The 144179-nt window shown below is 42.5% G+C and overlaps 2 protein-coding genes and 1 long non-coding RNA gene across 7 annotated transcripts; 2 read left to right on the forward strand and 1 right to left on the reverse strand.

Annotated features, from left to right (window-relative positions):
* The first annotated feature begins 6092 nt into the window (after positions 1–6092).
* Positions 6093–98174, forward strand: LOC111976333 (espin-like). The gene is made up of 16 exons (XM_070447746.1): positions 6093–6107; positions 6937–7130; positions 18007–18193; positions 27081–27263; positions 29910–30041; positions 34668–34944; positions 35704–35969; positions 37054–37059; positions 44247–44258; positions 45881–46042; positions 50888–51155; positions 51993–52052; positions 69074–69219; positions 74195–74548; positions 92636–93075; positions 94506–98174. The coding sequence occupies exons 1-15, from the start codon at positions 6093–6095 to the stop codon at positions 92717–92719; spliced, it is 2346 nt and encodes a 781-aa protein (XP_070303847.1). The 3' UTR covers positions 92720–93075; positions 94506–98174.
* Positions 98175–108260: 10086 nt separating this feature from the next.
* Positions 108261–117798, reverse strand: LOC111977240 (Y-box-binding protein 1). Of its 4 annotated transcripts, none has more exons than XM_024006617.2 (8): positions 117544–117798; positions 113346–113409; positions 113029–113062; positions 112793–112882; positions 112219–112485; positions 110796–110881; positions 109323–109603; positions 108261–108599 (listed from the first exon to the last, which is right to left on the reverse strand). In XM_024006617.2, the coding sequence occupies exons 1-7, from the start codon at positions 117650–117652 to the stop codon at positions 109357–109359; spliced, it is 897 nt and encodes a 298-aa protein (XP_023862385.1). In that variant the 5' UTR covers positions 117653–117798; the 3' UTR covers positions 108261–108599; positions 109323–109356. The 4 variants fall into 4 exon arrangements, with proteins under 4 accessions (XP_023862385.1, XP_023862384.1, XP_023862383.1 ...); XM_024006616.2 differs by having other exon boundaries at positions 110784–110881; XM_024006615.2 differs by having other exon boundaries at positions 112156–112485.
* A 640-nt stretch (positions 117799–118438) lies between these two features.
* LOC111977242 (uncharacterized) lies at positions 118439–135635 on the forward strand. Of its 2 annotated transcripts, XR_011481337.1 has the most exons (5): positions 118439–118714; positions 119097–119215; positions 119334–119412; positions 119617–119680; positions 135550–135635. It is a non-coding gene; the product is annotated as an uncharacterized lncRNA (long non-coding RNA). The 2 variants fall into 2 exon arrangements; XR_002879016.2 differs by lacking the exon at positions 135550–135635 and having other exon boundaries at positions 119617–119855.
* Positions 135636–144179: the final 8544 nt, after the last annotated feature.

Genomic DNA, 144179 nt, shown 5'->3' on the forward strand with positions numbered 1-144179 from the left:
AGGACACTGATTGCCGCAAGGCAGGGGGATGTACAAACTCTGAAAGTGCAATTAGCGGAGAAAATACTGAACAGCGGAGTAAAGGACCTTTTGGGAGCCTCACCTGTCCACCATGCCGCCCGTACTGGAAAACTGACTTGCCTACGTTTCCTCGTGGAAGAAGTGGGTTTACCAGGCAACTGTTTGGCGAATAATGGAGCCAGCCCGGCACACGACGCTGCTGCCACTGGCAACCTATCCTGCTTACAGTGGCTATTAACTCAAGGGGGATGTCATACCGCGGTGAGTCAAGTTATTTTCTTGCCTCAGGCATACAGTACAGTAGTTTTTTAAATGGTCTGATTAGTTCCCTAAAGTCATCACGTAATTCACAGGCCTATTTTTCTCCTTTCAAACAAGAGCTTCAGACCTTCCGATCTCTACGACAACGTCTAGAGCAGCCAGGTCAAGGCCTACAGTGTTTGGCATTTCTGATCCAATAGTCCTGCAGCCTAGACCTGAAAACATGTATTATGTCACCCAAGAGTAGTCATCTTGGATAGTGTTAGGATTTATGTTTAAGCATAATAGCCTGTTAGCATATTGGTTGAAGAGGAATATTGTTTTGTTACACACATACACAAACTATACAGAGGGGTGTAGGTGTAAGGACTGACCAACACAGGCCATAAAAGTTGTGGACAGTCTGGAGAGGGGAGGGGTGCATCTCTCTAGACCAACCGGGAGGTTAGAATACTGGACAATACCATATTAGGAACTGTTTTAGTGTAGAATCGACAGACCCAAGACGGATCCAATCTACCCAGCAACCAGATGTGAACAAAGGAACGCGCCAAGGGGCTTGGACAAAGGGCCAGCAAAGGGGGGCAAAGTCTAAACCAAGCCCAGCCTCTACTGTGATAGGCCAACTGGACACGTTGAGAATAAAATTGTCATAGTATAAAAACTACTATGTGAGTACATTCCACAGTTCTCTGTTCATCCTGCGCGGTGAAACAGCGAACCCGTATATACGAAAATTGCATTTACCATTTATAAGTTTTAGTTTAATTAAAATACTTAAAATATATTCAGGGACTCTGAATCACATTTTGTCCTGATGCCAGATATGAACAGACGCAAATCTCTTTCAATAGTCCCTAACCATCTCTGTCAGGTCATTATTAGCTTGCCTGAAAATTCCCTTCAACACTTCTTCACACTACTTCAACATACTAACACAATTAGTCACTCAAACAGTTCTTTCACATTTGTGATAGGTCTAAAGAAATTACCTTTGTCTATACTACACCACTATGCTTGTCCAGGCTTTTGTCTCAACGAACAACACCTGGGATCATTGTAATAGCTATATCAGGGCTAAAGGCACACCTGTTGCAATTGAGAACACCTGAGATTGTTATTAGTGATTGCACTGTAATTATCATCAAGCCCCATTCAAAGGGAAGTGTATCATTACTCACCACAGCAGGCACTCCAGTGTACCAAGTTCCATACTTATAGTGCATAACAATGTCATGTCATATCTGCTGGACTAATTGTATGAGCTTTACAACAGCTTGAGAAAAATAGTTATTTGTCTGACCCTTTCTCTGAGTTTGAAGTGTTACGGCCCCAGACCCCAGGTACCCATGAGAGAGAATTAAGGAGACGGTATGTGTCAAAAAGTGATTGATTGAGCTATTCCTGTGTTCTTCCTTTTTAAGGGTGTGCTTATGTAACATGATAGTGCAGCTGTTTCTTCGAAGTAAAGGCATCTGGTGACATTTTTATCCGACATGTACTTTACTTGTATAAAAAGGTTGGATGGAAACCTGTTTTCAAAGTGTGACATTTGTGTTGTAAATGAATGTTCAGGGAAAGTTTTAGTAAAAAGTGAAGTATGTTCGGATGTCCTCATTTAGGGTGTGCTTATGTAACATGATGGTGCAGCTGTTTCTTCGAAGTAAAGCAAATGTTTGCAATAAAAAGTAATGGCCTGATTGATGTGTAGTGACCTTGTTGAACTGAAATAAAATGTGAAACAGTTTGTAGTGAATGGGGGAGGCCTGAGTTTGAACAGTTTGACATTTTTGTGGTGAACTTATGGAGCTGCTGGGTAGTGTTAGGGTTGCGTCAATTCAATCTGGTATAAGGACAAGTATGACAATGAGTCACTAATTGTATGCTATGTACTTTTTATTAACTAAGTAATAAATGGCAAATGCAACTTCCGTATATACGGGTTCACTGTAACATCACGCAGGATGAAAACAGAGAAGACACTTGTTCCTGACAAAGATATTATAATATACTCATGACAGAGATAGTTCCCGCTTCCGAGCCGGCCTGTCAGAGTAGAGACTGGGCGTGGTTTAGACTCACCCAGCCTATCGTTGGTGTTGGCGCTTAAGCTAGTCCTCGCCCCTTAGCGCATGTGATGTCCCGACGCTGTTGCTGTGTAGATTACGCTCCCTCACCCCAAAGACTGAGGTCAGACAGCTCTGCAACATTGTCTGAGCTATTTGCACCTGTATACAAAGCCCACTGTTCTCGCTCAAGGCTAACCACAGCTTCCCAGCACACTTATCTGGGGCTAACTGTTACTTCCAGCACACACACAGACACCCAGGCGCCCAGGCCAACAGTTGCTAATATTCAATTTGAGTATTCAATCACATATAGTATTGGGTTGTAGTGCATAATTCAGAACCTCACAGATGATCTTCGTGTGTATAGTTTATCTATTATTGTCTATTGTACACCATAGTCAGCAGTCTCCTGATTCACCCCCCTCCCTCTACACCCCTCCTGTGCCTCTCTAAGATTAGCACAGTTTCGGTCACACAGTACAGCTCCCTTCTTAACACACACACATTTCACACTGCTGTTCATATCTTATGCCCTTGTACATTGTTGCATACACACACATATTTCAGGCTGTGGCCTCATGGTTAGGCTATGAGAACTGCTACTCCTGAGAACAAAGACAAATTGTCAGGCCTACATGAGTCAGTAGCTTAAACTTTAATTAATGTAAAATCCTTCTAGTTTATAGTTATTTTAGCACGCTAAGCCTAGCAAAACCCCACAGTAGTGAGCTTGTGACCCCTTGTATAATGAATAAGTCATTTCCGGGGTTGGTCTGCAGGGTATAAGTAAGTGATAGACTTGTCCTGTGAACACTACGAGCGACAAGAAAGCTCCAAAAGAGACAAAACACAGAAAACTTGAAAGAAAAAAATTAAGAAAACAAATCCATGTTAATTAAGTACTGGCGACCTTAACATTGGAAGTAGGACCCTGGCTAAAACAGAGAAATATATAGGGTGAATTCAGAAAAAGTTGGACATCATGTAAACCGGGACATATTAATCCTGAGAAGTACATTTTTTGGTCTGACAAGTGAAATTCAAAACCATTGTTACTAATGGTGCTTTCAAGACAACTGGAGACTCCGGAGGGGGGGGTTAAAACGCTTTTTCGCAGTCGGCGCTAGTTAACATTTTTTTTTCCTTCCCAAGTTCCCAGTTGTCTTGAACACTCTGACGTCGGAAGTCTGAGATTGCTGAGTTGTTTTGAACGCGGCATAAGCCCTTGCAGAGAAACCTGCAAAATCACTTCATTGGTGTGACATCATAGAGGGGGCGGAGCAAGCTTCAAACAGGAATCTCACCCAGTGAAGCACCTGCCTCCTGAGTCTGTACAGGAGTTGCAGTGATGAGACTAACTCCCAATTGGATACCACGAAATTGGAGAGAAAATGGGGTAAAAGTTTAAAAAAAATTATATATGAAGATCAGTGACAGCTTTTTTTATGTTATAAAGCTGTCATAAAGCTGTCATAAATAATACACTGTGACAAATTGTGTTATAAATGTGCATACGATGTACTGGTGCATCAACAAAGAAAAAGCAAAAGTTGCTAATATTAGGTTCCAATTTTGTAAATCACACTTTCTTTAAATGTTTAATTTTTTTGCTTTACCAACCATAGCTAGCTAACTTAGGACAGCACGGAGTAGGTAAAGTGGGACAGTCTTATAAGCTTTTCCAATTTAGGAAAGAGATCCAGTTTACATTAGGGACCCCCTGTACTTAGGTTAGGCAGGGCTTTGGTTCTTGTAGTAGCCTGAAATGAGACACTTTGGTCGAAACAGTTTATAGAAGAATGAAAGACAATCAGCCTGTTACCAACCCATAATTAACTTTTGAAAAATATTGTGTTTGACCAGATACAATGCTATTTCACAGTAAACAAATTGACAACCGACTTACAGCACGCTTATAGGGGGAAGGGCACTCAACATGTACAGCACTTACACTATTGACTGACTGGCTGAAATTGCTAAGAAGATTAGGGGATCTTTTTGTTAGACTTAAGTGTAGTTTTTGACATTGATAATAATCTGCTGCTGTATTATGGCTATACATCTCCTGCTATATCGTGGATCGAGAGATAACTGTCTAGCGGGTCGAGAGAAATTTGAGTAATCAAGGTGACCGACATTGACGCATTCAATACCACAATGTACACTCCTTGCCTGCATCTAGCTGATCTAGGGTGTAGTCAAGAGTCCAAAAGTTAGCAAATTAGTTTCTTCTATTGGAAAAATGTGGGTATTTTTATAAATAAAATTAAAAAAGAAGCCATATTACAACCTGTTGTGATAATTGCGTTGTTTGTTCTATAACCCGTTAATTCATATGCCTTGCGACTGTGATGTATAGGCCTAAAGGCTGAGACAGTAAGAAAACAGCGGCAGAAGAAATAAAACGGTAACTTTTTTTGTTTTATCACAAAACTGGATAGCAACCTCTGTCCAGTGAAGTCCACAAAGCATATTGCATGTAACAGACAGTTACATGACCTTCAAGCAAGTTAATGTTTCCGACATTTTCGGACCACTAAACAACTATTGCGTTAGAACCACGGAGAGTTGCTGCAAGTCACAAAGAAAACAGGAGCTGCCTCCACTATTCCAGCACCGTTTCAACATCATCTAATCACCTCTGCTTAGGCTAATACAGTGACAACTAAGATACCAAAAACTATTTAGTCCAATCAATGGAAGCTAAATATGATGTGGCTGTCCATGCTTCTGATTTGTGTGTGTGCAAGTAGAAAAACATGTTGCAATGCCATCCTCCTCTCATGTTGACAACAGTCTATCACTCTGTCATACAGTACACTTATTTATTCATTTTCTTGTCCTAGGCTACCTGCCTAAAATGCTGGCTCGCTAGCCTAACTTCCCTTCATGGGAAATGTTTGCTACTTAACATTAGCCCTCTACATCTAGCTGCATATTGAACTTCCATCCTCTCAGGCCAGGCGCACAACAATGTATGAATTAATGGTTGGATCAGAATCACCGTCATAATCATTGGCCGGTACGGAGAATTAAGTTAAACCACAAGTCCAAATCCCTGCCTGCATACATGGCTAATTTAGGAAAGGGCCAATTTTAGCTAGCTAGCCACCGGAGGGCAACACAACGAGATGCAACAATTGTAGTTTTTCTGTCAATGACGTATGCTTTCAATGGGATTTGATGGGCGTGATGCCAAATCCAAGCTGGCTTCCTTTGACATTTAGTTCTTTGGTGTGCCAAGACCATCCCCAGTTTAGCTCAACGGCAGATGCGTTGAGGCCAGATGCTCAGTGGCTTCTCTTCCCTTCAATGCTACGGGCCGCAACAATGTCATAGTCGTTTGGACCAGACGGCATCAGATAAATGGCCTACTCGTAGAGAGACAGAAGGGCGCTGTTTCACTCGCTTGGATGCTTCCTCCTGTAAGATACATTCAGCCTCTTGCGATTTGAAGGAAAATGATGAAACGGAGACATTGCTTCCCTTTGCGTCCACGAATACACACTACTGACGACAACTACTACTACAATTATTTTGCCCCTTTTTTCTGCTCAATAAACTAGTGCCAGTAACGGGAGCAGCCTAATAAGAGATCTCTTCATTACCGCTACATGTTCACCATTCAATGCTAGGCTGAAGTGGTTGACCGACTACACAGCCACCACAAAGTGTGCAAGTGATAAGCAAATTGGCAAGCATTTGTATATGGTCTCTCTTACCATTAGTAATGTAGTCTAGATGAAGTTTGACACAGTGGGTGGTCCTTGTTCGTTTCCACTCTATATGTCAGTGTGTCATTGACACCTCTTGTTTTGTGAGTGGTTTCAGGCACAGTGTTACCCAATTCAGATCATATATTTCAGGTTCACCCCATCTCTTTTTAATAATGGTTTCATACCTGTTTTTAAATGACTTGAATCTGTTTCAGGCAGACTTGAATGCAGGGCATAATGTCATCTTTTTTTAATGCTGTATAGAGCTATTTTGTTGTTTCGAAATAGTACTCTCTTGTTCCTGACATAAAGGTAAAGTGAGTCCAGTGAATTGATTAGACGATACATTAGCACAAACCAGACTGTCACGACTTCTGCCGAAGTCGGTTCCTCTCCTTGTTCGGGCGGTGTTCGGCGGTCGACGTCACCGGTCTTCTAGCCATCATCGATCTATTTTTCCTGTTCCATTTGTTTTGTCTGGTTGTCGCACTCACCTGGTTTCAATTCCCTAATTACATGTTGTATATGTTCCCTCTGTTTCCCCCATGTCCTTGTCGGGAATTGTTTATTGTAAGTGCGTGTGCTTTATGTGACTGGTGCGATACGGGTTGTTGTGTCCATGTGTCTTGTTATTTTTGTATGCCGGTAGTTATGTACATTAAACGGCTCCGGCTATTTACCAAGTTCTGCTCTCCTGCGTTTGACTTCCAATCCACCAGTTACGCACCCCTTGACACAGACATTGATTAGTCCTGTGTACGTACGTGATGTAACACGTGTCCTTGATCTAGGCTACTACTAGGATGTAACTGAACTAACCCGACACATAAGCCCTGACGCCTATTTCTAATATTTCCCACGTTTTGCAGGACAGGGATAGTTCCGGAGCCACCGTTCTCCACCTCGCCTCCCGGTTCAGCCATCACGAGATCACTGATTGGTTGCTGAAGAGCGGGGAGGCTGATGCCGGGGTGTCCACAGAGACTGGGGCCCTGCCTGTCCACTATGCTGCTGCCAAGGGAGACTTGCCCTCCCTCCGACTCCTGTTGAGACACATCCCAAAGTAAGCTAACCCACTTACCTAGCCATTATCCACAAACAGCGCTAATGTGGCTAACCCTGACAGGATTTTGGGATGTTTCAAAAAAAATTATCCAAATAATTTCTGGGTAACAATGCATAATATACACTGCTCAAAAAAATAAAGGGAACACTTAAACAACACAATGTAACTCCAAGTCAATCACACTTCTGTGAAATCAAACTGTCCACTTAGGAAGCAACACTGATTGACAATAAATTTCACATGCTGTTGTGCAAATGGAATAGACAAAAGGTGGAAATTATAGGCAATTAGCAAGACACCCCCAATAAAGGAGTGGTTCTGCAGGTGGTGACCACAGACCACTTCTCAGTTCCTATGCTTCCTGGCTGATGTTTTGGTCACTTTTGAATGCTGGTGCTTTCACTCTAGTGGTAGCATGAGACGGAGTCTACAACCCACACAAGTGGCTCAGGCAGTGCAGCTCATCCAGGATGACACATCAATGCGAGCTGTGGCAAGAAGGTTTGCTGTGTCTGTCAGCGTAGTGTCCAGAGCATGGAGGCGCTACCAGGAGACAGGCCAGTACATCAGGAGACGTGGAGGAGGCCGTAGGAGGGCAACAACCCAGAAGCAGGACCGCTACCTCCGCCTTTGTGCAAGGAGGAGCAGGAGGAGCACTGCCAGAGCCCTGTCTCTTATACACATCTAGATGTGTATAAGAGACAGACCAGGAGACAGGCCAGTACATCAGGAGACGTGGAGGAGGCCGTAGGAGGGCAACAACCCAGAAGCAGGACCGCTACCTCCGCCTTTGTGCAAGGAGGAGCAGGAGGAGCACTGCCAGAGCCCTGCAAAATGACCTCCAGCAGGCCACAAATGTGCATGTGTCTGCTCAAACGGTCAGAAACAGACTCCACGAGGGTGGTATGAGGGCCCGACGTCCACAGGTGGGGGTTGTGCTTACAGCCCAACACCGTGCAGGACGTTTGGCATTTGCCAGAGAACACCAAGATTGGCAAATTCGCCACTGGCGCCCTGTGCTCTTCACAGATGAAAGCAGGTTCATACCTGTCTCTTATACACATCTAGATGTGTATAAGAGACAGCCCTCCATGTGCTCGCCAGAGGTAGCCTGACTGCCATTAGGTACCGAGATGAGATCCTCAGACCCCTTGTGAGACCATATGCTGACACATGCACATTTGTGGCATGCTGGAGGTCATTTTGCAGGGCTCTGGCAGTGCTCCTCCTTGCACAAAGGCTTGGCTACACAGATGTCGATTGACCCGCACGAGCAGTTTGGATGAAATGTTTCGATAACTTATGTACATTTATGTTGCAATGCTCTTGCAACGTGGGCAGGCTGGTCAGCATGTTAGATGCCAATACGATGTGTTACGATTGGATGTTCCAAACATACTTCTCACTATACAGTATGTCTGCTGCAGAGAGAGACGAGAGGGAGCTTGAGAATTTTATTTTTGTATTATCTTTTTTAAATGTTTATTTACTGTTTATCGGCCTGGGCTGAATCGGTGAATTTGTCCTCCACTGTCATCCTGTCTCTCCACAAAGCTAACAGGATGAGTCTCTGCTGATAGTGCTACTGGAACATAAAAGGTGGGGAAAACTGGCAATAAACCTCTGCGAGATGGTCACACACAGAGTTTCACACTTGTTTCACAATCAATTAGAGCAGATTAAGAGCTTTGCTAGAGCTTAATTGCAGAATGTGGTCAAGGCAGGCACAGCGACAGGGCCATAAAATAAGCCTTTTAGACTTTCTAAAAGCCTAAGCGACAGTGGGTGAACTTTCAACAGTGTCTCTCTGGGTCTAAAGTGTAGGATTTGGATTAGCCTAATGCACTCCCACTTTTCTGTATTGCTTTTGTTAGAACTTCAACTTTCTAACAAGATGTATTGTTGTCTGGGTTTATCCAAGTCTGTAAACCACTATTGATGTTTACCTTTCAATCGCTCTGGATAAGATTGTCTGCTAAATGACTGAAATGTAACATACAGTTTCGGCCAAATAAATTGGCACCCTTGCAGTTTTCTTAAATAATTCCCATTTTTCTTCTAAAATCTTTTGAAATTGAAAACTTTTGGTCACCACACCTTATTGGATTTTCTACATTGCAGAACAGATTTTCTGGAGCTAGTACCAGCCTTTGGCCAAGATAACTGCAGACAAAATGCATCTTGTAGCCATCAATGAGCTTGCTGCACCTTTCTACTGACAATTTGTCCCATGTTCAACCCATAGGTTTTGGATGTGATTCAGATCTCAACTCTTTGCTGGCCACTCCAGAACAGTCCATCTTTTTTTTAACCCTTCCTGGGTGCTTTTTGATGTGTGTTTGGGGTCGTTGTCCTGCTGGAAGACCCACAACCTTCAATGGAGCCCCATTTTTAGACACTGGGTTGAACATTGGACTACGAAACACCTGATAATGTGCTGATTTCATGCCTTGCGCATGTTCAAGGCCCCCAGTACCAGAGGCAGCAAACCAACATCACAACTTTATCAAACCTCACCCATCTTTGATTGTAGGGTCTTCTTTTTATGGAATGCTTAATTTGGTTGTTCAATGGTCCACTGAACATTTCCCCCAAAAATGTAGGCTTTTTTACTGTAGGTGGGATTTTGAGTGTCTTTTTCAGCAGAGGGATCTTCCTTTGTCTACCAATACTCAAATGAAGTGTTGAAAGAAAAGAACACCCTCCCTACAATGAAATATGGGGGAGGTTCGATAATGCTGTGGGGTTGCTTTGCTGTCTCTGGTACTGGGGGTCTTGAATGTGTGCAAGACATAATGAAATCAGAAGATTATTAAGGTGTTTTGGAGTGCAATTTTCAACCCAGTGTCCAAAAACCGTCTCTGTTGAAGGATGTGGATCTTCCAATAGGACAACAACCCCAAACACACATGAAAAGCACCCTGGAATGTTTCAAGTAAAAATTCTGGATTGTTCTGGAGTGAACAATGAAGAGTCCAGATTGTAGTCACATCCATAACCTATGGCGCGAGCTGAAAACAGCAGTTTGTCGAGGGCACCCCTTGAAGTTTACAACAACCCCAACAGTACCACGAGGGCACCCCTCGACATCGAATTAGAGCAGTTTTCTGCTGAGGAGTGGTTCAAATTGCAAGTAGAACATTGCAGCAAGCTCATTGATCGCTACAAGAAGAATTTGTTGGCAGTTGAAGTCGGAAGTTTACATACACTTAGGTTAGAGTCATTAAAACTCGTTTTTCAACCACTCCACACATTTCTTGTTAACAAACTATAGTTTTGGCAAGTTGGTTAGGACATCTACTTTGTGCGTGACACAAGTCATTTTTCCAACAATTGTTTACAGACAGATTATTTCACTTATAACTCACTGTATCACAATTCCAGTGGGTCAGAAGTTTACATACACTAAGTTGACTGTCCCTTTTAAACTGCTTGGAAAATCATGGCTTTAGAAGCGTCTGATAGGCTAATTGACATCATTTGAGTCAATTGGAGGTGTACCTTTGAGTTTGAAGGTGGGCCTTGAAATACATTCAGTGTCAATTTGCTCGAAAATCGAAAGAAATCAGCCAAGACATCAGAAAAAAAATTGTAGACCACCACAAGTCTGATTCATCCTTGGGAGCAATTTCCAAATGCCTAAAGGTACCACGTTCATCTGTACAAACAATAGTACGCAGGTATAAACACCATGGGACCACGCAGCCGTCATACCGCTCAGGAAGGAGACACGTTTTGTCTCAAAGAGATGAACATACTTTGGTGCGAAAAGTGCAAATCAATCCCAGAACAACAGCAAAGGACCTTGTGAAGATGCTGGAGGAAACAGGTACAAAAGTATCTACAGTGGGGAGAACAAGTATTTGATACACTGCCGATTTTGCAGGTTTTCCTACTTACAAAGCATGTAGAGGTCTAATTTTTATCATAGGTACACTTCAACTGTGAGAGACGGAATCTAAAACAAAAATCCAGAAAATCACATTGTATGATTTTTATAAGTAATTAATTTGCATTTTATTGCATGACATAAGTATTTGATACATCAGAAAAGCAGAACTTAATATTTGGTACAGAAACCTTTGTTTGCAATTCACCAACACAGCTGATATAACCTAGAGGATTTAGGGGGAAAGGGATGAAGTGAAGAAGAGAGACTGTTATTGTGTGTGTGTGTGTGTGGTCTCACCTAGTGTCCACACTAAGTGGCTACACAGTACTTTATGCAGAAAATAGACACATGAGGACAAACAATAGATGATACTGTATGTGACGCAGACACCTATCGGAGTGTACCTGAAACATTTAAATGTAGAGGGCTATGTGTCTCACCTCTTGGTTATTGCAAGGCTAACCCCCAGGGAAATCATGACTTGGCAGCCACAGATAGTCCAGTGAAAATGGCTGTGTTTATGTGGTGTAAATCTGAAAATTAGCAGCAGACATCTTACGTTTTTTTTAAATTAATGCATGTGAGACAGGTTCCATGTACAACAAGACAGGCAGAGAGGAAGAGAGAGAAAAGAACACAGAACAGTTTAATTACCTCTGGTTATGGACACTTTGCCAGCAATAAAGCTTCCACGGCCTGTTCCTCGGACAGTGAACATCTGGCAATATCTACATTTCCGACCCCTTGATCAGCTCGCTCTCTGAAAGTAAAGAAAATAGCTTATTTTTTGTAGATATGAAAACAATAACTGAGATAAGACCGTTCAATCTAAAGCAGCAGATGTAATTTTCAGGATGCGTCAATACAGCACAGAAAGCTTAACACCAGACTGGTATTGTGGTTGTTCATTAGGTGATGGGAAATATGCAATATGCATACAAAATAATATACTTACCTTCCTTGAAAATAGATCTATACCGCCAAATGAGACAATGTTGTATCTTGAAAAAAAGCACTGGAATTGAAAGTGAAATGTTTAACCTATTAACCTGCTTCATTATTTATCTATTACCAGTTGATAAAGAACAACTCCAATTTCATACATCATTGAATATTTGTCTAGGAATAAGTAAGATTAAAAAAGTTAAAATAACTTCTTAGATTTGATGGAGACATTATACATATATAACTCTTCATCTGACATATCAGAATAGCATTCCCTGACAGACATATTGTGTTCTTTTATCCTTCTGTAAAAAATGCTAACCGTTACACTGTCATGAAGTATGATTATATATCGACTATGAAACAAATAGGACATGGCCTGCTTATGAGTTGCCGTGAAAGAAAGTTAGATTAATTAAACTGAAAATGGCGAGAACAGGCGTTCGTAGCTAAATGCTTTTGGTTAGATTGAGAATAATAATTGCATGATTTATCATTCTACGTTATGTATGTATCTATGTAATATAGTAGAATGTTATGAACCGACACTGAATCGTAGGAGCTAACTACTAGCTATGCAGAAGTTGGATGGAAGAACGCCCAGTGCTGCTTACCTGAGATGCCATCATCACATAGTCCTTCTTCGTAGGTATCCGATATGACTTCCTTTGTGTCGGAAAGAAAGGCTGAGCAGTATTGGTTGTAGCCAATCTGACACTCAAAAAATTGTAAAATGGAGGGTGGTTCATAGCAAAATTTGTTTTGTTTTCAAATGCATTTTTTGTTCTCTAAATGACTTCCTTTGTGTCGGATAAAAGTTGCTTTCAGAACAATTATTTTTGATTGGAACTAAAAAGTTTTGCTCTCGACAAAAAGACACATGTACCTCCATAGCATAACAGTTTTCCTGTGAATAACCACACCTTCATACAAACATGCAGAATTCTTGACGCACAACCGAATATGCTGCCATATCCTGCCAGCACGCCCACAAGCAAGCCGCAGAATGATGAAGCGTGGAAGAGGGAAAGGAACGAGATGGGAACAACAAGAATTTGTTGCAAGTTGGGCCCCTCCCCAACAGCTAATAGCTGAACAATACACTATTCAGCCTTTACTGAAGAATAGTCTAATAACCGAGCTAGGTGTGAACACTCCTCCTCCTATCACAGACCAGATTAGTCCTAATGACCAAGGGGTAGCTTGCTACTCAATGTAATAAAGTAAGGACTTTTCAAATAAGTTATGTTGGCTGACAATTTGTTAGCTACGCTGTCCTTACGAACCACATAGCATATCATTACAGCAGTATGTACCGGTATGTTAGCTATCTAATTACCCAATGTTTATTGACTTGATTATTCCCATAATTTTTAGCTTAGCTAAATGGTATAGTCGTTGTGTGTTCTCAATGGACATCCGGGTGCTTTTGTAAATTCGCTCTGGCTATCTCCACCGATTTCAGAGCGCGCTCGTCTGAGTGTACCAGAGCGCAGAATAATTCATTTTACGAGCGCTCAACACCCATTGAATATGGCCGGTGTCAGTAAACGTCGGCAAAAAAGCGTAATTAAATTGTTTCCAGCAGCACAGTTTATCACCAACTCTCTGGTTAACACGAGAACTGCCTTACCAGCTCTGCTAGGGTGAGTAAAATGGTCAGAGTGGTCTCATTTGTGTCTGGAAGTAGCTTGCCAGCTAACCAACTTTAGCTTGGATGCTTGACTGCCGTTGTAAGGCCAGAATGCTCAAATCAACCCTACTCCTTGGCCCAAACGTCCAGTGGTCTCCAAGAGCAAAACGGTCTGAATTTACAAACTGACAATCTGATAACACTCCGAATTTATGAGCGTCACGTTGTGCAGCGCCATATTTTCTGTTCCATCCTAACGGAAACCCTGAGGGTTTTTCAAATATCATGGAATTGAAACACCATAATATTAATCAAATTAATTAAGCAAGTACCAGTCAAAAGTTAACACACCTACTCATTTCAGGATTTTTCTTTATTTTTACTATTTTCTACATTGTAGAATAATAGTGAAGACATCACAACTATGAAATAACACTGGTCTCTCGCGTACCCCACATTCTGTAGTACAGACATGGTCTGCTCTCCCTTATGTAAGGATTTAGGCACTTTCCCATGTTTCCTGCAGTATGTATTGTAGACTGCACAGTAGCCTAATAAACAAAAAGACATTTCATTAATAGAATAATTATAAAAAATACTCTTTCAAAATGCAGATGTTGATTTAGTTATGGATCCATAACGAATTACTATGGGAATAAATATCACTGATTTACAGAAATATTGGAACAAAGTTGTCTAATGAAGGCAAACAATTTAGAATCCTCCAATCCTGTAGCCTACTCCCGACTGTGACGTTGTACAGCGCCATATTTTCCATTCCATCCTAACGGAAACCCTGAGGGTTTCGTTTTTCTCGGAATAAAAACACCATAAAAGTAATCAAGTTAATTAAGCCAAATTTCTTAAAATCAATCCCATATGCTATGTTATTACAGAAAAGGTTTAACATTTTCTGGTAATGACAATACGGAATAGTATCAAATGCTTCTCAACGATGCTCTCTGGTGGTCAAACTAGCTCTAACTTGCATTAACATAAATGGCTGACTTTGGCAGCAGCTAATGGGGATCTATAATAAATTCAAATAGGCAAGACTAGCAACCTTAGGCATGACATGCCAGCAACAAATGCTGACACTACACATCCAAGTATAAAGTATATGTAATTTTGAATTCGGTAAAGTGAGTGTGAAAGAGGTGAGAGTCGTTGTGGTCTATCAACAATGACAAGCCACCGGGATCTGACAACTGAGAATAATAGCGGATGATATTGCCAGTCCTATTTGCCATATCTTCAATATAAGCCTACTAGAAAGTATGTGCCCTTAGGACTGGAGGGAAGCAAAAGTAATACCGCTACCCAAGAATAGTAAAGCCCCCTTTACTGACTCAAATAGCCTGTTACCAACCCTTAGTAATCTTTTGGAACAAATTGTGTTTGACCGGATACAGTGCTATACAACAGACTTTGAACACACTTATAGGGAAGGACATTCAACAAGCATGGCACTTACACAAATTACTGATTGGCTGAGAGAATTTGTGGGAGGTGTTTTGTTAAACTTCAGTGCGGCTTTTGACAATATCGATCATATTCTTCTACTGGAAAAACGTATGTGTTATGGCTTTACATCCCATGTATATTGTGGATAAAGAGTTACCGGTCTAACAGAACACAGAGGGTGTTCTTTAATGGAAGCCTCCAGCATAATCCAGTTACAATCAGGAATTCCCCAGGTCAGTTGTCTATGCCTTTTATTTTTCTCAGTCATTACTAATTTTACCAATTACTTTACACATTTTTTCTCACATCTGTAGCCTACTCCCGACTGTCACGTTGTACAGCGCCATATTTTCCATTCCATCCTAACGGAAACCCTGAGGGTTTCGTTTTTCTCGGAATAAAAACACCATAAAAGTAATCAAGTTAATTAAGCCAAATTTCTTAAAATCAATCCCATATGCTATGTTATTACAAAAAAGGTTTAACATGTGTTCTCCAGAGTGCTGCAGCGGTCTAAGAAACTGCATCTCAGTGTTAGAGGCATCACTGCAGACCCTGGTTTGATTCCAGGCTGTATCACAATCGGCCGTGATTGGGAGTCCAATAGAGCGGGGCACAATTGACCCAGCGTCATCCGGGTTAGGGTTTGGCCTGGGTAGGCCATCATTGTAAATAAGAGCCAGAGAAGCACTTTATTATGGACAGTCTTCTCCCCATCTTAGCTACTGTTGTATCAACATGTTTTGACCATGTCAGTTTTACAATCCAGGGTTACTCCAAACAGTTTAGTCACCTTAACTTCCACATTATATATTACAAGATTTAGTTGAGGATTAGGGTCTAGTGAATGATTTGTCCCAAATATTCAAAGCCATTGGCATGTCATAATTTTTTTTATTTAACTAGGCAAGTCAGTGAAGAACAAATTCTTCTTTACAATGATGGCCTACCCCAGCCAAACCCTAACCCGGACGACGCTGGGCCAATTGTGCGCCGCCCTATGGGACTCCCAACGGGACTCCCAACGGCTGGTTGCGATACAGCCTGGAATCGAACCAGGGTCTGTAGTGATGCCTCTAGCACTGAGATGCAGTGCCTTAGACCACTGCGCCACTCTACACACATGTACACATGGATGTTGTATTGTAGATATGTGATAGTAGAGTAGTGGCCTGATGGAACACACCTAATGTGTTGTAAAAGTGTTATGAAATGTAATGTCATGTAATATTTTAAATTGTATAGAACTGCATTAATGTTGCTGGACCCCAGGAAGAGTGGGGGATCCTTAATAAATAGAAATACTATCTCTGGGGTGCCAATAATTTTGTAAATTCCATTTGTCTTTCATTTCTAAAAATGTTTTTGTAAACTTAAGTTTACAAAAATAAAATTGGTTCTGATATGTTGAAAATCAAATCAGGTGTGGAGACAGTTTTTTTTTTTAAATCGACTTATTTGAGAAGAAATAGGGAATTATTTACAAAAAGTACACAGGTGTCAATATATTTAGCCGCAACTGTACCTGTTGAGACTGTCTAAGGGTGCAGGCCACAGCAAGCTAGAAAACTGAAATAGTAGCACCTAAATAATTGTTGAGAATGTCAAAAATGTAAGTGATTTTAGCATTAGCATGACCATGTAAAGCGATCTTTCCCTGAGTGGGAGAAATAATGATGATAAGATTGGCCTTCCACGGAACACGGGGTAGGGGAGAAGGGTGTGTATTGCACACTGTACATCCAGTAATAGTGGAGGCAATTTCAAGTTGACTAATTGCAGACAAACCTGATAGCTTGAAAAAAAAATATATATATTGGGTGTGTGCGTTTGTTGGACGGTGTCATCTATTGTTGCACTTTGTATTGCTACCCTCTCACAAGGACAAGCCCTTTGAAATCTACACCTGTACTCAAAGCACTTCCTTTATAGGAGTGCCTAAGTATGTATAGGCTAGAACTCAATAGTCCCCCTTGTCATGAGGCATCTCATAAGAGCACAGACATCTTGGTGCATTTTCTCTCCAGTAGTATTTGAGGGGGGTTGTGTGTTGCGGGAATGTTAGTATATAAGCACCAGCCCCTTTCCATAAACCTATGTTCTCCCTCTCCAGACCCCGGGATGCAGGAGAGCTCCGTCCCACTTTAGTTTCACTCCTGAATAATGCAGTTGTCTGCCCACTTCCTGATGACAGAACTGCAGATAAGGTCCCTTTCCTGTGGTGAAATATTTAAAGGGGGCTTGTTTTGACCTGGAGCATCACTCCAAATGCACTCCTAAGGATGCACACATACTGTTTGGAGTTTTGTCCTGTTTTTGAGACACAAAACAAAGGGGGAGGCTTACTCGGCCGAGTAAGTTGTTGGCTTGGGTTTTAACTATGTTGGCTCTGTCCGGTGAGGTGAAACGGGGTGGAGTTGACACTCCTACTTCATTAACCCCCCCCCCCCCTCCCTCCCTCCATGTCTGGCCTGTCACCAGACTGCTGCCTGGTTAACCCTGGGGTAGTGAAGCCCCTCTTAAGGGGCTCATTGCCTGCTTGTCAGTCAGTGTCCAACTAAAGAAAGGCCTTATGGGATTTAGAGGGGAAGCACTTGTTCACTCCTTGACCTCCCGCTGTGACTAGGAGATCTGGGGCAAGTGCGGGAATTGTCATTGGATGGTCCACCCTGTTGGCCTTTGGGGAACAGGGAGAACATTGAGGGTGGAGTTTGGTTCCAGGGGGTGGAGTTGTGAGCTCATTCTGAGGGTGTTATGAAGTTATTGTTGACCTGTCAGATTAGTTTGGTTATTCAGAACACCCCCCCCCCCCCCCACACACACAAATAGCATTAATTCCCAAGTGTTGGCAACCGGATACATGTTTACCCAAAACAATGTCATTTTACATGGTAATTCATTCAATAAAATTGAATACAGGTTTGTTAATCCTCTTTTAGCGTTGTCGATTCCCAAACAAAGAATGGTGCCACACCCCTCTACCTGGCCTGCCAGGAGGGTCACCTGGAGGTCGTCCAATACCTGGTGAAGGACTGCGGGGCGGAGCCGAGCATCAGAGCCAATGACGGGATGACACCTCTGCATGCTGCCGCCCAAATGGGCCATAACACTGTCATTGTCTGGCTGGTAGGTCAATTGTCCTGATTCATACTGTCTGCTTTTGTCATTTCTTCTACTGTATTTGTTGTACTATTCTATTGTGTATTTGGGTCTTAGATAAGCACTAAATAAATCCACTGTGGGTGTACATAGGGCTGTTGCGGTGACCGTATTACCGCCACAACAGCAGTCATGAGTCATGACCGTAGTCAAAATCCACGTGACTGTTGAGTCATGGTAATCTCCTCTTATACACTCTGGACATGTTTTGGTAGTACCCAACTTTCTAAATACCATCAGGGCTCTATTGTTCCTCCATCAGGTCCTAATGGCCTGGTACTCAGGGCTCTACTGTCCCTCCATCAGGTCCTAATGGCCTGGTACTAAGGGATCTACTGTCCCTCCATCAGGTTCTAATGGCCTGGTACTAAGGGATCTACTGTCCCTCCATCAGGTCCTAATGGCCTGGTACTCAGGGCTCTATTGTCCCTCCATCAGGTCCTAATGGCCTGGTACTAAGGGATATACTGTCCCTCCATCAGGTCCTAATGGTCTGGTACTCAGGGATCTATTGTTCCTCTAACATCAATGCAAATGCAATAGAAAGTCACATCAAACACATCATCAGAACAGTATCATGCTTTTAAAACTCACCTCACTGTGATGATCAATTAGAAGAAAGTTCAACAACAGGTTGAAACTGAGTGGGACATGTGTGGATGTTGTTTCAAAGCCTAAGACAACGAAATGGACAGCGCTTTCTAAGGTGATGATTCATTCAAAACCCTATTTGCATATTAGAGCTTATGCATATGCACAGGCCTTATATATGAGCTCAAGCCTGAAAAAGCTGAGTTAAAATAATAATTGGGCCGTTTTCTGCATGGCAGAAAAACATTAGATTATATTTTAAGATATCTTTGGTACATAATTGGTCTAGCCTATATTCTTCTAAAATGAACACATATTAGTAATCAGAGTGTGGACTGGTTACATTATGCTCCAAACTGTCTATTCATGAGTCTGGGAGAGAACCTATAGGCCTAGGCAATGCTGTTGGTTCATTGATTGTGCAGGGTGGCTTACAGAGTTAGCCTACCATTATAGTGAATGTGATTTTAAATAGCCTAGTAAAAGGGATTTTTTTATATATATTCATAATTTATAGGCCGACACATTTACCTTTTTTAGCTACATCATATCTCACAACCATGAGTTTGGGCGGAATATCACCTGTCACGTAGGCGGAGGCTGCATGCTCCTCAAACAGTGGTTGATGCATGGAGTGAAACAACCGAAGTAGACGATCCAACATGATTGAAAAAAGAATTGGTAGGAAAGCGGCCTCCGTTCGCTATTGACTGCATACAGATGACATGTCTTTTTGCCCCTGACCCTTTGATAATGGGCCATTCTAAATCGCAACTCATTTTATATATTAGTAAAGACCACATTTTAAATTGAGAATAGTCTGATGGGTGAAAGTAGGATCACTTGATGAAAGAGCATGTGCAGCCTGAGGGAAGCTTTTTTTGCGACTTTCTCAAATCCTCAATAGTTGTATCATGCAGGCCATATATATTTTGAGTTCTAAAGCATTTTAAGCTTTGTATCATTCGCAACTAAAGTTGCCAAATAGGTTCTATATGTTAGATTTGGAGTTGTTTTAAATGATCACTTTTACGCTCAACATAGCCACTTCATATGTGCACTCGCTCCAGAATGGGGGAAAAAATGTCCTTTTCTATTTTATTCAGTTCAATTATATTCTTCTTACTATAAAATGGCACAGGACTGGTTGCATATCTTGTCTGCTAATATAACAAGCCTACAGCCTATGGCCCATAGCCAGATGACATACAGTAGGCCTGCTCATATTCTGTTCTTCTGAAATACATTTATGTTTCTTTAGACATAAAATCATGGGTTTATTGTAATGGTGTATATGGAGAAAAAAAAATTATACTTTACATTTTTTTTTAATGTAGATGTTACAAAGGCACATCAGCGGCTTGTATGAGTGGAGGCTAGGAGATGCTAAACACGTTTATGTTAATTAAGTGTCAATTACCGTGAGATTAACAGTTTTTTGCATTCCAATAACCAGCTGGCAAAATGTCATGACCGCCACAGACCTACATGTACATTAGTATCCTTTTAACCATAAAGGGCATACAGTGCCTTCAGAAACTATTCAGACCCCTTGACTTTTTACACATTACATAACAGCCTATTGTCTACTTATTAGTCAAATGAAAGAGATACAGTGTATTCAGACTCCTTGACTTTTTACACATTTTGTTACGTTACAGCCTTATTCTAAAATGGATTACATCGTTTTTTCCCCCTCAGCAACCTACACACTCCCCATAATGACAAAGCAAAAACAGTTTTTTAGAAATTGTTGCTAATTAAAAAAAAAATAACATAAAAACTGACTACATTTACTTAAGTATTCAGACCCTTTACTCAGTACTTTGTTGAAGCACATTTGGCAGCAATTACAGCCTCGAGTCTTCTTGGGTATGATGCTACAAGCTTGGCATACCTGTATATGGTGAGTTCCTTCAATTATTCTCTCCAGATCCTCTCAAGCTCTGTCAGGTTGGATGGGGAGCGTTGCTGCACAGCTATTTTCAGGTCTCTCCAGAGATGTTCGATCGGGTTCAAGTCTGGGCTCTTGCTGGGCTACTCAAGGACATTCAGAGACTTGTCCCGAAGCCACTCCTGCGTTGTCTTGGCTGTGTGCTTAGTCATTGTCCTGTTGGAAGGTGAACCTTCACCCCAGTCTGAGGTCCTGAGCGCTCTGGAGCAGGTTTTCATCAAGGATCTCTCTGTACTTTGCTCCATTGATCTTTGCCTCGATCTTGACTAGTCTCCCAGTCCTTGCTGCTGAAAAACATCCCCACAGCATGATCTTGGTTTCATCAAACCAGAGAATCTTGTTTCTCATGGTCAAACTCCAAGCGGGCTGTCATGTGCTTTTTTACTGAGGAGTGCCTTTCATCTGGCCACACTACCGTAAAGGCCTGATTGGTGGAGTGCTGCAAAGATCTTTGTCCTTCAGGAAGGTTCTCCCATCTCCACAGAGGAACTCTAGATCTGTGACAAAGGCCCTTCTCACCCCATTGCTCAGTTTGATTGGGCGGCCAGCTCTAGGAAGAGTCTGGTTGGTTCTAAACTTCTTCCATCTAAGAATGATGGAGGCCACTGTTCTTGGGGACCTTCAACAATGCAGAAATGTGTTGGTGCCCTTCCCCAGATCTGTGCTGAGACACAATCCTGTCTCGGAGCTCTACGGACAATTCCTTCAACCTTGTGGCTTGGTTTTTGCTCTGACATGCACTGTCAACTGTGGGACCTTTATACAGTTGAAGTCGGAAGTTTACATACACCTTAGCCAAATACATTTAAACTCAGTTTTTAACAATTCCTGACATTTAATCCTAGTAAAAGTTCCCTGCCTTAGGTCAGTTGGGGTCACCACTTTATTTTAAGAATGTGAAATATCAGAATAATAGTAGAGATTTATTTCAGGTTTTATTTCTTATATCACATTCCCAGTGGTAAAGTTTACATACACTCAATTAGTATTTGGTAGCGTTGCCTTTAAATGGTTTAATTTGGGTCAAACATTTCGGGTAGCCTTCCACAAGCTTCCCACAATAAGTTAGGTGAATTTTGGCCATTCCTCCTGACAGAGCTGGTGTAACTGAGTCAGGTTTGTAGGCCTCCATGCTTCGGATTGATTTGCACTTTTCGCACCAAAGTTTAAAAAAATATATATTTAACCTTTATTTAACCAGGTAGGCTAGTTGAGAACAAGTGCTCTTGTTGAGAACAGCCAACGAGAGCGTACAGGTCGCAGTGGTGGGTAGTATATGGGGCTTTGGTGACAAAACGGATGGCACTGTGATAGACTGCGTCCAATTTATTGAGTAAGGTGTTGGGGGCTATTTTATAAATGACATCGCCCAAGTCAAGGATCGGCAGGATGGTCAGTTTTACAAGGGCATGTTTGGCAGCATGAGTGAAGGATGCTTTGTTGCGAAATAGGAAACCGATTCTAGACTTAATTTTGGATTGGAGATGCTTAATGTGAGTCTGGAAGGAGAGTTTACAGTCTAACCAGACACCTAGGTATTTGTAGTTGTCCACATATTCTAAGTCATAACCGTCCAGAGTAGTGATGCTGGACGGGCGGGCGGGTGCCGGCAGCGATCTGTTGAAGAGCATACATTTAGTTTTACTTGCATTTAAGAGCAGTTGGAGGCCACGGAAGGAGAGTTGTATGGCATTAAAGCTCGTCTGGAGGTTAGTTAACACAGTGTCCAAAGAAGGGCCAGATGTATACAGAAGGGTGTCGTCTGCGTAGAGGTGGATCAGAGAATCACCAGCAGCAAGAGCGACATCATTGATGTATACAGAGAAAAGAGTCGGCCCGAGAATTGAACCCTGTGGCACCCCCATAGAGACTACCAGAGGTCCGGACAACAGGCTCTCCGATTTGACACACTGAACTCTGTCAGAGAAGTAGTTGGTGAACCAGGTGAAGCAGTCATTTGAGAAACCAAGGCTATTGAGTCTGCCGATAAGAATACGGTGTTTGACAGAGTCGAAAGCCTTGGCCAGGTCGATGAATATAGCTGCACAGTGTTGTCTCTTATCGATGGTGGTTATGATATCGTTTAGGACCTTGAGCGTGGCTGAGGTGCACCCATGACCAGCTCGGAAACCAGATTGCATAGCGGAGAAGGTACGGTGGGATTCGAAATGGTCTGTAATGCCTGTAAATCTGAGATGCTCCTAACAGGCTGCTTTCCCCACTGTAGATGTAACATGCGAGTCCCTAAACCTTGCTGTCAATTTTCTGTTTTGGGAACTGGTAGCGAACATCCCAGTTGTGCATTTCAGTTTTTACCATCAATCATCTGTAAGCTTAATGATTTGATCAAAATCACCTTTAGAATTGTCTCTGAATGTATTCAAACTGTCTTTTTAAAGCCCTAGGTTAGATGGATTCAATCAGTTTGATATAGAGGAGGACTGGAAGTCCGTAGTGAACTCACTGATATCAAATCACTTTGCAAACGCTCCAACGTCCTACTTTTTTTAGCACATTTTCTTTTTTTATGTTTTAATTGGGGATGGGGGTTTACCGGTACAATATTTTCAGTTCATTACTTCACACATTGTACCTATGACCTGCAACTCCAAATTATATATATTTTTTAAATTACAGAAGCTACAGAACTACAAATGATGTATCATATTTTACATACAGGAAAAGAAAGAAACAAAAAAGAAGTGGGCCTCCATCTTTCCATCCCATTCCTCCAGCCCCACCCCCAATGTTTTCCACCCCTCCCCCCTGGCAATTAGAGTTTCTTGTCAGTCACTCCTCCCTCCTCCCCCAGAAGACCAAATGAAACCCTGACTCTTAGATGGCAATCACCTCACTCTCCGCCAATTCATCAGTGGATAAGCATGTAACTACAGCGCACTCTCACTTCATATGAAGAAACGTGCCTATCTGATTTAGGGAACACGGAATGCCACGGTCCTATTTTTCTATTTTCTGTTCCAGTTAAAGGGTTGTTAAGATTCACTTAGATCTGTAGACCATATTTTTTTAATGAACCTTCTCTGAATATGAGCTTTCCAACAGTTGTTTATATATTATAGAGGGAAGTCCTTTCAGGAGCCCAGATAATTTATTTATAATTCCCTTCATTGGATGGTTCGGTCGTTGGATTTCCAACATCCTCTTCTTAAAGTGGTCAAAAACATTTTTACAGTGAGCTTTCTTTGGCCATTTTGCTTGTTTTTACTAGCCAAGTTAGCTAGTGAGATTCACAATTGTTTATAAATTTACAATTCGTTTTCTTTTTTTGTGGGGGGGGTCAAGGATAATCAAGCATAATTCAATTTCATTACTATATTATATTATGGTCGTCTGCTGCAATATCCCGTCCGTGACAAGGATTGACGAGTTGTGGATGCCAAGATGCCGTTCTGCACACCGCTGTTGTATTGCGCCATTATTTGTCTGTTTGTGGGCCACCTGTTAGCTTGCACGATTCTTACCATTCTCCTTCCACCTCTCATCAACGATTTGTTTGCGCCCACAGGACTGCCGCTGACTGGATATTTTTTGTTTGTCCCACCATTCTCGGTAAAGCGTAGACGCTGTCGTGTGCAAACATCCCAGGAGGGTGGACGATTCTGAAATACTTAATCGGCGCGCCTGGCACCAACGATCATACTACGCTCAGTCGCTTAGGTCCTTCGTTTTGCCTATTCTAACGTTCAATCGAACAGTAACTGAAAGCCTCGATGTCTACCTGCCTGCTTCATATAGCAAGCCACGTGACTCACTGTCTGTGGGAGCGATCCATTTTTGTGAACGGGATGGTGTACCTAATAAAATGTCCCGTGAGTGGATCCCTTTCCCACCTCGTCCCTACTGCTTGCTATGAATTATATTTGATGGTGTATGCATGTTTAGGCCAGTGCTTGACTTGGACGGAAATAGGTGACGGAACTCCTCCATACTTTTGCACTAGTATTCTATATGAGATGCAGGAATTCAATCCAAATAACATTTCAGGTGCAAGTGCTCTGTTCCGGTGAGCTCCTGCCAAAGTCGAGTACTGTGTTTAGGTAAAAAGACAAATAATGTTCCGTTTCGAACACTGACAAACGGAGCACCAAAAAATTTGCTCAATCTGATTGGGAACATCCATATTAGCAAAACTGCAGCAATATTTTCAGAACTACTTACATTGTTGTTAAAGTATCTTTTTAGAACAATTCTGGGCCATAAACGTACAAAATGTTAGGAGAACATTCCAAGGATATTTCAGACATTCTTAAAAATATATGTGGTGATGTTTTGTGGAATGTTAGCTTGAACCATACTTTTATGGGAATATACGCTAATGTCTTGGGATTGTCCCCGGATTGCTGGTCTGTTATCAATAGACATAATTGGTTGTTAGGCCTATACTGGATCTTAATTTGACCACCCTGTTGCAGTACATGTTCCTGCGCCGTATTATAGTGTATTCAAGGTTTTTAAAAAAGGGTTTAAGTTTGTAATTCACACTTTTAACAAAACATTTTATCAACCCATCCAAAAATGTCCATTATAATCCACATAGTAATTCACATTTCCTGTTGCTGCAGGATAATTTTCCTGCTGTGAGAAACTGGTCAAACGAAGATCCTATACCTGGGTAGGCATCTCTCCATTAATGTTAGCGAAATGCTCCAGTAATGTTTCCTCAGAACTAATTTAATTAAATCATGATTACTGAAGAATGTATAGGGAACATTATTGTAATAATCGTGTCAAAACGTCACACTAGAACTTTGAGAGCATTGTGGGAATATTCCCTGCTTGTTGTTATGGGTGTTTTGAATTAACTCCTAATGTTTTCTCAGAACCATTTCTATTGCTCTCTCATTTTGTTGCGGCAGTATGTTCTTAAAGCATTACTGATGCATTGGCTTATTAAATGACCTGGAAACCTTATGAGAAAGTTAGGGATATGTTATGTGGTGGTTGTTACAAACATTTTAGTGAAAGTTAGGAGTACATTACAAGTATATTTCATTGAAAACATTTTCTGATAAAACCAACAAAAAAATTATCCTAATGTTCGATAAAATCCTGACTAGAACTTAATGGGAATTGTAGAATTGATTTGAATTGATTTGACAATTTGTAAAATCCATACGTAAGGGCGCTCCAGCTGGTGAGGCCTCCACATACAATTTAAGAAAATTATCAAGGATAACACAAAGCTTAACAGCTTATTTCCATTGTGGTCCTTTTGAAGAGGGAAAGGGGGAATACAACAAGGTTAGTCGGCGATTGTAATGACAACAGACACAACTTTAGTTTGTTTCACAGCATCCGATAATTAATACAATTTCTGTTCCTAATAAACAACTATGGACAGGTACAGCTTCCTTGTCTCACATACCCTTTATATATATACACACACAGTCGGAAGTTTACATACACTTAGGAGGAACGGGAAAAAATTCACCCAACTTATTGTGGGAAGCTTGTGGAAGGCTACTCGAAACATTTGACCCAAGTTAAACCATTTCAAGGCAATGCTACCAAATACTAATTGAGTGTATGTAAACTTCTGACCCACTGGGATTGTGATGAAAGAAATAAAAGCTGAAATAAATCATTCACTCTACTATTATTCTGACATTTCACATTCTTAAAATAAAGTGGTGATCCTAACTGACCTAAGACAGGAGATCTTTACAAGGATTAAATGTTGTGAAACTGAGTTTAAATGTATTTGGCTGAGGTGTATGTAAACTTCTGACTTCAACTGTGTGTGTGTGTGTGTATATATATATACACACACACACAAGACGTTTGACCAGCAAACCAGAAATGGTTGTTCCTGTGGTAGAAATGGCACATTATGCCTTGCGTTTTAGTTATTAATTTGCAGCTCACCACCAGTTACTTACATACATACATACATACATACATACATACATACATACATACATACATACATACACACACACCTGTCTCTTATACACATCTAGATGTGTATAAGAGACAGCACACACACACACACACACACACACACACAGACAGACACACACACACACACACACACAACAATAACACATTTGATTTACATAATCCCCTTCCATCTAAGTGCTTAAAGCTCTTTAGTCTACAGAGCAACACCCATCCACTACCAATGGTTGATAGAGAATGCTTAATGTTAGGATTAGGGTTAATGGATACCAATTTGTTGGTGGGAAGTTGAACATCTATAAACTAAGGGGAGCCAACTAACAAAGTGTTACCGAATCAAATGGCAGCTGGCGCTACATGCTGTTCAACCTCCACTATTGTCCGTTGCAGATGAGCTTCACAGAGATCAGCCTGTCAGACCAGGACGGAGACGGTGCCACGGCCATGCACTTTGCCGCCAGCCGCGGCCATGCCAAGGTGCTCAGCTGGCTGCTACTGCACGGTGGCGAGATCATCACCGATAGCTGGGGCGGAACGCCGCTACACGACGCCGCCGAGAACGGGGAGCTGGAGGTGTGTGGGGGGGTTTATAACCGTACATAGGGAGGGATCTGTCGGAGAACACATGACAATGGTTCAATGGATTTAGACACCGTATAGGGCTGTGTGTGAGGTTGGTCAAGACAGATTGGAATTACGAACAGGTAACTTCATACAAATCCAGAAATAGCCAAGGGGGCCCATTACATTTGTCTTCCAAAGGTTAGACGCACAGTTATTTTTTTTAATGAGCTGACATTCGTCTGTGTTGCTGTCTTTGTCACGGTCTCTCTCTTCCTCTGTCTCTTTTGCAGTCGTTTCTGACTCTCTCCTTCTCCCCCTCTCTCTCGTTGACGATGTTGTATGTTCGCCTACTGTTTTATGTTTTCTGTATGTTTGCTATGAGTATGAGCCGCATGCCTGTATTTGTATTCTATTTCTATTCATTAAGGATCCCCAGTAGCCGCTGCCGAGGCAGCAGTTACTCTTCATGGGGTTCAGCAACATTAAGGCAGTTATATACAATTTAAAATATGACATTACATTTCAAAACACGTTTTACAACACATTATGTGTGTGCCCTCAGGCCACTACTCTACTACCACATATCTACAATACAAAATCCATGTGTACGTGTGTGTGTAGATTGCGTGTCTTATCATGTGTACGTGTAAGGGTGTGTGTGTCTCTTCACAGTCCCTGCTGTTCTATAAGATGTATTTCTATACTGCTTGCATCAGTTACCTGATATGGAATAGAGTTCCATGTAGACATGGCTCTATGTAATACTGTGCGCCTGTCAATACTTTTCTGCTTGATAACCAGCGCACTTCTGTATGTTGTAAAAGCGTTACATGGTCGCTGCCCACATCACTGCATAGTGCAGAAAATACACGAGAGTTCAGGGGCCTTGTTTTCACAAAGTTAACCATTTTCACTGTAGTGTCCAAAACGTCTTTCAAGCTGTCAGGCATTCCCTTGGCAGCAAGAGCCTCTTGGTGGATGCTGCAGTGTACCCAAGTGGCGTCGGGAGCAACTGCTTGGATGCGCGTTACCACTCCACTGTCCCCCTGTCATGGCTTTTGTGCAATTAGTACAGATACCAACACATCTTGACCACCAAAGTCCATATGATGTCACAAAGCTGTCCAGTACTTTACAAATATCCTCTCCTGGTTTTCAGAAGAGACTACTACTCGAAAGGCATCTTAATTATCTCTCAAACTCCTGTGGCTTATTTTTCAAATTGGCATGTTTTGTTTCTAAATATCTGTGCAAGAGTGAAGGTTTCATCGAGTTGTGAGATAGTACTTTTGCACATATAACACACCGTGGCTGAGGAAAGGCACTACTCCCAATATAAGTGAACCCCAAATCAATGTAGTTATCATATGTGCGCCTCTTCGATGGTCCAACATCCCTGTCTGTTGTTCAGTGCTTTCCTGGGTAAGGGGGCAGTAGTTCTTCAGCTGCATTAGATTCACAACTGTCAGTGTCCATGCTAGCTGGGCTAACAACAAATGTAGAATTACTGATGCTAGCATTGGTTGCGCTTGTGGAAGCAACTTGTCGTTGACAGGTGCAGGTGTAGTACTGCTGGTAGTAGCAGTACTACCACCAGTAGAGCTGGTGTGTATCTCTATGGACGCGGGCCTTTTTTTTAACCATTTATCAATTTTCGAGCAAACAGAATGAGCAGCAGCTACGTTTGGCTACATACGGACCGTTAGTGGAATTCCCCCTAGACAGTAACGGTTAATGTGATTGGATGTTAATTATTTGACAAGACTACCTGTAATTGACAATGTTGTTATTTCGCTGAACACTAGATGGTTTAATTTTATTTTTGGCAGTGAAACGAGGCTACTCAGGCGAGGGGAAAAAAACTCACCCAAATGTATAGCCTCGTTGGAAAATATAAATGGACTGTTTGAAAATGTGAAAAAATACTACAAATCAAATTTTTATTTGGAGTACCCCCAACGGCATTGCGCGTATCCCAGTTTGGGAATACCTGCGTTAGGAGATAAAGCAGATTCTTCATTTCACCTGTCACAAACCGGATCCTTGTGAGTCACTCACTGTTGCAGCACTCCAGGAGATCTAGTTACAGTATGGAATACACAACTAAAGGTTTACCAGACAGATATCTTATGTCTATTAAGTTAACGGTCTAAAATGTGCTAAATGCTCTGTCTAGCTAAGTGGTTAGCTTCTTGCAAAATCAAGCTTCTCTAAGTGACAGCAGAGAATCCCCTCCTGGATCAAGAACCTTGCTGTCAAACATTTATTTTGTGTGAGTAGCATTTTTTTTAGTTACTTGTATAACTTTATGAGCTGGGATGTCTGTCCTGCAAGTAGTTTGTCAGAGACTGTATAAAATGTTTGCAATGTGCTTGTTAGCATTTAGCTAGCATTCACTGTGGGATTTTACATGTACTTGTTAGCATTGCTAACCTTCGGATTCAGAGGGTAAGTGGGGTTTGAAAATAGCGGCCCTTGTGTTCAGTGCCGGTATTACCGAATATCCCTGGTTAGCAAAATGTCGGAATGAAGGTTCGACAATCTGGATAACGGCCAAACCTACCTATGACATTTGGCTTACTCCTAAAAAGTACGGACAAAGTTTTTTTTGTATTTTCTCTCTCTCTCCCTCCCCTCTCTCTTTCTCTCTCCCAGTGCTGTCAGATCCTGGTGGTGAATGGGGTGGACCTGGGCATACGGGACCAGGACGGCTTCTCGTCGGCCGACCTGGCAGAGTACAACGGGCACGTCCAGTGTGCCAAGTACCTGTGCACTGTTGAGAACATGGTGAGACACAGGATGCATTCGACAGGACACACTGTAGTGAAATTGTTTCAACGGAAAATGTAATGTAGTCCGTTTTCTTCCACTGGTGCCTAATGAATACAACCCAGGTGAAATTTGTAGGTAGACATCATTCAGGGCGATATCTAGATGAGAGGAAGATTAAGTCTATTCCAGCCAGGGCACTAAATTCACTTTTTTTCATTGGTAGCACTGTTGCCCCGAACTTCAAAAAGTAAGGAGCACCAGATTTATTTTTTATTTTTTTACTGCAAATGACTGTCCTATCATTCTTAATTGTCATCAGCTGTTACCTTGATGTAGAACTCACTAGAGTGGGAAAGACATTAGAATAAAAACAACATTTTAATAATTGTATTCAAAAGTGCAACATCAAACAATTTTATATAGGTGAATAACCTTTTGTATTTAAAAGTACAACTGCAAACTGTTTGCGCAGGATACCTAATTTCCATATGTTGGGTTGATTTGTAATCCATAATTTTTCTGCATGAGTAACATGGGTCTGAATTTGGTAAAAGCCATCTCTTCTTTGGCAATGCAGTAAGCGGTGTTCAATTTAATCTGTAGCTGAGTTAGCTGCCTGTTGACCGGCTTGTTCCCTGTCAAATACGGCTGTCTGGTAGTAGACGTAGTGATGTTGTTCCTGCCCCCTTCCCCCAATGCACTTGTCCCAGAAATTGATGTGCTTTTGGCATAAGTTATGTTTTAGCAATGACTTGTGTTTTAGGTTGCTGGACCCAGTAGCAAAATAAGTTTCCCTGCTGCTTTTACGCCACACTTACGCCACACACAACAGTACTCGCAGAACTTTGTGTTTGTTTTATCCCTCCTTAGCCACTTGAATTCGCGAAGTCACCCCTCTCGAAACATGTAGATCTTTGACTTTTTCTGAGGTGGATCGGTAGCAGCATATCCGACATTGTCCATCTTGTCACGATCGTCGTAATGATGAGACCAAGGCGCAGCGTGCATAGACTTCCAAATAATTTTAATAAAGAGAAACTCACTAAACAAAACAACAAAAGCACAAACGAAACGTGAAGCTACTGGAGTGCACAAAGGCAACTTACTGTAGACAAGATCCCACAAACACAAATGAGGGAAATGGCTACCTAAATATGATCCCCAATCAGAGACAACGATAAACAGCTGTCTCTGATTGGGAACCATATCAGGCCAACATAGACATACAAATACCCCTAGACATACAAAAACTAGAGTACCCACCCTAGTCGCACCCTGACCTAACCAAAATATATAGAAAAACAGAGATATCTAAGGTCAGGGTGTGACACTTCTGGTTGTGGTTGATCATTTCATCATTTGTTTTTTTGCTAAGGAAAGCTTCAATTCTGCCGCATTTCGTTGTTGTTCTTGCTAGCTAGCTTGCTAGCTAATGCCATTACTTAGCTGACAGAAAGGGGCGGCACAATTCTGAGGGAAAGTTTGCGTGAAAAGGGATTAGTTGTGTGCCTGGGATTTAATTAGCTACATTGAAACTTTTGTAGCATTATGATTTGGTTATGATTTGTACACAATGTATCAGCCTGTCTTGTTTGCGCAGTGAAGAGAAGAGTGTTGTGGTGTAATATTGTTATGCAATGATAAAAATGTATTATTGGATCATTGTTCCTCGCACAGTGCTCCCAAAATGCAAGATATTGGTCGCACAGCAACATTTTTAGTCAGGAGCCCAGATTCCAGCTTGAATGTAAAGATAATATGTGGTCTGTGTCAGTCTTCCACTTTTATATTTGTTTTTTTTTCACAGAAGTTCCCCTTTAATTGCTTAACTCAACGCTTGATCAACAGCCTCCTCTTCCAGCCGGCAGTGAATGTATTTTCCTAGGAGTGAGAGACCCTTAAATGGTTAAAGGGCGGGACATGTTTCCCACATACTTTAGGGAGTCCCGGTGGAAGTGTTATTTCTCATGCCACCCCGTGGGGCTTTACCCAGGAGGGCCAGGCAGAGAGGGTAAATGGCAGTAATTGTCATTAGTGGAGCGACAGGTGTCAGTTTGGACACATGCTGGCTCCCGTGGCTACATTCTAAGTTGTGTGGCTCGTGCCAGCTGGGAGTAGGCACGCAAATGATTGTCTAATTTGTTGTTGTGGTGTTTTGACGACTGACCTGGGACCTGTTCAGGAGGGTGCAATTTTACAAGATGTTAGACCCCATACAGACACAGGTTGTACAACGTATTTGACACAATGGTTGTGATACATCTGATACTGATATTGAAGAGTGTTTGTTTACACAACCATCATGCGGTGTCTCCATAGGGTTGTGTAATTACTTTTGTGAAGACAAACTCTCTGTTGCATAACAACCTTTGTGCATTGTAGATACAGTGGTTCCTCCTTTTAAAAGTTGCGAACTTGCACCGCGGGACTTTGAGGTACCCAGCGTCACGGCTTCATTGCTCCAGACCACCACAAGGGGGAGTTAGAGCTCTCATTATGCATTTGGGTCCCAAGGTTTTCATATGACCAACCATATCGAGTGGTTCCAATGACGAATTTGACGCGAGCCACCCGTCCCTGGGTGAAGATGACTGACAAAACATTACAGTGGAACCAAATGTAAGTAGTTATAACGTCATAACGAGGATGATGACGCGTGGAAGAGGGAAAGGAACAAGATTGGAACAACAAGAATTTGTTGCAAGTTGGGGAGGGGGGCTAATAGCTGAACAATAGACTATTCAACCTTTACTAAAGAATTGTCTAATAGCCAAGCTAGGTGTGAAAAAAAAAAAGAATCCTATCACAGACCAGATTTGTCCTAACGACCAAGGGGTAGCTTGCTACTCAATGTAATAAAGTAATGACTTTTCAAATAAGTTACCTTACACGTTATGTTGGCTGACAATTTGTTTGCTACGCTGTCCTTACGAATCACATAGCATATCATTACAGCAGTATGTACCGGTATGTTAGCTAGCTACCTAACGTTAGTAGTTATACGTCAATCTTGCCATTAACTATAGGCTATCTAACTAACCAACGTTTATTGACTTGACTATTCCCGTCATTCTTAGCTTAGCGAAATGGTATAGTTGTTGTGCGTTCCCAATGGACATTCTGATGCTTTCGTAAATTCGCTATGGCTATCTACACCGATTTCAGAGTGCGCTCGTCTGAGTGTACCAGAGCGCAGAATAATGAATTTACGAGGGCTCAACACAAGTTGAATATGGCCGAGGTCAGTAAACGTCGGCAAAAAAGCATAATTAAATTGTTTCCTGCAGCACAGTCGCCAACGGTTAACATAAACTGCCTTACCAGCTCTGCTAGGGCGAGAAAAATGGTCAGAGTAGTCTCATTTGTGTCTGGAAGTAGCTAGCCAACGTTAGCTTGGATGCTTGACTGCCGTTGTAAGGCCAGAACGCTCAAATCAACCCTACTCCTCGGCCCGAACGTCCAGTGTGCACTCCGAGAGCGAAACTGTCTGAATTTACAAACTGACAATCTGACAACGCTCTGAATTTATGAGCGTCACGTTGTGCAGCGCCATATTTTCTGTTCCATCCTAACGGAAACCCAGAGGGTTTTTCAATTATCATGGAATTGAAACACCATAATATTAATCTAATTAATTAAGCAAGTACCAGTCAAAAGTTTGGACACACCTACTAATTTCAGGATCACAACTATGAAATAACACCGGTGTCCCGCGTGCCCCACATTCTGTAGTACAGACATGGCCTGCTCTCCCTTGTGTAAGGAATTAGGCACTTTCCCATGTTTACTGCAGTATGTATTGTACACTGCCCAGTAGCCTAATAAACAAACATTTCATTAATAAAATAATGATATAAAATACTCTTTCAAATGGCAGATGTTGAGTTAGTTATGGATCCATAACGAATTACTATGGGAATGAATATCACTGATTTACAGAAATATTGGAACAAAGTTGTCTAATGAAGGCAAACAATTTAGAATCCTCCAATCCTGTAACCTACTTCCTACCGTCACGTTGTACAGCGCCATATTTTCCATTCCATCCTAACTGTCCCCAGAGGGTTTTGTTTGTTTTTCTCTGACTAGAAACAACATAATATTAATCAAATTAATTAATAAAAATTTCTTAAAATCAATCCCATATACTATGTTATTACAAAAAAAGTTTTTAAATTCTCTGGTAATTCCAATACGGAATACTATCAAATGCTTCTCAGAGATACCCCTGGTGGTCACACTAGCAATAACTTGCAGTAACAGAAAAAATGGCTGACAATTTAATGACGTGCCACAGAATGCTGTAGCAGCATGCAAGGTGTACTGCAGTATGACACAACTTTTAAAAGAGGGAACCACTGTACAGTAAGTTGTACAACTTGAGTATGTAGAGCAAGATAGAAATGTATCATGTGTAAGAGAGAGATGATTATTGTCGTGTCAACTCTATTTGTTACATTTCGATATATAACATTCAAAATGTTTGACATCACTGAACACACCCCAAGACAAGCAAGCACACTCATTTTCTTTAGGAAATGTACCTTTTCAGTTCCACTCCCAGCCTAAGTTAGGATGCTCTCCCCCAGGTTCCTGGTTGACCTTGTTTTGTTAACCCCTCGTTGTGGTTGTCTTATCCAGAGTGTGGCGCACCGCGTGCTTTCCAGGGACCCATCGGCCGACCTGGAGTACAGCAAGCAGCCCGACTTGGGCCTGTCGTCCCCCAACAACACGATGCCCCCGGCAGGGTCGCGGCAGGCCCAGCAACCGGCCCACTTCGACATGGGCTCGCCCTCCAGCACCCTGTCCAACTACAACTCAGCCAGCTCCAGCCAGTGTAGCATGGGAGAAAAGCAGAGCGGCTCACCCCCTTCATCACGAGCCCCCGCCGGTCAGTCACACAAGCTTTCACACACATGCACCCCACACTCGTGCACACACACACGCTCCCTCACACACACTATTTTAATTAACTTCCTGAACTGGCTGGATTGAACTATAGGACAATTGAACTAAGGACAATAGTTAAGATTACACAGAGCAAAAAATAGTCATGGTGAGGCAATCGGTGCCAGGATCTATGAATACACTATTTGTATGATTTTCCTAGCCTGGTATGAAAAACAGTTTGCGCTTTGCCAATTTTAGAGTGTGTGTGACCCCAAATATGACATCTTTGATTTGGTAATGTGTACACTGTTATCATAACAATTGTGGGAACTACCACCACTCATCTGACTAGAACAAATTCCATGTAACAATTTGCATTCCTTTGTTTGATGCCACAGCATCACTCCATACTAGTGCTTCCCTCTAGTGGCAGGTAGGATAAATCATCTGTCTGTGAATCAACCACTGCATGCTCTCCAAACAAAATGCATTCCTGGAGAGCTACTTGGTGTGCAGGCTTTTGTTCCACACCTGCACTATTATTTTAAAAAGGTAATGGATATTATAGTGCTTTTCCAGGTGCGCAATGCACTTTACATAATTATGTGCAATACCCAACCTGGGTGTTTCTATGTCCTTAGAAATAGAATTCCTAGAACAGCCGTTAGTCCACCCATCACCCACCCATTGACTTGAATGGTGATGTCTGTTCAAGGAATTCTAGCTATTTCTATAGCCACCTCATCCATCTCGCCCCTGACCCATTGTGTCCTTGTCGCAGGCGGAGGCCCAGCGGAGTCGGCCATAAATGACATGCAGACTTACACGGACATGCTCAACCCTGACGTGGAGGCCGGAGCGCCCAAGTGCAAGGAGCCCGCCGCCACCGCTCAGCCGCCTCCCTCACCCCTGCTGGCCTTGCCAACGCCCCCTTCCCCTGACTCCCCCTCCCAACCGCTCCTGCCTCCCCCCGGATACCCTCTGCCACAGTCCCCCGCAGACTCAGCCGATATCTATCTGAAGGTGAAGAGCAGCCTGAGGCACGTGGAGAAGGTGAGCTTTCGCTCTTCCTTTACTGGTGAAAGGCAGAAGGGCACAACTCAGGTTCCTCAAGGGACACAGTCCTGTTTTTTTTGTTAACCAATCCCTGGTGTAGAGATTAAAACACACACACGCGCGCGCGCGCGCACACACACACACACTGTCAATCTCTCACTTGCTGTGTCACTAGAGATTCTGGGTTCGAGTCCAGGCTCTGTCGCAGCTGGCTGCGACCGGGAGAACCATGGGGCGGCGCACAATTGGCCCAGCGCCGTCCGGTTTAGGGGAGGGTTTGGCCGGCAGGGATGTCCTTGTCCCATTGCGGACGCTGACACCGCGCCAGGTGTATAGTTTTCTCGAACACATTGGTGCGGCTGGCTTCCGGGTTAAGTGGGCATTGTGTCAAGAAGCAGTGTGGCTTGGTTGGGTTGTGTTTCGGAGGACACCCGGCTCTCGACCTTCGCCTCTCCCGAGTCCGTATGGGAGTTGCAGCGATGAGACAAGACTGTAACTGCCAATTGGATACCACGACAAAGGGGTAAAACTAAATAATTATTACATTTCTTTCTCTGGGTGCTGGTGACAAATGGCCAAGTCCTCACAGAGGGTTGCCTTTCGATGCCACGCTAAGATAATATCCTAGCACAGTGCAGTAAGCTGATCAAACAGACCATTAGCCCGCCATAAGAACAAAAAGCTCAAACAGCTGAAGCTCAGATACAATTCAGCTACAGTTCAGATACAGATCTAGGACCAGCTTACCCCACTCCATATTAGGAGATGGTACACTCAGAGCCTTCAGTTGACAAAGGCAATTGTGAATGCAGGTTTTCATGGCTGTACAAAGGAAATTGTGTATACATGGCTGTACAAAATCAGTTAATCTCTTGTATCTGCTTGATCACAGGTCTTAACCACTAATTTATGTGATTTGTTAACAGGATTTTTACATGCCTACTGTCACGCCCTGGCCATAGAGAGGCTTTTATTCTCTATTTTGGTTAGGCCAGGGTGTTACTAGGGTGGGCATTCTAGTTTCTTTATTTCTATGTTTTCTATTTCTTTGTGTTTGGCCGGGTGTGGTTCTCAATCAGAGGCAGCTGTCTATCGTTGTCTCTGATTGAGAACCATACTTAGTAGCCCTTTTTTCCACCTGTCTTTGTGGGAAGATGACTTTTGATTAGGGCACATAGCCTGTAGCACCACGGTTTGTTTTTGTAGTGTTTGTTGTTTTGTTCGGCGTCTTTTTTCCAAATAAAGAGAAAATGTACGCTCATCACGCTGCACCTTGGTCCTCTTCTTTTAGCGGTCGTGACAGAACTTCCCACCACCAACAACGGACCAAGCAGCGTGGTAAGGAGGAGCAGCGTGTCCAGGCTTCCTGGACTTGGGAGGAGATCCTGGACGGTAAGGGACCCTGGAGGCAGGCTGGGGAGTATCGCCGTCCACGGGAGGAACTGGAGGCAGCAAGAGCAGAGCAGCCACCAGCGTTTACGAATGGATTCGGTACTAAGGGCAGCACGGAGAAGCCACGACCCCCAACTTCGGGGGGGGGGCGGGCGCGGGGGCGACAGGAGAGTGTGGGAGCGACACTTCCCAACGTGCTTATCCGGGATACACAACATAGCGCAGCGTCAGTAGACTGAGATCAGGAAGGCACTGTTATGGGCATGGAAGGGCGCAATCACACACTACGTGTCCTCCATGACGTTGCACAGCCCGGATGCGCTACTGCTTCTCCAGCATCCGCGAATTAGGCCGGCAGGCGCAGAGTGGGCACTCAGAGCCAAGGTCGGAGGATGGCGACGAGATGCCTCTCACCACGCGAGATCTGACGCTCGCCCCAGTACGTATCTACGTCCGTGGAATATTCCTGTCGCCGGCTCTGCAGCACAGTGTCATCAGGTGTCCCGATACTGCAAAGCCAACGTGCGTTCTGTGTCCTGCGCGCTCCGCAGTCCATTGCCATGGCGGAAAATAACATTCTCAGACCCAGGACAGGTCGACGGATGTGCAGGCTCTAAACGATCAAGACTACGTGCGCCGTCCAGCACGAGCCCAGCCGTATTGTCTACATGCCTGTCGAGTCACCAAGACACATCAACTAACATAGAAACACAGGAAAATCCCAAACAACACAAAATACACCTCGATAATAAATCCGCTGTACCAACACACCACTCACGATGCGCAGGCGTATCATAACTTGACAAATCTCATACAACATCGTATTAACTATTCTCGCCTGCCGAGAGACGTGTGCTTCACTGTTTATGTCTCTCCATAGCACCATCGTGAGTCCCACTAGTGCTCTACCACTAGAACTAATCAAGAAATTGACCATATTATAATGACTAACAATCCTCCTCAGCATGAGGGACACATTGAAACTTCGTGGTTAAGAAGACTCAATAAGTATCATGTAATGACATGCCCATCTACTGGTTCCCTTCTCCCAATTGATAGATCTATGAGCACTGACGGCTCAGTGTAATGATCAATGAAAACCGACGAATATCACGCTTACCCGTGATGTACTCTGTCAATCAGGACTATATGCAGCCAAGTGGCTTGACCTCGATGGCGAAGCCAGAATATGACTTCCATTAGCACGGAAGCTGTTACTACCGAGTGATTATCCTCTTGGCAACGTAAGAGTGCTCATCCAGATGGGAATGTAATAGCCTATTCATGTCACGACACGATTATGCTATACAAGTGGTTATGATATCCATTGCGCCACTAGTAGAAGCTCCAGTTGATGGACTTTCACATGCGCACGGGACACCTCCGTTTGAGTACCATGACCGAATGTCAATTGATAACGGCTCCACAGAGTATTATGATCCATGGTTCAACTTTCCGTGATTGATCCCATGGTACGAAGGCTCTGTGTGATGACTCATGGCATCGGCAAGCACTCTACTGTAGATGTCCAAGTAAGCACGGGAGCTCTCCATGCGACATGATCATGAGGCACGAGGTAGCGCTATTCCGCAGTGATGATCCATTTGCTACCGAGCTCTCCAGTGATTGAATCCACTGCTCACGAAGCCTTCCTATGCAATGATCCATGGCTCGTAAGGCCCATGTTGGATGATACATCTTGTGATCTGCATGACATATCAAGTGATTGATCTTCATGTGCAAAATAAAGCCTACCCATTCATAGTGGCTGGACTTCCACTAGTGCATGACGAAAGTCCCATGTAGATGTCCAGTTGCACGTATCGCTCTATCAGTGAATTAAGCAATCCATGTGCGCGGAGCCATCCAATGGTATGAGTCCAATTGTGTCAGTCACTTCGAAGCCTCCGAAGTTATGATGCAATGCAACGAGACGTCACTAGTGCATGATGGTCAGATTGGAGCACGAGGCCGCAGTCCGGAGTAAATCGAGTCGCTTCTCCAGGTCCGGGCGCCTCAGCGACGATTATCTCCGTCCGACGCCTCATTCGAAGTTTCTCCGTCCGGAGCCCGTACGGGTGCCCAGTCGGGCCCGCTACGAGGTCCCAGTCCGGGATTGGCGGCGAGGGTCCCGCACCAGAGGACACCAGAGTGGGGGGAGCCAGAGGCGGAAGGGGGTCTACGTCACCAGAGCCGCCGCGTAAAGGAAGCCACCCGGACCCTCCCTTTAGAGTCAGGTTTTTGCGGCCGGAGTCCGCACCTTTGGGGGGGAAGGGGTGCTACTGTCACGAAACTAGGGTGGGCATTCTAGTTTCTTTATTTCTATGTTTTCTATTTCTTTGTGTTTGGCCAGGTGTGGTTCTCAATCAGAGGCAGCTGTCTATCATTGTCTCTGATTGAGAACCATACTTAGGTAGCCCTTTTTTCCACCTGTCTTTGTGGGAAGATTACTTTTGATTAGGGCGTATAGCCTTTAGCTTCACGGTTTGTTTTTGTAGTGTTTGTTTTGTTCTGCGTCTTTTTTCCAAATAAAGAGAAAATGTACGCTTACCACGCTGCACCTTGGTCCTTCTTTTTACGGCCGTGACAACTACCCCATCTCTGTACCCCACACATACAACTATCTATAAGGTCCCTCAATCGAGGAGTGAAATTCAAGCACAGATTCAACCGCAAAGACCAGGGAGGTTTTTTGCCTCGCAAAAAAGGGCACCGATTGGTAGAAGTGTAAGCATTTTAAAAGAGGACACTGAATATCCCTTTGAGCATGGTGAAGTTATTAATTAGGCTTTGGATAGTCTATCAATACACACAGTCACTACAAAGATACAGGTGTCCTTCCTAACTCAGTTGCCTGAGAGAAAGGAAACTGCTCAGGGATTTCATCATGACGCCAATGGTGATTTTAAAGAGTTTAATGGTTGTAATATGAGAACTGAAGATGGGTCAACAACATTGTAGTTACTCCGCAATACTAACCTAAATGACAGTGAAAAGAAGGAAGACTGTACAGAATAAAAATATTCCAAAACATGCATCCTGTTTGCAACAACCCACTAAAGTAATACTGCAAAAAATGTGGCAAAGAAATTAACTTTTTGTCCTGAATACAAAGCTTAAAGTTTGTGGCAAATCCAACACAACATATCACTGAGTACCACTCTTCAAATTTTAAACCATGGTGGTGGCTGCATCATGTTATGTGTATGCTTGTCTTCAGCATGGACTAGGGAGTTTTTTGGGGATATAAATAAACAGAATATAGCTATAAGCACAGGCAAAATCCTAGAGGAACCCTTGGTTCAGTCTGCTTTCCAACAGACACTGGGAGACGAATTCACCTTTCAGCAGTACAATAACCTAAAACACAAGGACAAATCTACAATGGAGTTGCTTACCAAGACAACATGTAATGTTCCTGAGTGGCCGAGTTAAAGTTGACTTAAATTGTCTTGAAAATCTATGGCAAGACTTGGAAATGGCTGTCTCGTGATAGGTTTGGATGTGCGTGAAGCGCACACTTCTCCAGCATGCCAGTGGCCATTGAAGGTGAGCATTTGCCCACTGAAGTTGGTTATGACACCGAACTTCAGTTAGGTCAAGACCCTGGTGAGGACAATGAGCACAGAGATGAGTTTCCCTGAGACTGTTTCTGACAGTTCTTTCAGAAATTCGTTGGTTGTTCAAACCCGCAGTTTAATCAGCTGTCCGAGTGGCAGGTCTCAGACGATCCCGCAGGTGAAGAAGCCGGATGTGGAGGTCCTGGGCTGGCGTGGTTACACGTGGTCTGCTGTGGTGAGGCCAGTTAGACATACTGCCAAATTCTCTATAACGACGTTAGAGGCGTTTATGGTATAGAAATTAACAAAATTATCTGGCAACAGCGTTGGTGGACATTCCTGCAGACAGCATGCCAATTGCACACTCCCTCAACTTGAGACATCTGTGGCATTGTGTTGTGACAACTGCACATTTTAGTGGCCTTTTATTGTCCCCAGAACAAGGTGCACCTGTGTAATGATCATGCTGTTTAATCCGCTTCTTGATATGCCACACCTGTCAGATGGATGTATTATCTTGACAAAGGAGAAATGCTCACTAACAGGGATGTAAACAAATTTGTGCACACCATTTGAGAGAAATAAGCTTTTTGTGCATATGGAACATTTCTGGGATCTTTTATTTCAGCTCATGAAACATGGGACCAACACTTTACATGTTGCGTTTATATTTTTGTTCAGTATAAAAAATATACTTGCTCATATCTTTAATATTCAATTATTTACAATGTACAGTTGTGGCCAAAAGTTTTGAGAATGACACAAATATTAATTTTCACAAAGTCTGCTGCCTCAGTGTCTTTAGATATTTTTGTTCGATGTTGCTATGGAATACTTAAGTATAATTACAAGCATTTCACAACTGTCAAATGCTTTTATTGACAATTACATGAAGTTGATGCAATGAGTCAATATTTGCAGTGTTGACCCTTCTTTTTCAAGACCTCTGCAATCCGCCCTGGCATGCTGTCAATTAACTTCTGGGCCACATCCTGACTGATGGCAGCCCATTCTTGCATAATCCATGCTTGGAGTTTGTCAGAATTTGTGGGTTTTTGTTTGTCCACCCGCCTCTTGAGGATTGACCACAAGTTCTCAATGGGATTAAGGTCTGGGGAGTTTCCTGGCCATGGACCCAAAATATCGATGTTTTGTTCCCCGAGCCACTTAGTTATCACTTTTGCCTTATAGCAAGGTGCTCCATCATGCTGGAAAAGGCATTGTTCGTCACCAAACTGTTCCTGGATGGTTGGGAGAAGTTGCWCTCGRAGGATGYGTTGGTACCATTCTTTATTCATGGCTGTGTTCTTAGGCAAAATTGTGAGTGAGCCCACTCCCTTGGCTGAGAAGCAACCCCACACATGAATGGTCTCRGGATGCTTTACTGTTGGCATGACACAGGACTGATGGTAGCGCTCACCTTGTCTTCTCCGGACAAGCTTTTTTCCAGATGCCCCAAACAATCGGAAAGGGGATTCATCAGAGAAAATGACTTTACCCCAGTCCTCAGCAGTCCAATCCCTGTACCTTTTGCAGAATACCAGTCTGTCCCTGATATTTTTCCTGGAGAGAAGTGGCTTCTTTGCTGCCCTTCTTGACACCAGGCCATCCTCCAAAAGTCTTCGCCTCACTGTGCGTGCAGATGCACTCACACCTGCCTGCTGCCATTCCTGAGCAAGCTCTGTACTGGTGGTGCCCCGATCCCGCAGCTGAATCAACTTTAGGAGACGGTCCTGGCGCTTGCTGGACTTTCTTGGGCGCCCTGAAGCCTTCTTCACAACAATTGAACCGCTCTCCTTGAAGTTCTTGATGATCCGATAAATGGTTGATTTAAGTGCAATCTTACTGGCAGCAATATCCTTGCCTGTGAAGCGCTTTTTGTGCAAAGCAATGATGACGGCACGTGTTTCCTTGCAGGTAACCATGGTTGACAGAGGAAGAACAATGATTCCAAGCACCACCCTCCTTTTGAAGCTTCCAGTCTGTTATTCGAACTCAATCAGCATGACGGAGTGATCTCCAGCCTTGTCCTCGGCAACACTCACACCTGTGTTAACGAGAGAATCACTGACATGATGTCAGCTGGTCCTTTTGTGGCAGGGCTGAAATGCAGTGGAAATGTTTTTGGGGGTTTCAGTTCATTTGCTTGGCAAAGAGGGACTTTGCAATTAATTGCAATTCATCTGATCACTCTTCATAACATTCTGGAGTATATGCAAATTGCCATCATACAAACTGAGGCAGCAGACTTTGTGAAAATTAATATTTGTGTCATTCTCAAAACCTTTGGCCACGACTGTATGATGGGACACTTAAACGCTCATTGCTTCTGTAACCATGAGAAGCCAACCGTAGATCTAATCTAGTAGTTGCACATGCAAACTAGATGTATGCCACAGCATGACCACGCTGACCACAGTAAAGTAAAAACAAAAGACTGAAACAGCTAAATTAATACAGTTAACTGTGTCTGTCAGTGTGGTGGGAGGGGTTGGGGTTGAGGGTGGTTATGGTCTTGTCCTGGAGGCAGAACTGAGCAATTTCCCCTTTAGATAGACCAGCTGCAAAGTCCAAATTGGCTATGTTGTTAAAGGTCTTGACCTGAGCTCACAGATCACTGCACCTGTACATAGCTCATCTGTAAATAGCCCATCCAATCTACCTCATCCCCATACTGTATTTATTTATTTATCTTGCTCCTTTGCACCCCAGTATCTCAACTTGCACATCATCTTCTGCACATCCTACCATTCCAGTGTTTAATCGCTTTATTGTAATTACTTTGCCACCATGACCTATTTATTGCCTTTACCTGTCTTATCCTACCTCATTTGCACATGCTGTATATATAGAGTTTTCTACTGTATTATTGATTGTACGTTTGTTTATCCCATGTGTAACTGTGTAGTATGTGTCGAACTGCTTTGCTTTATCTTGGCCAGGTCGCAGTTGCAAATGAGAACTTGTTCTCAACTGGCCTACCTGGTTAAATAAAGGTGAAATAAAAAAAATCTATATTTAAAAAATGTCTAAACAAAAATGAGCTTTTTGGTCTTACGCTTTGTTGGGGTTAGGCATTAGGGTTTGCAGTTTGGTTAGGGTTATGTTTAAAATGAGGTGTTATGACTTTGTGGCTGTGACCACTCTGCAGAGCTGCCCCAGAACAAGATGCATGACGAAAAATGCATTACCCACCGTGCACGGGCACACACACACCTCACAAAGTGCTGCTTGGGGACAGCAGACGTGAGCCAACAATGCAAATACACCCATGAAGCCACAAAGGACAAGAGAAAAGAAGAAACAACAGGACAATACGAAGGGGAAGAGAGAGGTCACTGACGCTGGGGATATCGGTCAATTATTTCTGCCTGTCTTGGATTTTAGAATTTATTCATCTGTTGAATGTCTCTCTAGCTTTTGCCATGGTTCCTTTTGAAAATTAAATGAATGCAATGAAAATTGAAATGGCGAGGGCATTTCTGATGCTTTTGTTTTGGTGAGATTTGACAGGAAAAGTGGGTGTCTGAATTGAGGAAGTTGACCCCATGGCTTCTACAGTGATATACTCAACAGCCATTTTTTTTAAATATGTATTTGTTTATTTATTTCACCTTTTATTTGACCAGGTAGGCCAGTTGGGAACAAGTTCTCATTTACAACTGCGACCTGGCCAAGATAAAGCAAAGCAGTGCGACAAAAACAACACAGTTACACATAAACAAACGTACAGTCAATAACACAATAGAAAAATCTATGTACAGTTTGTGCAAATGTAGAAGAGTAGGGAGGTAAGGCAATAAATAGGCCATAGAGGTGAAATAATGACAATTTAGCATTAACACTGAAGTGATAGATGTGCAGATGATGATGTGCATATCACTTAGTAATATAGCATAATCCTGTATCTGGTTGGTTATACTCTGTACACCTGTTAAAAAATAAATAATTGTCTATATTGATAAGTACAGAGCCCATAAGAAGAAATTGTTTTTACCTGAAACTGCTGCTTTTGTACAGTGCAAAAAAAAAAAAAATGTTTTTCGAGCATAACTTCAGCAATCACCCTTAGGCTGTTCACCCACACTGAGTAAGCCTGGCCAAAAGTGGCAATACTTTTAGTTGAAGAGATGGAAAGAAAATTCAGACGCATCCAAGCTTTTGCTAGAGTCAAACTTGCAATGTAAATAGTTTTAATGCAATACTTTGCATTAGGTAAATACTCTACCCCCAAAAAGACATAGGTGGAAAAGCACTAAATTTTTACTTCCCGAACTGATTGAATGGAAAGGAATTGTCCCCAACCCTGGATGACCATAATATCATGAAAAGGCCTAGCTATCTTTGAAACATGGGTCCTTTCGGATAAACTGTTGTCAGGTGTCTGAGCTTTCTTCTCAACAGGTGGCCTAGAGCTAGGAATGGGAAAGTGAGCAGCCCGGAGATGCAGTAGAGGGCCATGTTACTGACCTCTGACCCCTCCTGTGAGGTCACGAGGGGGGTTCTCTTACCTCGAACAGGAACTGTGTAAATGTGAAATCTTATTTTCTTTGATCCCAAAGGCTTTTGTGCAATATTAATGGTGATGCTTTAACCCAGAGGCAAAGAAGAAAATACTTTTTGTTCCTGGTGCTGTTAAAGGTGCTTTTGCTCTAAATCCTCCAGAGGTGACACAATATCTTACATTTTTTACCCTCAAATGTCGACAAAACACAATGTCATTTTTGTGTAGATAGGTTTCATGTTGGGCGATGAAGACTTATTTTGTGAATGTTCTGTGGTCTACGCTTTGCAACTGTTTGCCTAAACATGTATCATATAGAACAAAAGACGATCTGATCACTTAAAAAATATCGAACTCCTACTTTTGATCTAGCGTAGCCAAGAAAACAACACGCAAACCCTAACATATTTATTTACTCACTGCTCATTGGCCCCTCCCTTGTTTCTACCCAGCAACTGACTCCAGAAGAGAGCCACGATAGGCTGCGCCGGGTGGACTCCAACAGAAAGTCTCGAAACTTCAACAAGCAGCCCAGCACGGGGGACTACTACAAAACCCTAGGTAGCGACGCGGTCGACGACCGTGGGGTCCGAACCATGGTGCCTAACAAGGAGGTAAAGAGGACCAGACAACCAGGCTTCTCCAACTTCAGTCCTGCAAACTGGATGTGCAGGCTTTTGTTCCAGGCCAGCACTACACACCTGATTCAACTAATCGTGGTCCATACCTAAGACCGCGATTAGTTGATCAACAGGTGTGATAGTACTGGGCTGGAACACAAGCCTCTCCAGAACCGTAGTGTATTAACTGTAGAAGAGGGAGGCATTTGTTTTTTGGGGGGGGTTCATGGGCTATTCCTCTCTTTTAACTTTTTAAATATATTGTCTGGATGTTCTGTGACATACACAAGACCAGTTCTGTAATAGTCAAGTCAGCGGCACAGCGTCATGATGGCTACCGTACCGTGCCCCCCTACAGTCAACTGGCTGGCACCAACAGGACTGGCTCCCCAGAAGTCTGTCCCTCCCAGGCCTTAATCATCACCTCAACCCAGGGTTTGCTGGTCCACCTCTCTGTGGCTTGCAGGGTATTAAGGGCTGCAGTATTGCTATGCTTTGAATTAGGTATACACCGATACAACATTTTTGGCCGATACCGATATCCAATATTTTCGTTGCCAAAAAAAACCCGATACCGATATTTTAAATTTGAGGCCTTTTAAGTATTCTAGTACAGTTCTTTAAAAAAAAACGTTTACCTCTTTTTCGCCCCAATTTCGTGGTATCCAATTGGTAGTTAGTCTTGTCTCCTCACTGCAACTCCCATACGGACTCAGGAGTGGTGAAGGTTGAGAGCCGTTCATCCTCCGAAACCCAACCAAGCCGCACTGCCTCTTGACACAATGCCCACTTAACCAATGCGTCGGAGGAAACACCATACACCTGGCGACGGTGTCAGCGTGCACTGAGCCCGGCCCACCACATGAGTCGCTAGTGCGCAATGGGACTCTCCTCCCAGAGTGCTAAGAACCTTGGCGTGATCCTGGACAACACCCTGTCGTTCTCAACTAACATCAAGGCGGTGACCCGTTACTGTTACCGGTTTCATGCTCTACAACATTCGCAGAGTACGACCCTGCTCCCCACGGAAGCGGCGCAGGTCCTAATCCAGGCACTTGTCATCTCCCGTCTGGATTACTGCAACTCGCTGTTGGCTGGGCTCCCTGCCTGTGCCATTAAACCCCTACAACTCATCCAGAACGCCGCAGCCCGTCTGGTGTTCAACCTTCCAAGTTCCTTCACGTCACCGCCGCTCCTCCGCTCTCTCCACTGGCTTCCAGTTGAAGCTCGCATCCGCTACAAGACCATGGTGCTTGCCTACGGAGCTGTGAGGGGAACGGCACCTCCGTACCTTCAGGCTCTGATCAGGCCCACACCAAACAAGGGCACTGCGTTCATCCACCTCTGGCCTGCTCGCCTCCCTACCTCTGAGGAAGTAAGTTCCCGCTCAGCCCAGTCAAAACTGTTCGCTGCTCTGGCACCCCAATGGTGGAACAAACTCCCTCACGACGCCAGGTCAGCGGAGTCAATCACCACCTTCCGGAGACACCTAAAACCCCACCTCTTTAAGGAATACCTAGGATAGGATAAAGTAATCCTTCTAACCCCCCCCCCCCCCCCCCTTAAAAGAGTTAGATGCACTATTGTAAAGTGGTTGTTCCACTGGTATCATAAGGTGAATGCACAATTTTGTAAGTCGCTCTGGATAAGAGCGTCTGCTAAATGACTTAAATGTAAATGTAAATGGGACAAGGATGTCCCTGCCGGCCAAACCCTCCCCTAACCCGGACGACGCTGGGCCAATTGTGCGCCGCCCCATGGGTCTCCCGGTCCCGGCCGGACCCGAACCCAGAATCTCTAGTGGCACATCTAGCACTGCGATGCACTGTGCCACTCAGGAGGCCACAGTTAAATAGGTAACACACACACATGGAGACAGCGGTCTAAGGCACTGCATCTCTGGCACTGCAAGAGGCATCACTACAGTCCCTGGTTCGAATCCAGGCTGTATCACATCCGGCCGTGATTGGGAGTCCTATAGGGCGGCGCACAATTGGCCCAGCGTCGTACGGGTTTGGTCAGGGTAGGCCGTCATTGTAAATAAGAATTTGTTCACTTGCCTAGTTAAATAAAGGTTACACACACCACACTGACCAAAAAGTTATTTTGTTGGCGTTTACGTATGTCCCCATTACCACTAAAACATAATCAAAACCTATTTCTTTCACTTACTTGCTGTGCTGTTTCATTGTTCAGTCGTTTCATTCTCAACCAGGATTTCATCATACATGTCAAGCAGTGAAGTTTCAGCTGTCTGTCCGTGGCCTCTCTTCCTCGGTGCGCACCGTGTCCGTTTCCATCTTGTCCAGCTGTCTATGTAACACTTAACGTAAACCTTGTTTCTTTTCTGCATCGAATTAGCGGTCCTTGTACCAAGCATCGAGCATGGTGGCGACAGTAAAGAGGCTCAGAGAGAATACCACCGAATCACTTGTTCACAGCCTCGGGTACTTTTGTAGGTTTTACCCCCACGGCCTGTCGGCAGTTTTTTTGAGCAGGCGTTTCAATGCCATGACAGAGGGTATCACGTCTGCTGCAGATGCAGTTGATGAGCTTATTTCTCCAGTCAGATGTTTGAATGGCGCTAGAAGTGTGTTCATGTTTCAAACATGTTCTCAAATCCCATTGAAATGACAGCAGCGGTATGAGAACCAGCACATTCTTGAGCATGCAATACGATCTTCCTCAGTACGAAAACCTTGTCGACCCACTGTGCTGTCAGACTCAGCATGCTGATGGGGCTGATATCGCTGGTGCAAATGTCATCGTTACGCCCATAGCAAGTAGCATCATGAATCCCATTATCGTGGCGTTAATGGATTTCGCCTTTGAGTTTTCTCGCTGAAATGTTCTTACTTTTTCAAATGACTGCTCAACTTGAACTTGTTTAGTTGTTGGAAGTGTGCGCTTAGTATTTTTCTGACATCGGTTTTGCACATCGGCGTTAAACTAGACATCGGGCCGATGTTGAGATTTTTTGCTAATATCGTCCGATTCCGATATGCTCACCGATATATCGTGCATCCCTAGATTGAATTGTTCCCTGCCATTTAATGGATGCCTTCATGTCATTGATAGGCCAGGGGTATAATTTAATGTCTGATTTGAAAAGGCAAGGAGGAAAACTAGTGTACACTTTGGTCATCAAGGAGTTGTGCACCTGTGGCTATGTGTGACTACGTAGGGCGAGACAGAGTTAGGTGTATTTTGTCTGTGGCCATCGTGTTGCGTTAGCCTTGGGCCACCACCATAAAAATAGAATTGTTATGGAAAGTAATGTTATTTCTATGGGCACCACAGACAGCAGTGTTTGCCTGTGTCTCACTCTGTGTACCCCTGTTTACCATCCGTTGCCAACTCACTAACTGCTGCACTCTCATTTCCATCACCGCCCGAGTCTACGTCCTGTTGTGCAAAGTCACCTGCAGAACACAGACCCCAAAAAACGGAGTACAGTTCCATATCTTACAAAGTGAAGCTAACCAGGACTGACTGTGCTGACTGCACTGCCAGGGAAATTTAAATGCTTTAAATGCAGACTTGAATTTGTATAAACCAGTGCTTTATCTTTTTAAAGGTAATGTCTTGTTTCAGGTCTAATCTATGTTAGCTTTATGGTTTTGTTGTGCTCACTAAACCTAAAGAATATTGTCTCAAATAAAATAAGCTAAATGTCCATTTTTGGGGTCAACACAGAAGAAACAGTTGAGCAGACAAATATTTCCACAGACACGGATCAATCAGGTCTTGCACGCATAGTCAACGGGCTCCCCAGGGAGCGGACAAAAATCTCATGGGTATCAGTTTGGTGTAATCTACATTGAGCCAATTAGAACCTTCGTGGGGCGTCCTAACCCTTACACGTCCCCGAGGACCGGACAGATGGCGCCCCACATCGCCCCCGGCTAATCATTATCGCCAGCTGGGGCCCGGCACGTGCGGGAGAGGGACCCCCGTGAGACCCCCCCTCTGGACGACCCCATCCCCTCATTATAGGGGAAGAGGGGCATAATGACAGGCACGCGTGTAAAAAGAGGAGGAGGAAGGGGGTTAAATGTCACGGTCCATTAACTCTGTAACAGCTGTGTTAGTGTCACTGTCAGGCTGTTAAATGTAAATGTAAATGTAGTGGGGGGTGGTGCGGAGGGGTGGGGGGGCTATTACTCTGTTACTCACAGCAACAGATGCCCCCCACGCCCCAGAGGGACACTAGATTAACTCCATTATTATTCCCACTGGGTGTAATGCCTTTATGTGTAGATTTAAGACAGCAAATGTTTAATTGAGCCGTCATTTCAGAGTCAACTACAGTACCGTACATCTGTCACAGTATTACTCCCCCTCTCTCCTCCCACTACAACAATGTTATTGGCCCAGCACAGCACAGCTACTGTAGACTGTCTTGGCAGGTATTCCTGCGAAGACAGGAGTGATATGGTTCATTGGCTCCTACCATTATTACAACTTCCTCTCAGCTGTCAAGGAATGAGATCACAATAAGATCCGGATGGGTGATGTTTTGACTGTGCAAAAATGGGGAGATGTTACCAAAAAAAAGTAGATTCACAATTTTACCTGCATTTCTTCTTTTCACAATGTCCATGGCAAGGGATTGATTTGGGTTTAAAGATAACTGTACCGTGTATGCAATTCAATGAAAAAATTTGCTTTCGATCAAGTGTTGTACATAGTATTTGAAATCTCTGTATTTTAGTTCTGTCAAAATGGGGCCCTTTTATATTTAAGATGGGCAGGCAACCCTTATCATTTTCCTCATGTTATATGTTTTTGCTGGTGGGATATGGACTAACCATTTTCTATTCTTTATGATCCAATCAGGGTTCTCTGTTATTGGAGGAGTCAGCCGACAGCCCCGCCCCCAGCCCACAGAACGGCACCACCGAAGAGTTGCCCCCCCCCCCCCCCCCCCCCCCCCCCCCCMYCAGCMAWCCCRCCCCGSCMCCCCCYCCTCCCCTGCCCCCACTCCCCATCAGCAATCCCACCCCGGCACCCCCTCCTCCCCCGCCATTGCCCTCAGAAATGCCCACCTGCCAGTACAGCCCTTCCTCAAGCACCAACCAGCGACGCCCCTCCTCCTCTTCAGGAAGTGAGTCATCACTCATGCTATCTTTCGCTTTCTCTTTTTCTTAATTTTTCTTTCCTCGCTTTCACTTTCTCTCCATTTTCACTACCCCTTCCTCTCTTTCTGGCATTGTGCTTCTCTCCTCTTGTAACTGCAGTCCATTCTGAACATGGTTTCTTTCATGTTACATTTGCTAGTTTCACAGATGGCAAAACCAGTGTGAAGTGTCAATAGACTCCTTCTCCACTCCCCCTGATGGTGCACTAATTCCTGGAAAGCTGAGTTGCGGCAGGCGCAAAACTGGAACAATGTTATCTCATTCTGTAGCCCCGAGAGATGAGTCTGGCTTTACCGTCCCAGATAACTGATTACAAATGTATGCCCTCGCTCAGGGCTATCGTTACCAACCCGTTTAGTGTTCAGCAATTTCCTTAATTCCCCCCCCTCTCTCTTGACTGACTGGCACTACCTTACATGGTTGCTCTTTGCCCTGTCTGCTCCTCTGTTCTAGTTACAAAAATCGTGGTTATTTTCTATGGTTGGGGGAAAATTGATTTTAGCAATATGTTCAATTGTTCCATTCCAGAGCATTGGGGCGCTGCGTCAGCACTATGATGTCAGCCGCTCTATAGTCAAAACCATAGAGATAAAACGTTCTCATATTTGATTTGTCCTGTTGAATTTGACACTCATCTGTCTTCTATTACGGCCGTCTACTAACAAGCTCTCTTCGTCCTCCTTCAATTGTGTCAATGGTCCTATCCCTCTCTCCCCTCCGGAACACCTGCTATCTGTCTGCATGCGTCTACCCCTTCTCACTCTCCTCCTCTTCTCTCTCTCTCCACTGCTGCCTATCTGAAGGTGGGGAGTTTCTGTGCCCCTCTCCTCAGCCTGAAGGCGGCCCACGTAGGGTGATAAAGAGTAAGTACTAGTAGCTTCAATTCAACTTTATTTATCCCCTCGTGGGCAATTAAGGTGCGTCTCAAATCAACATCCTTGTCGTCCCTCTGGGCAGAAGACCTCTCTTTCAACCCATACAAACCATTTCCTTTATTTTATTCCTCTCCTTTCTTTCACATCCACCTGCCATGGTGCTTGTCTCACCGTCTGCCTGCTGGAGACACACAGTCGATTAGGCAGAAAACTACAAAACAAATAAGTGGTCAGAGGCTGTATCCTGGTTGGTTGATGCGTGTAATAAATGGGCAATACATGGGTTATAAAGGAGTAATAAGAGTGAATTAAAGCTGTAATTATAGATGGGTGTGGAACAAAGAGGCCAGAGAGCTTATTCAAATTAGGTGTGTGCAAAGTGTAGAGCGTCACAGAAAGACATACAATATAGAGCAGACATGATTCTGGTCAATAACATGGCAGAGAAGCATTGAACATACCCTTTCTGCACAACACATTTCTATCTGAATCCTCCGAAGTAGACCCAATAAGCCCAGCAACACACGTTTCCTCCTGACGAGAGGGAGTTAACCCTGGGGAATCTGGACTTGTTTTCATCATATCTAAGGCATTTCTAGGACCGTGAGATGTTTCACACATAATTGCCCAGGGGGAAGGCAGGTCAGGGCTTCCCCCGCAGAATGGTGCGCCCTATGACGGCTTGCGGTTTATTGATGTAGTCCAGCTCTGTGGCATTCGGCGAAGGCTGTTAAACTGTTTGTGGGTTCAGATATGGTTGTCCTTGTTCGATAGGAACATCGCTGAAAGACGTCTCTCTATCAGCAGATTCATTGTTAAATATACGAGCAGACATGTATTTTTTTCAGTCTCTGAAAGACTACAACTTGTGTTGGGCGGTGCTTTGTGCTCTGGCCCCTGTCCCTCTCCCAAGATGGACTTTTTCGAAGAAGAAGCGGACACTTAACAACAATCCTTTGGGCAAAACTAAATGAACTGACCAGATGCAATGGCTTCAAGTGATTCCTCTCATCAACACGAATTCGACGATGGAGCATCTATAAGCTACATGGTGACATTCAACCATACATGCTTCAACCTGAATATAGCAAAGATGATTTGAAACAAAGGGTTGGATTTAGCAAACGTTAGAAGCTCAGCTATGGCCGATGCCAGCATGAGGGCAGATGACAAAAATACGATTTCTAGCGAAGTAAAATATTTTTCCTGAAAGCCACCTAGCTAGCTAACTTTAGTTTATCTACTGAAACTCATATTGTGTATTGCTGGTTAACTTACTACTGTGTTATTGTCGGAGGGAAATTAAATAATTTTTCTGTTTGCTAACTTCGCTAGCTAGGTAGCTAACTAACTAAGTTAGATAAACAACTACCGGTAGCCATAGGTATGATCTAAAATAATGTTTTACAATCTGCTATTTTTTTGTCTCTATTGTTTGACCTATTCTCTTTTTAGTCGTAGATATGGCTAGCTACTAAATAGCAAACTACAAAGTTATAACCAGCCACCTAAAGCTTGGTTTACTAGCAAACATTAGCACATGACTGGAATTAGCTAACTAGTTAGCCTGACACCTGCTAACTTATGTGCCACACCTCGCATTTGTAACTTGTTAATAAACGTGTAACATCAACAACTGTAAATCATTTTACTAGCTAGCTATGTAACATAATTGATGAGGGTTGACATTGGTTATGATTATGACCGTGGATGCATTTCACAAAATGGTATGCATGACGCAAGAGGATTCCAAACAGATGTAAATAACAAGTATTGTATATCCAGCAAGCTAGCTAACAATGTTTACTAGCAAACAGTGAGGAGAAACAATAATAGAATGATTTACTGTTGTAAATCTCTAAAACTGAAGCTGGTTTTACTATAAAAAATATTTGCCTAAACCAGGGTGTATACTACATTAATTTGTTACTTTTTTTTTTCAATTTGTAACTTTTTTTAAGCATTGTTAGCTAAGGGCGTGCAAGTAAGCATTTCACTGTCATTTCACTGTCATTTCACTGTAATTCACCTGTTGTATTCGGCGCATGTGACAAATAAAATGTACTTTTTTGTCTTGCCAACGTAGTGGTGCGCACACGAAATGATGTAGCACAGACGGGGGTCACGCACTGCAAGATTCTTCACTTGGTTGTGAGGATTGTCGATACCATGTCTTGTGTGATTAGATTTAACGTAGCTACAACAAACAGTGGCGTAAAGCAGCATCATAAACGTTTTCAGTCACATTCACGCTTGCCATACAGAATTGAAATGTCTAGCCAACATTTTGAATTGAATAACATTGCTTGTGCACTTCAGAGCTGTAACGATTTGACGCTTTGTTTAAAGGCAAGTACAAACTATACTGAACAAAATTAGAAATGCAACAGTAAAATCTTTGAAATTGTTGCATGAGTTACAGTTCATATGAAGAAATCAGTCAATTTAAATGTATTAATTGGCCCCATATCTATCGATTTCACATGACTGGGAATACAGATATGCATCTGTTGGTCACATACATAAAGAAAAAATGGGCCTCACAATGGGCCTTAGGATCTCATCATGGTATCTCTGTGCATTCAAATTGCCATCGATAACATGCAATTGTGTTTGTTGTCCGTAGCTTATGCCTGCCCATACCATAACCCCACCACCACCATTGGGGCACTCTGCTCACAATGTTGACATAAGCAAACCGCTCACCCACATGACGCCATACACTTGCTCTGCGATTGTGAGGCTGGTTGGACGTACTGCCAAATTCTCTAAAACGATGTTGGAGGAGGCGGCTTATGGTAGAGAAATCAACATTAAATTCTCTGGCAACAGCTCTGGTGGACATTCCTGCAGTAAGCATGCCAATTGTACGCTCCGTCAAAACTTGAGACAACTGTGGCAATGTGTTGTGTGGCAAATTTGAGTGACCTTTTATTGTATGTTATTTAACCAAAGATTTTCCATTCATGTTTTTTTTAAATTGAACCTTTATTTAAACAGGGAGTCACATTAAGATTAAAAAGCTCTTTTACAATAGAGCCCTGTATACATTACAATTAAAACAGAATAAAACATACACGTGTATAAAACAAAATAATTCAGCACACAATCACAAAATAAACAAATTTAATAAAGCAATCACATTCAACTACATAGAGGTCCTCAATCAATAATGTAAACTGCCTGAGTGACACCAGCACATGTAACTGCAGTGAACTCTGCAGATTGTTCCACAAATTAGGGGCAAAAAAAAACTAAACACAGATTTTCCCAAATCTGTGGAGACTGAAGGGATCTCTAGTGTTATCCATTCCTGAGAACGGGTTTGGTAAGTTATGATTCTTAACTTAATGAAGTTACATATGCAGGGAGTTTCTGTCAGATTGCTTTGTAAATAAATAAAAGAGAATGCAGTGCTCTTCTGACAGACGGAGCGGTCCGTCCCACATTTTAATACAGACTACAATGATGAGTCCTAAAATTGTCCCCTGTGATAAAACGTATTGCGGAATGGAAGACGGGTTTTAAAACAGAGGTTGCCGCATGCGTGTAAACAATATTACCACAATCCAATACAGGGAGAAGCATTGTTTGAACAATCTTTCTCCTATTTTCAATACTGAGGCATGATTTATTTCAATATAAAAAAACAATCTTGGATCTTAGCTTCTTAGTCAGATTTTCTATATGCGTTACGAAGGACATCTTGTCATCAATCCAGACACCCAGGTACTTATATTGAGAAACAAGCTCAATTTGGCTTCCATTTGTAGGCCAAATATGCAGGTCCTCAGGGTCAACAGCTCAGATAGCTGATGTTTAAAGTTAGTGAGGTAAATATAAGTCTCCAGCTTCAGCGATTTTTGCAATTCGTTCCAGTCACTTGCAGCAGAGAACTGGAAGGAAAGGTGGCTAAATGAGGTGTTGGCTTTGAGGATGACCAGTGCTGGAGCGAGTGCTACGGGTGGGTGTTGTTATCGTGACCAGTGAGCTGAGATAAGGCGGATTACTGCCCGTCAGGAAGTAATATAGTAATGACTATATGCTGTGGCAGAGCCAGGGTGAAATTCCCTTTTAATGTGGGGGGGTGTCAAAGAGACTAAAGACTGTTAAATCACCAACCCCAGATGCAGTCTGCAGCAATAACCCTTAGAAATGAACGCTGAACCTGGTGCCATTGGTCCCCATTGCCGTCCCACTGTGGTGCCCATTGCGGTCCCATTGTGATCATATTGCTGTTACATTGTGGTCCCATTACCGTTCCATTGTGGACGGCTATTTACTGAGTAGTGCACCTGTCAGTAGTTATTTCACCTACTTATTGCCTTTCTGGCAAACGTCCTATGTCCACACCCTCAGCCTAAACACAACCATGCACATAGTGTTTGCACACACACACACACCAATCCACACCCGTCGTTCTTGCCTCTAGAGAAAATACCACACCATGCAAACCTAAGCCTGTCTGCATTTGTGAACTGCTAAAGTTTAGCTTGTGCTCCTCAATGAAGATTTAATAGGACCAATTAGACGAAAGTAGGCCCAGAGTAATACCATCAGTTGTCAGGGGTTTCTATTTTATGGATATTTTGTATATGGTCTTTGTGAGGATTTGTATCTAAATATATGTATGAAACATAGTTAATCAGTCCAATTGAAAGAAATTCGGTGACTGTGACGTGTAACTTTTAGTTTTTGGATGGATGATGGTCCGGGATGGTGTCTTAAGAGCTGAAAGGTGCCTGCTTCTTGATCTCGCCTTATATCAATGGGCAGGCTGGCTCTGTGCGCGTGCGCCGGGGTAGGCGAGTGGTCAGGTTGCTCATTAGCTTGACTGACTGAGATCGCTCTCTCCCTCCCACTAATCCACCCTCAGAGCCTCTTTGAGCATGGGGTAGTGCTGGACGAGGCAGGGTAAGGCAAACGGGAGAAGGGGAAGGGGGGAGTGAGGCTGGATCTTAAATCCAGGCCCAGTTTGGCAAGCCGTTCGCTGTCGGCGCCAATTACCACTGATTCCTGTATATTTCTCCCCAACTGTGATGGGTCTTTTATAGATGGCTGCTCTCTTTTCTCTGAGGATAGAGAGGGAGAGAGCGCAGGAGGGAGCGAGGGGGAGGAGAGGGAGTAAGAAGGGGTGGGTGATTGCATGAAGCTTAGCCCCGGTTGCTCAGTCAGCCTGTTGCCGTTTCCTCCTGTTTCTGTTGCCTCGCAGCAAGTCGGGTTTTTGTCTCAGTCGGGCAGGAATGAAGGAATGATCGAAAGTGAACTGGGTCGTCAAATTCAAGTTCCACACACAAATTCAGGTATCTATCCTACTGTTTTATTTATTTGTGTCAAGTTTTATGCTTTGTCTGTCATTGGGATGTTAAAGATTTTACCTTTTGGTGTCTTAGAAAAGGTATGATGAGTCTATTTGCTAGTGTTCATTTTATCATATAGTTAAGTGTTTTACCTGCTGATTGAGCTGTCAGTCTGAGGCATTTAGCAGGTGATTTTGTTGTGAGGGTTCAGGCAGCCCTGTTGAATGTACCTTTTTAATTGTTAATGTTATTTGAATACGTTTGTGGTATCTAATCAAATTGAGTTGTTTGCGCTTCATTTCTTTACATTGACTTTACGAAGTGCATTTTCCATTTTTATAAATCACTTTAGCTGTTCAATATGGCAGGCATTGCATAAGTATGTTTCTCAGGTAACATAATTGTTTAATAACTGTTATTGCGGTAATAGGCATTGTCACCATTGTCACTTGATGCATTATGACAGTTCAGACAAATCACCTGTTGGCATTGCAGGTTGTGTAGTCTATTCATTACTTTACCAGATGGAAACTCCCTGTTTCTCTACTGTCCTTTATACCATTACAATTTCCAAACAAAGTGCCTTTGTTCCCGGATTTAACAATAAAGACGCAATTATTAGCAGACCCTATTTTAGGACACTATTCTGTTGTAAGGGGATTGGGCTCGTGGCAGCCTTTTGTTTTAACTAAGATTCCAGTTTTAAGTCTGAAACTTAGTTTTACACAATGAGCTGTGCCGGAGCATCCCTAACCTGTGCATTTTGATTGTTCCGAATCGGTCATGTGAAATCATTTGCTGCCCCTTTCTCTCAATAGCAGCAAATTGGCAGTGTGTCAATCTATCTCTCCATTGGTTCTAGAGTGGTGCAAAGTCCTGTTTTTTCCCTTGATGCTGCACTCACAGATTATTTGCTGAAATATATAATTCGGTGCACATGACCCCTCTGCCCAAAATTGTTTTTTTTTCGTTTCCAAACCATATGATGAATGGCAATTAGTTGAATGGAAAGTGGAGGCCCCATTATAGTCCTTTCACGAGAGTAATTTTACTACAAGTGCAGCCAGGCAGGTGCTCTAAAAAGAAGACAATAAAAACAGCATCAAAAGACTCCTCTCTGCACTCGTCTCCCCTTTTGCGTTTCACACATGCCTTACGTCAGTATTGTCTGCCACCGACTGACGAAGAGAGACAATATTCAACAGCCAGGTGTCTACCGGTGCCAGTGTCCCTCGCCACCCAGGCTCTCTTGCTCAGCTCAATTATACTGTAGTTTAAAAAGTATATTCAGGAGGAAAAGGCTTTCTTCAGGGTCCTTAATTTAGAGTATTCTGAACATTAGACCTATCAGGAAGTTGGTGTTCCTATCTCTACCAGTGTAAGAGCAGTGGGATTCTAAGAATTGCAAAGAGCCTGTGGTATTAGTGGAATGAGAGAGTAGTCTTCAATCTACTATATGTAAATAAACCTTAACCCAACAGTAATTGTAATTTATATACTTAAAAAGGCATGATAATTATTTTGCCACAAGCAGGATTGAAACCCTGGTATATAGGAGTGGAAGCCATTGTCGTTACCATTAAGCCACAGAGACTTGAGTGTTGGCAGTCTAAAATGGTGGATTTAGAGAGCAACAGGCGAAATGGTGTGTTTTTACATTGTCTCACAGTGAAAACGTAGTTGATTATTCCTGGCTTGCTAGTTACCTTGCTAGCTACATTTCCAGATTAGATTGAAGGATGGCATGCTAGCAAGTTAGTCTATATTTGTTACGACAGTGCTAGCTAGCTAGAGAAATAAGAAAGTCGTTGTGTGGTTGTGGTCAGTAGTTATGGTCAGTAGTTGTGTGGACCACGTAGTTGTGGTTGTGGTCAGTAGTTGTGTTGCAGGTTCTTTGGGCCCTATAGTATGGACTTGTGGTCTGTAGATGTGGAAGTCATTAACATTAAGCCATGGAGACTTGAGTGCTGGCAGTCTAAAATGGTGGATTTAGACAGCACCGGGCGAAATGGTGTTTTTACTTTCAGTAATAACAATAATTTTATTGATAACTAGAAAAGGAAGTCTCAGCTGCCTGAAAGTATTATTAATGTTAGTGGAAGAAGTTTACAGGTGAAAAGTCTCTGTGCCCTTGAGCAAGGCACTTAATCATCATCAATTGCTTCTCTAAGTCACTCTGGTTGAACCACCATGTTAACTAATTGGAGTTAAAGAGTGTTTAATTTAAAGTTGGTTTGGAGTGTGTATCTTAAAAGGTGTACAGCAGTGTTCCAAAATTTGCAGATTTTGTTCACAATAGACCTCCATGTTAAAATTAGCATTTTGCAATACATTTTTTGTGCTTTTTACCCCTTTTTTCTCCACAATTTCGTGATATTCAATTGGTAGTTAGTCTTGTCCCATCGCTGCAACTCCCTTACGGACTCGAGAAAGGCAAAGGTTGAGAGCCATGCATCTTTCAAAACATGACCCTGTCAAGCCGCACAGCTTTTTGACATACTGCTCACTACCCGGAAGCCAGCCTCACCAATGTGTCAGAGGAAACAACTGGCGACACGAGTCAGCGTGTATGCACCCAGCCCGCCACAAGTAGTCGCTAGAGCACAATGGGACAGTAATTTTGTAATTTCTTGGAAGAATTACTCTTGCTGAATAATATTTTTTGCAATGGATTAGAAAGTGCACTTTTTTTGTCTACCTTTTCTATAGCCAATTGGTGGTCACTGAGCCTGTATTTGGTCAGGATCTGTCTCTGTTTTGTATCTCTGACAGAGTAGAGAGATTCTGCCAATTTGTATGATCTTTTTAGAGCCAAATAACAAATGTTGTGTTTTTTCTTCATTTTCCCAATTTGTCAAATAAGAGGTTTTAATTTCTGTAACAATCTAATTAGATGTTCCTGTGTGTTTGATTGTTTAGTGTTTTTAACAACTGACATAGGGGACTCTTTTCAAGGTTCAACTCTTGGCTTTCCAGTGAAGGGATGTTTTGGGCCTTCATTTAAACAATGTTAGTGTCCTTTTCTTTATATTATCAATTAGAGCAAATCTTCCGTGTTCCGCTCTGCACGCATTATTTGGTACTTTATTTCTCTATTATTTTCTTTCCCTCCCAATGCTTATAATCATAATTGCAGGTTGGACCCTAAACCTCACTTCAACATAGTGAAATTGGTAAAATGACACAATTGAGTATTTTGCACCAGATTTGGATTGGAATATTTATTTTGGAGAATAGTTTTTCAATGGAGTAAAATGTTTTGCCAGACCAAAGCCACCAGAGGCACAGATTTTTAGTCCCCGGTAGTTGCACCATTGGGCATGTTCAACTGTGTGTTTTCCTATGGAGGAGTGTCTGCTTCTCTGGTTCCTGGCCTAGTGGTCCTCTAGCTCAGGTGGTAGAGCATGGCGCATGCTACACCAGCATAGTGGATTTCGATTCCTGGGACCACCCTTACATAAGATGTATGCACGCATGACTAAGTCGCTTTGGCTAAAGGTGTCTGTTAAATGGCATATATTGCTGTTTATTGCCCAGTTGATGCAGTATTCCCATAGAATGTCTAGTTGCTCCTGTAGACCTTGCTCTGTTGGTGACAGCAGGACAACGTCATCTGCGTAGAGAGCAGGTATCGGACATCCTCGTCTTTGAAGGTGAGTCCAGGGGCTGCAGATCGGTCCAACAACGCTAGTTTGTTGATGTAGATGTTGAACAGGGTTGGACTGCACCGTTGTCTCACCCACACCCCTGGCCGCTCTTGTGCAAAAAAACTCTGTTCTCTTAGTGTAGTTTAATGCACCATTTGTTATTCACATAAAGGGATTTAATGACGTCGTATAGTCTACCCCCAATGATGCTTTTTAGGGTTTTGTAATATAATCCATTATGCCAAATGGAATCAAAAGCATTCTTAAAATCAACAAAACGTGCAAATACTTTCCCTCTGTTGTTCTGATGAACATGCTGGTTTATTAGCGTGTGAATGTTCTGTGTTTGGGTAGAAAGACAACACATTTTTTGCTTAGAGCGTTATGTTTTGTGAGGAAGGTCTGAATTCGGCCATTGAGAATACAGTATAACAATTTTCCCCATGTTACTAGCGACACATTCGCCTATAATTGTTAGGGTCTGATTTGCTACCTTTTTTGTATATTGGGGTTATGAGCGCCTGGTTCCAAGTATTAGGGAAGCATCCACTTAATAAGAGGGTCTTCACACTTCACAAAAATACCCTCTGCTACACGTATACTGCAATGTAAACTTGTCACATCTCGACCGCTACCTCCAACACTCGCCCGCCTCTAATCTGGGCAGTGTAAACAGAATTATTATTTCAGTCGCAATTTGCTTTTACCTCATGACTTCCATGATATTGATCAAATGAAGCCTGGTTTGTTCTAAGGTAACTTTAATACGGTAGCTAGTGTAAGCCTAAGAGCGCCTTTCAGCTAAACCAGGGCTCTCCAACCCTGTTCGTGGAGAGCTTCCCTCCTGTAGTTTTTCATTCCAACCCCCAGTTGTAACTAACCTGTTTCAGTTTATCAGCTAGCTAATTATTAGAATCATGTGCGCTAGATTAGGGTTGGAACGAAAACCTACAGGACTGTAGCTCTTCAGGAACAGGGTTGGAGAGCCCTGAGCTAAACGTCAGCATTTACGTAGCTACAGTCAGCACATTCTGACTGTAGCTACAGTCAGCACGATTTCATTATCGATTTGCTAACGTTACTTGATCATGAAGCATGTTTGTTATTTAGCTTTCTTAGTTAGCTAGCAGGAGTTAGCTGTGGATTGTCAGCTAATTTAATGTGTATGGCCCGCAAAATAAACCCTCTGTCTGCACATGCTTGTGGATTGTTGCATTATTCAAGACATTTACATTTACATTTAAGTCATTTAGCAGACGCTCTTATCCAGAGCGACTTACAAATTGGTGCATTCACCTTATGATATCCAGTGGAACAACCACTTTACAATAGTGCATCTAACTCTTTTAAGGGGGAGGGGGGGGGTTAGAAGGATTACTTTATCCTATCCTAGGTATTCCTTAAAGAGGTGGGGTTTCAGGTGTCTCCGGAAGGTGGTGATTGACTCCGCTGACCTGGCGTCGTGAGGGAGTTTGTTCCACCATTGGGGTGCCAGAGCAGCGAACAGTTTTGACTGGGCTGAGCGGGAACTGTACTTCCTCAGAGGTAGGGAGGCGAGCAGGCCAGAGGTGGATGAACGCAGTGCCCTTGTTTGGGTGTAGGGCCTGATCAGAGCCTGAAGGTACGGAGGTGCCGTTCCCCTCACAGCTCCGTAGGCAAGCACCATGGTCTTGTAGCGGATGCGAGCTTCAACTGGAAGCCAGTGGAGAGAGTGGAGGCTGTCTCTTATACACATCTAGATGTGTATAAGAGACAGGTGCAAGAGAGCTTCAACTGGAAGCCAGTGGAGAGAGTGGAGGAGCGGGGTGACGTGAGAGAACTTGGGAAGGTTGAACACCAGATGGGCTGCGGCGTTCTGGATGAGTTGTAGGGGTTTAATGGCACAGGCAGGGAGCCCAGCCAACAGCGAGTTGCAGTAATCCAGACGGGAGATGACAAGTGCCTGGATTAGGACCTGCGCCGCTTCCTGTGTGAGGCAGGGTCGTACTCTGCGRATGTTGTAGAGCATGAACCTACAGGAACGGGTCACCGCCTTGATGTTAGTTGAGAACGACAGGGTGTTGTCCAGGATCACGCCAAGGTTCTTAGCACTCTGGGAGGAGGACACAATGGAGTTGTCAACCGTGATGGCGAGATCATGGAACGGGCAGTCCTTCCCCGGGAGGAAGAGCAGCTCCGTCTTGCCGAGGTTCAGCTTGAGGTGGTGATCCGTCATCCACACTGATATGTCTGCCAGACATGCAGAGATGCGATTCGCCACCTGGTTATCAGAAGGGGGAAAGGAGAAGATTAATTGTGTGTCGTCTGCATAGCAATGATAGGAGAGACCATGTGAGGATATGACAGAGCCAAGTGACTTGGTGTATAGCGAGAATAGGAGAGGGCCTAGAACAGAGCCCTGGGGGACACCAGTGGTGAGAGCACGTGGTGCGGAGACAGATTCTCGCCACGCCACCTGGTAGGAGCGACCTGTCAGGTAGGACGCAATCCAAGCGTGGGCCGCGCCGGAGATGAGTGTAATCTCGAGTGTAATATGGTTTGGTTGCATTATTGCATTTTGTAATGTGTTTTAGAATAAAAGCTGCTTGGGTTGTTAAATAGTTTGTACTTACTGGCTTGTGGCTACTGTGATATTTACGGTCAACTTGAGCTGCGGACCAAGAATGTCGCGTTGCCATGAAAGGTAAGGAGAGGATGTCATGTGAATTGAAAAGTAGAAATCTGTTTAGTCACTCCGCTCCTCAGACTCTCCTTCATCTCTCGTAGTGGGAATAGGGCCTAAGACATCCTGCAGCTCAGAAGTACTGTGTTTAAGCATTTCATTCCTGATGCTATCAGGGCCACATGCCTTTGCAGCTTCAAGGGCCTTTTCACACTAACCTACTTTGGCGACACAAACTAGGTCCAGGAGAGATACTTATGTAGTGTAAAGAGATGCTTCGAAAACAACAGGTGCAGACTAACAGTGAAATGCTTACTTACGGGCCCATTCCCAACAATGCAGAGAGAATAAAAATAAAATAATAGATAACACAAGGAATAAATACACAATGATAATGTGGCTATATACACCGGGGAACCAGTACCGAGTCGATGTGCAGGGGTATGAGGTAATTGAGATATGTACAGATAGGTAGGGGTAAGGTGATGATGAGAAAAAGCAGCAGCGTATGTGACGAGTCAGAAGGGTTAGTGCAGATAGTCCAGGTAGCTATTTGGTTAACTATTTAGCAGTCTTGTGGCTTGGTGGTAGAAGCTGTTCAGCGTCCTGTTGGTACCAGACTTGGTGCGTAGGTACCACTTGCCGTGCGGTAGCAGAGAGAGCAGTTCATGATCTGGGTGGCTGGCGCCTTTGACCATTTTTAGAGCCTTCTTCTGACACCGCCTGGTATAGAGGTCCTGGATAGCAGGAAGCTTGGCCCCAGTGATGTACTGGGCCATACGCAGTACCCTCTGAAGGACCTTGCGATTGGATGCCAAGCAGTTGCCATACCAAGCGGTGACGCAGCCTGCTACCAATGGTGCAGCTGAAGACAATTTTGAGGGTCTGAGGGCCCATACTAAATCTTTTCAGCCTCCTGAGGGGGAAGAGGCATTGTCTTGCCTTCTTCACGAGTGTGTTGGTGTGTGTGGACCATGTTAATTCCTTAGTGATGTGGACACAGAGAAACTTGATGCTCCCGACTCGTTCCACTACAGCCCTGTCGATGTGGATGGGGGTGTGCTCGGCCTTCCATATCCTGCAGTCCATGATCAACTCCTTTGTCTTGCTGACATTGAGGGAAAGATTGTTGTCCTGGCACCACACTGCCAGGTCACTGACCTCCTCTCTATAGGCTCTCTCATCATCAGTGATCAGGCCTTCCACCATCGTGGAAGCAAACTTAATGATGATGTTGGAGTCATATGAGCCCACGCAGTCATGGGTGAACAGGGAGTACAGGAGGGGACTAAGCACGCACCCGAGGGTCTCCCGTGTTGAGGATCAGTGTGGCCACCTGGGGGAGGCCGTCAGGAAGTCCAGGATCCAGTTGCAGAGGCATGTGTTCAAGTCCCAGGGTCCTGAGCTTGGAGGGCACTATGGTGTTGAGTACTGAGCTGTAGTAAATGAACAACATTCTCACATACAGTGCCTTCAGAAATTATTCACACCCCTTGACTCTTTCACCTTTTGTTGTTACAGCCTGAATTGGGGCGGTAGGTAGCCTAGTGGTTAGACCATTGGGCCAGTAACCGAAAGGTTGCTAGATCGAATCCCCGAGCTGACAAGGTAAAAATCTGCCCCTATCGTTCTGCCACTGAACAAGAAGGTTAACCCACTGTTCCTAGGCCGTCATTGTAAATAAGAATTTGTTCTTAACTGACTTGCCTAGAAAAATAAAGTTTAAATAAAAAATAAAATAAAAATGTTGTCACTGGTCTACACACAATACCACAATGTCAGTGTAATTTTTACAAATTAGTATAAAATGAAAAGCTGAAATGTCTTGAGTCAATAAGTATTCAACCGCTTTGTTATGGCACTAAAGTAATACTACAAAAGACTTGGCAAAGCAATTCACTTTTTGTCCTGAATAGAAAGTGTTATGTTTGGGGCAAATACAACACATTACTGAGTACCACTCTCTATATTTTCAAGCATAGTGGTGGCTGCATCATGTTGTTGGTATGATTGTATCGTTAAGAAACGGCATGGAGCGAAGCACAGGAGCACACATAGAGGAAAACCTGGTTCAATCTACTTTCCACCAGACACTGGGAGATGACTTCACATTACAGCAGGGCAATAACGTAAAACACAAAGCCAAATCTACACTCGAGTTGCTTACCAAGAAGAGAGTTAATAATCCTGAGTGGCCGAGTTACACCTTTGACTTTAATCTGCTTGGAAATCTATGGCAAGACCTAAAAATGGCTGTCTAGAAATGATCTACAACCAATTTGACAAAGTTTGAAACATTTTGAAAATAATAAATAGGAAATGTTGCCCCATCCTGGTGTGGAAAACTCTTAGCCTTACTCAGAAAGACTCAGCTGTAATGGTTGCCAAAGGGTTTTCTAACATGTATTGACTCAGGGGGTTGAATACTTATCTAATCAAGATGTATTAGGGTTTTATTTGTCATTATGTTAATTCTTACATTTGGAAAATATTCTTACACTTTGACAGAGTATTTTGAGTAGGTTGTTGACAAAATATGATGAATCCCCCTTTGTAACACAATTAAATGTGACTCACGACCTGGATTCGGTCTTATGTAGCAAAATGTGAAATTGTGTTTTTTACATTGGATAAAAGTAGAGACTCAGAGCTACAAAATGGTACATCATGCACTGCAGTTGAGGAACAATGGGAAAGTAATTCTGCATTGAAAGGTGATCAACTTGTAAACTCACTTTTGAGAAAATCGCCTTTGAATGTTTGGGCATCTAGTGAAGAGCTCTTTGTCTATTCAGCATCATTCACACCCTCTTAAGCTTTAGCCCCACCCATCTCGTTTCGCTCTCAGAGCGTTCAGAGCGCACACTTGACACTGGCCGATTTGTTTACCTCTGGATAACATGAAAACAGCCTAACCAGCACTGCTGGCAACAATTTCATTATGCTTTTTTGCAGACGTTTACTGACACCGGCCATATTCAACGGGTGTTGTACACATATCACGTAACGTTAGCTAACGAGCCAGCCAGCTAACGTTAGCTAGTTAAACAACAATGAACAAAGTGCCTACACTGCCTAACATTAGACTCTCTAGCTACAAAAGCAAACAGCTCTGGGAAACGAATAATAACGTCCGCTAGGGAGCCAGCTAATGTTAGCTAGCTAACAATACACTTTAGCTTAAGACATAGCTAGCTAGCTAACAGTACACTTTAGCTTAAGACATATAACTAGCTAGCTAGGTAAACAATGAACCTAGCTAGGCAAACACCGCTTAAGATCACACACGTCATGTAACGTTAGCTAGCGAGCCATCCAGCTAACGTTAGCTAGTTAAACAACAATTAACAAAGTGGCAACAATGCCACAGTGCTGGGAGCTAACCAACCAGGTCCAATGTTAGCTAGCTAACATTAGGCTCTAACTAGAAAAGCAAATGGCTCTGGGAAACCAATAATAACGTCAGCTAGGGAGCCAGCCAGCTAATGTTAGCTAACAGTACACTAGCTTGAAATGAAACCATTTTGTCAAATTTAGAAACGTGTAATATCTGAATGTAGCTAGACTATCTTACCTGTTTACATCAACATGCATCATGGACGCGTCGCCCTGTCAGGAATCCCATTCCACAGTTGCCCTTAGTTTTTTAAGATGTAATCCGGAGACAGGTGTTTTCTCCATCTCTTTAGCTATCATATTCTAATTCCACTGATTTCAAAAAACTTGATCCTCCAGAAAGTGGAGATCAACACTTATGCAGCTCCACTACACAATACATTTATTTTAAAGCCGCGTCCGATAGCATTATCAAAACAGACTGACAAGCTCAAATAGACAGAAGCCTTCAATATGGCAGACCAATCCGAACTTCTCTCTTGGCATGTCCAGCCCACTCATTATCTCAGCCAATCATGGCTAGTGGGAAGATTCGCCCCTTTTTCTGTGGCTTAACCAACAAGGCTCGTAAATGTAACAATTGTATTCGTATTTACAGATGGCATACAAGTTTGTTATTAAGGCACATGAAAGTTCACATGTTCGAGAAGGCATTTCTGCCAAAAAACGCATAAAAAATTACATTCAAACGTCTCTTTTGTGAAGTCGTGACTTGCGACATATGCCTAGTTTCCTGAATCGGGTCACAAATGTGGAAAAAGTCAAGGGGTGTGAATACTTTCTGAAGGCACTGTTGGTGTTCCAGGGTGTCTGGGATGATGGTGTTGTGAGCCATGTAATCCATCTGGCCCCGCCTTGTGAATGTTAACCTGTTTTAAAGGTTTTACTCAAATCAGCCATTTAAGAGCGAGATTACAGATGTCCAGAACAGCTGGTGCTCTCATGCATGGTTCAGTGTTGCTTGTCTTGAAGGAGGCATAGAAGGCATGTAGGCTTTTGGGTTTCCCTTTGTAACCTGTGATAGTTTGCAAGCCCTGCCACATCCTACGAGCGTCAGAGCCTGCGTAGTAGGAGTCGATCTTAGATGTTTGATGACTTGTCGTAGGTTGTTTCCTTATAAGAGTACCAATTGGTGTCCCGCTCCTTGAAAGACGCTGCCTTAGCCTTTAGATCAGTGCAGATGCTGCCTGTAATCCACAGCTTCTGGTTGGGATATGTACGTACTATCACTGTGGGGATGACTTCGTTGATGCACTTATTAATGAAGCCAGTGCTCAAACCGAGGTTAGTGATTGCTGTTCTGATGTCGAGAAGCTGTTTTCCGTCATAGGAAATGATGGCAGAGACATTATATACAAAAATAGTTAAGATCAGGATTTAAAAAATCACACAATAGCAGAATTGGTCAGGAGCCCATAAAACTACCGCTATCCACTGCAGCACCGACCTTAACTCTCTAAGAGACGTCTCCCACACTACCCCCTCTGAGTGTTAGTGTAAAGGGAAAGGCTCTCCCACACCACATGTCCCTGCAAGAACAACCTTAATTACCTTAATATACCAGTACCACTCTGTTAGCCAGATTAAAAATGAAAGGCTTTTAAAAAAATATATATATCCACACATTTGTGAATCATTACATTAATCAAGTGTGTAACGCTATGTACAATATGGTTTCAATGAGAAGCTCCTGTATAGTTTGAATTACTTCCATCTTAGGTTATGTTTGTATTCTTTCAATGTATCACAATTATTCTTGCCGAACGTCTGTATCTTGTGGTTGGTAATGTTTTGTCTTGGATAAATATCAACAACAAAAAATCCTTGAGCTTACAATTACCATCCAACCATTTCTCTTTTTGAGGTTTCCAATTAGAATATTAAATTTTTTTGTCTATTGCATAAATGTGCTTTTGTGGCTGCTTTATGATAAATCTAATGAATGAATTTCTCGCTCGCTCGCTCTCTCTCTCACTTTTCCCTCCGCTCTTTTGTCCTCCCCAGGCAACAAATCCTTCAACATGATGTCCCACACCGGAGACAACACGGAGTTGCTGGCTGAAATAAAAGCGGGGAAGAACCTGAAGCCCACCCTACACAGTAAAGGCTACACAACAGTCTTCTCCAACAGCGGCCTGCCGGGCAATAATGTATGTGGCTTCTACACTGTCATAACGTGACTATTATTAAATGTAAAGAATGTTATATTATCAATTCTCTGTGTAATTATTCCGTGATTTGTTTAATCACGGCATAGTAATTAACTAGGAAGTCGGGGCACCAAGGGAAAATGTTTAAAGAGCCTCTATTTCAAAAATGTAACTCTTCAGATATTTTCATATCTTTATTGATTAGTCACTTATTAATGTATTATTACCTCACCAGTCATATTCTGAATGTCGCAAACCCTTGGGTATCTGCACGAACCCTAGCATAAATCATGAATCAGCGATATACAAATTGGCTTAATTATTTATTTACCAACTAAATAAACACACACACAATAGGTCATACGTTGTTTACTGTCATGATACAAAGAAAAGTCCATAGTAGACGAAACTGATATGACAGCTTGGTAGACAAAGGAAAGGGGTGGGGACAGCTCAAGAGCGGGAAACTCAGTGGACCCACGTACATACAGTTGATAACGACACTCATGGAAATGCTAATACTTTGAACATGCACAGCCACTCATTTCAATTTACATATTTACGAGTGTATGCCTTTGTTGTCCCTCTCTTTAATCGCCGGTCCGTCTGCTGGATAGTCAGTAGATGGACAAACCAGAGACTTTCTATCAGAGATCAGTCTTTCGTAGTTGTAGCTTGTACCATTCGGTCGTTCGATCGGTTGCGTTTACCAGACTAATGTACTTAAACAGCTGCAGACTGAATAATTATTTTTAGTTTGTAGATTTCAGCATGGGGATGATCCCCACGTTCTCTCATCTTGTCCTTAGGTAGAGTTGTAGTGTAAACCATTTTGCAACATCCAGCTCATCCCTTAGTCTGCTTGGTCAATAGAGTGGTAGCCATTTCAACGTGGGGACCCCGTCCCTGCGTTCTCTTGACTAAATGTACATTTTTGTCACAAGTCCTTTTATTAACTCTGTGGAAAGGGGCGTTCCATGACGTTTGGGTGTAATGTCTGTGCTCACAGGGGCGTGGCCACTGACTGATCATACGTTACTATGAAAAACTATTCTCATTTAGAAGACTAAGATCACATTATCTTTCCAAAAGTATTCTTATACTTAATCATGTATTTCATACAACATTGATACAAACTCCATATACAAACAAAGATACAGTAATGTGTGTCTCCTGTCTTTCATGAGGTCACCAAATGAAACAAGTTCAACATGGTCATTCTTTGCTTCCCCACTGACCGGTTCCACATTCTCAAAAATATAAGTTTTGATGGGAACAGCTTCTCTGTTCCACTGTGAAATCCTCTCTCCCCATACTGCATGTCCAAAGGGGGAGAGGGTCTCTTCAAGGAATTTACGACCTGTCGTTAAGTCAGAAAACTGTGGAGAGAGAGAGGGAGGGGGGCACCTATGATCCTGCCCCAAGGGCAGTCATGACAACACCAACACTAGATAGATAAATAGATATGGTCAATGTAGCAGACACTTTTATCCACACACCACAGCGACTTACAGAATATGCAAATCATATTGTATGGGTCAAATCCTAACTCCAATTTAAGTAACATTTTCACTTAGTCACGCTTTAGTGTCAATAGGAGACAAAGTGAAAATTTGACTTAGGGGCGAATCATAACTTCCACTGAAGTACATATTCAAGGAAAACCGGTGCTGTTATAAGCTCCAGCAGGCTCCAACCAACAGCTCCAGCCATCAGAGCCATACACACTTTGAAAAAAGGGTTATTCTGCTGTCACCATAGTAGAACCCTTTTTGGTTCCAGGTAGGACCCTGGTTCCATGTAAAAAAGGATTCTACCTGGAACCAAAAAGGGTCTGCCTATGGGGACATCCGAAGATCCCTTTTAGGTTGTAGATACTACCCTTTTTTTTCTAAGAGTGTAGATGCAAAGTCCTGTTTTGGTTGGTGATATAGAGAAGTTTTTTAATATAATATGTTGCTGAGGATACTGTAGTCATAGCAAAGCAGTTTGACTCATTCAGTAATATGTGTTGGAGGTAATATGGGATCACTGGTCCTTCTTAAAGAGACATGACAACAACATTCTATCATTTGGTCTGTTGACCATAAGACATTTTCAAACAAACTGTGCCATCCTACTGTGTCTACTTGCCAAAGCAGGAGTTAGCAGATGTAGAACAATGGTACACACCCCCTTTGACGTTGCCCAATACTACTGACTGTGGGAATCCATGGCAGAGGACAGATGGCAAGAACCAAACCACAGAAATATTAATATCAGTGACATTTCACCTCCTAGACAGTAGTCGAAGTAGTCAGACCTGAGTATGAGGAGAGACTAGCTTTGTATGCATTTGTAGACTACCAACAAATAGTCATTGTTTGCAGGTAGCTGAGGGAAAGGGTTGTCATTATAACCAGGATGTACAGTGCCTTGCAAAAGTATTCATCCCCCTTGGCGTTTTTACTATTTTGTTGCATTACAACCTGTCATTTGAATGGATTTTTATTTGGATTTCATGTAATGGACATACCCAAAATAGTCCAAATTGGTGAAGTGAAATGAAAAAAATTACTTATTTCAATCAATTCCAAAAAATATATAACGGAGAAGTGGTGCGTGCATATATTCACCCCCTTTGCTATGAAGCCCCTAAATAAGATCTGGTGCAACCAATTACCTTCAGAAGTCACATAATTAGTTAGATTGCACACAGGTGGACTTTATTTAAGTGTCACATGATCTGTCACATGATCTCAGTATATATACACCTGTTCTGAAAGGTCCCAGAGTTTGCAACACCATTAAGCAAGGGGCACCACCAAGCAAGGGGCACCACCAAGCAAGTGGCACCATGAAGACCAAGGAGCTCTCCAAACAGGTTGTAAGGCAACAAAATAGGAAAAATGCCAAGGTGGTGAATACTTTTGCAAGCCACTGTACAACTAAGACTAGAGGTTAGTGGTAGTCAATGACCACAAAGGTGCCTCATCTGAAACTGTCCAATTGTAAAGGCTGCTGTGTTGGCAAATATTTGTATCCCCTTCTGGGTTTCAATGAGAAACAAATACGCCTATGATATCGTTCATTGCTGCTTCTGTGGCGATGAGTTTCTGTGTCAGTCTCTGATAAGCAGCTCATATTCTGGAACAAAGGGTTTTTCAGGCATCAGAAGGATCCCAGATTGAGTGCTAACAGTGAACTTCCCTGTGAAACCTCATTGAAGTGACTAGACACACTCTGCAACATGAGACCAGCTTTCATCCCACATGATCAACATACACTGTATGTCAGGGATCATCAACTAGATTGAGCCGCGGACTGATTTTTCTTCTTGAGCGGATAATTATGTAATTATGTTCTCAATCTGGGAACACAATTACAAATAATTTGTAGACTGCAAATGCACCACAAGAAACCTAAACAGATATAATGTTGGAATATAAAAATAAAACCGTGCTTAGATTTTGTATATGATCAAGTGACTCTTTATTATGTGGAAGAATACTTGGCAACAGATTTTCTTAAATAAAAATCACTTGGAGCTGATTTCCTGGTGTTTTTACAGTATTTTATGCCCAACAAAGAAAAACATTTTAAAAGTACAAAAGTTTTGCACAGCCGTTTGCACTTATCACAATATGACCATTTAACAGTTGGTCAAATGGTGACTCACTGATGGCTGAACAAACATGTCACTCAATGGTGGTTTTTAATGCTTTTGACTGTTTACTCTTTCACCGTGGAGAAGAAGTGGGGTGTGCTAACTTGGTGACTCAACCCATTGTTCTCCCCCCTCAGAGCTGGCATGGCCTTCACCGCCACGCTTGGTTGCATTACACTGAATTAGGCCAAAGCGTCCACTCAGTGAACGCAATGAGTAAGGAATTCGATATGAGTGGTGCTCTGTGTGGGTGTTATCTGCCGTGTGACACCCCGAAGCAACTCGTTAGGTTCTCCTTTTATTCTATAGGCAGTCAGTCTTGTTTCAAATACATACGTACATAACCAAAAGTATATGGACACCTGCTCGTAAAACATCTCATTCGACAATCATGGGCATTAATAAGGAGTTGGTCCATCCTTTGCTGCTATAACAGCCTCCACTCTGGGAAGGCTTTCCACCAGTTGAAAATTGCTGCAGGGACTTGCTTCCATTCAGCCACGAGCATTAGTGAGGTCGGGCACTGATGTTGGACAATTAGACCTGGCTCGCACTCGAACCATGAAAAACAGCCCCAGATCATTATTCCTCCTCCACCAAACTTTACAGTTGACACTTTATATTTGGGACAGGTAGCGTTCTCCTGGCAGCCAGATAGTGAAGCATGATTCAGGCGTTTCCACTGCTTCACAGTCCAATGGCGGCGAGCTTTACACCACTCCAGCGGACACTTGGCATTGCGCATGGTGATCTTAGGTTTGTGCTCGGCCATGGAAACCCATTTCATAAAGCTTGCGACGAACAGTTATTGTGCTGAAGTTGCTTCCACAGGCAGTTTGGAACTCGGTAGTGAGTATTGCAACCGAGGAAATGCGAGTTTTACGCGCTACGTGCTTCAGCACTCGCCGGTCCCGTTCTGTGAGATTGTGTGGCCTACCACTTTACAGCTGAGCCACTTCATAATTACAGCACTTACCGTTGATTTGACAAACTGACTTGTTGGATGGCCTCCTATGACAGTGCCATGTTGAAAGCCACTGAGCTCTTCAGTAAGGCCATTCTACTGCCAATGTTTCTCTATGGCGATTGTATGGCTGTGTGCTCGATTTTATACATCTGTCAGCAACGGGTGTGACTGAAATAGCTGAATCCACATACTTTTGTATATATAGTGTGTCTTGGTTTCTGTCATTCATCAATGTTGCACATCCTATGTAGTTCATGTATATCGCAACTGAGCCTATTTAGTTAAAGCCAGAGACATTCCTGTTTGACCTTAATGAACAATGAAGCTTTTGAACTTTATTCCCCTCTTTCTGCCACCCCCAGGGAGAGAGCCCCATGTCACCGCCTCAGACCCACACGGTCAGCCCGTCCTCAGCCAAGCCCACGTCTCCGCCCTCCGCCGCCAGCACCACCTCCCCACCCACCGCCCCCAGCCCTGTGGGCACCAGCACGCCCCAGACCCTCTCCACCTCCAAGAGCAGCGAGCAGCACCTCAATGGGAACGGCAGCGGGGCAGCAAGCCTGATGGGACAGACACGGAAGGGTAGCCTGGCGGACGTGGAGGCCCTAGTGCCCACACACGACGAGCAGGGCCGAGCCATCCCTGAATGGAAAAGGCAGGTGATGGTGCGCAAGCTCCAGGTGAAGACGCAGGAGGAGGATGAACACAAGCGCAAGGTAGGCGTGAATGGAGGAGGTGTGAGAGAAAGGAGTGTGATGATAAACATTTACAATTTCAGCTCTTTTTTTTGTGCTGCTGTCACAGAACGGGCACTGAGGGGAAAACAAGGTCGGAGTGGTTAAAAGGGTTGGGCTGAAATGTGGGTTGGTGTGTGGTTTTGGTGGGTTTGTTTAGACGGGTTTACTAAGCTAACATATGGAATTGTTTTAAGATGGACATACCTTTTTTTCATTTAGCTATTTGATTTTGAATTTAAGTACCCTAAAAGGGATCCCCTCCAAAAATATTGAAATATTATTTGATAAAAATTGAATAACACATTCAAAATTGGCAAAAAAAAGACAGTCAAAAAATGTATCATAAGGAATACGGTTTTGAAGTTTCTGTCCTGTATCTAGGAAAAATAAGAAAGCTCAGGGAATATTTTAGTTTTTTGGGACACATTATTAACCTCTTATTTTTGTTGGCACAAAACTACCTCGATACTTCCATTCGTTTGTATGGGTTAACTTCAGACGAGTCCCGTGACACTTATGGGGGTCGCAAAACAAAAGAAAGTTTCCCCTTTCCATTGAGTGGTGATAATAGTATGTAAACTATTCGGAAGTTAGATGTTTTTGTGAGAGGACCGAATTTTGGGATGTCTCATGGTCGGGCAAACACCGCTGTAGCTTGGCCACCTTCCACCGCAGATGATGAAAGGCCGACAAAGGCAGATGCAGTGGATTGAAACGCAACCTGATTCCTGATGGATTTTTTTATCATGTTACTTTAGATTGACTCTTAAGGATTGTAAATGCCTGGGTTCGAGTAAGAACATTGTAGTTGTAGTGCTTGTCATGTTTTATTGGTGTTGTAATATCTGACTGTTGATTTGATCTGTTTCTGGCTCTCATAAGAAGTCGGCCTACAGGTTGGAGTCAGATGATTGATTTGTTGGTTGTGAGGACTTTTACGCGAGCAGTCTTTCACTTTTCACTTTCAAGCTTTTATATCCATGTTTTGTGATTTAGAATTAATGATGTATTTTTTTAATGATCATTAGGTTGGTATGTAAAGTTGAACTCTCTGATCTGCCTGGCTGCTAGCTACTAGTATCTGTGCCCTTATTATCTGATACTGTTACCTGTAGGAGCTTGAACATAAAGGATTCTGTACATTGGCAGCAGTTCTGTCATAATACAAGTAACACACGTGCGTCTTGAACAATAAACATGATTGACAGGTTAGAACCCTGTAGCCTATGTATTCCCCAGGGAGAATGCCCCTTAAGCAGTTTGAGAGCTTCTTTGCTATTGCCCTTTAAGTGCTATTATTAAGGTAGTCCTATCAGACATGTGCAATGTGTTTGTTTATTTATATAATCTATATTTTATGTAAACGTATCAGTGTCAGATTGCTTTGTTCTGACTGGAATGTTAAATAGGATTTCAGACACTTAACGGTCAGTACTTGTTCCATCCAAGATGGTAGACATTGGCTACTGTACTAATACAGTGACAGATACCTTAATTGCTTTTCAAGTCCATGAAGGACCCATACATGGTATGTGGATGTAACAATTTCCTAATTTATCAATGGGTACATTCTAAAAGTGTTTCCCAACTCAAGTCCTCGATTATCCCCAACAGCACACATTGTTGTTCTAGCCCCAGACAATCAGATTTGCTTGTCCATGCTTGTCCCGGGCTACAGCAACAATGTGTGCTGTTGGGGATAATCGAGGACTTGAGTTGGGTAACACTGTTCTGAATGATGCAGAATCTGATTGTAGCCCTTCCATCAGGCCATACAGATATTTCCTGTTTTGATATATTGAGTTCATGAGTCACAACCAGGTGTTGGAACCAAAATAATTGTCCAAATCGTTTAGTTCTATAACAGAACCATTGTTTATTTTTTGTTCCGACCAGCAAAATACAGTCCTGAACCGAATGAATGCTAGGGGAGAGAAAGCTAATCTGGGTTGTAAGCTTTGAGGTCTCAGGTAACACAAGGTTTTAGGAAGGAAAGGAGCATCCAGCGTGTGATTGGATGTGCGGATGTCAATGCACTTTTTTGATTTGCATATCAGTGGTCAAGACAATCTGGTGTAATGATAGAAGAGGGAATGATCTAAATGTGCTTCCAGCAATGATTCCCTGAATTCTGAAGAAAAAATATATGTTTCTGCAGTTGCTACATCAATTGTTGGGCTGTTAAATAAATGTTATTGCCGTTGATTCTTGAAGAATATAGCTTATACATTTTAGCTTAAACGGTCGTACCCCAACGGTCGTACCCCATCAGAACCCAACATTTCAGCTTGTTTTTACTCCAATGTTTGTGAACAAAGTAAATTCAAACAAACACTATACTGTGGATTCAAAAGCATGATGGTCAGTCCTTGCATCCATAGCTTTGTCTATGAATTTGAGTGGTTATATTTCTCCATCCCTCAGCTGTTCACCAAAGCAAGTGGCAGGTTGACCGCTTTAAGTTTCTTATGTGTTATTGGTTTGATAAAGTAGGTCTTTGAAATCCAAAAGACCGACCCTGATGTTGGAGAATGAAGTGTAGGAGGTTTGTCATCAAAAAAATGATATAACATATTGTACTTAGGCAATGCAAGCTATGTAACATAATTTGATCAAACCGGAGTATTGCTGAAAATGTTTAAACTTTGAAAATGTCAAATACTGTAGAGAACAGTTGGGCGCTGACTCGGGCTGGGAACATACCAGCATCGCAATATTTTTTCCATGGCAAAAATGAAAAAGTTAAGCAGACCAAAAGTCTTCGGTCCTTTAAAAACCTGCTCTATATTGTGTGATACAGCTTGGAAAAGAAACCAATGTAACTCTGGATGACAACACAAGTATGTTTGTATCCAACATCAGGGCTGTTTTCCTAAAGTTAAAATCTGCTTTGTGTTTTGTTTCCTTGCAACGATACCAACGAGTATCGCAATACTGATATCATCCTGGCCCTACGCCTGACCCCCCCCCCCAAGAAACTGCACCCTTGGCATGCTGGAGTAACATTCTAATGACATTTATACTCGTGTATTTTTAGGGTGTGTGCTGTTTCCGCTTCGTACGAGTTAAACTTCTACATGAGATACACTGTGCTGTCATTAGTCAGAGATACTTCTACATGAGATACACTGTGCTGTCATTAGTCAGAGATACTTCTACATGAGATGCACTGTGCTGTCATTAGTCAGAGATACTTCTACATGAGATGCACTGTGCTGTCATTAGTCAGAGATACTTCTACATGAGATGCACTGTGCTGTCATTAGTCAGAGATACTTCTACATGAGATGCACTGTGCTGTCATTAGTCAGAGATACTTCTACATGAGATGCACTGTGCTGTCATTAGTCAGAGATACATACAGTACTTGACGTCATCATATAGGTTTCACAAATATTCCCCTGATACTCACAATGGACTATCAAACCAATTACTCCTTACATATACAATTCTTGACTATGAAGATGGCTTTATTATCAAGAATGATGATCACTTTGCCGTCTACAAAATGTTAACCAGAACAGAGCCATATATTCCTCGTCCTCAGTCTCACATGGTGCTGGTTGTTGCATGAGCTCTAAGATGAAGAAAGTAGGTCTCCAGTGTTCGTTTCAAGTGTTTAGGGTTACGCAATGGCTTACATGCTATCATTTTTACCCAGCCTGTGACCTTATCAGGATGTAAACAATGCACACCTTTCAGAACAGATTAGGAGCTTGTCGAATAATGATAGCAGGGTTTGTATTCAATGGAAATGAATTATGATTTTGTTACTGTATTGTTTTGCATCTACACTTTCACATGTTCATATATTCACATTAGCAAATAAATTGGTTACTAAATTATAATCCTTTAGATTGTTGATAATACATAGGGTACAGTTGTATGTATATATATATATATATCTCATCACACTTTTGACATTTTTTAATACACTACATGACTGAAAGTATGTGGACATCTCCTCGTCGAACATCTCATTCCAAAATCATGGACATTAATATGGAGTTGGTCCCCCCCTTTGCTGCTATAACAGCCTCCACTCTTCTGGGAAGGCTTTCCACTAGATGTTGGAATATTGCTGCAGGGACTTGCTTCCATTCAGCAACAAGAGCATTAGTGAGGTCAGGCACTGATGTTGGGCGATTAGGCCTGGCTCGCAGTCGACGTTCCATTTCATCCCAAAGGTGTTCAATGGGGTTGAGGTCAGGGCTCTGTGCAGGCTAGTCAAGTTCTTCCACACTGATCTCAACAAACCATTTCTGAATGGACCTCGCTTTGTGCACGGGGTATTGTCATGCTGAAACAGGAAAGGGCCTTTCCCAAACTGTTGCCACAAAGTTGGAAGCACAGAATAATTTTGAATGTCATTGTATGCTGTAGCATTAAGATTTCCCTTCACTGGAACGAAGGGGCTTAACCCGAATCATGAAAAACTGCCCCTAGACATTTCTACTTCACCATAATGGCACTTATAGTTGACCGGGGCAGCTCTAGCAGGGCTGAAATTTGACGAACTGACTCGTTGGAAAAGTGGCATCCTATAACAGTGCCACGTTGAAAGTCACTGAGCTCTTCAGTAAGGCCATTCTACTTCCCAATGTTTGTCTATGGAGATTGCATTGTTTGAAAAATGTGTAAACATGTGACACCCTCCTGAATTACCCCCAGATGTTGGCAATCTTGACATTGGATTGCTTTCGTCATTAGAGATCAACAGTGTTAACTTTTTGCCTGTAGCATAAAACGTGCTTTTCAAGAATCTCCTTTAGAGCCTGAGGTGAGTTCAAGGGTTATTTTTCTTTTTAAATTTGACTTTTTGGGCATACATTTTTATAAAAGTGAAGCCGCTCCGAATACCCCAGCCAAAAACAACAACCCTATGTTTGTTCTCTGCACCGTCCCCATCCCTCTAACATACCCACCCACTTGCCAACACATCTACAGACCTGCCTACCCACCACACTTGCTTAACCTATTCACCTGATGTGAGTGCAAAACAACAATAACAAGCAAACATGACACAAGACAAACATTCAACAGGTACTGATAGGGACAGGCGTACAGGACCGGACATGTAGATAACATTTCATAACAAATGTATCTTTGGGGGAAGTAACCATGTTGTAGGAAAATATTGTTGTATGGGGTGAATCTTAATTGGCTATGTCATCCTGATTAGACACCGATACCATTGTTTTATAATAATAATAATAATTAGCTAAAAATAAATAGTAATAGCAAGTTGGGCGTTAGAGGAAACACTACGGTGGGGATCAGCTCATCGAGAGGTGAGTACTGGGGTGCAGTTTGTTGAATGATTTTCATTTTGTCTTTGGTGGATGCTGTCATTTTTCCCTTTATGACGTGGCCATTGAAAAACAGAAAATTGGTTTCTGTTTTTCCAGTTGAGTAATAGTGTGTGTAGGGAGTTTTTATTTTTTTGCTGATTGTTAAGGCGATTTAAAATGGACTGATGATGTTTGGGAGGCAGGTCAGATGATGAGACATCTCCAAGAAGGCAGAGGAATGGGGGGAGGGGAATGCTGTGACCCGAAAGGGTGTTATTTCTTTCCAGAACTGAAGGGTGGTTGGACAGAGCCAGGTGGCGTGAAAGTAGTTCTCTGGAGTGTTGTGACTAGTGTGAACGCATCCAATTGTGTGCATTTTGTGTTGAGGGTTATGTGCTCTGTGGATTTGTGTTGAGGGTTATGTGCTCTGTGTTTTGTGTTGAGGGTTATGTGCTCTGTGAATTTTGGTGTTGAGGGTTATGTGCTCTGTGGTTTTTGTGGTGAGGGTTATGTGCTCTGTGGATTTTTGTGGTGAGGGTTATGTGCTCTGTGCATGATCTTGTACTGTATAAGTTGTGTGTTAGGGTTGTTAGCCATAACTGAAGATGTTATTGCAGATTGGTTTCCAGAAATTGATATTGGGTAGTGATTGCATTCTGTGACCGGTAGAGAGAGATTGGTATCTGGTGGCAGGTAGCCTAGCCTAACCGAAAAGCCTAACCGAGAAGTTGCTGGTTTAAATCTGAGTCGACTAGGTGAAAAATCTGTTGATTTGCCCTTGAGCAAGGCACTTGACCCTAATTGCTGCTGTAAGTCGCTCTGGATAAGAGCATCTACTAAATGATTAAAATGCCAAATGTTTTTTTATAGTAGTCTGTATAATATGGAGAATTGTTTATTTTGATTTGGCTATGCCTGCCAGCTGTTCTAGTAGTGGTGTTTGAAGGAAAGTGTTTAATAGATTGATTTTGGTTTGCAGAGATTTTTTAAATTGGGGATATTGTAGAAGCTTTCACTAGCGGTTGTCATATTTCTGGATGAGTTCGGGGAGTGCTATTAATGAGCCATTTCCAAATATGTGTTGTAGATGGGTGATTTCTCAGTTTCCATGAGTTGAACAAAAGCGGTTTCTTGTTGATTTGAAACCCTGGGTTGTTCCAGATTGGGGTGAATTAATTTAGTGCTGGGGTGTAATTTGTGATCTTATTGATTTTCCACCAAGCTCTCAGAGTTGTCGATATGATAACCTGGTTTTTGAAGCAGTTGGGGTTCTTTATAGTCTGGTTGAGGAATGGTAGGTCACTTACAGAGTGATTTGTTGGGGTTCTTTATAGTCTGGTTGAGGAATGGTAGGTCACTTACAGAGTGATTTGTTGGGGTTCTTTATAGTCTGGTTGAGGAATGGTAGGTCACTTACAGAGTGATTTGCATTCTTTGTTCTATTTCTAGCCAGGGGCTTGTTGTTGATTGGGATACATCTATTTTACTATGTAGTGGAATTGGTTTGCCAGATGGTAAAGTTTAAAATGTGGTGCAGTTAGACCCCAAGGTCTTTAGGTTTTTGTAACGTAGACAATTTGAGTCTTGTTTTTTTTTCTTTTTACATTAGAATGTATTCATCTTAGTCTAGTGTGTTGAACCAGTTAACTGTAGAAACTTAGAAATGTTGGATGTCAGTCTTGCCGCTACAATGGGTCTACCTGGAGGAGGAGACACTTGTTTGTGTAATTTAGCGACTGTATAGAAAGTTGGTATCTTAAGAAATGTCACATTCTCTTTTTGGTGATTTTGTCCTGATTCCAAACAGCTTTCCACTGTGGATAAGATGTCACAATTCAGTTTGCGATAGAAGTCACGTTTACATAGTTGTTGGCGACATTTATTCACATAGTCACATTTGTTTTGTATGCAAATTCCTCCTCCTTTGTCACTTTTATTTGTAATTATAATCGAAGGATCTGACTAAGTCCTTAAGAGCCATCCTCTCGTCTCTACTCGGGTTATCATAGGCTTTGTGTTTCTGTCTTTCAGTAGGTCACCTACAACATGTTCAACAATCCTTCAGAAGGTTTCTATGGACGCATTGCATTTGGAGGGAGGGATGAATGAACTTCTTGCTCTAATTATGGTTCTCTCTGTACCTCAGCTGGGTTAATGGCTCCAACTCCTCCTTGACTCACGGTAGGGCAGGTACGTCTATTGATTAGCGTGGTAGACCTATGTATACATCTCACTGTTGATGACACTTCAAGTGGAGTCATGTTTCACTCTTGTTAAAGAACTCAAGCAATCTCAGATTATGGAAAAACTTGAATAGATAAATCTGGACGTCAAAGTCATTAATGGGTACAAATGATAAGCCCTTATTGAGAACACTAAGTTGAGCTGATGTCAGGGTCTTACTTGATAAGTTGAACACATTTAGCTCCTGTTGGACTGGGGGCCCCGTCCTGGATCTCAATTGGTAGGTGTCGCGGGGTGGTAGTGGATTTCTCCTTCCCCCGACGTATGGGTCGAACCCTCTTACGTGCTGGGGGTGTTGGCCTCGACGTTGTCCCCGGTGTCCCCGCCCTCTGTTGTGCAAAAAACACATCGTTGGTAGAGGAACTAGAGTTAGCGTTGTCTGTGGATAGTTGGTCTGCAGAGGGACAAGAAAGCCATGAGAAAACTAGTTTAGATCAGTCATGGAAATAAGTGCTGAATACAAATTGGCCCCCTATTTAAAAAGAAGATGGAGAACAGGCTATGAAGGGAAAATACTGGAGTGTTGGTGCAGATACAGCCAACTACCGCATAAATAATAAAGTGATATTGTCAAAACGATACTATACAATATATCGTCCAAAATAATATTTATCCCGATATGTAACTATCAATTTTTTCACACATCACTACTGTTCATGATTGGCGCTCTACTGTTTTGTAAAAGGTCAAAGGTCATGCAAGGCTCCCCATACCCAACTAGCCCTTTAATCCAAGCTACAGTATAATTTGATCCATGCAGTAAGACTAAATCGAGTAGGAGTATAGTACACTTTCTTTTCTTTTTTTTTGCTTTGTCGCACTAAAGTACCACACCACAAAAAGCCAGTCAGTCGATGTGGGTATTTTTAACATTCGTCAACCAACATTCCTCTACTGCAACAGACACCCATGACAGCAAAGATGCATTTTGTCATAGCGTTTTCTCTTCTTCCCTCATGTACAGATTACATTTTTCCCCCTGAAATATTAACCCTTTTACTGTCATCTGCTGTCATGCTAGCGAATGTGGAACGGTGACTTATACTGACGACATAAGGAGATTACTCCTTACAGTGGACGACTTCCGATCTACTTTCAGCCAATTGGTTCGAGCTGGGATGCGCCCTCGTACAGGTTGGAGTCAAGATTGTGGACTGGATACATGGTTGAGACTGAGGGTACTGTCTAGATATTCGCAAACCCAATAGACCGTTATCTGCGGCAATTTATCAATGAAAACACCGGCCACCCAGAAAAATATTAATTATTAATTTAGAGAGAATGATTGTCAACTTAAATGGAGGAGCTGGAGGAGATAACCAAATGTCAAATGACATAAAAATAAACCCTGTCCTGTCCAGTGGTTTTAACTTCTGTAAAAAAATATAATGAAAAAAGGATTTGGATTAGATAACAATTCAAGTAGCTAAGTCAGGGGTTCCCAAACCATTTTGGCCCGCGACACCATTTTAATATTAACGTTTTTGTGACCCCCACCATGTAAAAAAAAAAAAAAAGTGTGGCTGCAACCCTTATAATTGAGTGTATTCTGTGCTCACAACCCAGGATGAATTCATTGTCTCCGGCAGCGTTCGGACCTGCCGATCTGCGGTCAATAAGATGAACTCAGCCTATAAGCGCCCCTTAGTCAAATCAAATCTTACCGTGAAATGCTTACTTACGAGCCCTAAATCAACAATGCGGAGTTTTTAAGTTTGCTAAACTAAAGGAAAAATAGTAACACAATAAAATAACGAGGCTATGTACAGTACAAGGGGCACTGGTACCGAGTATGTGCAGGGGTACGGGTTAGTCGAGGTAGTTGAGGTAATACTGTATGTACATGTAGGTGGGGGTAAAGTGACTATGCATAGATAATAAACAGAGTAGTGTGTGTGTCAGTGTAGTGTGTGTAAGTATGTGGTTAGAGTCCAGTGAGTGTCCATCGAACCTATGCAAGAGAGGTTCACAGATTCTGCAATTACTCTCCTGAAGTTGCCGTTAATAGGCTACCATGGAGTGGGCAACCTGACTCATGTGGAATGTCAATTTATCTTACCATTTCTACCGATCTCTGTGCCAGTTATGGTTTTCATATGCACATTTTCGTGAAAGTTTAATTTAATTTATAATAACGTCTTGATGTCTCAAAATTCTATCCAAATCTGAAAGAAAATTAAACAAACCTAAAAATGTCACTTCTATTGCCAACTAAACTCAGCAAAAAAAGAAACGTCCTCTCACTGTCAACTGCGTTTATTTTCAGTAAACTTAACATGTGTAAATATTTGTATGAACATAAGATTCAACAACTGAGACAAACTAAACAAGGTCCACAGACATGTGACTAACAGAAATGGAATAATGTGTCCCTAAACAAAGGGGGGGTCAAAATCAAAAGTAACAGTCAGTATCTGGTGTGGCCACCAGCTGCATTAAGTACTGCAGTGCATCTCCTCCTCATGGACTGCACCAGATTTGTCAGTTCTTGCTGTGAGATGTTACCCCACTCTTCCACCAAAGCACCTGCAAGTTCCCGGACATTTCTGGGGGGAATGGCCCGAGCCCGAGCCCTCCGATCCAACAGGTCCCAGACGTGCTCAATGGGATTGAGATCCGGGCTCTTCGCTGGCCATGGCAGAACACTGACATTCCTGCCTTGCAGAAAATCACGCACAGAACGAGCAGTATGGCTGGTGGCATTGTCATGCTGGGGGGACATGTCAGGATGAGCCTGATGGAAGGGTACCGAGGGAGGAGGATGTCTTCCCTGTAACGCATAGCGTTGAGATTTCCTGCAATGACAACAAGCTCAGTCCGATGATGCTGTGACACACCGCCCCAGACCATGACAGACCCTCCACCTCCAAATCGATCCCGCTCCAGAGTACAGGCTTCGGTGTTAAACGCGAATCCGACCATCACCCCTGGTGAGACAAAAACCGCAACTCGTAAGTGAAGAGCACTTTTTGCCAGTCCTGTCTGGTCCAGCGATGGTGGGTTTGTGCTCATAGGCAACGTTGTTGCCGGTGAAGTCTGGTGAGGACCTGCCTTACAACAGGCCTACAAGCCCTCAGTCCAGCCTCTCTCAGCCTATTGTGGACAGTCTGAGCACTGATGGAGGGATTGTGCGTTCCTGGTGTAACTCGGGCAGTTGTTGTTGCCATCATGTACCTGTCCCGCAGGTGTGATGTTCGGATGTTCCCGATCCTGTGCAGGTGTTGTTACACGTGGTCTGCCACTGCGAGGGCGATCAGCTGTCCATCCCGTCTCCCTGTAGCGCTGTCTTAGGCGTCTCACAGTACGGACATTGCAATATATTGCCCTGGCCACATCTGCAGTCCTCATGCCTCCTTGCAGCATGCCTAAGGCACGTTCACGCAGATGAGCAGGGACCCTGGGCATCTTTCTTTTGTTGTTTTCCAGAGTCAGCAGAAAGGCCTCTTTAGTGTCCTACATTTTCAGAACTGTGACCTCAATTGCATACCGTCTGTAAGCTGTTAGTGTCTTAACGACCGTTCCACAGGTGCATGTTCATAAATGATTTATATTTCATTGAACAAGCATGGGAAACAGTGTTCAAACCCTTTACAGTGAAGATCTGTGAAGTTATTTGGATTTTTACAAATTATCTTTGAAAGACAGGTTCCTGAAAAAGGGATGTCTTTTTTTGTTGAGTTTATGTAAAAAATAGCCTACATAAAGCCAACAAATAAAAACATTGCAGCCTGCAGGCTGAAAATATCTAGATAATAATAAAAATCCTATAAATCATATTGGCTACACATGGCCTGTCTGCAACGAACTTGAAATATTATATCAACTATTAACTTGACTCCGGCCTGAAGCTTGCACTAGCAAACTTGCAACATTGTATAAAATATTCTGCTCCAGTGAACTTGGGACAGACACAGCTGTAGGCTGGGGATAAAGGATAAGAAGCAGTGCTTGACTTGGGCAGGAGCTCACCGGAGCTGAGTACCGGCACCTCAAATTTTCGACTGCTTGAGCTCCTGTTCCTCTTTATAGAATACTATCTTAAAAGTATTGTGGAGCTCCTGCACCTAATATAAATAGTATGAGCTCCCAGAATGAGTACAGGAACCTATTTCAGTCCAAGTCAGGCACTGATAAGAAGCCTATTTTATGACGTATCCACTGGATCAGAGCATGACATTTTTCCCTTTCACGCTGAGTGGTTATCAAAAGGGAGAGAGCTGGAAAGATTTTTCAAATACATTGAGGAACTATTGGAATTTTCAATGGATGTAAAAACAGACCTTGTTTGCTTGCTGTTTGAGGTGAATAAAACATTATTTTGAGAAGCTCCACGGGGCATTAGTGGTAATGAGTTAAACCGATCAGAAATACTATCATCCCCAAATGGGCACATTTATATGCCTACATTTGCGCACTATAGTAGCCTATAGGCCTACTGCTATGCGTGCGTGTGTAACGGTGTGATTAAATTCCTGCATACAATGGGTGTTATGCCACCTCCTGGTGGATTCGTGTGTTTACCATGTCTAATCACTCAATGATAAAAGTATGGAATTCTGGGTAATCCACTGCAGATTTATGGACAATTGAGTGGTCCCGTGATAGAAATGTATAAAGTTGACATTACATCATAAAATCCACATTTAACATCCTACATTAGCAATTTATGTTATTAGTAACTAATGTTGTTGGTTTGGCGTCAAATAATCCACTATGTTATTTGCCATGTGGGTTTTATGCTAGCTAAAGTTCCCTCTGAAGTTGGTAGCTAACTCGAGAATGCATCTTTAGGAGTGCTGTTTATATCCCGTCTACTACTCACCACTCATCCATACTGTGTGTGGGCCATGATTGCAGGTATTTTGACAAATGTGTAAAGTATATGTATAAATTTATGAGCACCAGCTAGCAGTGTATTAGCCTGGCTTTGTTAGCTTAGGAAAATGTGGTACTTTCTAGATGTATTATATTTCTTTGCCACAAGAGTGTGACATGAGTCATTTTTCAGTTAAATTTGATATCTTTTGAATACTAAAATGGATGATAGTTTATTCTGTTGTGAATGAGATTACATGGAAACAATATATATTTTTATTATAGTAAATTAGGAATTATTATAAATTGTTAAATCTACTATACGATCACAATGACTATGAAAGACATTTAAATTGTTATTTTGTCAGTATATTATACAGCAGATTTATGGAGAATTGCTGTGGGAGTGCTGTTATATCCCGTCTAATACTAATCATTCATCCATACTGTGTGTTCTATGATTGCAGCTTTAAAAATAACTATCCATCCATTACTCCTTCCTGTGTTTCACGGACTTGAGGGACGGGACCAAGAAGGTCACATGCGTCCTTACTCAACATTGACAGGAGCGCTCCAAACAAAAGACAATGACTAAATTGACAGAACTTGTAAATGGAATGAAATAAAGCAAGTGTAACAGGCTGTGCACTCTGCACACAATGTGTCCACTCCGACAATGACAAAAGAAAGACTGGAATAATCTATTAAAATAAATGACTGTAACCAAAGTAACAAACATTGTAGATTAGGAATTAACAGTACATGAACTACTGGTGATATGTAATGGTGAATTTATATATACTAACAATCAAATGCAAATATTTCGCACAATGAAATTCTGAAACAATGAATGTGCACAAATTGTCAGGAGAGCGCAGTGCATTGTGCATCTGGGTGAATGGTCAATCCGACGTCTGCATTGTCCATGCAACATTTACGGTGATATGGCCTCAGCAGAAGTCAGGGCATTCATACTTCTTGCGCTTCGTGGAGCTGTTACCAAGGAAATTAGTTTGTGTTTAATACAGGATGTACCGCCCCCACCTACCGCCAACCAGTCATGTCAAGCTATACAAACCCTTCCGCATTGTTACAAAATTTGGGAGGCACATGGCGATGCGGTACAGTTGCGTCCACACCCTCCATATGGAGCCTCCAAATGGCGCAGTGGTTTAAGTGGCGCAGTGGTTTAAGGCAGTGCTAGATGTGCCGCTAGAGATCCTGGTTCCAGGCTCTGCCGCAGCCGGCCGCGACCAGGAGACCCATGGGGTGGCGCACAATTGGCCCAGCGTCTTCCGGTTTAGGGGAGAGTTTGGCTGGCAGGGATGTTCTTGTCCCATCGTGCACTAGCGACTCCTGTGGCGGACTGGGCGCAATGCATGCCGACACTATCGCCAGGTGTACGGTGTTTCCTCCAACACATTGGTGCGGCTGGATTCCGGGTTAAGTGTGCATTGTGTCGAGAAGCAGTGCAGCTTGTCTGGGTTGTGTTTCAGGGGCCGCACGGCTCTCAACCTTTGCCTCTCCCGAGTCCGTACAGGAGTTGCAGCGATGGGACAAGACTGCTTTCCCTCTTCTTCACCTCCTGCTTTCCCCCTTCCTCTTGCTCCTCCTCCTCCTCCTCGCCTCCTGCTTTCCTCTTCATCCTCCTGACCCTCCCCTCCTGCTTTCTCCCTTCTTGCTCCTTCTGCTTTTCCCCTTCCTCCTCCTGCTGCACCGCCCTCTCCCCTGTTCTCCCTCCTTCGGCATTCCAGCTCCTGCTCCTCACGGCGGACTTTGCTTCTTTTTTAAAAATAAGTGTGATCTTTTGTGCGTCTGTCAGACAGTGCAAGGGCTTTGAAATGTGTATGTCCCATGTATATGAGACCTTGTAAGCTAAGCCTTCTATGTCTTGTATGTTTTTTTTATACAATACATTCTACATTTCTGTCTAAATGTTACATTTACATTTAAGTCATTTAGCAGACGCTCTTATCCAGAGCGACTTACAAATTGGAAAGTTCATACATATTCATCCTGGTCCCCCCGTGGGGAATGAACCCACAACCCTGGCGTTGCAAGCGCCGCCATGCTCTACCAACTGAGCCACACGGGACCCACCCATACAAGTCAGATATTACAATAATATTTAATGAAACTTGTATGTGTTTCTGCTGCCATATGTATTAATTACAAGTTCCAGGTAGAACATATAGAATAATTTAACAGAATTCTTATATCTTTTCCATATGGGAATCTCGCCCACCTGGTGTTCTGGGTGAGCTAAATCGAGTCCACCTGCTGTAGCTTTACCAACTTTACCAACCCAGAGATTCAAGGGGAGGAAAATGATATGTAGTGAGTAGACTCAGCCAAATCATGGGAAAACAAAAATATAATTACTTGGCCCCCTGGAAAAAAATAATAAAAACACTGAGCAAACTAAAATGCTATTTGGCCCTCAACAGAGAATACACATTGGCAGAACCACTGACTGACCCAAAATTAAAGAAAGCTTTGACTATGCATAGCCTTGCTATTCAGAAAGTTTGCCGTAGGCAGACCTGGCTCTCGAGCGGACAGGCTATGTGCACACTGCCCACAAAATGAGGTGGAAACTGAGCTGCACTTCCTAACCTCCTGCCATATTAGAGACACATATTTCCCTCAGATTACACAGATCCACAAAGAATTCGAAATCCAATTTTGATAAACTCTCATATCTACTGGGTGAAATACCACAGTGTGCCATCACAGGAGCAAGATTTGTGACCTGTTGCCACAAGAAAAGGGCAATCAGTGAAGAACAAACACCATTGTAAATACAACCCATATTTACTTTTTTTTACTTTAACTATTTGCACAACGTTACAACACTGTACATAATGACATTTGAAATGTCTTTATTCTTTTGGAACTGTGTGTAATATTTACTGTTCATTTCACTTGTTTTGGCAATGTAAACATGTTTCCCATGCCAATAAAGCCCCTTGAATGAATTGAATGAGTAGGTATGAGGCTCTAGGAGAATCTTAATTGAATACTCCTCACGTCCTCTCATCGCCGCCTCCTCAAACCCATTGGAGAAGGTCACGGGCGGGACCTCTGGCTTTCTCATCCAATGAGTTTTGTTTTGAGAAGGAGTCTTAAGAGAGCTGACACGAGAGATTCTCCCTCTGTGAGTGGATTTGATCAATTGGGTTTTTGTGTCACCTCTAATCTAAATGTCCATATTTTATCAAGGCAAGATAGGACACCATGTTCAAAGGACCATTGAACAATCCATATTTCAATTTCTTACCAAGTTCAGCTCACACGTGTATACAATAAGACACATTATTGGTCTTTGCCTATCAGTTCATAGTATTAGCTCAAGAGAACTTCCATGCATTCCCTAAACAGCAACCGTTCTTGTTACTCGTCCAGGTATGTACGGATGCCTTCCGACTGCGGCCGCCACGCCTTTTATATGATGCAATTAGCATACAACCATGTAAATCTAGAATGGATGCTCTGCTGTTGTATAGGTAGCATTAAACTGGCTTTGTCTCACTTTCCTATTTTTACTCTCATTCCAGAGTTCACAGGGGAACCTTAAAAAATGCAGTGTGTCGAGAGCTAAGCTTACACGGATACTGTTGGCTAGGGCCAGTGAAACGCTGTGGGGTGAGAGGGATGCGAGGGGGATAATGGATCTGTTGCCAGGTGAAGATGAGAAATCCAAGATGGCTCCCATCCTCTAATTAGGACCTGAAAGAGACAGGTTTCAGGCAGTGTCCACAATCTGTCTGCAATGAGCTGGGTTTCAGTCACTTAAAAATGGCTCTCCAAATCTCATTTTATTTGTCACATGCGCCAAATACTTACGAGCCCTTAACCAACAATGGCGTTAAGAAAATATTTACCAAATAAACTGAAGTCAAAAATAAAAAGTAACACAAAATGACAATAACGAGGCTATATACAGGGGGTTCAGGTTAGTTGAGGTAAGGGTAAAGTGACTGCATAGATCCTAAACAGCAAGTAGCAGCAGTGTAAAAACAAAGGAGGGGGGGGGGGGCTGTCAATGTAAATAGTCCAGGTAGCCATTTGTTTAATTGTTCAGTAGTCTTATGGCTTGGGGGTAGAATCTGTTAAGGAGCCTTTTGGACCTAGACTTGGCGCTCCGGTTATCGCTTGCCGTGCGGTAGCAGAGAGAACAGTCTATGACTTGGGTGACTGGAGTCTTTGACAATTTTTTGGGCCTTCCTCTGACCCCACCTGGTATATAAGTCCTGGATGGCAGGAAGCTTAGCCACAGTGATGTACTGGGCCGTACGCACTACCCTCTGTAGCGCCTTACGGTCGGATGCTGAGTAGTTGCCATACCAGGCGGTGATGCAACCGGTCAGGATGCTCTCAATAATGCAGATGTAGAACTTTTAGAGGATTTGGGGACCCATGCCAAATCTTTTCAGTCTCCCGATGGGGAAAAGGTTTTGTCGTGCCCTCTCCACGACTGTCTTGGTGTGTTTGGACCATGATAGTTTGTTGGTGATGTGGATGCCAAAGATCTTGAAACTCTTTACCCGCTCCACTACAGGCCCTCCTTTTCCTGTAGTCCACGATCAGCTCCTTTGTCTTGTTTACATTTGAGGGAGAGGTTGTTGTCCTGGCACCACACGGTCAGGTCTCTGACCTCTCCCCTATAGGCTGTCTCATCGCTGTCGGTGATCAGGCCTACCACTGTTGTGTCATCAGCAAACTTAATGATGGTGTTGGAGTCGTGCTTGGCCACGCAGTCGAAGGGTGAACAGGGAGTACAGGAGGAGACGCACCCCTGAAGGGCCCCCGTGTTGAGGATCAGCGTGGCAGATGTGTTGTTGCCTACCCTTACCACCTGGGAGCGGCCCGTCAGGAAGTCCAGGATCCAGTTGCAGAGGGAGGTGTTTAGTCCCAGGGTCCTTAGCTTAGTGATAAACTTTGTGGGCACTATGGTGTTGAATGCTGAGCTGTAGTCGATGAACAGCATTCTCACATAGGTTTTATTTTTGTCCAGGTAGGAAAGGGCTGTGTGGAGTGTGATTGCATCATCTGTGGATCTGTTGGGGTGATATTCAAATTGGAGTGGGTCTGGTGTTGATGTAAGCCATGACCAGCCTTTCAAAGCACTTCATGGCTACCGAGGGTGGTAGTCATTTAGGCAGGTTACCTTCACTTTCTTGGGCCCAAGGTCAGCTGATAAGGTAAGCAAGGTAAGGTAAGCAGGCAAGCTCAACAAAGCAACAGGTAATGTATTTCAAATGTTTTTGAAATGGTATTCGATGCCAGTGTAACGGATGTGAAATGGCTAGCTAGTTAGCGGGTACGCGCTAATAGCGTTTCAATCGGTTACGTCACTTGCTCTGAGACTTGATGTAGGGTTTCCCCTTGCTCTGCAAGGGCCGCGGCTTTTGTGGAGCGATGGGTAACGACGCTTAGTGGGTGACTGTTGTTGATGTGTGCAGAGGGTCCCTGGGTCGGGGCGAGGGGACGGTCTAAAGTTATACTGTTACACTTTAAAGAGCTGTCCTGGTGTATGTTTCAGCGATACTATGTAAGCATTATGAAGGGTCCAAAATCAGGTGCTTCACCTTTGTGAGCTACATCAACAAAGGATGGGAAAAGTCTCAGTTCCTTGGAGGCTAATGGGATGACTGTAGTAGTGGAGTTGGGCAGGGACATTGTTAAAAGCTCTTGTGTGTTTGGTCCTCTGCAGGTGGATGAGGAGGTGGCGCGCCTGGCGTCCATGCCAGGATGGCGAAGGGACATCATCAAGAAAAAGCTTGATGAAGAGAAGTGAGTGAGAGGTGGTGCTACCCATCCCATTCCTCCAATCAGGAGCTTCCACTGTTACTCCATTATCTCTTCAATGATTTGTCCTCCCTTCTGTCAATTTCTAAGGTTGCTTGTCTGTTTGCCTTGGTTGTTTTTTCTTTTTTTTCTGTCTTTCCCCCCCCCTCAAGTTGGGTGGGTTGATTAAAAAAAGTAATATAGATCCTGAACTATTTAGAGCATATAGCTACCTACTGTATAACCACTATACACATTATTTCCTGTAGTCGTTAAGTAACATTTTGAATGCGATGCATTAATACTGTATTTCCTTAAATTCCCTTTTGTGCCTAACTTCTCCGGGTCGGGCAGGGAGCAAAAAAGGTAAGAAAACATTCTATAAAATGTTCATTTATAATATGCCACAAACTATCATGATCTTGGTTTCCATCAACTTTGCAACATATTTTAAATGCACATATTCTAATATCCACATAACAATATGTGCATTTTCCCACCAGAGGGGTTTCCATCAAACTGAATTGTTGCATACAAAAGGTTGTGTGTATTGCGAAAAAAAAAAAAAAAAATACTTTTGCAGTTAAATTCCAACTTACCGAATAACAATGTGTTATATAGAGAATGTACAATACCATGCACAATATTTTTGGATCAAAATTCAAAGTACATTTCATCTTGATGTTCTGATGCCGTTTGGGCAATTTATAGTATTGCTTTTTTTGTGGAGTATTGCAACTGTTTTTCTGTGTGATTTTTATGTTTTATTTGTGCTTCCCAGACTGTGTTTTTGTCTTTATATATATATATATATATATATATATATATATATATATATATATATATATATATATATATATATATATATATATATATATATATATATATATATATATATACATCTCAAAAAAAAAAAAAGAAAACAAAAAAAACACAATATATAACAAAAACAAACACACTTCTGTGAAATCAAACTGTCCACTTAGGAAGCAACACTGATTGACAATAAATTTCACATGCTGTTGTGCAAATGGAATAGACAAAAGGTGGAAATTATAGGCAATTAGCAAGACACCCCCAATAAAGGAGTGGTTCTGCAGGTGGTGACCACAGACCACTTCTCAGTTCCTATGCTTACATTAACAATCAGCAATCAGCGTTAGGTGACTAACTCATTAATCCTGCTCAGTGTAATACGACACGTTTAAAAGTTAGTTAAATCATCCGTAAGGCAGAAGTCTATTTACCTGGTATCTATTTAGAAATGACACTAATGTATTTTTACCAGGTAGTAACCAGTTATAGGAGGTACCAAAAGTATTCATTGTTACCAGACCAGGGTCAAATACTTGAGCTTTGGTTTGCCTGGTACAATGGAACCAATAGAATAGTCCCAAAAGTTTAAACTCCCAGCTAATTTAAGCCCATCTCAAATATTTACATTTGACTGTGGTGACCTAGCCTAAAATCCAGAATCTGTTTTGTGCTTACATTCCACTCCTTGTACTCCGTGTCATGCCAGACAAGACAAGGAGAGGTGAGCTTAACAGAGTGGAGCCCAGGGTAATAGTGACCTTTTTATTTACTCAACAGGGCCAAACCGAGCGAGCTGTACTGGGCTATTCTGGTAACGCATCACCATAGTTACCATGTAAAAAATAACATATCAGAGACAGCACAGTAGAGTTCGGGTTGGCCCAGAATCAGGCAATTGTTTCTTAATACAAGCTGAAACAGTCACACATTGAATCACACTGACGCCTTGTATTCACCTTCTCTCTTGTTGGTGCACTCAGAAAAGAGGAGGAGCTTGCAAACAAGGCAAAGGAGAGCGAGGAGAAGAACGAGCAGGAACGACTACGGACCATGGGTTACAACGAGAGCAAGTTGGCGCCATGGCAACGGCAGATCATCCTGAAGAAAGGAGACATAGCGAAACAGTAGATAGCGCCTCCCCGTCCAACCCTCTTCCCCTTGAATGTCAACCAACCAACACCCAACCCAACCCTCATCGCACCCCACCCCAACCAGGTTTCCACTAGATAACACAGCCACAAAGTCAGATTCCAGAGCCACAAAGGCTAAATTAGCTACAAAAATGTGCGTTTTGGCCTTAATTTAAGGTTATTAGGGTTAGGTTTAAAATAAACGTTTAATTTGAGAAATTATAGAAATGTGCCCAGTGTCTTCGGGAGTTTAGCCATAATTATGACTTTGTGGCTGTGTTAACTGGTGATGACTCACCAAACAGGACCATGCCACCTCCCAACATACTTTGCAGCTCTGCCATCCTGAAATGGTGTGGCCGCACCAAGGTCCCGTGGACAAAAACTGTACGTATCGCAACGTTAGCGGTGTGTCCGATTCAAAGGACTACATGACCACATTGAATAGATGCTCCTACCCCTTTTTGTCCTGGCAAAACATTTGGCTAAAAACTGTACGTATCCCAACTGTATGAAGACCCTTAGTCTTGAATCATATACACTAGCTTTACTTCACATTATTTAACATGACTGTAGGAATTTCCCACACAATTCCATACACTCGAACAACCTTTCTCAATGTTGATCTGTTGGTCTGTCTTGTTGGGCATTGTCGGAAAAGTTGTCATTGCTATAGGTTCAGCAGTTTTTCATAAATAGAAAAACTGTCCACGATCGGTTTTCTCTGCATTTGATTCACCCACACTTACATTGATAATTGAGCTCTGAAACTAGCCTGTTGTATTCTACTGTAGCTTTGCTTTTAGGATGGAAAATGTCATGGTTAACATAATAAGCAATGGCATTTTGATACTGTATATATCATCTCCATGCATTGCACAAAGACCTATATAGAACCAGACCATTCTACTTAATGATGCTATTTTACATTGAGCCCATCTGAACTTCCAGAGATATTATTGAACCAGATGGGAAATTGATAAAGTCCCTCCTGTACCTGTTATTTTTTCAGTGTACATTAATATCACATGGCTAACTGCAACCATAACAGTCATTTAAAATGGGTTTATTAATATTGTTGTGGATAACGTAATTCAAGTAAAAAATAACACTGAACAAAAATATAAAAGCAACATGTAACAATTTCAACGATGTTACTGAGTTACAGTTCATTTAAGGAAAGCAGTCAATTGAAATGATTACATTAGGTCCTATGGATTTCACATGACTGGGTATACAGATATGCTTCTGTTGGTCACAGATACCTTTTTGTTTTTTTTAAGTAGTGGATCAGAAATGCTGTCCGTATCTGGTGTGACCACCATTTGCCTAATGCATTGTGACACATCTCCTTCACGCTGTTGATTGTGGCCTGTGGAATGCCCCACTCCTCTTCAATGGCTGTGAAGTTACTGGATATTGACGGAAACAAACCGTTGTACACAGCAATCCAGAGCATCTCAAACATGCTCAATGGGTGACATGTCTGGGGAGTATACAGGCCATGGAAGAACTTGGACATTTTCAGCTTCCAGGAATTGTGTATAGATCCTTGCGACATGGGGCCGTGCATTATCATGCTGAAACGTGAGGTGATGGAGGAGGATGAATGGCACGACAATGGGCCTCAGGATCTCGTCACGATATCTCTGTGCATTCATATTGCCATTTATAAAATGCAATTGTGTTCATTGTCCATAGCTTATGCCTGCCAATACCATAACTCCACCGCCACCATGGGGCACTCTGTTCACAACGTTGACATCAGCAAACCGTTCACCCACACGAAGCCATACATGCTGTCTGCCATCTGCCCGGTACAGTTGAAACCGGGATTCATCCAGGAAGAGTACACTTCTCCAGCATGCCAGTGGCCATCGAAGGTGAGCATTTGCCCACTGAAGTCAGTTACAACGTCGAACTGCAGTCAGGTCAAGACCCTGGTGAGGACGACGAGCACGCAGATGAGTTTCCCCAAAATGGTTTCTGACAGTTTGTGTAGAAATTCTTTGATCTTGCAGGTAAAGAAGCCAGATGTGCAGGTCCTGGGCTGGCATGGTTACGTGAGGTCGGTTGGATGTACTGACAAATTCTCTAAAACGATGTTGGAGGAGGATTAGGGTAGAGAATTTAATGCATCTGGCTACAGCTATGGACATTCCTGCAGTCAGCATGCCAATTGCACACTCCCTCAACTTGAGACATTTGTGGCGTTGTGTGACAAAACAGCACATTTTAGAGTGGCCTTTTATTGTCCACAGCACAAGGTGCACCTGTGTAATCAGCTTCTTGATATGTCACACTTGTCAGGTGGATGGATTGTCTTGGCAAAGGAAAATGCTCACTAACAGGGATGTAAATTGTTTTTACATTTAAATTGTTTTTTTATTTAACCTTTATTTAACTAGGAAAACTAGTTAACTTTGTAAACACGTGTGCACAACATTTAAGAGAAACAAGCTTTTTGTGCGTATGGAAAATGTCTGGGATCTTTTATTTCAGCTCATGAAACATGGGACCAACACTACATGTTGCTTTTATATTTTTGTTCAGTTTGAGCATATAACCCTTTTTTACTTTTCAATGAATGTCCTTATTGTGATCATGGTGAATTCTATGTGTCTTATGGATGTCATAATTGACTGTTGTCCAACCAAAAGCACATCTCTTGTTATCCAAGAGGATTGAACACTCCACAATCATGCTAATTAAAAAACACAATATTTAGCAAATCGCTATGAGTTCAACAAGCAAACATGTTTTCTTTTATCGATTGTATAAAATATTAGGAGCACAATCGTAACAGAAGTCTCATCAGCACACTGAATATTGCAAAAGTCCCACAAATACATCAGTGACTCCTGTGTCCTTTATCTGGCTTTCACCAGTGAACCTTGGTATGTAATATTTTATGAGCAGATCCTTTTACTAGAGGAGAGTTCTCTTTCTCTCTCACTTACTATATTTTCAATCCACCTACTGGATTTTATCTAGTTTTTTTTTTGTCAGGGGACCAAACTATAGGTAACTCGGGCATTATCTTTTTTAGAAATGACCATTGACACATTGTTGGTTTCGTAGGATGATGTGCACTAATGTTGTGGCTGGAGTTGTTGGACCTCAGAAATGTGCCAGACGTGTCTGTAAAACATACAGTATATGGGCATCCCCCAATGTCAGAAAATGTGCTACAAGTTTACCTCGTATGTATTGGGTGTACATTTTTGCAAGTGTATCAAACATATGTTACATACATCATATATAATGAAATGCATGGTCCTTGTTGAGAAACTATTTGGAAATATTCAATTCATTGGATGGCATATTGATGTGAAAATGTAAGTATGTAAACGTCATTGCCATTAGAAGATTTTCTATACATTTAATACTGTATATAGTAACCCTCAATACTTTGTTGTTTCATTGTTCCCATATTACAGTTCTCATCCTTGCTTACATAAATTGTTAGTTCATGAATGTAAAACTATTTTCAGATTGACAAATGAAATCTTTGACCTTTGTAAATTGATTTATCTACTACTGCCTTTGTATTTATTATGGATCCCCGGCAGCAGCTACTTATCGGGTCTGGCAAAATTAAGGCAGCTATACAATTTTAAAAACAATACAATGTAATGTGTTAAACAAATCAGTGTTAAAAAAATCTAAATATATTTTATATTTGAGATTCAAATAGCCACCCTTTGACAGCTTTGCACACTTTGCATTCTCTCAACCAGCTTCATGAGGTAGTCACCTGGAATGCATTTAAATTAACAGGTGTGCCTTTTTAAAAGATCATTTGTGAAATTTATTTCCTTCTGAATGCGTTGGAGCTAGCAACAGCTAGTTACGGAACCCAAACCGTCTGCGCGCGTGCGCCATCGTGCGCGAATTTATTTTGTCTTCCCACACCAAAAGCGATCACGACACGCAGGTTAAAATATCAAAACAAACTCTGAACCAATTATATTAATTTGGGGACAGGTTTGAAAAGGATTAAACATTTATGGCCATTTTGCTAGTTAGCTTGCACTTGCTAGCTAATTTGTCCTATTTAGCTAGCTTGCTGTTGCTAGCTAATTTGTCCTGGGATATAAACATTGAGTTATTTTTCCTGAAATGCACAAGGTCCTCTACTCCGCCAATTAATCCACACATAAAATGGCCAACCGAATCGTTTCTAGTCATCTCTCTTCCTTCCAGGCTTTTTCTTCTCTTGACTTTATATTGCGATTGGCAACTTTCATAAATTAGGTGCATTACCGCCACTGACCTCTTTCGTCTTTCAGTCACCCACGTGGGTATAACCAATGAGGAGATGGCACGTGGGTACCTGCTTCTATAAACCAATGAGGAGATGGGAGAGGCAGGACTTGCAGCGCAATCTGCGACAGAAATAGAACTGATTTCTATTTTAGCCCTTGGCAACACAGACGCTCGTTGGCGCACGCAATAATTGAAAAACAGATTTCAAAATTTATTTTGCAACGCTCGCACACGCGAATGGTGTAGTCAGCCTGTTAGCAACGCAGACGCTCGTTGGCACACGCGAGCAGTGTGGGTGCAATAATTGAATAACATAGATTTCTAAATGTATTTTGCAATGCGAGCGAGCGGTGTGGTCAGCCTGTGAGCCTACAATTTCTCTGAAATTCTGCTGGACAATTGCCGAACAACTGGACGTTATGTCACACTAAGTTGTTTGCAAGAGAATCTTTCTTCGAGTTGGACAGGTACAGTACTTTTATGAATAGTTTTTAATTACGTTTTGTTAAGAGGGAATAACACAGCAGTCGTCGACCGTGGGGCGCTACACTCACATCCCTTTCTAATCGATTTAATGGTGGAGTTTTCAGCGTGGGTATATGCAATTATTTTGTTTAGAGGTGGCACCACTGGTTCAAAAGTGTTGTTGCAAAATTCATACATGTATTTTCTGGGGCCTCATTTATAAACCTTGCATAAATTTTACACAATTTCTGCCTGCGCCATTTCTGAAAGTCTGCCCACGCCATACAAGCGCAAGTTTCCTGTTATAAAAATCAGACCTTGTCATAAAACTGCGTGAAGGAGCATTAGAACTCTGCCTGAAAAACACCTTCCATTCACTTTTTATGGTGACAATAACGCCCTTATTTGCTATCTAATGTGGAACTATTGGCATTAGGCCAAGGCATGCAGAACACCAATTGTTGTTTAATATTTAGTTTATCAATAGATTATTGGGTGTCTATACCCTGGTTTGGTATAGGCTCAGATTAAAAATGCAATTATGTCACGCGCCTATCTCACACCAATACTGTAGCATACCCATACTGTCAAACATTTCACATAAACTACCGGTCTACTTTGTTGGCAGGATGTTTAAATCTTACGCAGTAATTTAGGCTGTATCTGGAAAAGGACCATAGCTGCAGGAAGTACGGGGTGCTGCAGCCGCCTCTGATAAATCAGAATAAGCTTTTTTTTAAGGTTCATCCATATATTTATTTACAAAGCTAGGAGACTGAATTTCAATATCCACCCTCCAGGAAGACAATCTGTTCCTGTATTTATTGAGTATTTGTGCCGCCATAGAAACGGCCCCTCAACACATATTGATCTCCAATATAGGCAATGAAAGCCAAGGATCTGGTATCATGTACCACCTCACAATGCCAAATATGGAAAAGATACAACCAAGAGCAGCACAGTCTAAACTAGCAACGGTCACAGCAAATTACCATTCTTATTTCATCAATACTATCAAGTGCAAGTATATTAAGGTTATAATATTGTGGAGAACAATCTAATGAATAATTATATCAGTGGAGGCTCTTCAGAAGAGGAAGGGGAGGACCATCCTCAGTGAATTTCAGAAAAAATCTAAATAGTGAAACATTAAAGGTATCCTTAGTTTTATCTAAAAAAAGGTTAAATATATTCACGTCACCAACGAATGTATTAAAATACACAGTTTTGCCGTGAAGGTCTACAGTAACCTCAACAGCACTCGATAAGGTAGCACACCATGGTGTAGCTTCCGTCCTCCTCTGGGTACATTGACTTCAATACAAAAGGTAGGAGGCTCATGGTTCTCACCCCCTTACATAGACTTACACAGTAATTATGACAATTTACGGAGGACATCCTCCAACCGATCAGAACTCTTGCAGCATGAACTGACATGCTCATAAAAAAATGTATCTGTCAGTTATTGTATGGCTCCTTTGGGAATATGAACTAGAGGTTGACCGATTAATCGGGATTGGCCGATTTAATTAGGATCGATTTCACATTTTCAATCGGTAATCTGCATTTTTGGACACAGATTATGGCCGATTATATTGCACTCCATGAGGAGACTGCGTGGCAGGCTGACTACTTGTTATGCGAGTGCAGCAAGGAGCCAAGGTAAGGTGCTAGCTAGCATTAAACTTATCTTATAAAAAAGACTCAATCTTAACATAATCACTAGTTAACTACACATGGTTGATGATATTACTAGTTTATCTAGCTTGTCCTGCATTGCATATATTTTATTTTATTCACCTTTATTTAGGTAGGAAAGTTGAGAACAAGTTCTCATATACAATTGTGATCTGGCCAAGATAAAACAAAGCAGTTCGACACATACAACAACACAGAGTTACACATGGAGTAAAACAAACATACAGTAGAAAAAAAAGTCCATATACAATGGGAGCAAATGAGGTGAGATAAGGGAGGTAAAGGCAAAAAATGGCCATGGTGGCGAGGTAAATACAATATAGCAAGTAAAACACTTAAAACACTGGAATGGTAGATTTGCAGTGGAAGAATGTGCAAAGTAGAAATATAAATAATGGGGTGCAAAGGAGCAAAATAAATAAATACAGTAGGGGAAGAGGTAGTTGTTTGGGCTAAATTATAGATGGGCTATGTACAGGTGCAGTAATCTGTGAGTTTAAAGCTAGTGAGTGAGATAAGGGTTTCCAGTTTCAGAGATTTTTGTAGTTTGTTCCAGTCATTGGCAGCAGAGAACTGGAAGGAGAGGCGGCCAAAGKAGGAATTGGCTTTGTGGGTGACAAGTGAGATATACCTGCTGGAACGCGTGCTACGGGTGGGTGCAGCTATGGTGACCAGCGAGCAGAGATAAGGCGGGACTTTACCTAGCAGGGTCTTGTAGATGACCTGGAGCCAGTGGGTTTGGCGACAAGTATGAAGCGAGGGCCAGCCAACGAGAGCGTACAGGTCACAGTGGTGGGTAGTATATGGGGCTTTGGTAACAAAACGGATGGCACTGTGATAGACTGCATCCAATTTGTTGAGTAGGGTGTTGGAGGCTATTTTGTAAATGACAACGCCGAAGTCGAGGATCGGTAAGATGGTCAGTTTTACAAGGGTATGTTTGGCAGCATGAGTGAAGGATGCTTTGTTGCGAAATAGGAAGCCAATTCTAGATTTAACTTTGGATTGGAGATGTTTTATGTGAGTCTGGAAGGAGAGTTTACAGTCTAACCAGACACCTAGGTATTTGTAGTCGTCCACATATTCTAAGTCAGAACTGTCCAGTGTAGTGATGCTGGATGGGCGGGCAGGTGCAGGCAGCGATCAGTTGAAGAGCATTCATTTAGTTTTACTTGTATTTAAGAGCAGTTGGAGGCCACGGAAGGAGAGTTGTATGGCATTGCAGCTCGTCTGGAGTGTTCTTAACACAGTGTCCAAAGAAGGGCCAGAAGTATACAGAATGGTGTTGTCTGCGTAGAGGTGGATCAGAGACTCACCAGCAGCAAGAGCGGGGGTGCCACAGGGTTCATTGATATGAGAAGAGAGTCGGCCCAAGAATTGAACCCTGTGGCACCCCCATAGAGACTGCCAGAGGCCCGGACAACAGGTTGCTAGAGATGCGACCCAGTCGTTTGTTCGATTAGTTCGATATTTATGGTCGTTAGTTCTTTATGTTCCGTTGCCGTTGATCTTTCAACGGGGGGGGACTGCCTCCTCTGGGACTCTTTATTGGGAGTCAGAACACACTTATCTAAATAGTAAAGTCCACCTGGGATGCTCTCTATGCTAATACAGCCACACCATTCGTTGTCCGCCTTAGTCCATCCACTCCCACTGGCTAACCTTATGTCAACAGCAATATCTCCCTTCTCAAAAGTTTCAGAAGCACCTAGATGCGTATTAAACTAGATTTATCAGTGGTATCTTCTACTCTGTAAGGTGAATGCTTAAAGTTACAGCTTATTAACTGCTCCTCCATATATTTTGTTGGATTAAAGTTTCCAGTTAAGTGTCCTTTGGGGGCAACATCCATTGTCATGGACAGGCATGGCACTCGATTGTGTTTGAATGGGACATGGTCCATTCAAAATGGTCCTTAGATCTAACTGATACGTAGTAAAAGATGTCTTAATATTCAGTTCCCACAAGTTGGGAACACAGTAGTAGACGTCAATGAAATGGAAAGTGTCCTTCAAAGTACAGTTTCACCATTCGGCGACCTTTGGTTTCCAAACAAGTGGCCTTTGCGTATTCACCATATTATTATCTCATTTTGGTCACCTCCCTGACCAAAGCCCTTATCCCTTGGTTGCTCAGTTTGGCCGGGAGGCCAGCTCTAGGAAGAGTCTTGGTGGTTCCAAACTTCTTCCATTGAAGAATGATGGAGGCCACTGTGTTCATGGGGACCTTCAATGCTGTAGATTTTTTTTGGTACCCTTCCCCAGATCTGTGCCTCGACACAATCCTGTCTCGGAGCTCTAATCGAATCAAATCAAACTTAATTTGTCACATGCGCCGAATACAACAGGTGTAGACCTTACAGTGAAATGCTTACTTACAAGCCCTTAACCAACAATGCTTTAAAATTAAAATAAGTGTTAAGTAGAAAATAGAAAATAAAAGTAACAAATAATTAAACAGCAGCAGTAAAATAACAAGCAAGGCTATATACAGTGGGTACTGGTACAGAGTCAATGTGCGGGGGCACCGGTTAGTTGAGGTAATATGTACATGTAGGTAGAGTTACAGTGACTATACATAGATTATAAACAGAGTAGCAGCAGCGTAAGAGAGGGGTCTGGGTAGCCCTTAATTAGCTGTTCAGGAGTCTTATGGCTTGGGTGTAAAAGCTGTTAGCTTTTGGACCTCGACTTGGCGCTTCGGTACCACTTGCCGTGTGGTAGCATAGAGAACAGTCTATGACTAGGGTGGCTTGAGTCTTTGACAATTTTTAGGGCCTTCCTCTGACACTGCTGACTCTGCGTCTCTGCACCCAGAGCCCTTAATTGTGATCGAACAGCCTCCGGTCCACGTTTGTCGTTCCCAGCCACCAAGTCCTTAATCTTTTCATCCAGAGCCATGTCTGACATGTCAGAATATAACAGGTCATGTGACAGATTGAAGTGTCTGGAACAAAAAGTAACAATGGACAGGGATGAGGTAATGCATATCATCATAGTCATTTTAAAGTCCTGTCTTGATTGTAGTCATTCTAAATTGTTTGATTGGTAAGAAACTGGAAACCATGCATCTAAAGTCTGTAGTTTATAGCATTACTCCCAAGAACAACTGGAAACCATCATTAGTCTCTGTAGTTTATAGCATTATCCCAATAATATAACTGGAAACCATGATCTAGTCCTGTAGTTTATAGCATTACTCCCAAGAACAACTGAAACCATGCATCTAAAGTCTGTACTTTATAGCTTTATTCCAAGAACAACGGGAAACCATGCATCTAAAGTCTGTAGTTTATAGCATTACTCCAAGAACAACCGGAGAACCATTTCCATCATAAAGTCTGTAGTTTATAGCATTACTTCACGAACAACTGGAAACCATGCATCTAAAGTCTGTAGTTTATAGGCATTACTCCAGAACAACTGGAAACCATGCATCTAAAGTCCTCATTGTATTTCATAGCATACTCCAGAAAAAACACTGGGACAACCATGCATCTAGTCCTGCTAGTTTATAGCTATCAAACCCCTGCACCCACGCCTTCCAGCGTATCTGGCCGCCCCTCGCACTCCCACACACTCGCCCCTCTGCTTTGCTCCGTTCCCTCTGGACTATCGCACCATTCGGACATGCTATAAGTCCTGTGTTTTAATAGCATTTACTCCCAAGTAACGAACTGGAAACCATCGCATCTACAAGTCCTGTGTAGTTGTATTAGCATTACGCTTCCAAGAACAACTGGAAACCATCATCTAAAGTCTGAGTTTATAGCATTACTCCCAAGAACAACTGGAAACCATGCATCTAAAGTCTGTAGTTTATAGCATTACTCCAAGAACAACTGGAAACCGATGCAGCATCTTAAAGTCTGTAGTTTATATCATTACTTCCAAGAACAACTGGAAACCATGCATCTAAGTCTGTAGTTTATAGCATTACTCCAGAACACTGGAAACCATGCATCTAAGTCTGTAGTTTATGCATCTCCAAGAACAACTGGAAACCATGCATCTAAAGTCTGTAGTTTATAGCATTACTCCCAAGAACAACTTGGAAAACCATGCTTTCTCAGTCTGTAGTTTATAGCATTACTCCCAAGAACAACTACCTCTCGACGATGTTTGACTGTCGATCAGGACACGTAGAATATCTGCCTCTGAGACACAAAAACAAACTGAAAGCACGAGGACATTAGAAAACCTCATTTGCTCTTGAGTGATGGCATAGACAGGTGCACCTCTTAGGCTCCTCTCCAAGGTCGAGGAGCCCGTCGTTAAACGCGACAAATAATAACAAGCAACAGTGTTTAGGCTACTTAAGTGTATTGTGACAAAGCACAGCCCCGCGCCCCTCAATTCCAAAAACACTTAAACATTATAGATAAACTGTCAAATATTGTAGGCCAAGTAATGTTTTTATGATATTGGATTTAAGCCAAGACATAATAGAAATTGTGACAAGAAACGTAAGTAGACTGGGCAGGCAGGAGAGATTGGAAGAGTGAAAAAAACAACAGTACACCCACCACACCCAACACTTGGTCAGACTCCCTCATACAGTAACCCAACCACACCACAAACACTTGGTCAGCCTCCCTACAGTAACACCAACCACACCCAACCTTGGTCAGCCTCCCCCTAACAGTAAACCCCAACCACACCCAGCGAAACAATTGGTCCCGCCTCCCTACAGTAAACCCAGAACCACACCCAAACATTTTGGTGTCAGCCTTCCCACCTACAGGTAAACCCAAACCACACCAGAACATTTGGTTCAGCACTCCCACCATACAGCTTAAACCTAACCACACCAACAAATTGGTCAGCGCCTCCCCCTTACAGTAAACCCAACCCACCCAACATTTCTATCAGCCTCCCCCTACAGTTAGAACTCAACCACACCTAACATTTATCAGCCTCCCTACAGCTAAACCCAACCACACCCAACATTGGTTCAGCTCTCCCCCTTACAGTAACCAACCACAACCAACACTTGGTCAGCCTCCCCCTACAGTAAACCCAACCACACCCAACATTGGTCAGCCTCCCCCTACAGTAAATCCAACCACACCCAACATTTATCAGCCTCCCCCTACAGTAAACCCAACCACACCTAACATTTATCAGCCTCCCCCTACAGTAAACCCAACCACACCCAACATTGGTCAGCCTCCCCCTAGCCCACTCAAGGCTCCTCTGTATGGTCTCCATTCTACAAGATGACAGTTTGGTGAAAATAGACACCATAGATGGGACTGCGATTCCTGTTCAAACAGTGCCATAGTACTAACGTTAACGTTCCTGGTTCATGTCTGAAATTGTTCATTTCTACATCATAGGCTTAGGTGAAATATTAATTATTCAAAAGTAATATCTGTGCTGTTGGAAAGCTGATATGTTGATATTAGCAAAGTTTTTACATGGTTGTCAGCGGTCAAATGAGCATTGTGAGCTTTGTAAATGTTTTCATGCCAATCGCGAGCTAGTGCGGCTACAGCTAGGTAGCATTGAAATGATTTATTTGGCCTAAAAATACAAAAACATGTTTGACGTCAGTACTCCTCGATAATAAGTCACCTTTATGTAACTAGCAGGGCTGTAAAAATATTAGACGGCGCCCTTCACTGTGGCTTTGGCCGGGGTAGGCGGCTAAGGAACGTTATAAAGCGAACTAGTAACTCATTTAGCAATCCAGTCATTTACATACCAGCATTCATTACAACAAAATATATATACTACATATACTAGCTAAACATAAAATACTCCCTTGGCCTAATCAGACTTACAATATTTGCGACACATAGGCCTAAATTACTTGCACTGCTGTCTCTGTCTGAGCCTCCAACATAGCCATACATAGATCCATCCTCTGTGTCAGCTAGCAGATCAACTTTATGATTAAGTAATAATAGTATTTAAAAAGAATCAACCTTGTTAACGTGGACTGAAGGGCATCAAGTCCAGGATTATCGGCGAGCAGAAGCAGAGTGCAGCCATTTAGGGTCTGTTTGCAGCGGATATGGAAGTTCCTTCTCGCCATCTTCAATTGTGATGTTGTTGCATCAAACTGACTGTACACAGATTAAATTAAAGGAGGAGCTAGGGGAATTAGCATATTAAAGAACGCATTCAGTTAGTGTGTGTAGGTGTATATTTAGCAGCTGTGGGCGTTAATTTGATGTGTGCAGGACCGCTTACAGCCGTTTATTTAGCATGTTAATTTAACGCCTGCACCTGCTTACTTTACACACGTAGCATTAAAAAGATTGCTTTAAGACCCAAACGGCGTTCCAGGTAGCTACGTCGAATAACGATGTATTAATCTCCATGTCTGTTGACACAAACTCCGTACATGTCTGTGTGTTGCAGCTCGAGAATCGGGATGTTAGATTTACTCAGTGGATTTATTTTTTATTAAAATGTAAAAATTAAATCAGGCCCTATTCATTTCTGCGTATCTTTAACTCGGATCTTGTACATGGACAGAGAATTGCGTAGTTGGTACGTCTGGGATTATTAGATGCAATCTACCTTGATTGCAGTGAAGCATGATATTGTCCATCTTTGGCTATTTAGATAACATAAATCAGTATCTCTCAGTTTCCAAGCTTTTCTGAACTGCAGCACACCTGGATCTGATAAACATTTTATTTCATACAGCATTTGAGCTAAATTTATGTATAAATGGATGGTTCGGATTACAGGATGCCATGGTCATATTTTTCCATATTCTGTTCGTTAGTTGTTCAGATTCTCTTAGATAAAAAGGTAATGGCTAGCTCAGAATGAGCATTCCAAAAGTTGTGTACATAGTTGAGATTAGTTCTTTCTGGAACACAGGTGGAACCCCATGTTAATATTATTATAATTTCTATAGCACATTTTCATGTCAGTTATGCCTTCCCCATCAACACTTATGTTATGGGCCAAATGGATCATGCGAATGACAAATAAAAGAATATTCAAACGTAAACATTTTCTTAACTACAATTTTATACCCAACCAATAAGTCCCTCTGTCAATCAGTGAACGAATGGTATTTCTGTAGTTATTTGAACAGTTTATTGCCGTGGGTCTTGGGGTAAAAGAACACATTGTAATACATCAGCCAATTTATGTCAATACCACGGTGATTGCATTTAGCAGGCAAAACAAAAAACAGTTGAGTCGCCAGTTCTTCTTTGACTTTTATTTGAGCTTGCATTTTGTTTGAATACATAAAAAGTTTTTAAAAATGTCAAACTGACCAGATATCAAATTACTTTTCTTTTAAAAACCATTGTGTAAAAACTTAGGACCGATTTAGAAAAAAAACGTCTTCCGTTTCCCCATAACTTTTTTTTTTATATATATAGCTGTCACTTAAAAATAATGGAACAAAACAGGTCTGCATAGATTCTGCAGGCAAATCGGTGGTAATCTGGTCAAATGCATGGTACAAGCTTAAGACGATCGTCAAGTCAAATCTGTTTCTTATTGCTCAGATCTTTGATGTTTCTTCTTGATGACATCACTGTAGAGAGGAAAAGAGAGATTGTTAGAGAAGATACATTGACAGGTCAAATCCCTTTACTGTATCAGTCAACTCAGACTGTGCAGCAGCATCAAGACAGACAGGAGGACCAACAGACAATGGCAGGAGGCCTGCAGTCAGTCAGGCAGACAGTTTGCTTGATCAAATCCATGGCATCGCCCCTGCCTTGGGTAATGAGCGCAGCGTCAATGGAAAGTGCAGACCGATGCTGGCTTTAGAACTCAAGAGTGAACTGGCCCGAGACACTACACCAAGGCCTACTGCCATCTGATGGACTTTTCCCACTGATATGTTGTAAATTGGGGGTCTCAAACTGGGGGCATGCGGGCCAGATGCGTCCTGCAAGCAGATTTAATGCGGCCCGTGGTCGAAAATGTAGATTGTATATTGAGAAGTGCTGTGAATGACTACAGCTAATCAACTGATCATACAATGCATACTGAGGACTCAACCAAACCCTATTTAACCAGGTTTCTGGGATAAGTTATAATTTGGCCAAATTCCGAGATTTGTTTTATACATTAACCATGAATAAACCAGCACAGTCCACTATGAACAAAAACTAAGCTTGACTCTATGGAAATTCAATCCAGCATGTTTTCTAACAAGGAAACAAATAATTGTTTACCCATATCCCAGAAATCAGGTATGCAGATTTGATTAGAGCACCAAGTAGCGATATTTGTGTGTGTTGGGACTCACCCGGACGATGGTAGAGATGGTATGCCGGTAGTTTCTACTCAGCCCCGCCCTGCTCGGCTGCGGGAGCGGACGTTTCCTCAAGGGATGGTTCGCCGTCGGCCTTGGCCTCCTTTCCATCCTGGGGCTTGCCACCGGTCTGTGGGCGTCTGCGGCGGTAGTTGAAGTTTCGGCGGTAGCGGCGCTGGCGGGGCTCCTGGTTCTCGCCGTCACCACCCTGGTTCTCCTTGTTTTCCCCCTCGCCGTCCCGTACCGGTCTGGGACGGGGTGGACCACCACCTCTGCTGTAGGACCGGACACACACTTTAACACCTGACAAATCTTAAAACAGCCCCTAGCACCCATACAACTTCAAACTATGAGAGTGAATTCCATTTAAAAAACTCTTACTGAAATCCCAACTCGGAAACATTGAGTCAAATTTCAGATGATTACCTAAATTGAAATTGACCCAAACCCCAGGGTTTGCAGATTTGATGGAATTGGAGGTGTCCAAAAGCAATTATGGGGATTTGATCCACCCAGCCTTCTAATGGGCTTAGGGGTGGTTGTGCATTACATGGCTGCAAGGACACATGGCCCAAACATCTTGTGCACGATGTGTGTGTAATATGTGCCATGTACAGTATGCAATGTGCTGCCTTGTCCTTATATTTCATGAATGGGCTTCTGTCAATTCTGCCATATACTCAAACAAGCTAAGAATTGACCATGGCCTAACAGTGCCACCATGTGTTTGAGCTTATAAAACAACTTATGACACTCCTGTCATGTGTATGAACCTGTGTCTGTGCCCTCAACTACTTCTGATCAAGTACCAATTTAAATACCATGCCCCCATACAAGCGCATCGGTGCATACCAGGAGAGAGTAAAAGCAGTGCCATAACAGCCAAAATGGGAACAGGAATAACCTGAAAAAGTAATGGGCCATGTACAGGGTGGTTAAGGGGGCATGAGAGTAGACGTTAACTATGCATATGCTGAGATCAGAGGTATTTATGCTGTCCATTATTATTGTCAGAAGAAAGAAAAACTCATCACTTCAACAGCATTGATATTCATAGATTGTTTAGTTCAGGAATGATTCAAGATAATAGTCCATAGATAGTTTGACCAATTTGCCACATTTCACACATTTCATAATACTTCTACTAATAAAAACAATCAGGACTAAAGACACATGAAGTCGTTGTCATTTCTGAAGGAGTACCCATAGAGTACATTTAAATGCAAAGTAAAATAAACTTTTGGAAAGCAGTTGCCATTCAATGTTAGGCTGCAATAAGGGGAACATGCAGTCAGTAAACTGCCCAATGGTAACGTCGCAGATAAATAGATTCCGAATCACGTACCTTTGTGACAAATTCACCTAACCTTTAGTTGACAGGCAAATTAGATATGGCTTTCTGCTGTTATATAACCCCTTTTTGCAGCCTTGTGTCAATGAACTCAACACGCAAACCTTGGTCTGAACCTTGGTCGGAAGCCTCTGTAGTAGTTCTGCCTCATTGGTTTGTTGCCCTGGTCTGGACCTCCCTGGTTCTCGTCACCTTCTCCACCCTAAAAACAAACAGGAGTTAGTCACACACATTCAATCACTGACTCAATACCCGAGATCCAGGTCTGAAACTCACCTTTTGGATAGAACGAGTCTTGAAAAACAGGAAAAGATATACTTTGACGAAGGTCAAGTGACTGAAAGTTTAGTTACTATTAAAATAAAACTAAAATAAATGCACAGCTGTGCAGACACTTTTTCCTGTTTTGCATTTTACCTTCAGTAATTACCAGCCACTGATTCAGTGAGGAAATCAGTGACTGGTTTCTTCAAAATTAGTATTTGTCTGTTTGCAGCCAACTTCAGGTGCGGCCAGTATATTATATGAACTTAAGTGTTTTCCACTAGCGCCGACTACTCATTTTACAGCCGGACACTTTCCCCACTTAAATTAACAAGGCTACTAATTAGCTAGTCCTAAAATAATTCTGCTGAGCCCTCTTCCGTTAGAATGAACAATATTCATCTTCTAGCGATCTATTGATAGGACAGGCGCAAGTCAGTCACAAAGTCAGCGATGACCGGGAAACAGTGCTGGTTTGACAGTCTGCTGTCCGCCCCACCTCTCATTACCTGGGTGTGTTGTGTGCGCTGTGGTTGCAGCCACATTTCTTTACACGGAGGGTGAGAGCATGAATTTGCACATCCCATATGTGGTAACGATGAGTCGAAATCCAATTAGCCTATTGTTTTCTGGCACATTCATATCCTTTCGCGTGCAGGGTCCGACATTAAAGATGACCCAGGAAGAGTAAAAACATGTGCCGGCCCAATGGATCTTGTCGGCAACTTTTCAGCGCATTTTTGCATTCCAGTTCAACATTTACCTGCAAAAATGGCTTAACCCTGGGGGACAAGCCACTCCGGACCACAGACCAGGAGAGCCTAGCTGGCTTCTTTTTCAATTTGGCTGGCTACTCCATGTGATTGAGGAAAACATCGCTAAATATAGATTGAAGCACTGCGTGTGTTGCAATCAGCAGTAGGTGTAACATCTTGGGTTTGTGTGAAAGTTTGATTGATAGACCTATTTTGGTCAACCCGAGGTTTGATTTTGGTCTGTTGACCAGTGGTTTGGAGCCAACTTTAAGTACGGTCAATATATAGACCTCTATGTAGACCTATTTTGGTCAACCTGTCTTGGTCTGTTGACCAATACACGTGAGGTTTTGATTTGTCCGGCCATAACCAATTGTGGCGCGCATGTTTGACGAGAGTGTGTATGACATCACTGGAACAGGGCCGGACTGCTTCAGGAGTGCCTGTGACAGCGTACCTCAGTCATCTCTCCGCGAGGTGCGTTGGTGTACGGGGGCCGACGGCCGTAGCGTCTACGTACAAGGTATGGGGGGTATCGCCGTCTCTCAGGGAAGGAGGGCCTGCGCTGCTGGGTCTGCATCTCTCCCTCTGGGGCGCTCTCGGCGCCCTCACGGCTCTTGCGGGGGGGCCGCTCTCCTTCGCCCTCACCGTCGCTGTCTGGGTATTCGCCGTCACGGGCTGGGCCCCTCCTGCGGGGGTACCGCCTATAGCGGTTCCGGTCAGCGGCATACTTGCTCCCCTGGACTGGGACACCCGCTGGGCCGGTGACATTGGCTGCCTCTGCTCCCTGGGAAGAGATACATACATAACCACTGGGGTGCACACTACCCTTCTGAAGTATGAAGTTGGTTTTAGCTGTGTATCGTTGCATGATATTGTGTTGACTGGTCAAAACCAAAATTGGGCACATTAGAATCACCGATAATCATAACATTGAGGCACATGAAGTTAAAGTCTAGATTTGATTGCCTTAAATATGGCTAAACATATTAAACAAGTCGTATGAAATAATTTGTGAGCCTGGAAGAGTGGTGCCAATTGATATGACAGCTAACAATAAAGCTCTCTGTTGTGTAAATAAAAGTTGTAACTACCTTCTCCCCTTCAACCACATCAAACTCCACAATTTCTCCATCTCCAACACTGCGAAGGTATTTCCTTGGGTTGTTTTTCTTTATGGCAGTCTAAAAATAATAAGAAGAAAGAAAGTATAAAACATTTCATTACAAACTTGTCTTTGTGGTGCCAACTACAATCCAATTGTGATAACTGGAAAAGGTTCCATGTTGGGCAATAAATGACTCGACCATTGGAGAACTGGAGTTTTTACCTGGTGGACAAAGACGTCATCTTTCGTGTCATTCCTTGTGGGTGATGGGAGAAAAAGGTGTAGTTAAATATAGGACAATAAAACCCATTGGATTAAAAATGTCTATTGTAACATTGAGGCTAACAGATTTGAACAGAACTGGCTTAATTGTGCATTCATTGAGTCTTTACACAACAAGAGCATGCCGTGGACAGCCAAATACACTTCCCAGCTTTGTAAGCAAATCCAAGCCGTATTAGGATTCGGAATGTTCCCTCACAAACACACTCATCATATTAGTGTCTTTAGGAGACGCCCGGGAGAGAGGGGCAACTTGCCTGTTGATGAAACCGTAGCCATTTCTGACGTTGAACCATTTGACTGTACCCAAGACCTTAGTTGCTGAAAAAGAAAAATATGTACACACAATTTAGGTGTGATTCACTTGTTTTTATCCCCTATATTTTTTTTGCATTCAAATTAACAAGGTGGCACCCCCCAAAAAATCTACATGCACATGAGCAGTTTCTCATTTACATATTGCACATCAAAGGGGGGAAATTGTGAAGTGCACTTCAAGTGGGTAATCTAACGGCAAGACTGATAAAGACCACAGACAAGGACCAGAGAAGATACTAGGGAAGCAAGCTATAATTAACCCCAACCGTTGGGCTTTTTATAGATTCTGATGCTAAACCCTTGGTGTTTGCTTCCACCTGCCATGGCATGGTCCAATGCATATCACCATTACAGTGGCGCAACTTTCACTGGGGACAGGGTGGTCATGACCCCCATCCTGAAATTTAATTTTGTCCCTCCCAGTTTTATCATTGCACTGTGATACAACAACAAAAAACGGCAGCAGTGTGCTTGAGGACCACGCGGACACCTCAGAGCGGCCGAGTAGGCTGTTGGGAGGTTAGCCGGCTGGATTTAGGACCTGTCCGAGCGGGCTAATAGGCTGTTTGAAGACAAAGCTTCGGAAAGACTGTTCAAGTCTTTGGTGCAGGCCAGCCAGAGGCAGCTGCTGTCAGTGCATGTGTTGCACTCTTTCGCCTAATTGTAAAAGCAGAGCAGAAACTGGCCACTCTTTAGTTGACTGATGTAGCTGGCAAGGTAACTGCTGTTTAACTAAACAGAAGAAAAAAGGTGTTTATTCCCAGAGCTGAGCTGGTAGTGTAACAGATGTAACATTGGCTAATGTTTCATCTCGACTGAGGTGAATGAATTAGCTAGCTAGTAGCTACCACAACCAGCTCTAGCTATTGGTCAGATGGATATCAATTTGCAGTGGCTATTATTACTAACAGCTTTTTGTATGAAATGTTTTGTAGCCTTTGTTTTGTCCCATTTCAACAGAAGTAAATGAACTTGGCTTGCTTTCGCCAGTTGATGTACCATTCGAGTTGGCTAGCGTTAGCTATTTGTTTTGCTTCAATCACACCAGACCTGAATCAAAGGATGAAATCAGCGGCCAAACTATTGAAGGTCAATGGTTTGACGTTTTCAGTGCAATGTGAATTATAATTAGAGTCGGTATAGCATTGTAACGTGAAACATCAGTCAGTTTCGCTAACTAATTCCCTATTTTTCACACTGACAGTAATAAACAGCTCTACAGGCTTTACGGTCATTGTACAGTCAGTACACAACATTATGCTCATCAAGTCTTAACAGGATCAGATGGTGACAGGTGTCCCAGCAGGGTCAGACAGCCAGGGAAGACCAGTCTACAGAGCGCAGGTTGATGGGTAGACCTACAGTATCTACAGGACAGCAGTTTAAAGAAACAGTCTGGGATCTGGGAATAACGGTAATTTCAATTATTGAACAATTGATTCTATTCTTGGTTAATATAATGTATAAATGGACACCAAGGTCATTCTTTGTCATCCCTCATCTTAGGAGGATCAGATGGTGACAGTGGTCTCAGCAGGGTCAAGCATCCAGGAAAGACCAGTCTGACAGAGCAGAGGTAAGTTTTTGCAGATAAAACACTATTCTCTCTGTGCAGTAAGCACTGGACAAGCCAGATGCTTCAAAGATTGAAACTATTTTAAGGGAGGAAAACCTGGTAGAAGCTGTTGATGATGAATGGATACATATGTTTGAATGCAAAGTCATGTTCATATAATCTCAGACAAATTGCTGCCGTGTAAAACCACATGCCAGCGAAACATTAACATGGAATCAAAAGTCAGTCCTCTGCTGTAGGTAAATTAACAAAAGGGGACACATTTGCATAGGTTATGGTCTTGTGAAGGCTGCCTGAATTCTGGCAAAGAGTGTGTTCTTTTATCTCAGCATGTCTACAGATTCTCCCTTCTCCCTGTTTTTGTTTGCTTGGAAATGTTGATACTGGAGACTTATCAAAAGAAACTATAACCATTAATTGGAAGGTTGGTTATCTTTCAACAATGTCACAAAGGATGGATGAAATGTCAATTTAGGTATCACTATATTTGATTACAAGATTAAGGATATATTTGGCAACTTTCATAAAGTCTGGATGCCTTACATGGAATACAGTATGACAAAAGTATATTGAAAACATGCCCACGCCAGGGGAGATATCTATTTAGGCAATCTCTAGCTGCTGGGCTGCTCAGTCCTGGCCCTGGGGGCTGCTGTCCTGTGGGTTGTCACTCTGGCCTTGGCCTAACCCACCTGAAACCAATAATAAATGTTTCACTAAGATCCTAAAGCAGAGTGGGGGGAGCTGCAGGGTGGTGGACCCCTAGGGACAGGACGACCCAGCTCTACAGTGTGCAAGTAAAAATGCCTCTACAGTGTACTATTAGAGATTCATTATATGGAGGATGTGGTGTTTGTGTGTAAATATGTTATTTTTAGTTTTTATTACTTGTTTCCTAACCTTACTTTTAGGAAGGCATTTTTTTTTTTTTAAGATGGGAAGGAAATTGATAGGAGAGTTGTGTTGTTATTGACTAGACTGGTGGGGGTCAGGTATGCAGGTGGCTGGCTAAAACTAAAGTTGCACCCCTGCATCATTAGCTCCAAAAACGCCCATCCTACGTGTTATGAGACCAGAACATATCGGTACTAGCCTAGACATTCAATGTGGCCTACCAGCATTTAACCAAACTGATCAGAACGAGTGCCTGCCCTGGAGGTAGCATAGCTAGCTAATGTCATGTGTAAGCTGGACTGCTAATTATTTTCCGAGCGGAACTATCTGAGCATCATTTATGAATACTAGGTAACTAGCTAGACAACCATTTACCCAGTTCAAAAGAGCAAGTCTTGAATATTCGCACGTGGCGTCGCGCCTTATGATGATAGCTTGCTACTTTGCTAGCTAACGTTAGCATATTATATTTGGTCTCAACCGTGTGGTTGGACATGAGCCAGGATGTCGTTCATAACGTCAAATTAATACTCATGTGCACAGAGGTAGAAATAGAGTGCTGGGTACGGTTTCATGCTTAATAAAAGTACAATTGTCAGCCAAAGCGGGACAAAAGAAATTCGTAGAATCCGAATACCAAGGCGGACATTTTGGGGGCCCCTATAACGTTAGCTATCACCTCGACCGAACGGAACGCTATCTAGCTTACTAGCTTAGCCATCTGCAATTTTACACGAAATAATAATTTGGGGGCTATGCTTTTTCATCATACACTTGGTTATATAGTTATCTAACGTTAGCAATGTATTAGCGAGCTTGTTAGCATGATCGCCTAGCAAGCGAGTTAATTAGTATGTGCATAGCTGCGAACAAAGGGATACGAATGCAATCGAGCCTCTGCAGTGCAGTCAATCATGGGCCTCAATGAATTGTTTGTTACAAAACTGTCGTACACACTACCAATGTATTGGAAACAGTGTTCTTTATGTGTAACCAGTGCGTTACGAAACCGGGAACCGGTCACGACCAAGGCCAATATCTACTTCTGCAAATGTTTTGACAGGTTAACGTTAGCTGCTGGCTAAATCACTGCTAGACACACGAGACTGCGGACAGGAAGGTAAGGTCAATCTAACTAACGTTGGTTACAATTACAACATGTGCCAAACCAGAAGCCAAACCACATGCATTACAGTATTAATTAACGTTAGTTAGCTAACGTTACCTCTAAACTTGTCTCATAGGTCAGGTGTGTGGTCAGACTGATTGATGCGTTACCAGTTAGGCTAGGTAGAAAACAGTTGTAAAGCAACTGACATTTTGAATTGGCAGTTGAGACTAACTATAAACGATATCTAACGTTAAACGATTTCAAACTAGCCATCATGCTAGCAAACTAAATAAAGAAACGGAACAATATTTAGCGGTTGCTATCTAACTAGTTAGCTAATAACAATATTATCTAGATTTAAACAACTAGTTAGTTACCTAACGTTAACTGTTTTAATAATCAGCTGACGTTGTGAACTAGCTAACGTCAGTTAGCCAATGGACATAGCTTATAGCTAAGCGAATTGTAGGTAAATTAGTAAGCTTTTTGGGAGTAACGTTACCGTGCCAATAAACCCACATTTGCATTTAATGGTTCACCTGGCCAGCTTGCTTACCGATGACCTTCTTATCCCCCGCGGAAACGGCGGCTGCCGCCGGGCTGGATGGGCTCTCTGCGTCGACGACAGCAGGCTCCGGCGGTTGTGTCTCGGCCTCGCTGCTCATGTTTTCTGGTTGGTTATGGCTTTTGCCGGCGGTGGCTCTCTAGTGTGTTTCCCGGTTCTAGATGGTAACCTGGGCCGGCGGTGGTGGGGGCTGCTGCCTTCGGGCTCTCAACTTTCCTCTCCGCTCCCGTTGCCGATCGAACTGGGAGGAATGAGAAAAGATGCAAAGGAATATCCCTAGCCATAGTCCCTCCCACTCTATAATATAATTGGTCGAATTCTTTCCCCTCCATAAACATAACGAATCATTTCGTTACTATTGGTTATATTGGTTGCCAGTTATTCAACAAAAAAACACCATGAATATTGGTAGAAGAGAAATGTCGAAAACCAACACTGACTACAAGACAGAGCCAGACAGACGATCACGACACATTGTAGCTAGCTAACCCATTTTGTTACATTGTACAGTACGCCTAGATTATGGAGAACCAAAACTGCCGTAATTACAATTTCATGAATTAATACATTCACACAAATAGATACATACATTAATACATCCATATAAATGTATACATAAACGGATGAATGATTGCATACAAATATATTACTATTTAAATAATGAATCCCACTTTTATTTTATTAATTTATATAATTTCCCTGTTTCTGTATTTCTTCCTCCAATATGATAATGAGGGGGTGTCAAGCAAAGGTATGTGGGTGGTGTCTAACACACCATTGGTTGATCAATGCCACAGTGCGTTGATCGATTGCATTTGCCTGGGCTGCATTCTGTATGATAAAGTGTCCAAAGTTTAAAGGTCATGTTCACAATAATATATAATTAATTAACATTTTGTTGCTTTGCCACACGTGCACAATAGAAACTCACAAAAATAACAAATGGCACATTTTCCTTGCTTGACGTAGAAACAGGTAAACAGTTTTGGATCACTGTGCCAATGACTGTACCAGATCTGTGTTACGCGTGGGTTGCCTTTGACAATAAGGCACCGGACTACAGCCGTATAGTTTTCAAACTAGAAGGCCAATAGACGAGAGTAGGCAAGAAGGAGTCTACCTGGATGGGCGAGAGGAATGTCCAGTTGTCCATAAAAGCATGGTAATCTACCTCAGTTTTACACTTCGCTAACTAGCTAGATAATGAAGTAAACTGCAGTCAAGTAAGGAGGAGCATGTTGTCATGATGGAATAAATCACCTATGTGAAGCTAGCCACAATACGGATTAGCCACAATAGTGGAATTTACTGTTTGCCTTAGCAATTGTTAGTGAGATGAGACATGGCGTCATAAAATAAATAATATCTTAGCAAGTTATACATTCACATGTATGCCATGTACTGTAATTTGTCATAGCTGTTATCACACAATGGCATGCATACTTTTAATTAGATCTATTGTCATTTACAGACAGGAATGTGAAATTGACATACTGATACATAAATCCTAAATACATGTGCCATTTTCTTGTTAATCTCTGCAGGTTTGTCATCGGATTTCTTTGACCCTGGTGGAGATGGATGCAACCATACTACAAGGCAGGACATTTCGCTGAATCCAAGTTGAGGCTTGCTACCAGCAGGAACATGGAGCACTCTGTCAGTAAGTCATTATATTATTGTTTTATATTGCATGATACTAGGCAAGAGGCCCTGGGCCAGTCAGGGGTGAGGGTTCTCTCTCTTTATAACACTCACTACCTCTATCCATCTCTCTTCAGGTGCTACAGAGACAGAATGGTCCAAGGACCTCCAGAGCCTTCTGATCAATTACCTGCGTTCTCTTCAGACTACAGAGAAGTAAGCTCCACTCATAGTGTACCTAATGCATCATGTAAACCTCCTTCACTGTGGCAGTCCGCCTGTGTGATGACATAGTATATTATCTAGAGCCACTTGTTGGATTGGATTTACTGTACTCACGCCATAAGTCATGCGCTCTCCTCCCTGTAAACGTCTCCCAGACTTTTATCAAAACTAACGTGTCCATCCCCTTATCCCCAGGTGAGTCTGTTGGACTATAGAACTTTAGAGCAGCACATCAAAAGGCCTGCCACCCTGTTGTCAGGTATATGCAGACAGTTCCCTGAAGAAGGATGCCACTATCAAGGCTTAAATGCCACATTTTGGGGATGACCAAATGCAATATAGTTTTGTATAAACAAATTTGATTAGATTACAAAACAACTTTTTCATAGCATGTTTGTCACTAACTTTTACTTATTTCTGTGGTAACTTAAACTCAACACGTGGATATTATGATTCAATAGGTCTAAAGTATATGAACGTCTCATGTAAAGGGTGAATACATTTTATTAATGTATATCACACAGGTCTCAAGTAAAATATATATATATCCCAGACAAGATTGAAGAATGGGACAAGTAAAGTGAATATTTGTCAGTAATTGTGTCCTTAGCAGTTTTTATGAATTTAAGTGGTTACATACAATACATGTGCGACTGAATGACTTTACTTCCAGGTGAGGCCCTTGCTTCTGGTACCACTGAAGGCCACAGGCAGGCAGCTTAAAGAAATGTCACCATTCAGGCCCATGTCGTAGCATGCAGTTGTCTGATAGGGAGATGACATGCATTATGTACCTTTCATCACCAAAGCAGTGTTAGCATTCACTGCATGTTGCTGAACAATTCAACCCTTTTGTTAGTGTCATTGATATATTGAAATTCGCATACAATATTCAGTTCATAAGCATTGACTAATACCTCTATGGCAGGGGTAGGCAACTCTGGACCTGGATTGGTGCAGGCACTTCATGTTTTGATTTAACCGGCCTGGAAGACTAGGTGTGTTGATTTTAGACAATCACTCAACTGATCAATTAGTAGAGTTGGTCAGGGCTGCGTTCAGTACATAAAAACGTAATAGAACGTTAAATGGAACTGAAACGGTGCTGTACTGAACAACTAGTTGAGAAACGGGGAGGGGTTGGGTTGTGGGTTCAAAAGGTACCTTAAATACGTAACTCATTGCGTCAAGCCACACCCCCACAAACGGAGCAAATTAATATCTGTTCAACACCATACAATAATATTTTGGGAACAGGGTTGCCTACCCCTGCTCTAGGGACCTGTGGTGTAAGGACTGCTGTGCAACAGTGTTCTTCCAGGGACCATATTCACAAAGCATCTCAGTGAAGGCATAATATATTATAATATCAGGGGAATATGGGCCCTGGCCTATCAGCATGCTAGCCTGTCAGCAATGCCACTCCACTTGAAATGCAACAAAAACATAAGTAAGAATTAGCTTAGTAACTTAGTTACTGAAACACTAATGTAAATGTGCACAAACCCCCTAATCAGCGGAATTATATGAAAACAGCCTATTTGCAGTCACATTTGGGACATTTTCTTGCCAACTTTCAGTCACAAAAGCATGAATAAACCCGGCAGGGGAACAAAGTAGTTTGACAAAAACTGTTCAAATTGCCAGTAACTACTAGTAGCTACCAATTATATAGCCAGTTATTTTCTAGAAACGTAACTAGAGTCCACTTAGCTAGCTAAAGTGAACTCTGTTGGTGGGGGTAAAACAACGGTATCAGCCTACTCGGTGACACCCACAGAACACAATTGTGAAGTGTACATAACCATTGTAGCTCATTTTGCAGGACTTTGACTGTGGGAAATCACCTCCCCAGTCAGTCTATTGTGAATATTGTACATTCATACTGCAATGTGCAGCACAGTGTAGGTCGGTGCCGTTTAAGATGAGGGAGGACGAGAAAATGTTTTATGAGCGTTGCCTTATTTCTATTACAGCATATTTGATGACTCATTCATATTCCATTCACCCAGCTCAATGTAACATCGATAGATTTTGCTACCACATGATACTTGAATTTTCCCTATACCAAGGAGTTTTCTACAACCTAGCCAGTGGTGATTTTAGCATGTCAATCTTGGTGTGGCAAAAAAAATCATTTTTTTTTTTTTAGATGCATGCCAGCAAAGCCACAACACTAAACAATGATGTCGATTAAGGCAGGCCCCCGCACCTCTCTGATTCAGAGGAGTTGGGTTAAATGCGGAAGACACATTTCAGTTGAAGGCATTCAGTTGTACAACTGACTAGGTATCCCCCTTTCCCTTACATTAACAGCACTATAACGGTGACAAACGGTGCACACAAACTGTTAGGGCCTACATAAAGCTGTCCCAACAGCAGAGTCCCAACCGCAGTCCCAACACTGCTACACCTGGCTATCAGCGGAGCCTTGTCTGGCAGCAAAACAGTTCATTCAGCCTCATTTACTGCCTTTTAGAAAACATAGCTGATATGGCTGACTTGCTTAAACATATGTGGTTTCTACTGACAATTGAGAAGTACAAACTATGGCATAAATGGATGAAGAGAGGATAAGAGGCCATCTGTAATTTCAATTAAGACATTCATGAGCGTGCTAGGACGGATGTAGTCAATATAATTATTTATTTGTTCAGCATTTTTTAAATGCACAGCGACATAATTCAGAACATGGGCCGTTCTTACAGTATTCTCCCTGTACAACAATTCAGAACCGTAGGATAAATAAAGGGGGCATATAAACAGACAATAAAAGCTCTTACAATATTCGATGATGATATTTCTCTAAAACAGGCTATCGGCTACATGTGCACCACCAAGTCAGAACAGGACTGATTTCCACTGGTCTAATGTCCATTGCTTGTGTTTCTTGGCCCAAGCAAGTCTCTTCTTCTTATTGGTGTCCTTTAGGAGTGGTTTCTTTGCAGCAATTTGACCACGTAGACCTGATTCATGCATTCTCCTCTGAACAGTTGATGTTGAGATGTGTCTGTTACTTGAACTCTGAAGCATTTATTTGGGCTGCAATCTGAGGTGCAGTTAACTCTAATGAAGTTATCCTCTGTAGCAGAGGTAACTCTGGGTCTTCCTTTCCTGTGGTGGTCCTCATGAGAGCCAGTTTCATCATAGCGCTTGATGGATTTTGCGACTGCACTTGAAGAAACTTTCAAAGTAGCAAAAAAATAAAACTGCAATTCCAATTCCCTAAAATGCTTTTTTAATGTTCATTGGAGTGTCACCTATGACCTTATATTAGTTATATTCAATAATAAAGCCAATAAATCATTTTTATTGTGATTCATATGAATGTCATTCAGTATTTAATTACATTTTTATTTTACCTTTATTTAACTAAGCAAGTCAGTTAAGAACAAATTCTTATTTACAATTACGCCCTAGGAACAGTGGGTTAACTGCCTTGTTCAGAACGACAGATTTATACCTTGTCAGCTCAGGGATTGGATCTAGCATACTGGCTCAATGCTCGAACCACTAGGCTACCTGCCGCCCCTATAGCACTGTTTAAAAAAAAAATATATATATATATGCCCATTTTTCAAAATCACAAGGTTATATATCCATGCTTAGACTTGCAGAAATTTGAAATTATTTTATTTTGAATACCACATATTTGATGTGTCACGGGTACAACTCAAAATTTGTTGAAGTTTTTTTTACAGAACTTCCTGCCTTACACTGAAAAAAATGCTAAAATCTATGAAAATATTTTTCACTTCATCCTTTGAGATTTGTTTTTGTCTCTCTGAGTCAACAAAACAAAGTTATTGTATTTTAATATAAAAATACTGGTGTTATACTGTATGACAATATTTGTTACCCTGAATGACATATCACTACGGCCCACAAATATTGGTTAAATCTGATTTCTTCAGCAATAACAATTATGATCCTATGAACTATTATTAGTAGCAGCAATAGTATTTTTCTTTTAGCAAATCTTTTTTCTTCGGCTCTGTAATGTAAAATGGCCGCAGTCGTAAAAACTGTCTGTATGACAGCGAGATTGTCCCATCCACCTCTGAATTGTACTCTGCATGGAGTTCTTTTAGAGATTTCATGAGTATGTGCCTCTGAACCACCTTTTGCGTGACAGTGTCTTTCTTCCCTGAGAGAAGGTGACTATTTTCATCTCTACTGAGAAATGCAATGACCTGTGTTTTCCTCACTAAAGACATTTTCTTTTTCCCTCGTGGCCTGTATTTTTACATTTACATTTACATTTAAGTCATTTAGCAGACGCTCTTATCCAGAGCGACTTACAAATTGGTGCATTCACCTTATGATATCCAGTGGAACAACCACTTTACAATAGTGCATCTAACTCTTTTAAGGGGGGGGGGGGTTAGAAGGATTACTTTATCCTATCCTAGGTATTCCTTAAAGAGGTGGGGTTTCAGGTGTCTCCGGAAGGTGGTGATTGACTCCGCTGACCTTGGCGTCGTGAGGGAGTTGTTTCCACCATTGGGGTGCCAGAGCAGCGAACAGTTTTGACTGGGCTGAGCGGGAACTGTACTTCCTCAGAGGTAGGGAGCGAGCAGGCCAGAGGTGGATGAACGCAGTGCCCTTGTTTGGGTGTAGGGCCTGATCAGAGCCTGAAGGTACGGAGGTGCCGTTCCCCTCACAGCTCCGTAGGCAAGCACCATGGTCTTGTAGCGGATGCGAGCTTCAACTGGAAGCCAGTGGAGAGAGCGGAGGAGCGGGGTACGTGAGAGAACTTGGGAAGTTGAACACCAGACGGGCTGCGGCGTCTGGATGAGTTGTAGGGGTTTAATGGCACAGGCAGGGAGCCCAGCTAACAGCGAGTTGCAGTAATCCAGACGGGAGATGACAAGTGCCTGGATTAGGACCTGCGCCGCTTCCTGCGTGAGGCAGGGTCGTACTCTGCGAATGTTGTAGAGCATGAACCTACAGGAACGGGTCACCGCCTTGATGTTAGTTGAGAACGACAGGGTGTTGTCCAGGATCACGCCAAGGTTCTTAGCACTCTGGGAGGAGGACACAATGGAGTTGTCAACCGTGATGGCGAGATCATGGAACGGGCAGTCCTTCCCCGGAGGAAGAGCAGCTCCGTCTTGCCGAGTTCAGCTTGAGGTGGTGATCCGTCATCCACACTGATATGTCTGCCAGACATGCAGAGATGCGATTCACCACCTGGTTATCAGAGGGGGGGAAAGGAGAAGATTAATTGTGTGTCATCTGCATAGCAATGATAGGAGAGACCATGTGAGGATATGACAGAGCCAAGTGACTTGGTGTATAGCGAGAATAGGAGAGGGCCTAGAACAGAGCCCTGGGGGACACCAGTGGTGAGAAGCACGTGGGCGGAGGACAATGTCTCGCCACGCCACCTGGTAGGAGCGACCTGTCAGGTAGGACGCAATCCAAGCGTGGGCCGCGCCGGAGATGCCCAGCTCGGAGAGCTCGGAGAGGGATTCACTTAGATTGCGTTTGAATTTATTTGACCTTTGCATGCCCTTTTGTAATTTGTTTCTTTTTTGTTATGATTATTTTAGTTGCATTTCCAATTGGAGAATTTTCTTCTTTAGTTCTCGTTTTTTCCTTTTGCAGTCGCTTGCAACGTTTTGATACCCTTTTCACTTATTTCTGGAGTGGAGGAAGAAAGTGGTTGCTCCAGTGTTTCAGATTGAGGCTCAAGAGATTGCTCTAATTCTGGAGTCAAGGACCCAGATGGTTGCTCCAGCTCTGGAGGTGCAGTTTCATGTTGTACTTGTAGTCCTTTAATAGTTTTCAAGCCCTGCCACCTCTGACGAGCGTCAAAGCCGGTGTAGGAGGATTCAATCTTAATCCTGTTTTGGCGCTTTGCTTGTTTGATGGTTCGTCTGAGGGCATACCGGGATTTCTTATAAGCGTCCGGATTAGTGTTCCACTCCTTGAAAGCGGCAGCTCTAGCCTTTAGCTCTATGCGTATGTTGCCTGTAATCTATGGCTTCTGGTTGGGATATGTACGTACGGTCACGTGGGGACGACGTCGTCAATGCACTTATTGATGAAGCCGATGACTGAGGCGGTATACTCCTCAATGCCATTTGATGAACCCCTGAACATATTCCAGTCTGTGCTAGCAAAACAGTCTAGGGTGTAATCATGAGTCCAACAGTTGCAAACGACAGTTTTTATTGGACAAATTCAGGTATGTTTCTCTCCTTTCAGTCTGCTTCCATTTTTTTAAAAGTTTTTCAACAGAATCGACAGAAGAAATACACCCATGATCACGCGCAAACACAGTTCACCCTCATAGCAGCCACATGCCACATACAAACAGCATCATCACTTTGCTCACTGTAAAAACCTTTCCAAGCCAAACCTCATATCATAACCTCTACACACAGCCTACATCGTTGTCACCAAATTAGTTGACATCATAGTCAACATAGCTATTAGAACTAACGGGTTAGTAAACCCACTACAATCATGCAGTACAGTGCCCCAGTGGCAAAAAAAAATACAATACCAAAAGCTTACCTTGACTTGGAGTTCCAGTGTTGGGTAGCCATAGCCAGCTAGCTAGCATAGCATCCCTCTCTGTTTGAGGCGGGTATTTGAGTAGGCTAAACTAGCTACCTAGCTGCATTCGCTAGCTAAGTAAGGGAAAGTGAAGGGAAAAAACGAAATATAGCTCTCTCTCTCTCTTGCTACTCCTTTAACTATTGTCTCTTTCTTGGAGTCAACTACTCACCACATTTTATGCAGTGCTAGCTAGCTGTAGCTTATGGTTTCAGTACTAGATTCTTTCTCTGATCCCTTGATTGGGTGGACAAGATGTCGTTTCATGCAGCAAGAGCTCTGATAGGTTGGAGGATGTCCTCTGGAAGTTGTCATAATTACTGTGTAAGTCTAAGGAAGGGGGTGAGAACCATGAGCCTCATAGGTTTTTCTATTAAATTCAATGTACCCAGAGGAGGATGGAAGCTAGCTGTCCTCCGGCTACACCAACAGAGTGCTGTTGAGGTTACTGTAGACCTTTAGTGCCAAAGTGGGTATTTTAATCAATTATTTGGTGAAGTGAATATATTTAGTATAGTTTTATCTAAAAAGGATACCTTTTTAATTGTTTCACTATTTAGATTTTTCTGAAATTCACTGATGAGGACGGCCTGTTCCTCCTATGAGGCGCCTCCGCTGGTACAGCCTTACCTATTGTAAAAATGCCTAGCTGGAGCCGTTTGAGCGTTCGGCTGTGAATGCCTTCACCCGCTAGTACTTAATGTGATATAATTGGTTCTGACTCGCTACAGACTGTCCGGCAAGAGCAGTACAGATCACCACCACACACTATAGTATACTACTATACTATAGTCTATGCCGCTCTGACATTGCTCGACCATATATTTATATATTCTTAATTCCATTCCTTACTTAGATTTGTATGTATTGGGTATATGTTGGGACATTTTTTAGATATTACTTGTTAGATATTACTGCACTGTTGGAGCTAGAAACACAAGCATTTCGCTACACCCGCAATAACATCTGCTAATCACATATATGTGACCAATACAATTTGATTAAGTATTCACACACACACACAGACACAGAAATCTTCAGGTAAGAACAAATATACAAGATGCAATAGGAATATCTACACAGGAATGAATGGCATAGCATCTATACAAGGATATTCAAATAACAGCATACACATTTACAGCAGTATATGTATAAGCATCTCGCTCGCTCGAGAGAACTAATTACTTACAGGCAATATTTTATATCCCTCTCTCTCAGGACTGGTGGATATCTTATCTGATCTGATATGTCTGGTGCCACAGTCATACATCTTATTGCGCATGCGCTAAACATCTAGAATCTCTCGCCATGGTTTAAGAGTAGCGCAAACCATGAAAACGCAGAGGTAAAGTGCGCATAAAGTATACTCGCTAATGTTTAGTCCCTGGACAATAAAGTCCAGGCAAATGTCAGTACAGAGATAAAGTGGAGTCACACGAGACGTATGTGGCAGGGTCTACAGATAATCTACAGATAATCACAGATTACAAAGGGAAAACCAGCCACGTCGCGGACACCGACGTCTTGCTCCCGGACACGCTAAACACCTTCGCCCGCTTTGAGGATAACACAGTGCCACTGACGCGGCCCGCTCCCAAGGACGGTGGGCTCTCGTTCTCTGTGGCCGACGTGAGTAAGACATTTTTAAGCGTATTAACCATCGCAAGGCTGCCGGCCCAGATGGCATCCCTAGCCGTGTCCTCAGAGCAGACGCAGACCAGCTGGCTGGAGTGTTTACGGACATATTCAATCTCTCCCTATCCCAGTCTGCTGTCTCCACTTCCTTCAAGATGTCCACCATTGTTCCTGTACCCAAGAAAGCAAAGGTAACTAAATGGCTATTGCCCCGTAGCACTCACTTCTGTCATCATGAAGTGCTTTGAGAGGCAAGTTAAGGATCATATCACCTCCACCGACACTCACTTCAATTTGCATACCACCCCAATATATCCGCAGACGATGCCATCGCACTGCACACTGCCCTATCCCATCTGGACAAGAGGAATACCTATGTAAGAATGCTGTTCATTGACCACAGCTCAGCCTTCCACACAATAGTACCCTCCAAACTCATCATTAAGCTCGGGGCCCTGGGTCTGAACCTCACCATGTGGAACTGGGTCCTGGACTTCCAGACAGGCTGTCCCCAGGTGGTGAAGGTAGGAAACAATACCTCCACTACGCTGATCTTCAACATTGGGGCCCCACAAGGGTGCGTGCTCAGCCCCCTCCTGTACTCCCTGTTCACCCATGACTGTGAGGCCACGCACGCCTCCAACTCAATCATCAAGTTTGCAGACAACACAACAGTAGTAGACCTGATTACCAACAATGACAAGACATCCTACAGGGAGGAGGTGAGGTCCCTGGTGGTGGCAGGAAAATACCCTCTCCCTCAACGTCAACAAAACGAAGGAGCTGACCATGGACTTCAGGAGACAGAAGGAGCACACCACTATCCACATCAACGGGACTGAGGTGGAGAAGGTGAAAAGCTTCAAGTTCCTCGGTGTACACATCACTGACAATCTGAAATGATCCACCCACACAGACAGTGTGGTGAAGAAGGCGCAACAGGCACATTTGTGGCCTGCTGGAGGTCATTTTGCAGGGCTCTGGCAGTGCACCTCCTGGCACAAAGGCGGAGGTAGCGGTCCTGCTGCTGGGTTGTTGCCCTCCTACGGCCTCCTCCACGTCTCCTGATGTACTGGCCTGTCTCCTGGTAGCGCCTCCATGCTCTGGACACTACGCTGACAGACACAGCAAACCTTYTTGCCACAGCTMGCATTGATGTGCCATCCTGGATGARCTGCACTACCTGAGCCACTTGTGTGGGTTGTAGACTCCGTCKCATGCTACCACTAGAGTGAGAGCACCGCCAGCATTCAAAAGTGACCAAAACATCAGCCAGGAAGCATAGGAACTGAGAAGTGGTCTGTGGTCACCACCTGCAGAATCACTCCTTTTTTGGGGGTGTCTTGCTAATTGCCTATAATTTCCACCTTTTGTCTATTCCATTTGCACAACAGCATGTGAAATTTATTGTCAATCAGTGTTGCTTCCTAAGTGGACAGTTTGATTTCATAGAAGTGTGATTGACTTGGAGTTACATTGTGTTGTTTAAGTGTTCCCTTTATTTTTTTGAGCAGTGTATATTTCACTGTGATCTGCTGCTGCTGACAATCAGGCAGTGAGCCGGCTGTTACTGAGCGAGGAGGGCAACATTTTTTGTGACAACTTTTTACCAATTGTATGTAGGCTATTTAGATCGGTCATTATGGAGACATTCCAACCCTTTTCCCATAACTTCTTAACGCCATAGAACTGATATAAGGCGACAAAGCATTGGAAAACGACTATGCGTACTAGAGTGCTTTATATACATTTGCTCAGAGGTAGCTTAAAGATAGCTGCATTCTAATACCTACTTTTCTTATGGAAAACCATATCAAGCGAAAGGTACTCATGTTCAGTTCTTGGGTCTCAACTTTGCGTGAGTTGAACTTTGAAATGGAAGTTATAGACCTCCCTTGCGTGCTTCTGTTATGGGGGAAAAGTCCACAATGAAACTGACATTAAGTGTGGAGAATGATAGGTCTACATTTGCATTTGCTCGCCATTAAGTAGGCTATTAAATTGTATGCCATTGTAGGTTACTTTTTTAAATTTAATCCGTTACAGTTACTAATTACCTGTCTAAAATTGTAATCAGTAACGTAACTTTTGGATTACCTGAACTCAGTAATGTAATTTGATTATTTTCAGTTACTTTTGGATTACTTCATCCGTAAAACACATAAGAAAAAAATGTTTGAGCCACGAAGCAAAGCCACATTAGAACACACCACATTTTCTTTTACAACATGCACAGTGTAATGACACATTTAGTCCACCAAGTACTTTTTAAGTTTAAGCAAAAAAATTATTATTACCAATTTAACAACATTTATTGCAGGATGTTTGAGGCACTAAGCAAAGCCACATTAGAACACATCACAAAACATTGTGACAAAAATGTATTTAGGCCCTGTATACCTGCCTCTAACATGTGTCCTTCGTCCTGATCTTGTCCATTTACACCTATCTGATCACAGTCAGATCACAATGCGTCTTTTAATAATGTACACCTGTCTAAAAATGTGGGCTTAAACACAATGTGCAGAACAAAGGATACATGTTAAAACCAGGTTTAAGTAATGGTTTAAGTATCACCGCAACATGGATGGTGCTAAACACTTATCGCACGGGACACCAGTACAAAAAAGTATGAAAATGTATGCACTCACTACTGTAAATCGCTCTGGATAAGGGTGTCTGCTAAATGGCTAAAATGAGAAATAGAAATATGAAGAAAACATTATTTTTTTCAACATGCAAAGTGTAATGACACATTTAGTCCACAAAGTGTTTTTTAAAAGTTTAAGCAAAAAAAGTGCAGCTAGGTGCAATAAACCCACATATCCGACATGGCATTACAGTAGGCCTATTCTGAGTCTAGCCTACTAAAATGATTGAAGGCAGAAATTGCTGGTGTATCACAGCAAATCAAATCAAATTGTATTTGTCACATGCGTCGAATACAACCGGTGTAGACCTTACAGTGAAATGCTTACTTACAAGCCCTAAACCAACAATGTAGTTTTAAGAAAATAGCACCTCCCCTCAAAAAAAAGATAATAACAAATCATTAAAGAGCAGCAATAAATAACAATAGTGGGGCTATATACAGAGTCAATGTGCGGGGGCACTGGTGTCGAGGTAATATGTACATGGAGGTAGAGTTATTAAAGTGACTATGCATAGATAATAACATAATAACAGAGAGTAGCAGCAACGTAGAAGGGGGGGGGGGCAATGCAAATAGTCTGAGTAGCTATTTGACTAGATGTTCAGGAGTCTTATGGCTTGGCGGTAGAAGCTGTTTAGATGCCTCTTGGACGGAGACTTGGCGCTCCGGTACTGCTTGCTGTGCGGTAGCTGAGAGAACAGTCTATGACTAGGGTGGCTGGAGTCTTTGACAGTTTTTAGGGCCTTGCAGTTGGAGGCCGAGCAGTTGCCATACCAGGCAGTGATGTAAGCAGTCAGGATGCTCTCAATGGTGCAGCTGGAGAACCTTTTGAAGATCTAAGGACCCATGCCAAATCTTCCTCTGACACCGCCTGGTATAGAGGTCCTGGATGGCAGGAAGCCCCAGTGATGTACTGGGCCGTACGTACTACCTTCTGTAGTGCCTTGCGGTTGGAGGCCGAGCAGTTGCCATACCAGGCAGTGATGTAAGCAGTCAGGATGCTCTCAATGGTGCAGCTGGAGAACCTTTTGAGGATCTAAGGACCCATGCCAAATCTTTTCAGTCTCCTGAGGAGGAATAGGTTTTGTCGTGCCCTCTTCACGACTGTCTTGGTGTGCTTGGGCCATGTTAGTTTGTTGGTGATGTGGACGCCAAGGAACTTGAAGCTCTCAACCTGCTCCACTTGAGAGCTTCAAGTTGAGACTTCCTTAGATATCGTGCACCAGCTGTTGTGATCCTTCCTTCTTTTCTTTTTCCACAATCATCTCCTTTGTCTTGTCAGGTTGAGGGAGAGGTTGTTGTCCTTGCACACATGGTCAGGTCTCTGACCTCCTCCCTATAGGCTGTCTCATCGTTGTCGGTGATCAGGCCTACCACTGTTGTGCCATCAACAAACTTAATGATGGTGTTGGAGTCGTGCATGGCCGTGCAGTCATGAGTGAACAGGGAGTACAGGAGGGACTGAGCACGCACCCCTGAGGGCCCCCGTGTTGAGGATCAGCGTGGCGGATGTGTTGTTACCTACCTTACAACCATGGGGCGAGCCAGTTGCAGAGGGAGGTGTTTAGTCCCAGGGTCCTTAGCTTAGTGATGAGCTTTGAGGGCACTATGGTGTTGAATGCTGAGCTGTAGTCAATGAATAGCATTTTCACATTGTGTTCCTTTTGTCCAGGTGTGAAAGTGCAGTTAGGAGTGCAATAGATATTGCATCATCTGTGCATCTGTTGGTGCGGTATGCAAATTTGCCTCGAAGCAAGCATAGAAGTTATTTAGCTCGTCTGGTAGGCTCGTGTCACTAGGCAGCTCTCGGCTGTGCTTCCCTTTGCAGTCTGTAATAGTTTGCAAGCCCTGCCACATCCGACGAGCGTCAGAGCCGGTGTAGTACGATTCGATCTTAGTCCTGTATTGATGCTTTACCTGTTGGATGGTTCGTCGGAGGGCATAGTGGGATTTCTTATAAGCTTCCGGGTTAGAGTCCCGCTACTTTAAAACGGCAGCTCTGCCCTTTAGCTCAGCACGAATGTTGCCTTTAATCCATGGCTTTTGGTTCGAATATGTACGCACAGTCAGTGTGGGGACAACGTCATCGATGCACTTATTGATGAAGCCAGTGACTGATGTGGTGTCCTCAATGCCATCGGAAGAATCCCGGAACATGTTCCAGTCTGTGCTAGAAAAACAGTCACGTAGGTTAGCATCTGCTTCATCTGACTACTCTTTTTTAGAGACTGAGTCACTGGTGCTTCCTGCTTTAATTTTTGGTTGTAAGCAGGAATCAGGAGGATAGAATTATGGTCAGATTTGCCAAATGGAGGGCGAGGGAGAGCTTTGTATGCGTCTCTGTGTGTGGAGTAAAGGTGGTCTAGAGTTTTTTTCCCTCTGGTTGCGCATTTAACATGCTGATAGAAATTAGGTAAAACTGATTTAAGTTTCCCTGCATTAAAGTCCCCGGCCACTAGGAGCACCGCCTCTGGATGAGCGTTTTCCTGTTTGCTTAGAGCAGTATACAGCTCATTGAGTGCTGTTTTAGTGCCAGCATCGATCTGTGGTGGTATGTAGACAGCTACGAAAAATAGATAGTAGATAGTAGACTCGGTAGATAGTGTGGTCTACAGCTTATCATGAGATACTCTACCTCAGGCGAGCAAAACCTTGAGACTTTCTTAGACATCGTGCACCAGCTGTTGTTTACAAATATGCATAGGCTCCCGCCCTGTGTCCTACCAGAGGCTGCTGTTCTATCCTGCCGATAGTGTATAACCTGCCAGCTGTATGTTATTAATGTTGTCGTTCAGCCATGACTCTGGGAAACATAAGATATTACAGTTTTTAATGTCCCATTGGTAGGATATACAGTTGAAGTCAGAAGTTTACATACACTTATGTTGGAGTCATTAAAACTTGTTTTTCAACCCCTCCACAAATTTCTTGTTAACAAACTACAGTTTTGGCAAGTTGGTTAGGACATCTACTTTGTGCATGACACAAGTAATTTTTCCAACAATTGTTTACAGACAGATTATTTCACTTATAATTCACTGTATCACAATTTCAGTGTGTCAGAAGTACACTAAGTTGACTGTGCCTTTAAACAGCTTGGAAAATTCCAGAAAATGATGTCATGGCTTTAGAAGCTTCTGATAGGCTAATTGACATAATTTGAGTCAATTGGAGGTGTACCTGTGGATGTATTTCAAGGCCTACCTTCAAACTCAGTGCCTCTTTACTTGACATCATGTGAAAATCAAAAGAAATCAGCCAAGCCAAGACAGCAATTTCCAAAATCCTGAAGGTACCACGTTCATCTGTACAAACAACAGTACCCAAGTATAAACACCATGGGACCACGTAGCTGTCATACCACTCAGGAAGGAGACACGTTCTGTCTCCTAGAGATGAATGTACTTTGGTGCGAAAAGTGCAAATCAATCCCAGAACAACAGCAAAGGACCCTGTGAAGATATTGGAGGAAACGGGTACAAAAGTATCTATATCCACAGTAAAACGAGTCCTATATCGACATAACCTGAAAGGCGCTCAGCAAGGAAGAAGCCACTGCTCCAAAACCGCCATAAAAATGCCCGACTATGGTTTGCAACTTCACATGGGGACAAATATCCAATTTGTAAGTCGCTCTGGATAAGAGCGTCTGCTAAATGACTTAAATGTAAATGTAAATGTAAAGATCGTACTTTTTGAAATCATTTGCGCCAGCCATTTCACACAATATCTCCTCCCTCTTAGGAATCTGAAAATGCTCCCTTTTGATACATTTATTAAGGTCCTTGGGGGTCCATACAGACTCTCAGATCTCCGTTCCTTTTCTGAACACACACCATGGAATTGACCCAGTCTGTTGGCTCCTCTGTTTTCACATGCACATCGAGTTTCACCATGCTTACCAACTCCTTCTTTAGAGCCTTCCGTAGTGGCACCGGAACTCTGCGTGGTGCATGATTCACTGGCTTGGCATTCTCTGTGAGGGTAATAGAGTGAATGAGAGGCGATGCTCCAAATCCTGTGAACACATTCGAATATCTTTGCGCAATCTCCTCACCATTTGGATTACTTGTCACCCGTTGAACACTGTGTAGCCAGTCAAAGACATTAATGGTGTACACTCGCTTAACCAGTCCCAACAACTCACATGCTGTATCCCCCAAAAGAGAATCATGCCACTCTGGTACATCACAAACCATTAGTCTCAATTGCTTGGCCATTGTACGCTTTGATAGCCACAGCCTTTTGCATGATGGCTGGTTTGTGCTTTAACTCATGAAAATCCCTCATTCATTAGGTTGGCTTTAGCTCCTGTATCCAGCTTTAAGGTCAAAATTGTACCATTGACCACTAGTGGTACAACCCAGTGGTCACTAGCTACAGTATGGACCTGTGATGGTTCTTGCCAGTCCTCCATGCAATCCACAGTGCACACAAACAAATCACTTTGTTCATTCTCCTCCATTTCAATGATGTGAACATTTTGTCCAATACTTGTCCTCTGCAAAACACATTTTTCCAAAATGATTTTTTCCCTTGCACTTGTAGCAACATTTCCCAAACCAGGACACCTCCTGGTCTGGTGCCACACCTGATACAATCATGTTGCTTGTGAATCCTTTGGTGAAAGTCATATTGCTTGTGGCTCCTTTGCTCATAGCGCCCCCTTGTGTCTTTCTCTACAAAATCCAATTGCCTATGAATGATTTCTGAAGCATCTATATAGGCCTAATTTTAAATAGTTTAATTTTTATTCTTTGTAAATGGCTTACACGAGCTTGTTAGCTCCCTCCATAATTGCCTGATCATTGCCTGATCAGGAGGAGTCAGAAGAGGTGGGTTCCAGGGTGGCCTCCTGAATGTCAAGTGTTCTTCTGTTCTGTCCCAACATCATGTTAGAAAAAGAGTGCCATAGAACAATGCAGGCTATTAGTCAGTTACTGTATCCTTGTAGTAATGTCTGTAGTTGCTGACATCAAATCTAAATAGAAAATTATTATCTGAGCCATTCTGAGTGGTCAAAGGCTATTTCTAAATATTTCCAGACTTTCCTGGAATTTCTTACACTTATTACTGTCAATTGGGGAAGCGACTTTTAGCTTTTACACCACAAACCTCTGGAATGCCGTACCACGCCATACCAGGGACCTTTTTAGACACAAAGTGAAGATTCACCTCTTTAGTTTGGCTTGTAATTAGCCTGGCTAGCTTTTGACTTTCTTTTTAACGTCTTTGTCACTCCCGTGTTTGTGCTTGTCTCCACCCCTCTACAGCTGTCGCCCATCTTCCCTGTTATCCATTCCGCCTGCCTTGACCCTGAGCCTGCCTGCCGTTCTGTACCTTTCGGACTCTGCTCTGGACTACTGACCTCTGCCTGCCCCCCTGTTTTTGTAGTAAACTTTTGTTACTTCGAAACTGTCTGCATCTGGGTCTTCTCCTGAGCCTTGACAATCTTATTCCTATGTATTTGTATTCATTTTTGTCATTCTATGCTGCTTTTGTTTGACATTTCTTTGTAATTTTATATATTCTTTATTATAGTTATTTATAATAATAGTTGTGGTCTGTATGACATTTTACAAATAAAGTGTATTATTCAATAGCAAATATACGTTAAGGCACGTCTCTATCATATTCAATCTTTTCTATATCTTTTTTGGCTGATGTGTATGTCAATTGTTTTATCTTTAGTCTGTAGCAGCACCAAGAGGCATTTCGATCCAAAAATATTTATTCTATCTTATTTTAACAAATCAAAATCAAATCAAATTGTATTTGCCACATGCTTCGTAAACCGGTGTAGACTAACAGTGAAATGCTTACTTACGGACCCTCCCCAACAATGCAGAGAGAAAGAAAATAGAGAAATAATAAAAAAGTTAAACACATAATAACAAAAGTAATAATAAATACACAATGAGTATTGATAACTTGGCTATATACACAGTGTACCAGTACCGAGTCGATGTACAGGGGTACGAGGTAATTGAGGTAGATATGTACTTATAACTAATAATAAAGTGACTAGACAACAGGATAGATAATAAACAGTAGCAGCAGTGTGTGAGGAGTCAAAGTTAGTGCAAAAAGGGTCAAGGCAGATAGTTAACCAAATAGCTACCCGGACTAACTATTTAGAAGTCTTATGGCTTGGGGGAGGAAGCTGTTCAGGCTCCTGTTGGTTCCAGACTTGGTGAATCAGTACCGCTTGCCGTGCGGTAGCAAAGAGAACAATCTTTGGCTTGAGTGGTCTTTGACAATTTTTAGGGCCTTCCACTGACACCGCCTGGTATAGAGGTCCTGGATGGCAGGGAGTTCGGCCCCGGATGGCAGGGAGTTCGGCCCCAGCGTCGTGTTGTCAGCAAACTTAACGATGGTGTTGGAGTCAGAAATGGCCACGCAGTCGTAGGGTGAACAGGAGGGGAGAAAGCATGCACGCCTGAGATAAGATATACTTTATTAGTCCATACCGGATAGAAATTTGGCTTCTGCTTTTTATCCAACCCCCCCAGATATAGCCACACATTAGGTTGGAGAAGAGAGCACCTGCAGTGCAGCGCCCAATGAGCAGATTAGGGGTTAAGTTCCTTGCTTAAGGGAACATCGGCAGTAGGTGGCACCCTGGACATTCACCTAGATTTTTGCCCCCTTCAGCAGTGGGATTTGAACCTGCAACCCTCAGGGTACTGGCCTGCTTCCTTAACCTTGAAGCTACCACCGCCCCTGCCCTTTTGTCCAGGTGGGAGATGGAAGTGTGGAGTGCAATAGAGATTGCATCATTTGTTGGGGCGGTATACGAATTGGAATGGGTCCAGGGTGTCTGGGATGATGGCGCTGATATGAGCCATGACCAGCCTTTCAAAGCATTTCATGGCTACAGATCTGAATGCTACGGGTGATAGTCATTTAAACAGGTTACCTTGGCGTTCTTGGGCACAAGTGTTGGCGTTCTTGGGTATTACAGACTGGGTCAGGGAGAGGCTGAAAATGTCAGTGAAGACACTTGCCAGCTGGTCAGCGCATGCTCACAGTATGCGTCCTGGTAATCCGTCTGCGGCCTTGTGAATGTTAACCTATTTAAAGGTCTTACTCACATCGGCTACGGAGACCGTGATTACACAGTCAACCAGAACAGCTCTCATGCATGGTTCAGTGTTGCTTGCCATTTAGCTCGTCTGATAGGCTCATGTCACTGGGCAGCTCGCGGCTGGGTTTCCCTTTTGTTATCCATGATTGTTTGCAAGCCCTGCCACATCCGTTGAGCGTGAGACCCGGCGTAGTAGAATTCAATCTTAGTCCTGTATTGGCGCTTTGCCTGTTTGATGTCTCGAAGGTTGTAGCGGGATTTCTTATAAGTGTCCGGATTAGTGTCTCACTCCTTGAAAGCGGCAGCTCTTACCTACAGTATATCAGTGCGGATGTTGCCTGTAATCCATGGCTTCTGGCTGGGATATGTACATACGGTCATTGTTGGGATGACGTCGTCGACGCACTTATTAATGAAGCCGGTGACTGATGTGGTAAACACTTCAATGCCATCGGATGAAGCCTGAGCGCGAGAGCCCCAAACTACCCCAATCCTTTGTCATGTTAATGCCCTGCTGGCACTGTTTGAGTACTGGTTGATGTGTGAAGAGCTTGTTGTTAATGGCCAGGCCCTGTTGTCCCACACAAAGAAAGGCTTTAAAGTGACACTCCAGTCTCATTTTCACCTAATTTATGATCTGATTTACTTAGCAAAGGCACATCTCAATAGGTGGCCCAGGTAAGTCATGACATAGCACAAGTGGGGTGTGGGCCTTTCCTCTTTTGTTCTCTATTGAGCCTCAACTGTTAATTAAGCAAGGGGGAGGCCAATGACCTCACGGATTCCCATCAGACCAACTCCTTGAATGCCCTAATCCTTGAAGTCTGCAGTTGTGTCTAAAAAAACACTATTTTGTTCAAACCTTATTATTGTACCCTTTTGTCTGTGTACTTGGGATATCGCTTTTTAACAGTAAAAGTTTCAAAAAAAATGAATCGCTGGAGGACGTCTTTAACATTGACCCCAGAAGCCTCCACCAAACTCCCCAAAAACTCATAAGAGAGTAGAGCTCAATCTGAAAGTATTATTTTGTATTGGGAAGGAAGGGTCCAAGGCGGGATCGGGTGGGGGTGTGTTCTGTCTTGTGTGTTCTGTCCAGTATGTTTTCCTTCTTGCTATGGTTGGTGTTTGCTGGTTTCAAGGGCCTCACCGATGTGTGAAAGGTAAAGCGTGTCAAATTTCACCACATTAGATTCAAGTCAGGGTATGTGCAGGAGGGTTTAATTGACAGACTCAAGCTAGCCTATTGCACATGGGAAATACCTCCCCAGAAGAAGACAATAAGGCATCAAGTTGTTTGTTAATCATTCATACATGCACACATAAACTATTGTGTCTTTGAGATTGTTTCTCAACCCTAACATATAATATGGTTGGATGTCTTGATCAATTAGAATACCAGTAGTAGTTAACAAATTAACAAAAAAGTTAAACAATTAATTATACATGACACATTGAGAAACATGAATATTGTCCATATGCGACATCTATTCTAATTAGGCGATAAGACAATTCATCAATGTCTTGCGACTGAGATACATTGTTGGTTGAGGATACTAAATAATTGTTGAAAACCTGCCATGGCTAACAACTACTAAGCAAAATAGAGCTGCACCAAAAAGCACATTTACATGATCAATTCATAAAAAGGCAATAATTTCCATACAAAACATAATGAACTTCCAAGAATGTTTTTATTTATAGCTAGGCACTGAGGAACTACACAAATAGGCTGAACTAACCTATACATATACAAGTGAATTATGGAATACACATTGGAAATGTATTGAAGTATAGCTGAAATTTTGGGGTGGGGGGGGGGGGGGGGAAATGAGGCTTAAGTCTGGTTGATATCCAAGACAAACTGTCTGAGGAAAGGACTTGACATTAGCATTTCCCAACTAGATGGTCCAAGGAACTGCAGCGCTCTCAGTTTACATCTGACCTCTTTTACATCCTAGATTTAGTCTCAGAATTTGACCAACTTCAGCAATGCAAAACTGTTGAAGGTATCTGTTTGCTATACTATTCATAGGAGAGATGTCAATATTGTGTGGTAAACTCTGACAGACTTACTTACACTGTTTATACCAGTCAATTTACAGAAGTAAACAGAATACAGAAAGAGGTTGCGTGGGTGTCCTAAAAATAAATGAGCCCTATGAGTTGGGTCACATATCCCCACACTGTGCTATGAGGACGGGGAACTTGGGCTTGTTGTCCTGGCTGGTGGGAACATTTTGTGGGAGAGAGTGGAGTCCAGATCACGTTCAATATGACATTCTGAAATGGTACAAACATTTCTACACTACAGAATTAGTTAGAAACCAAATTAGGGTTGTGATTCTACGACCAGCACTTGATGTAGTGTATACAAATAATTATGTGGTTGTTGGAAAAAGATTTGGACAGGTAAGGTATTGGCGAAAGATACTTCTAATGTCTAAACAGTGTGTACTCTGATGTGTAGAACAGATTTGAGGTTTCTTTGACGTTTTTTTTTACTAGATTTGTATAGTAAAATCTGACTGACTATACAATACCAGATGTCTGCTTCAAATGTCTGCTTTCAACAAACACAAATAGGGCAGTTTCCCAGACACAGATTAAGTCTCATCCTGGACTAAAAAGATAACTCAAAGGAGAATTATTTGTAGTCCAGGACTAGGCTCAATCTTTTTATTAGTATAGTCAAGGACTCATCAATCCAGTACGATGTAGTCCAAGGTTAAATCATGGCTCTAAAATCACATTTGTAGATCTGAATTAACTAAGTGGCCTATTCCCTGCTTCTATTTCCATGAAACCCACCAGCCCATATAAAGTTTAATCATTGTTCTGTATGATCATTAAATCTTGCCTTGGGCACATGCAGTGCATTCTGAAAGTATTCAGACTCCTTCACTTTTTCCACTTTTTGTGTCACGCCCTGACCGTAGATTGCTTTGTATGTTTCTATTTTTAGTTTGGTCAGGGTGTGATGTGGGTGGGTATTCTATGTCTGGGTATTCTATGTTGTAGGTCTAGGTTTTCTGTTTCTGTGTGTTTGGCCTGGTGTGGTTCCCAATTATTTGTATTGCTTTAAAAAAAAAAAAATCTTATTAACACTTTGTTCTAGCTAGCTATTTGTGTAGGTAGCTATCAAGTAAACACAATGATATAGTAACTTGTTGACTTAACTCTAGAATGCCTACTTCAAGTGTTTTAGTACTAGTCTGTAATCTCAGGATTTAACTTATGCCTTTTTTTTCTTTTTTTTCTTATTTTTTTCTTATTTTTTCTTTCTCCTTTTTTTCTTTTTTTTTTTCTTTCGTTGTCTCTGATTGAAAACTATACTTAGGTTGCCTTTTCCCACCTGTATTTGTGGGTAGTTGTCTATGTGTAGTGACCTGCGAGCACTACGTAGCTTTACGTTCGTTTGTTATTTTCTTGTTTTTTTGGCGACATTAATTAAACTAAAATGTACGCTCACAACGCTGCGCCTTGATCCATTCCTTTCGACGAGCGTGACAATAGGGGCATAATAACATATTGTACGGAATACATTTGTACTGTAGTGAAGCCGTCTCTAGAGTAATGCAAGGTCTCTTTCATGATCATGTGAAACGTCAATTGCCTTGGAAATGCTGGGATATGTTTTTCAATTATGTTAAAGGTAATTAGGATGCAACTTTGATGGTGATACGATATGGATTACAATTATCATCATGAATATTAAGGCCATACGCACTACATGTTACACACAGACACTCAACCATGCAAATTAGCATTTATTATTTATTTGGACATCACACATTATCACATCCAATATCATACACATCAACCTACTCAGATTTGCTACACACATAATATCTTGTCTCAATTTTCTAACATCTTTGGCATTGGCTCACAGGCAAACAGGCAAGGGAATAAAACAAATATTGCTAGAACCTATTTCTTGAATTCTAAATATCAGACATTTGAAAGCTCTAGTTTTGACCTTCATACTACCTCTGATGGCAGTAACTTTACAAGCAATAATTATGGTCAATTTAGCCTGAGAATAGTATCTAGTTATGGTAAGGGGTGAAATAACCATAGCCAGTTATAATTGTAACGGTTTAGCAGATTATAAAAAAGATCAGTCTTTACATGGCTAAAAGAAAAGGAATATAACATATACTGTTTACAGGAAACTCACTCTACATCCTTAGATGAAGTTGCGTGGAAAAAGGAATGGGGTGGTGAAATAATTTTCTGTCATGGACAAAGGAACTCAAAGGGTGTGATGATATTAATTAACACAAATTTCGATCTGAATGTGCAAATAGTCAGGAATGATTCGCAAGGAAGGTGGATCCTTTTGAATATGAAAGTGGACGAAAATGAGATTTGGCTCATTAATCTATATGGTCCAAATCAGGATGATCCACACTTCTTCGAAACATTTATACCAATTTATTGAACTTACAGGCAACAAATGACCTAATCATTGTGGTAGGAGACTATAACACAGTGTTAAGTACCTCAATGGACCATAAAGGTAATCACTCTACAAACTATCATCACCTTTAGATTACTAAGAAAAGCTCATCCATTGTTTAAAAATTGCCTTTTTGCCTTTGTGCAGATTGCCATGTCTCATTTTCAATTAATTGATTAAATGATATTGTAAATTGGAATGGTAGAGTTATGTCCTTCATGGAGTTATCAGAATTGTCTGCTCATTCCAAGAGTACAACCAATTGATTACAGCATTGCCCCAAAAATGGAGGCTGATGGCAGCGGGAGGAGGTAGGGCACTGGTCTGTCTGCCCAATATAAAGGATCAAAACTGGTGGAGGATTAAAAATAGAATAAATAGGAAAGTATACCAGTTTCATTTGAGGACCAGGATGTTGACAACTGTGCCATACAGATTGCAAAATAGTTGGGAAAAGATTTTTGATGTACCGATTCCATGATACAGGGTGTATGAGTTGATATATAAAACAACGCAAGATTCAAGACTTCGTGCTTTTCAGCTAAAATTATTATATAGAATTCTTGCCACCAACAAAATGTTGAATATTTGGGGCATAAAATCATCGAAACTCTGCAGATTTTGTTGTGAGGATACAGAATCAATAGACCATTTATTTTGGTATTGCCCTCAGGTAGCCTGTTTCTGGTCGCAGGTTCAGGAATGGCTGAAAATGCATAGCATTGATCTATAATTGACCCTAGAAATAGTACTGTTAGGAGAACTGGAGAGACCGGGTCAGTCAATTACTAATATACTAATACTCTTAGTAAAAGTATTTATCTTCAACACGCAATCTGTAGATTCTATTCGATTAGATAGATTTAAATTGTACGTTAAACATCACAGCATAGTTGAAAGATATGTGTTGCGTAGAAACCCGGAGTGGGTGGCCAGCAGAGATAGATGGGATGGGCTGAGGGAAGCTGAGGGTTGGTATGTGGAATTGGAGACAAGTGGGAGTGGAGTTGCTGTGTGGGAGATAGAATGATGGTCAAAGACAAAAGTAAAAAATATTTTTTTTAAATAAAAAGTTCAAATAAAACAAGATAAAAAGTACACTTGAATGACACTAAGTGGCAGTGTTTTTACAACTAATGCCGGTTTGCCTGAGGCTGATGCCGTGCAGGTGTTTGTACACATGCATATACACACACTCTCATTCAAATAAACACATACAAGAACACACACATATATGTAATAGTGCCAGACATGCACACAAACATATACAGTTGACAATGCTGTTATGATTTTAATTGTCCTTGATGTCCTTTGTTTTAAATGGATTGTTAAAAAAAAATTGCATTTGCTGTTTTCTTCTGTCTTTTCCTTTTATCTCTTTAGTTCATTATCTTGGTTGTTGGTGCTTTGGGGGGTTCTTGGGGGTGGGGAATGGAATTAATTGTATTTTTTATTTTTCTTCCTGGGGAGTGTGGGAGGGGTCTCGAATGGTTGAGGGACAGCTATTGGGGAACTGTGGGGGGATCTTGGAGGGTTCGGGTTCACGTTTTTTGGCCTGGTGGTAGATTGGTCAGCATGCCTTTGAGCAAGGCATTGACCCTGGATGCTTCTGTTTGTCGCTCTGAATGGGAATCTGGTAGATGTCTGGTATTATGTAGTTATTGAGCGGCTTCACTGCAAGTATATTGTATGTTTCGAATATTCAATAAATCAATAAAAAAATCTCTTAGTGCTTTATATTACCTAAAGTTCTCTGCCCTCTTGGGAACCACAACCGGAAAAGAGCTCTACCTTCATTCTCCCAACTTCCTGGAAAACAGTAAGTCAAAGGCTGGTCGTTTGAAAAGGGTTGATGACTGTGTTAACACTGCACATGCAAACATGGACAGGAGAGAGACCACAATGGTCATATAATGAAAGCATCACCTTGCATCACAATCTGGTTTTGAAAGCCATTTTTGCCCTCAGTCATATTTCCCCCATGCTTAGCTATTTGTATTTCTAAGCTACACTCATGGTTTTATATGAGGAATTATTCCAAAAGCTATGTAAACTTTACAGACGTTTTAGTAAGGGGTGTCATTTCAACCTCTCCAAAGTGTCCGAATGAATTCCACTGCTATTACACATTGAATAAGCATAAAAGATCCCACGTTAATAAGAACTATTTAAAATAAAAATTATGAAAACAGATATACATTATACATTTTACCGGGCCTGACTCTTGCGATACAATCATACCCTGCAGTCCCCTTCATTCTCCTCATCCTTCTGTGGGTCACTCATGTGAAGAGTACGGTTGATGGCAAAGAAAAGGTTTTCACTTATGATGGAGGTGGGGAACTTGAATCGGT

The sequence above is a fragment of the Salvelinus sp. IW2-2015 genome, linkage group LG17, assembly GCF_002910315.2.
Source record: "Salvelinus sp. IW2-2015 linkage group LG17, ASM291031v2, whole genome shotgun sequence".
NCBI lineage: Eukaryota > Metazoa > Chordata > Actinopteri > Salmoniformes > Salmonidae > Salvelinus > Salvelinus sp. IW2-2015.

Bases quoted from the DNA above. Each gene is read 5' to 3' on its own strand.
- LOC111977240 (XM_024006614.2), bottom strand. From the start codon at position 117,652: ATGAGCAGCGAGGCCGAGACACAACCGCCGGAGCCTGCTGTCGTCGAC. The intron at 113,063-113,345 runs GCAAGTTGCCCC...ATCACCCACAAG, and splicing joins GGCTACGGTTTCATCAACAG to GAATGACACGAAAGATGACG. The intron at 112,486-112,792 runs GTAGTTACAACT...ATCTCTTCCCAG, and splicing joins ATGTGGTTGAAGGGGAGAAG to GGAGCAGAGGCAGCCAATGT.